The sequence below is a fragment of the Brienomyrus brachyistius genome, unplaced genomic scaffold (genome assembly GCF_023856365.1).
Source record: "Brienomyrus brachyistius isolate T26 unplaced genomic scaffold, BBRACH_0.4 scaffold56, whole genome shotgun sequence".
Classification (NCBI taxonomy): domain Eukaryota; kingdom Metazoa; phylum Chordata; class Actinopteri; order Osteoglossiformes; family Mormyridae; genus Brienomyrus; species Brienomyrus brachyistius.
In genome coordinates, this window is record NW_026042331.1 from 633,624 (window position 1) to 777,802 (window position 144,179).

General features: G+C 42.5%; 3 protein-coding genes and 1 long non-coding RNA gene across 9 annotated transcripts; 3 read left to right on the forward strand and 1 right to left on the reverse strand.

The window, feature by feature from the left end:
• The first annotated feature begins 15,155 nt into the window (after window positions 1-15,155).
• Window positions 15,156-84,089, forward strand: LOC125724453 (rho guanine nucleotide exchange factor 2-like). Of its 2 annotated transcripts, none has more exons than XM_049001145.1 (22): window positions 15,156-15,462; window positions 52,475-52,637; window positions 62,769-62,836; window positions 63,235-63,298; window positions 63,820-63,952; window positions 64,210-64,319; window positions 64,703-64,846; window positions 65,577-65,827; window positions 66,243-66,368; window positions 68,753-68,870; window positions 70,816-71,064; window positions 71,157-71,233; window positions 71,340-71,512; window positions 71,607-71,674; window positions 71,937-72,116; window positions 72,381-72,482; window positions 72,639-72,688; window positions 73,061-73,102; window positions 73,493-73,543; window positions 74,021-74,173; window positions 79,277-79,409; window positions 82,042-84,089. In XM_049001145.1, the coding sequence occupies exons 1-22, from the start codon at window positions 15,253-15,255 to the stop codon at window positions 82,122-82,124; spliced, it is 2,748 nt and encodes a 915-aa protein (XP_048857102.1). In that variant the 5' UTR covers window positions 15,156-15,252; the 3' UTR covers window positions 82,125-84,089. The 2 variants fall into 2 exon arrangements, with proteins under 2 accessions (XP_048857102.1, XP_048857103.1); XM_049001146.1 differs by having other exon boundaries at window positions 63,238-63,298.
• LOC125724466 (zinc finger BED domain-containing protein 4-like) lies at window positions 32,621-37,039 on the forward strand. Its single transcript, XM_049001177.1, has 2 exons — window positions 32,621-36,195; window positions 36,357-37,039. Exons 1-2 carry the CDS (start codon window positions 34,841-34,843, stop codon window positions 36,643-36,645), a joined length of 1,644 nt encoding a protein of 547 aa, XP_048857134.1. The 5' UTR covers window positions 32,621-34,840; the 3' UTR covers window positions 36,646-37,039.
• Window positions 84,090-107,668: 23,579 nt separating the features above from the next.
• Window positions 107,669-108,217, reverse strand: LOC125724492 (uncharacterized). Its single transcript, XR_007387198.1, has 2 exons — window positions 108,074-108,217; window positions 107,669-107,754 (listed from the first exon to the last, which is right to left on the reverse strand). It is a non-coding gene; the product is annotated as an uncharacterized LOC125724492 (long non-coding RNA).
• Window positions 108,218-108,304: 87 nt separating this feature from the next.
• Window positions 108,305-140,804, forward strand: LOC125724481 (tropomyosin alpha-3 chain-like). 5 transcript variants are annotated; one of them, XM_049001203.1, is made up of 10 exons: window positions 108,305-108,443; window positions 109,130-109,510; window positions 109,715-109,890; window positions 119,251-119,384; window positions 119,893-120,010; window positions 120,100-120,170; window positions 126,979-127,054; window positions 128,920-128,982; window positions 130,381-130,450; window positions 139,851-140,804. In XM_049001203.1, exons 3-10 carry the CDS (start codon window positions 109,759-109,761, stop codon window positions 139,931-139,933), a joined length of 747 nt encoding a protein of 248 aa, XP_048857160.1. In that variant the 5' UTR covers window positions 108,305-108,443; window positions 109,130-109,510; window positions 109,715-109,758; the 3' UTR covers window positions 139,934-140,804. The 5 variants fall into 5 exon arrangements, with proteins under 5 accessions (XP_048857160.1, XP_048857161.1, XP_048857163.1 ...); XM_049001204.1 differs by having other exon boundaries at window positions 109,130-109,506; XM_049001206.1 differs by having other exon boundaries at window positions 109,130-109,306.
• The last annotated feature ends 3,375 nt before the right edge of the window (window positions 140,805-144,179 follow it).

Below are 144,179 nucleotides of genomic sequence, written 5' to 3' on the forward strand. Positions count from 1 at the left end.
GATACAGACTGTAAGAGAATGTTTGAGCTTGTGTGTGTGTGTGTGTGTGTGTGTGTGTTTGTTGCTCTACTGTCCAAAATTTTGCTTCGTATCTTGTGTTGGTATTTTTTTTGCATGTGTGAAAAGTAAACAAACCAGGGTAACTCCCTGTGACTGTGAGGAATGGAGTCTGCCCTTCTCCCATACAGCTTCTAACACACTTCTCTTTCCTGTTGACCACTGCACTCCCCTCTGTATCACCTACCTCCCTGATGATCGATGTTCCACTCCACAGTGCTCCTTCCTGCAGCCCCTTCCCCTTCCTCCCATGTCCAAAGAGAACTGCTTTGCCCACCCATTACCCTGCAGCCCCCTCATTTATTGCACATAATGCACCTGGATCCTTGACGAAGGCACGGCGGGGAGCCCATAGCTGTGGTGTAGGGCTGTTTCCAGTATGAGCACCACAGGTAGCTTTTTGAGTCACCCATTACCCACATTGTTGTAGCCTACAGATAGCTCTCTGTTCACTCTGGGTATGGTTTGTGGTTGTAGGATTTTAATCTCATTAGTTAGACTTGTAAGCATAAATACAAATAGATTAATACACAAGTTGTTGTACATTAGGTGAACATGCTTGTAAAAATATATTTTTACATTTTTATTTTTGGATACAGTTAATTATTTAAATGGGTTACTGTGAAATATTTCATGCAGATATCATTTGTCATGCTTGTAACATTTTTGTGAGGGGTCCTTTGATTACTTGAGTACTGGTCCTTTACAATTTCCACAAGGAAATTGTATCCTGTCCAGGGTTTACCGCAACCAATACTGCTCTCTGCTGCCTGGGGTGGGCTCAGTGGTTGGAAGATGTATAGATGGATGGACAGATATTTATAAGCTTAGTTACTTAAAAATATAACTCCATGTCCATGAATCACTTACACCCAAACCCCACCCTCTGGGTTCCCTTATTGTCAGTCTGGAGTTCTGCACAGGGTGGCACAACTCTGTGCTGCTCTTAGCAATAGCTGTTTTGTGGACTGTGCCAGGGGGAACAATATAATGCTTTTACAGACACAGCAGCTGGAACTCTAGTGACATCACATGCAATACAATGAGCACTGTGACAGACGTTTGCAGAGCAGGTGCAAGCGCTGCCTTCAGTATCAGCAATGACACGTGTCACTACTGCACAGCAGAACATGATTTCTCATTGCTTCACACAATTTCCCAGATATTTTACTACATATATGCAAATGGGTTTGTACAACTGCCATCATCTGGCACAATTTTCAGTTACTTGAGTATTGCTGCTGAAAATAGATTTTTGTAGTTTCCAAATGTAATAATTTTGTAATAATTTTGTAAAAACTGTATACAGCCATGGAATAAATTAATTAATATAATATAATTAATTATATTTTTAAACAAACATGCATTTTTAAATCATGGTTCAATAGTGGTTTCGTTGGCTGAAAGCTATACTGAGCACCAGATTGCTTTCAAAATTTCTAAGACAGCAGTACCCAAGAATAAGGTGAAGCAGGAGACACTGGAAACTACCAGCAAGGTAATGGGTGGAAGTGACTTTCTAATGCCAGAGATGGCCATTTACTTATCTGACAGTTTCTCATGAATAGCAGGATGACATCAGGTGACCTTAACAAGGAATGGGAAACATTGAGTGCAGGTGTGAAGGCAATGCTAGGACAGTTCGTATCAGACTCCTAGAAATATGACCTAAGTCCCATAAGTAAGGATGAAGCCCTTCATGAATGAGAAGCAGTGAGGAACCAGGCTGCAGCGCACACACACACACACACACACACACACACACACACACACACACACACACACACACACACACACGCACACACACACACACACACACACACACGCACGCACACACGCACGCACGCACGCACGCACGCACGCACGCACGCATACACGAGTGGCATGGTGGTGCAGTGGTTAGCACTGTTGCCTCACACCTCTGGGTCCCAGGTTCGAGTCTCCGCCTGGGTCACATGTGTGTGGAGTTTGCATGTTCTCCCCATGTCGTTGTGGGGTTTCCTCCGGGTACTCCGGTTTCCCCCCACAGTCCAAAGACATACTAAGGCTAATTGGAGTTGCAAAATTGCATGTGCATGTGTGAGTGAATGGTGTGTGAGTGTGCCCTGCGATGGGCTGGCCCCCCATCCTGGGTTGTTTTTTGAATAACCATCCTGCCTCGTGCCCATTGCTTCCGGGATAGGCTCCCGACCCCCCGCGACCCAGTAGTATAAGTGGTTTGGAAAATAGATGGATGGATATATACACATACACACAGTATATTATATATATATATATATATATATATATATATATATACACACACACACAGTGTAATTTACCGATGCATGCCACAAAATGACAAATGAGTGAAACAAAAAATTATGCTGTATTTCTTCCATGGCTGCATGTATATGATCATTGTGTTAGTCACTACATGCAAAACTGTTAACTAAGCTTTCAAAATTATTAAAAAATATATTCCATAAATTGCAGTTATATGGCATTGTTGTCTTTTTGGTTCCCAACATCAGGGACACTACATAAGAACATAAGACATTTACCAACGGCCCATCAAGCTTGCTTGGGGAGAACTTAACTAATGGCTCAGTTGTTAAAATCTTATCTAGCTTTGATTTATTTGAGCTTATTTATAGCTTAGATTTTGATTTATCTAGCTTTGAAGGAACCCAGGGTTTTTGCTTGCGCTACACTAACAGGAACACTATTCGATACCCTAACTACACGCTGTGTAAAGAAGTGCTTTCTCAAATCCATTTATTCTGTTAAGTTCCACCTATGCCCACAAGTTCTAGTATTTAAACTAATATTGCAGTAGCCATTAGGCTGAACAGCATCCAGACCTGTTAGAATCTTATATACCTGGACCACGTCCCCCCCTTGCTCAAGGCTGAACAGATTCAGCTCAGCTAACCTCTCCTCATAAGACATTCCTCTAAGACCAGGAATCATTCTTGTAGCCCTATGTTGCACCCTTTCCAATGCAGCAATGTCCTTTTTAAGGTGTGGTTACCAAACCTGCACACAATATTCTAGGTGGGGTCTTACCAAGGACATAATCGTAGCATCACCTCCCTTGACTTAAACTCCACACACCTAGAGATGCAACCAAAAATCCTTTTGGCCTTTTAAATTGCTTCCCCACACTGGTGATAGTGGGACATGTAAGCATCAACATACAGACAGAGGTCTTTCTCATAATTAGCTACCATTATTTCAGTGGAACTCATAAAATATCTGTACTTTATATTTCTACTCCCTGCATGGATTATCTTACATTTATCTATGTTAAATTTCATCTGCCAGGTATCAGCCCAGTCGCTAATAAAATCAAGATCCTGTTGTAGCCTATGTGATGCTAGTTCAATATGTGCTACACTACCCACCTTGGTGTCATCTCAAAGCTAACCAGTTTACTTTGTGTATTGGTGTCAATATCATTAATGTCAATTAGGAACAAGAGTGGTCCTAAAATTCAATCCTGTGGTACCCCACTACGAATGCAGGCCCACTGTGACATTGTGCATCTAATACCTACCCGCTGTTAGCCAGTTTTCGATCCAAGCTGAAGAAGTTACATGTGCATGTAAGTGCCTTTTCTTGCCAGTGAACTTTACATAGTGAATTGTAGAGCCTTTCAGTGTTGAAACTTGTGTGTTTCATATGAATAAGTATCAATTTAATAAAGAAAAATAATCAGTCAGAAACAATGAGAAAGGGAGAAACGACTATCATTCAGAATTGTGGCGATACTGACATTCTGACAGCATATCTAAGCATTTTGACTCTCATGGTTAAAATGATGCTGTTTGTACTTTTCATTTTGGTGGCACTAAGAACATAAGAACATAAGAACTATACAAACGAGAGGAGGCCATTTGGCCCATCAAGCTCGCTTGGGGAGAACTAAACTAATAGCTCAGAGTCGTTAAAATCTTATCTAGCTCTGATTTAAAGGAACCCAAGGATTCAGCTTGCACTACATTATCAGGAAGGCTATTCCATACTCTGACTACACGCTGTGTAAAGAAGTGCTTCCTTAAATCCAGCTTGAAATGTTCTCCCGCTAATTTCCACCTATGGCCACGAGTTCGTGTATTTAAACTAATGCTGAAGTAACTATTTGGTTGAACAGCATCCAAACCTGTTAGAATCTTATATACCTGGATCATGTCCCCCCTCAGTCTCCTTTGCGTGAGACTGAACAGATTTAGCTCAAGTAACCGTTCCTCGTATGACATTCCTCTAAGACCAGGAATCATTTTTGTGGCCCTACGCTGCACCTTTTCTAAGGCCACAATGTCCTTTTTAAGATATGGTGACCAAACCTGCACACAATATTCTAGGTGAGGTCTCACCAAGGAATTGTATAATCTTAGCTCCTCCCTGGACTTAAACTCCACACACCTGGAGATATACCCCAACATCCTATTGGCCTTTTTTATTGCTTCCCCACACTGGCGAGAATGGGACATGGAAGCATCAACATACACACCAAGGTCTTTCTCATGATCAGCTACCTTTATTTCAGTGACACCCATGAAATACCTGTACTTTATATTTCTGCTCCCTAGATGGAGTACCTTACATTTATCGACGTTAAATTTCATCTGCCAGGTATCGGCCCAGTCACTAATTAAATCAAGATCCCGCTGTAGCTGCTGAGCCGCTAATTCAGTATCTGCTACACCATCCACCTTGGTGTCATCTGCAAATTTCACCAGTTTACTGTATATATTGGTATCCATATCATTTATGTAAATTAGGAACAATAGTGGTCCTAAAATCGAACCCTGCGGTACCCCACTATGAACGCAAGCCCACTGTGACATTGTGCCTCTTATAACTACTCGCTGTTTCCTATCTGTTAACCAGTTATCAATCCAGGTCGCTACAGTACCTAAAATACCAAATACCACTGACTAATTTATTCAACCCATTCAATTGAGAAAAACTGGAACAGTAACTCGATAAAAGACATCAATATATAACAATAATGGGCACTTAATGTGAAGACTAGCAGAAGACTTACAGTAGACTATAACATTTGCTGAACATTTTGGCTCTTGGGGGGGGGATTAATTATGGTGAGTTATGTATGTGTGAAATTTGGTGGTTCTACATTATAGGTTTGCGTCAAACCATTTTAAGCTTTTATTACGTTAGCCATATAGATTAATAAGGTGCATCCACTGCCATACAGTGTAATACAAAAATAGTAATACCAAGGATGTTTATATTACTGGTCTAGTACCACAAAGAATTAGCATCATGACAAAGGTTTATAGAGAAGCTACAAACTTGTCTTCGATGACAACAATGAGAGCTGTGCTAGATGGATGGATGATGTACTTTATTGAGCCTGACTGGGAAATTTCTTTGTTACAGAGTTTAAGATTAAATAAATAAAATAAAATAGAAAATTGGATGCCCAAGTGAAATAGTTCACATAAACATTCAGACAGATAAGTATTTGGAACATTCGCTCTATATTGCAGAAGTTGGGGTCTGTCTGTCAGATAGTCAGTGATTCAGGAGATATTAGATGTGTTAGCCTGTATCCATGAAGCTTCTCCTTAAGAAGAGAAGGCTGAATTGTGTTGAAAGCACATGAGAAATAAAAAGAAAACATTATTCTAACCATGCTGCCTGTTCCATCTAGATGGAAGTAAGCACTCTGCAGGTATATGATGGCATCGACCACAATCACATGGTGTCTATAGGCAAACTGCAGATTTTAGGCGAGCTAGTATCAGCCTCTCCAGCACTAAAAGCTGATGCCATACAGTATTGTGCCAGCATGATCTTCACGTCACAGTCATACCAAGGATGCTTATAATACTGGACTAGTACTACATGTCTTTTGAAAAACAATAAGCATCAGAATTATGTCGTTGCTAACTTTTGGTGGGTTTTGACCTAGCCGTGACATGATTGGACTGACTGGGTGTCATTCATTCTGTAGTTCTATATAAAAGACAGCGAGAGTAAGCTAAACACACATTTATATTTCAGATAGTATATATTGTACTGTACTAGCGTACAAAAAATATACAGTACTGTGCAAAATTCTTAAAGAAGATGTTTTAAAGCTATTAATATGGTAGTTAGTGTATAATTGCTCAAAAAACTACTTATTATTAAAACATAGGCAAATTAACAGTAACACATAAAAATTACATAATTTCCTCACTGCTCCAAAATGTCACTGATATCTTTGAAGATGGCTAGAAGAACACCATTTCAGTTCCCAAAACTCAGGGGTGGGTAGCATTCCATGTATTAGTTAAATTTCACCACCAGCTCAAATAAACTAGATTTACTGCTGTATTTCCCAGACAGCCTTGTCATTTTGGCCAGCTATCTAAGCCATAGTCACCCTGCACTCATCAACTGTATAATTTGATGAATGGATCACCTGGAAATGTGAAAGTAAAGTACAATTTCTAGAATGACTGGACAAATGATCTGGAAATGTAAAAGTGATTGTTTTTACCTGACTTCTGTGAGTTCTTGTGATATGTAGGTCTGAAAGTATACTTATTCAATTATTGCACATTCCACTATATGACAATTTGCAGAATCCTTCTCCATCAGCTAGATAGTTACTTGTATTCTTTGTATACTTGCATTTGTGCATGTTTTAATGTCCATGTTTGAAAATGTCATTTATAGTTTTATATACTTAAATATTTATGTTCAAAATATCGAAATAACTATTTCACTTTTGCACAATATGTAACATATATTTAACTGATGGTTTTCTTCAAAATGGCAGGAAGAGGTACAATTTATGGGATTTTATGGGATTTTAACCCTCTATCTCTCGGTTGTTAGTGCAATATGTTGAGCTACAGGAAAAATGTTATAATAGGCCTACTAAATCATGCTTCAGCATTTTATTTTTCAATATGGACCAATCTGCAATATATATGACGGATGGCAAAAAACTGAATAAAAAATTAACACTTATTTACAGTACAGCATATATACAATCACCAAGAACAGTGCAGTAAGAACAAATCAAAATATGTTTTAACGCTTGATTCTTTCACTTAGAGCAGGGGGTGGGCGATCTTCGCCACAAAGGGCTGATGTGTATGAGGGATTTTGCTGCAACTCCCCAATTAGATTACTAATTAGAGGACTGATTGGCTGAAGAGTCCTCACACCTGGGTTTGAACAGCTGACCTACAGGTTATCCCAAAAACCTGCATACACACTGGCCCTTTGTGGATAAGACTGCACACCCCTGACTTAGAGTATACAAATTCTTTGTCCACAAAATAACACGGAATACAAGCAACTGACTTTATCTAAACATTTGCCTTGTGGTCCCTACACAAGCATTCCACCAAAACAGTGATCACTGCAGCCATTATGTGTCATGCTACATTGTATTGCCTAAAACTACGTTGATTCTGTTGGTTTCGTCTGAAGTATACAATCAGATTAAATATGGGCAGTGATGATGTAAGCATAGCCAATGATAGTGTGATGTGTGTGGACTGATTTGAGTCTGGGTGGGTGGAGACACAAGTGAGGTGATTGAATTGCCTGCAACAGGTGTGGCTGATTTGGGAGTATTCCGAAGTGAGGGAGAGGACACAAAAGCACACGAGAGACTGGTGAAGAAGGTTCTTTTTTGTATGACAGTGGCTTGACACTCTCTGGGCAGGAGGATGTCGGTCGCAGTTATTTAGGAGTGCCGGTGATGAAGACAGGCAGATGAGGGGGATTAGTTTGTCTTCTGCATTAGGGGGGGAGGTTTGTTGCCTCCTGTAGAGAGTTAGGGCTGGGCCTTTAGGCGAATGGAGTGCCGCAACTGGGTTTTGTGTTCGACTCCTGTTACTACTTTGGAGCTTAGTTTGCTCCCCATGGGGGGTGTCGCCTGCTGGTGAGTTAAATGACTATTATATGTGTGTGTGTGTGTGTTAGTATGAGAGAGTGCGTGAATGTTTGTGTGGGTGTGTTGTGTCCTTGAGTGATTGGCGGGGAGGGTAATGGGGGATAAGGGGGTAATCGCATTCAGCGATGGTGTTTCTTGTTTGGTATGTTTGCAGCATTACATAGTGTGTGGTGATTACATGGTCTGCAGTGCCTCAGTAGAGGGTCGCGGGTGTGCTGAGGTTGGTTGTAAGCTTAACTTAATGTGTGATGTAACGAAGCCCATTGTTTGATATTGCTTGTTGCCTCTGCCCTCAAGATCCCGTTCATTCTTTTAATGTAGGAAAGGTGTTTATGAATTAATAAAGATTGTTGATCCTTCTATATACATCTGGGGTTGTGATTTGTGGGCTCTGGTATTTGTTGCAGTCTCCTGCTTCGTTAGAAAACCCACATTTATTACAATAGTATAAACATGGCCACTGTATGTGAGGGCAAGGCTGATGAACTTATCTATCTTTTTTTTTGCTGTGCAGGAATAGTCCAGTCACCTGTAGGACTGCAGTGCATCAGAGCCTGCTCTGTGCACTCAGACGGAAAAGTGTCATGCCCCTTGCCCGTGGTCTCAATGCTATGGTAAGCTACACCTAAGACACTCCTGCACCATTATGTTTCCTCTCAGCTTGCTGCAGTTCTGTCAGTCTACAATTCATATGTTTGTACTTATTTACATGGAGGTTTTAGAACAAACTGGAGTGCAGTATTAGTTACTATAAGAGTGAAGAATATAAGAGTAAACGATGTGGGTTGACCTACTGGAGTTATTACACTGGGGGATGAGGTATTAGTGTGCATGTCCATCTAAATGTGTCACTGTTTGTTACTGTATGTGGCCAGATTTTGTCTAAGTGTGAGTTTGTGTGCACTTGTTTTGATCCACACAGCTTAACTCCATGTATCGTCTGTACTAAGATTTGTGAATATTACTTATTGTGATTATTATTATTAGATGAACAGCTAATATCAGAGAATCTCTGCAGCGTGTCTTATTCAGGTGTATGTTTTTCTGCACCCATACTTCAGTTTTTTCACATGATCAAATAATTCAAAGACCCTAATTTAAATGCTCTGAAGTGGGTGCACTCTAGTGCCTCTACCAGCTGTCCTGGAATCAGCATGTGGCAAAATCAGTTGTAAGTTCCATTTAAATAAATGAATTTAATATGGTTTTAGTGGGTTTGTTGTATTTTAATTCCAAGGATGTGTGTTTTACAGAAACCTCCCCATGCAGTTCTTCGGGTGGGTCCACACAAGTCACACAGATTTATGTCTGTCACTCACATACAGACCCTTTCCAAAAAATTTGAATATCATGGAAAAGTTGATTTATTTCCACAATTCCATTTAAAACATTAAACTTTCATAGATTATAGATTCAGGGCCTATAACTTAAATGATTTCAAGTACTTAGTTGTTTATTTGTACATAATTTGGGCTTCCAGCTCATAAAACCCACGGAAACAGGAATTCAAAAAATTAGAATACTGTGAAGACATCAGCCCAAATTCTACAGGGCATGAATGTTTTAAACAGTCACACACAACTCATCTACTAAACTCAAAGCACCTGCACAGGTTTCCCCAGATGTCATTAAATCACTTCACTTTGGTTCAATTGTCTGTTAGGTTCAATATGGGGAAGACTGCAGACTTGACAACTGGCCAGAAGAGCATCATTGATACCCTCCATAGGATGGGTAAGCCACAAAAGTTCATAGCTAAGGAGGCTGGCTGTTCACAGAGTGCTGTGTCCAAGCATATTGATGGAAAGTCTATTGGAAGGGCAAAATGAAACAGAGAAGATTCAAGAATCTGGCAGAGATCCAGAAAGAGTGGAATGAGGCAGGAGTCAGTTTCAAATACCACCACATTCAGAGGCATCCGGGAGATGGGCTACAACTGTCGGGTTCCTCGGATCAAACCACTTCTGAGCCTGAGCCAACGCCGGAAGCGTCTCAACTGGGCCAAGGAGAATAAGGACTGGACCGTTGGCCAGTGGTCCAAGGTCTTCTTTTCAGATGAAAGTAAAGTGTGCCTTTCATTCAGAAATCAAGGTCCAAGGTATTGGAGGAAAACGGGTGAGGAACAGAACCCAAGTTGCCTGAGGTCCAGTGTGAAATATCCACAGTCAGTCATGATTTGGGGTGCAATGTCCGGTGCAGGTGTTGGTAAACTCTGCTTTCTTAAATTCAAGGTCACTGCAACAGTCTACCAGAATGTTTTAGAGGACTTCATGAATTCTTCTGCTGAGGATCTGTATGGAGATGCAGATTTCATCTTCCAGCAGGACCTGGCCCCTGCCCATACCTCCAGAAGCACCGAAACCTGGTTTGATGGCCATGCCATCACAGTGCTTGACTGGCCAGCCAACTCGCTGGACCTAAACCCCACTGAAAATCTATGGGGTATTTATCAAGAGGAAAATGAGGTCCAACAGACCCAAAGACAAAGAGCTGACAGCAAGTATCGAGGAATTCTGGGCTTCCATATCTTCCAAGGCAATGCCACAGCATGATTGCCTGAATGCCACGATGCATGGAGGCAGTGATTAAGGCAAAGGGATTCCCAACCAAGTATTGAAGATTGACATATCGTTTTGAAAGTACCATATTTTGATTGATTTGATGTGATCCTAATTTCTTTCTTTTTTTTTCTGCAAAAACTGAAGTAAATGGTGATGTCTTCACAGTATTCAAATTTTTTGAATTCCTGTTTTGGTGGGTTTTATGAGCTGGAAGACCAAATTATGTACAAATAAATGATTTCAAGTACTTAGCTGTTTAAGTTGTGGGTCCTGGATCTATAATCTATGAAAGTTTAACTTTTTGAATGGAATTATTGAAATAAATCAACTTTTCCATAATAATCTAATTTTTTGGAAAGGGTCTGTACATGGACCTCCTTTTCTTTTCTAATTTCTGCATCTCACAGCCATCTACACCTATTCATGAGGGCTCTGGTCATGTGATCATTTCTTTACTACTGCTGATTTTAACTGGTTATTGTTTATGGAGTCTGTGTGCAGTGAAAGTACCTTAGTGAAGCCCTAGCCAATTTGCTTTGTCCCTGCACCCTCTAGCATGGACACAAACAGTAAGCTGGGGCCCATGTTTAAGGGCATGCAGGAGTAGACCAAGGGAGAGAATAACAGAGGGGGAGGCTGGGTGGAGAAAATGGGCAGTACTTTGAGATGGTAACTCTTCTTGAAACTTCTTCAAGATGAGAACAAGGTAAGAAAGCATGGCTTATTTTGATGAGCAGTGGTGAAGGCATGGTCTTCTGCACTTTAACAGATAAATAATAAATGCTGTTTTGAAGCATCTGACGAATAGCAACACTGGCAGTGGAATGTAGACTGTGACGTCAGTAGTGTATATACTCAGGGTGTCTGCTGCTCCGGAGTAAGGATGAGCTGAGAAGGCACTTGTTTAGCCTTAGATATTGGCTGGTTTAATTTTCAATTTCCCTATCCATATTAGGTTTTAAAACTATTATCTGATGATTGAGAGCACAACCCAGGATCGTGATATCCCTCATAGAAGCCTCACAGATATGGTAGATGGTGTAGTGCAGTAGAAACCACAGACAAGATAGAACATATTTTCAAGGGTTTGTGCCAGATAAAGTACTGAAATTATTTCTACATTCTCCAAAGAACTATTTGGTTTCATTAACTGAACTCTGCAGAGACAACTCTCCAGAAAATATTGTAAGGCAATAAAAAAAATGTAAAACGTTAATTATGAAGACGACTAGTTTTGCATTTGGCTATGGTCAGTGTCACTACTGGTAGCATGATACCTGGACCCTACAATGGTGGCACTCCTCTAGGATGGCGTATCAATACCTGCCATTGCCAGAAGGTTTGCTGTGTCTTCAAGCACAGTCTCAAGGGCATGGAGGAGATTCCAGGAGACAGGCAGATACTCTAGGAGAGCTGGACAGGGTCGTAGAAGGTCCTTTACCCATCAGCAGGACTGGTATCTGTTCCTTAGTGCAAGGAGGAACAGGATGAGCACTGCCAGAGTCCTACAAAATGACCCCCAGCAGGAAACTGGTGTCAATGTCTCTAACCAAACAATCAGAAACAGACTTCATGAGGGTGGTCTGAGGACCCGTCATCCTCTAGTGGGCCCTGTGCTCACTGCCTGGCATCACGGAGCTCGGTTGTCATTTTCCATAGAATACCAGAATTGGCAGGTCTGCCACTGGCACCCTGTGCTTTTCACAGATGAGAGCAGGTTCACCCTAGCACATGTGACAGATGTGAAAAGGTTAGTAGAAGCTGTGGAGAATGCTATGCTGCCTATAACATTGTTCAGCATGACCAGTTTGGTGGTGAGTCAGTGATGGTCTGAGAGGGCATTTCCATGGAGGGACACACAAACCACTACAGGCTAGACAATGTCACCTCGACTGCCTTTAGGTATCGGAATGAAATCCTTGGACCCATTGTCAGACCCTATGCTGGTGCAGTGGGTCCTGGATTCCTCCTGGTGTATGACAATGCCTGGCCTCATGTTGCGTGAGTATGCAGGCAGTTCATGGAGGATGAAGGAATTGATACCGTTGACTGGCCCCCACACTCGCTTGAACTAAGTCCAATAGAACACCTCTGGGACATTGTTTTCGTCCATCCGAAGCGGCCAGATTGTACCTCAGACTGTCCAAGAGCTCAGTGATGCCCTGGTTCAGATCTGGCAGGAGATCCCCCCCCCCCCCGGACATCCATTGTCTCATTATGAGCATGCCCCGATGACAGGCATGTGTACAATCCCATGGGGGCCATACAAACTAAGCACAGTTTTGAGTCGCCTCAATGAAATTGCAGCAAGAAGGACTAGACTGCCCCATCCTTTTTCCACTTTGATTTTCACGGTGTCTTTATCAGACAATGTGGCGTCCTTTCATTCCTAACACCTTACCCAGTCCGTATCAGTATAGATATCAGCATGATCCCCCCCCCCTTCTTTAAATTTTAAAGAATTTATTTGCAATGTGATAATCTGGATTTCTTTTTCTCATTTTGTCTCTCATAGTTCAGGTATACCTATGGTGAAAATTACAGGCCTCTCTCATCTTTTTAAGTGGGAGAACTTGCACAATTGGTGGCTGACTACTTTTTTGCCCCACTGTGTGTGTGTGTGTGTGTGTATATATATATGTGTGTATATATGTATATATGTATTTATGTATATAATCAAAAGAAATTCATATGTACTACATTTGTGTCTGAATTTACAACTATTGTAGTATTTCCGAGCTGATACCGAGCCGACTCTACACCATGTGAACCCGCACCTGGACTCCTGGAGATAACATGAAACCAACTGGGACTTCATAACTATATGAACTCTAATGAATCTCAGTATAAATGCAGTTTCATGCTCCCCGGTCACCCAGAGGAGGATGGGGTCCCCTTCCGAGTCTAGGTTCCTCTCAAGGTTTCTTCCTGCTTGAGGGAGTTTTTCCTTGCCACAGTCACCTCAGGCTTGCTTGGTGGGTTTCTAGCCTGTTAAATGTAAAGTGCTTTGTGACAATGACTGTTGTTAAAAGCGCTATATAAATAAAATTGAATTGAATATTGTCTTTCTTCACCTCGGCTAGCAGAGTGTGTGTGTGTGCATGCCCTTCATTTGCACGAGCTGTGTTTAGCAGATGTTCAGCAGCCCACCCCCTCCTGCTCCTCCTCACTCCCTGTCAGCCAGTTCCTGTGATGGGTGGTGTGGTTGCATCAGCAGAACTTGCCCCACCCCCACTCCAAGACAGAGCTGTGAGGGCTGGATCGGGAGTGGGGCCTGTATGGCTGTCCCTTTCGAAGAGCCACATTTAAGCTGCCTCCACATCATCGTCTCTCTCCCTGTATCATGTCTTTATGACATGCGTATCTACTTTTCTTGTTACTCTTTCCTGCTGCTACCCACCTTTGTCTCCTTTTATTATTTTTTATTTAATAAACTTGCTTCTATTTTAGTAAGTCATTTCAAGAATACCATGAATTCCACTCTCTCATTGTGAGGAGTAACATGAAGCTACAGGGAGGGTCAAGAGCTACAGAAGAGGGGGGGATTGATTAGGAACATTATATGTATAGAAGTAAATGGAAGAATGAAAAGGATTTTTTTAATTGATTGTCTTTGTCTCGCAATACTGCTTCCCTTTTGCTAAACCACAGTTAATGAGATTTTGAATCTAAATTTGTCATATTTAAATGGAGTGGTTGAGATGAGATTTAGGAGACACAGTGATATGACCTGAGTTTGTAATGCAGAGGTGAGCAGAAACTAGACTGATGCCACTGGAAGAAAGCAAAAGGAGGTCAGCAGATAAAGGCTGAGCAAGCGAGAACTGCCGCACATGCTGAGATTGACGCCACAGGAAGCGCAGCATCAATACTCTCCCAGCAACAATGGTAGAATACAGACTAGACACCAGAGGGATTACGTGGTATAGACAAAGACTGCATGTTTTTCTAAGGCAGACAAAAGGTATGTTTTACAGTAGAAGTGGATGTTGAACAGGAGGAAGTCTTGAGAGGCTGCTCAGTAGCAGACCAGCAGAGTGTGCGAGAGGGGAAGGACTGGGATAGGCTGCCCCCATTTCCCTGGGTGACCCGCGCTTTCCTGTCACATGTAGGAAACTCATCTCAGCGTGAGCCTCCATTCTTTGTGTATTCTGAGATTTCACCATTCAAAGAATCCACTTTTTCAATGAGGATTAAGACTCTTTGTGTAAGCAAAGATTAAGCCAGTTTAAGATATTTAACATGAATTATCTATTTGTATATTTATCCAACCCTGTTCAGACATTTGAAGAAGTGCCTTGATTAAATTAAGGGACGACAGGTATATATTTAATTTATATTATACTGGGCATGTTTTAGCATTTCAGATTCACTACCATTGAAACAAAGGTGTTAAAACATAACAAAAGCCGGAAGTACCTGCTGCTAACTTTGCAGAGTGGACAAGAATCGGCTCCTGATGAAGACGGTTTTTAGTGTTTGATGAAAGACCTTTGCTATGAGCCAGGAATCTCTCCTGGATCGCGTTGTCTTGCTGCCGGCTGACATCACGTAATGTTTAGCCGTCAGAAATGTGAAAGGGCTGGTGCATGAGCTGCGCGTCCACGCCCAGTGGGCGCGGTCAGGGCTCGTCTGGGCTGCGTGAGGACAGCTGTAACAGTCTTCGACCTCAAGTTTACTGTACGAAGAAAACGGTGCTCCCGCACATCCGAGCCGGAGATCTGGATGCGTGAAAAGATTAATGAATTGTGGATTAATTCGATTTTACCTTGGCCACTGGAGACAAAGGAAAAATATACTCCACCTCTGAAAAAGACAGCAGTGTTAAAAAAAGATTTTAATCTGTATGAACATAGGCTGTTGTTGGCGATGTCGCGGGTAACGGATTCTTTACCGAAAAATCGCCAAGAACGAGTTAAAGACATTAATATGCGGGTGAGTAGGTTAATAGTACACGTCGTAACCCCAACAATACAGCAAGGTTGTATATCAATAGCCGCATTTACCGAGCATGTATACAGTATAGCTGCATAATAATCGATTCATTTAAATTGTTTTAAACGTGCTTTTATTGTTTCAAATGTTTCCCCAGCTAGTGTTTTAAAAGTAATTGCTACAAACCCTCGTGTATGCTCGTTAATATATATATGCAAATATGTTAATTACCGACTATTTACTTGGTTAGATATAAATTAATTTTTTTTAGCTGTCCGTCCATTTTCGGTTTGTGTCCCCGCCTCACAGCATGTGCCGCCTCCAATTCTTTTGTGGCCGAAACGGCAGAAAGCGCCCTGGGGTTGATCCTCCCCTTCCTTTCCCTTTTCTGTTAGGTTTTAATGTGCTGATACTTGAAAGATGGCCCGCTTATTCGGGAATAAAAATGTCATAAATGGTTTCTCATTCTGTTTTCGGCATGGTGCTTATATGAACATTTTCCGCGATCTCTGGCGAATCACAAGAGCAGGTGTTTAAACGGAAATCGTTTGATAGCCACGATTAACTACATAATGGCTGCAACGAGACTACCTAAATGTTCTTTGGATGATCGTGATTTGTAGGTTTCGCTGTTTTACAAGTTGCGTGCAAAAATGTTATTTGCTGTATTTTCGTAAATGACATCGGAATCAAATTTATTTGCAAATCACGACTATGGAAACCGCGTAGCGTTGTACAGCTCAGCGGAACTACCTGACTATGACGCTCGCCCACTCGGTGAATCATACTTGCACTGCTTAATTAATTGGGTAGATGTGTGTGTGTGTGTGTGTGTGTTTTTAGTGGCAGTTACTAGAAATTGTTTTGGATTAATACACCGAAGACTACGCGGTAGTGCATACGCTTGTTTGGACTATGCAGTTGATTGCATAATTATTTTATTATCATTGCATTCTAAACAGTTCCATGCTACTACAATTATACTAACATTTATACCATATCTATTGGGTAGGCTTATTTGTTTGTTTACAGACTTGTTCAGAATGAAGAGAGGAAAACAGCCCTGGTATATGTATTTGTACTTAAAACACAATATGGGTCATTATCAGGAACTCTTTCCCAGGACACATAATTTTTTTCTAATTTAAAATTAGTTTGACGACAGGCTCGCATTATTTTCTAAAATGTTGATTTTGCATCTGTTGTAGTCTGTTATAGTTGTGGCGTGCGGAGTAAAACGATCGACAATACAAAACAATTGAAGAAATGAAAGTACATCTTATTATGGGTTACTATCCCATAATTGCTATCTATTGGGCGTTAATCGCAGTAAAGTTGAAAATTTTAAAAGCATTTTATCTTGTTTTCTGTTATTCGGTCTTAAAACTGCAATAGTAGTGCCTATTCGTTGAGACATCGTTAAATCCATACGTCCTGTTTTTCCTGGAGTTATCCTCTATTTTGGGATCTAGAAATGCAAGAATTATTTGGCGGGATTTCGCATTGTTTCATGTTCACATTTGCTGTCTACTGTTAGAATAATTTCTTTGTGCATATTTGTGTTTTGAGTTAGCGCCTCTCTTTGCGGCTTGCCCCCAATATTCTCTTCTGCAAAGCAAGATAATTAAGGTCATAGTAATGTAATCAGTGCTACAAGTGACATAATTTAAAAATGCCTAATAAGGTAATATCAATTGCTGTACACTAAATCCAATCACTGTAACATTTAATTTTTGACGAAGGATTGTCGTTCATAACAATGATATTCATATTCAGAATAAAGGGGTTTCAATGGATTTCACTTACATTAGGTTCACAATGTAAATTAAAAACTAATGTTCCACGTTTAGCTTGTTGCCAATGTCATTGACCGGGTAACTGCTTTTCGTGCTAAATTGGGAGTTTTTGCACGGCGGTGGCTTCTTTTTTTGTTTTAGCCGCGGTGGGCGTGACCGCGCTGACGAGGGGGGATATGCATAACTCATAAGTTTTTTAAATTGTGCATCTGTTGGAAGAATAGAGCCCCGTGTTTTCAAAACCGACAAAACGTTCCATGTTTTTTTAATGGTCATCTGAAGTAAATACACGGGATTGCATATTCTTGGATGATCTCCATCAAGGAGGAAAAATGAACAACTCATTAAGCTGAACGGTAACAAAAGGCATTTGACATTTGTTTTATTTAAGTTAATTTAGAAGAAATATTTATAGTTGTAGTTTTTAATTTTATTTTTGTGTCTTAATTCCGTTAACCCAAATACTATAAGAACAAATTTCAGTTATCGTTAAATGAAAACTGATCTATAGGGCATAATACAAGAAAATGCTGACATTGTGGTCTGCTGCTGGGTTTAATCTCTGACCACCTCCCATATTTTTTCAGATTGTAAGTGGAAACCTTAATTGTTTGTGTTGCATATGGTAAATATTGCATACCACTGCTATTCTACATGTGTGCCTTGAAGTGGATTTTCCCTGCTTGGCAGTAGGCCCAACAATCAACAGATCAATACTATTGGTTGGGGAACAACTGAGAATGAGGTTAAATTTCATATTGAGAATGGGATTTGTTGTAACAGAGAGCTGGTTTAATAATGTTACACAGTAGCAGCCTTAAGTCAAATTGTTTTTTAATTCAAAAAATGTAGTGCAGCAAATATCCTACATGCTGCTAGCACTGCCTGTTAAGAGACTTGAAACAGGAAGTGTGCTTAGTCTACATCCTGTGCAGGACTACCAAAGAGTATACCCCCCCCCCCCCACAAAAAAAATGTTAAGAACAAACTCCCACCTAAGGAAACGTAGAAGGGCAAAAAGTAACGGGCTTATCCCCTTATTTACTGTTTTCTGTGTAGGTAGCATAAACCTACTATACCCTTATGTTTACTTGAAATAAGCAGAACTTTTTAGTGGAACAGTATAATGTGATTTTTCTAAAAAAATCTTCATAATATACTACATGGACACCTGGCCATTACACCTACAGAAACTTTTAAGACATCCCATTCTAAATCCACAGGCATTAATATGGAGTCGGTCCCCCCCTTTGCAGCTATAACAAGTGCCACTCTTCTGGGAAGGTTTTCCACAAGATTTTGCAGTATGTCTGTGGGAATTTTTGCCCATTCATCCACAGCCTCTGCTCAGCCATCAAAGCCCATTCCATGAAATGTCTGTGTTGGGGTTAATGCCAGAGGGAGTTTGGAACAGTTATTGAGTCAACAGAGTATTAATGTTTACATACTATGCGCCTCAGTACTCGGTAACCTCGCTCTGTTACTTTACGTGGGGGTATTCTGTGAAAGTAGCTAAAGAAACAAACAAACAAACAAATTTATTTTTGTATAGTGCATTATCACAACATTACATGGTCTCAAAGCGCTTTACAGCACGCTCGATGCAGGGACGTCATTAGTAGTGGTGACGTCACATGTAGCAGGGTGTGCTGGACATCTTGATAGATTGAGGTCTACAGGCAGCACCGCCCAGGAGGAGTAAGGGAAATAAAATGTGCAATTAGTCAAAGTAGGAGAGACTATAGGCAGTGCTAACAGTTAGGTTAGTGCAATATGAAGTGCATAGTGCAAGCTCCGGCAGATATGGCTATGGCAGCATAAGTAGGAGGGAGAGGCAAGTGGGAATGTAGGCATGGGGAGTCCCTGAAATGTCAGCACTCCAATCCCACAAGCGATTATGAAGCTAGAGTGACAGCACTGACAGTCCAGTTTATCCAAAACCAATGGCACCGATCCCCACCCAGCTCTACACCTCACACAATAGGTCTGACTGGGAGTAAGGAGTTGGCTAGAGCTAGAACTAATGTCCCTATAAGCTAAACTAAACAGGTGTGTTTTTAGTCTAGACTTGAATGGGCCTGAAACCCGCACATCCGGTGGAAGACTATTCCACAGCTGAGGAGCTCTATAGGAGAAAGCTCTGCAGCCTACCGTAGCTCTTTCTACCCTAGGTATTAACAGATATCCTGCGCCAGACTTTCCTGAAAAAGTCAGACTCAAACTAGCGTCATCTCTAAACTTAGCCTCATATTGTTCCCCTAGCATGGTTCAGCTTTAAATAATGAAGGCTCATTCAAGACAGACTTGCATAGTCTCACTTAGTGCACACACCCGAGATATTAAGAAGCCCAAATGAATGGATGAACAATAGATCTTTCAAATGAGTCAGAAAGCGTGTAAAACGAGAGCGGTGTTTTTTTTCTGCCATATAACAAACGCTGCTGATGGTGCTGTATGAAAAATACAAATGGTGGTACAGTGGTTTATGCTGTCACCTTACACTGTGAAAATTTCTGATTCGATTCCTATAGCCAACCGGTAACCTTCTGGGCTAAGATGATGTGTCATTCTTACTGTATAATAATGCTATTCTGTATTATTTGATCTCTGTAAAATACTTTCAATCGCATCCGTGTGAAATGTTCTGCACAAATAACCATATCTTGTCTTTGTTTTTACTACAGTAAAATCCACTTATAACGGACTTCAAGGGACCTGGCAAAACAGTCCGATATATCCGAAGTCTGTTATATCCAGAGTTGCTGTATGCCCAGGGCACAACTACAGAACACCATTTCACACCCCAGCAGGCACATTTGTGGTATAGATTATTATATTGTGCATGTAATAATCCAACTTTACCTGACCAGATGTGTGACTATTAATAATCCTGACTACGTATCTGCGGTGGATATCACTGGCATCTGCATGTCCATTATAGCTGAACAAAACTACAAAAAAAGCAGCCCTGGGGACCAAATTGTTTGTCCGTTATAAGTGAAATTCCATTGTATGCGAGTCCGCTATATCCGATGCTTTTTCTGCATGTTCTTAAAGGTCCAGAGGACCTCGTCCATCATAGACGATATTCCGTTATAAGCGAGTCCATTATAATGGGATTGTACTGTGATAAACTTTCAAAGTAGACTGTGACTAAAATTCCATTGCATTTCATGTTTGACCTTTGTAATATGGGTACGCTTTTATTTTAATTATTTTGGAATGAATTGGAATGTCGATGTGATTTTTATAGACTTTTTTATATTTTATGATTACATGACATGAGTAGTAAGATCACGGAATTTCGTCCGACGAAACTATCTTTTGGGAATCTGTTCCCACACATCGGGCATTCTCTGAGACAACACTTAACTAACGAGACAGTTAACCTGGTCGGGAGCAGACTTGTTCACTCACCTAAGTTACCAATATACTTCAGCGGGGATTCATTTAAGACGTGTTGATGGAATGAAACTCCCACTTAAATGAGCTAGACTTGTTGAAATATGTCAGAATTTCCCTTAATCCTGCTTCATGGAATACCCTCGTGGTCTGCCACTTAACGGCTGTGTTTCTGTTGCTCCTGAAAGCTTCCACTTTGCAATAATTCCACTTATGGTTAACCGTGGAATGTCTAGCAGGGAAGAAATTTCATGAACAGAGGCATCATTGAATTGAATTCACTGAGGTCTTCAAAACGAGTCATTCTTTCATGTTTGTAAACCTGACTGTATGGCATCTATATTACATATATATATTATGGTTTAAATAAATTGTGTAGGTGCACTGTTTGATTAAAGGTAATAGAGCTGGGCGGTATGACCAAAAATTTATATCACAGTATTTTTCAAAGTTATAGCAGTTTCATGGTATATGACGGTATTTTTTTTTTTTAAGTATGACTAGGCATTTACCACATTTTACAGGATATTACAGGACACATTTTTATTTTACGTTTTTGCATTGTTAAAACATTAACTATTATTTTATTAGCCGTTGCGTCTATCCGCTACCTTAATGATAACATAGAGCTAACGTGTTTGTTGGCCAACTGCTTATAGATAAACAGCTAATGTTAAGGTGTGCGCCAGCCAAGTTATCAAAAATGTTTTGAAGTGTTTAATAGTTCAGTGTTGCTGGAAGGCGAGCTTTACTGATCGTGCGAAATTTCTCAAAAACCAGGATGTTGGTCTTTAAGATGCTTCGCGAAATTTGACATGCTACTTGACTTCGTCACCACAACTTTATAGCACTGTTTGCTTATCAACATCCTTAGCCTTTCCATGCTCGTCTGCAAAATACTTCCAAACGGCACTTTTGCATTTTTTTTTTTACTAAAACAGCTTGCAAAGTGCCTTCAACTGCAGCATGCGCCATGTTCGGCCAACTCAGTATGTGTGTGTTAACCAGCCCGAATGTGTTCGGCAGCTATTGAGATGGAGGGAGGGGCTGCGCGAGTGTGTGTGTGTGTGCGTACACGTGCCTGTACTGTAGCACTGTACAAATGTCATGCGTGTGACTAATCTTCAGCCAATAAGGGCAAAATTCTGTCATCACGGAGGTAGTTCCAGTTTATGTAGCTGGCTGAAAGAGAAGGGTCCAGCTGCAGACACCTGTAGAGTGGAGCTCCACTGGAAAAATGTCACCTCCACAGGAAACATGTGACCTCAACTCTGTGTTACAGCGAATAAACCCTAACCTTAATGAGAAGGGTCTAGCTGCAGACGCCTGTAGAGTGGAGCTCCACCGGAAATATGTCACCTCTATAGGAAACATGTGATCTTTAAGGACGTAAAGTGGAGCTCCGGTTAGGGTTAAGTTTATTCGCTGTAACACAGAGTTGCGATTACGTGTTTCCTGTGGAGTTGACGTATTTCCGGTGGAGCTCCACTCTACAGGTGTCTGTACCTGGACCCTTCTCCTAACCGGAGCTCTACTTCACGTCCTTAAAGATCGCTTGTTTCCTGTGGAGGTAATATATATCGGATGGAGCTCAACTCTACAGTCATCCTAGCTTAATATGAGGCGGTGGGAGAATGATTTTGTTCTTGTCCACCAGTGGTTTGTTGATGATATTTGCAGCGCCAACAATCATTTCTTCCCTTGTAGGCCATGACACTTTTGTCCAATGATCTTGCTTTGCCCTGCTATCCCAGAGGCACATGAAGCATGGGTATTTTGTGTATCCAGATTGCTGTCCAAGCAAGGAGTTCACCATCTTCTGATCAACAGAAATCTACCACTGATGTTCCTGATTTTCATATTCTTCTTTAAGTTTTGTTGAGTGAGCAATGGGAAGAGACGCATAACGGTTACCATTGTGCAAGAGAACACATTTAAGGCTTCTGATGGAGCTGTCTATAAAAAGTGCCAATCTTCTGGTCGATATTCTGTTAGTCCCATTTGATGTACAATTCCTGGGATATCATTGCAGTATACAAGTTCTTCCTCTTGGTTGAAATATGGGAGAAGACTCTCTTCTCTTGTCCAATAGGCTGTAATTTTAACTTTTTAAATTTTAACTAACTGCCTTTATAAGATTTTATTCATTAAGTCTGGACGCTAAAAGTTCAGATGTTTGCTTGGTCAGATTTAAGTCTCGAATCAGGTCATTGAGTACTTTTTGGCTTAATGGTTGAGGCGTTGAAGCTTCCTTCAAATTCACTTCCACTACTACTACCTGCCATACACTCCAATCCCTGCCTCTCTTCAGAGTCTGACAGTAGCATTTTTCATAGTCTGGTAAACACTGTTATGGGAACGTCATTGCCATGTGGAATAAGTCGTCTTACTGATTCCAAATCAGGATAATCCCACCGAGCTTTCTTGTAATGATTAAAGCCTTTAACCTTTACGGTACAACACAAAAATAACAATCATCATGGTGGTTTTTCGGTTCTCTCTATACCCTTGGCACACCAACTTTTTCTTTAACCATTTGTCCACTATCATAGGTGCTCCACACATGTTTTGCAAATCAAGACTTATCCTGGTCTCCAAGCTGTACTCCAAAATAAGACGGGTATACTTGATGCACAGTCTGTGATATTTCTTCCTTTTATTCAACCATGTACTCTCCACAGATGTAGCAGAATACATGAGGATTGTTGATGCAGGCTCTTCTTGATGAAGTCATAATTTTTACATATATTTATATACTTATTAAGAAAAAACTTTTTGGGTATAAACCAAGACTGGGTTTACAAACTTATATTGTAGCCGACTTCTTTCCTCTGCAAATTCACAGTTGAATTCTGGGTTCAAAAAGTCACCTTTATAGCATTGTAGGCCTACAAATTGAAATACAAAATAATTATATAGGATATTTCATTACCTAAGACACCGTTAAAACTGTCAAAAGACAGACCAAAAGCTATTGCATTTGTTATCACACACAAGTGGGGAATGCGTTATTTTCATGGATGTCCATTATCTCAAAAACTAGAACCAATTCAGCAAAAGTAATGGGATTTTTGAATTCAGCACCCTCAAAATACCCTAAATCCATTCAAAAAACCTTGCCACCTGGAAATGTTTTTTGTATACCTGAGTAATAGGTGCAGGATAATATTAATACCAACATTGCATGTTATGCACATACAAATCCTTAATAAGATTAAGATCAGGCTTTTTCATACCTTCATACTGTATGGACGTTATAGCTCAGGGAACTTCCACGCTAATGACAAGTTAGCACATGGCGGTGAGTCCTCGCACGGTTGTGAGGCTATTGCCTGCGCTGCTATGCTTATGACGTGTGGTGCATGTGTAAATCCTACCAGCATGGCATTGGAAATGCATGAGACTGATTGGCTGGAGTCGGGTCTGGGCTGAGTACGCTGAAAATTGGCTGATTTGGGTCCCTGGCTGGTTTGGTGCATCTGTAGTATTTTTTTTTTCGTTCTTAGGAACAAAAGTAGCTAGTCTTATATTTCTGTAATGAAGTCTTACATATATGAAAAACCACAAGATGGCACTGCCTGAGCATGCCTTTTGAAATGAACTGGAATGCCACTAGCAGGCAAGCAAGTTAATTCACAGGTTCTAGGGCACAGCACTGCAGTTCCCTAATTGCTCTATTTTCCTGTCCTATAATGACATTCAGTGAGCAATAACTGACAGTTTACTACACACTTTACGTTAAGGCAGTCTGCACTGATTACAAAATCAGCGTCTTTCCACCTATGGCCACGAGTGCTAGTATTTAACCTAATATCGAAATAGCCATTTGGCTGAACAGCATCCCGACCTTTTAGAATCGTATACACCTGGATCATGTTCCCCCTTATTCTCCTTTGCTCGAAGCTAAAAAGATTCAGCTCAGCTAACCTCTCCTCATAAGACATTCCTCGAAGACCAGAAATCATTCTCGTCGCTCTACGTTGCACCCTTTCCAAGGCAGCAATGTCCTTTTTAAGGTATGGTGACCAAACCTGCACACATTATTCTAGGTGGGGTTTTACCAAGGAATTATATAATCGTAGCATCACCTCCCTTGACTTAAACTCCACACACCTACAGATATAACCCAACATCTTATTGGCCTTTTTTATTGCTTCCCCAAACTGGCGAGAGTGGGACATGGAAGCATCATCATAAATACAGAGGTCTTTCTCATAATCAGCTACCTTTACTTCAGTGGAACCCATAAAATATCTGTACTTTATATTTCTGCTCCCTGCATGGATTACCTTACATTTATCTACGTTAAATTTCATCTGCCAGGTATGAGCCCCAGTCGCTAATTAAATCAAGATCCCGTTGTAGCCTCTCTGCTGCTAGATCAGTATCTCCTACACCACCCACCTTGGTGTCGTCTGCAAATTTAACCAGTTTACTGTATATATTAGTGTCAATATCATTGATGTAAATTAGGAACAATAGTGGTCCTAAAATTGAACCCTGCAATACCCCACTATGAACGCAGGCCCACTGTGACATTATGCCTCTAATAACTACTCGCTGCTTCCTGTGTGTGAACCAGGTTTTGATCCAAGCTGCTACAGTTCCTAAAATCCCTGCAACCTTGAGTGCAAGAGCCATTTGTAGGGGACAACATCAATACCTTCTGGAAATCCATGTTGGCTATCCCTCAGAATGTTATGGATATTATGCATAACTTATTAGGATTAAACACTTGAAACACTTGCAAAAGGTGGTAGCTGGAACTGGCCATTGGATGGAAGAGGGCGAAATTGATAAATTGTGAACCATTCCCTTTATCTCTGCACCACGTAAAAAATTTGAGAAATTTACGGCTGAACAGTTAATTGACACATTAATATATTTTAACTTAATAGTGACAACATCACCGCAAGGATAAGTTTTAACTATATACATCGGCCCCTTCTTACAGTTCGCACTGATACCCCAATGATTTGTGCATTGGGTGGTATACCGGTTCATACCGAAAACCGTTTTATTATTGTTATGATATGATTTTTTTTTATACCGCAATGCCAGTTTAAATAGCCTACACAATGTTCGGAAAGTGGTGCAGCTGGAAACTGTTTGTTTAAGGGGTGACCTGTTTGCCCTGTGACACTGTTAAAAATGAACTGCGAAACATCAGAAACGGAAAATATAGCTGACACTGTAGTTCAAAATGAGACACTGGGGTTGTCAAAAATTGATTCTCACATACTAATCCATATTAAAAATTAGTATCTGATTAGATACTCATTTTCACCATTATTGATACCAACAGTGCACCTCCATCGCCACACCTCACACAGCACCATGACAGTGCAGGCACACGTGCATGCATGCACATGCACACACACTAGCGCAGCCCCTCCCCTCCTCTCAATAATCACTAAACACATTTGCACTGGTTAACACTCACATACCAAGTTAGTCAAACATGGCATATGTTGCAGTTGAAGGCACATTGCAAGCTGCTTTAGTAAAAAAAAAGTGCTATTTGGAAGCATTTTGCAGAATTGTATGGAAAGGCTAAGGATGTCGATAAGCTACAAAGTTGTGACGATGAAGTCAAGTAGCACGTCTAACCTTGCGAAGCATCTTAGACCAACATTCCGGTCTTTATGAGAAATTTTGCAAGGTCAGTAAAGCTCGCGTTCCAGCAACACTGAACTATTAAACATTTATCAAAAATGTTAACTTGCTGCGGCGCACACCTTAACATTAGCCGTTTATCTATAAGCACTTAGCCAACAAACATGTTAGCCGTATGTTATCATTAAGGTAGCGGATAGGCGCAATGGCTAATAATAAATTATAGTTAATGTGGGAACAATGCAAAAATGTAAAACTAAAAAGTGTCCTGTATAATGTGGTAAATGCCCAGTCATTCTTAAAAAAAAAATACCGTTGTATACTGTGAAACTGATATAACTTTTCGATCAACAGTGATATACAATTTTGGTCATACCGCCCAGCTCTAGTTCAACCCCATTTGGAGGTATGGAATGATGCCGCCAATAGGGATGTGGATCTTTGAGTGACTTCCTTGCCCGGGAACGCATGTTTGAAACTTCCCCAGAATAGACATGAGAGCTGCTGTGGTGCCTTGGAAACCTTGGCCAGTTACAGCCACCACCTGTTGCAAGTGTTCCAGGAGCCATTCTTCTTTATAAATGACAAAATCCTTGCTCACAACGTCACTTTCTATTTGCTGGAGCAGGGAAGATATTATTTGCGTAAATATTTATGCAAAAGATATCCTGAAGTGAGGCTGGTACAGCTGCGGTGTAGTGGTTTTGGTCGTGGCCTGTCATATAGTGCCTGTCATCTCATCGATTAGATCTTAAGTGTTTATTTAATCACATGTAATATAAGCCCTTCTAATTGTTTTTCTGGATGGTAGTTAAATAAGATGCAAAGCAATGGAATTATTTTACTTTTCATTGTGTCGTGTGTTCTTCACAACACTCACTGAAAAGCATAGATGGAGACTCGAGCAACTCTTGCACACCCCTTGCTTTTAATTAATATTAGAATGTTTGATGTACATTTCACTTTCAATTGCTGTCGCTTGCTTATAGGCACTGGTGGTGAATGGACACAGTGCAATTAATAATCAAGATGTATAGAAATACATAATCAAAAAATTAAATGGTGTGCATTGTCCCCCATCATCTCTTGCTTAAACCACACTCTGCTGAGCATGTCTGTCTCATTTAGTTTATAGTTTAGCCCATTAACTCTACCCTTTGTACTTTGGTGTAATTATAAATGAACATATGTCATTCTAAAATATGTCAACACTTTTGTCATTTTCTCGGCCACATTCCCACACTGTGCGTATGTGTGATAGTGATTGGTAAAGGAAGGCTTTTAAAGGGTGTATGCTAATCTCACTTTATAGTATACTCCTAAGTTTTGATAATGTTTGATAGAGTTAATGTGACTAACTCTGAGACTTTTGGAAGTCCATCAGTTGGTGCTAAAACTAGCATTGGCCGAAACAGCTATTAGAACACACATTAGGTAGGAATCTTGTCTAAGGCATTATATTTGAAGCAACAAACCACGGGAAAGTGTAAATTCAAATAATAAGAACTAAGGACTAACCATGGGCAAATGTGGGCCATAACAAAATCACCCAATCAATAAAGGCACAAGGCAACAAGCAATAGGTGGAATAAATTACAAGAAGAGAAACTAGGGAACACTGACAAACACTGAGGGCTAACACTAGGAAAGAATAGGAATAAGCATGGATTGGAATTAACCCAGGTATGAGCAGGGTAAAGCTTAAACAGGGACACAAAGATAAACAATAACAGACACTAAGGAACCATAAAACCAATAACTATTAAATGACAGGTGAGGCTGGCCTTTAGCCAGCCATGAACTCATGAGTAGAGGTGTTTAGCCTCTGAGCCGCACGCTCAACCAAAGGAAATACATGGCGGCCCAGGGAGCAAAGAAACATACTAGGGATTGAAGGGCTGCAAGATGCCCAGTGACACCTGCTGGCCAAATGGGGCAAGACACATAAGACAGGGTCAGATAGGCACCAATCCTGACACCTAGCTCTTGCTAAGTGTTGTCAATTTGAGAGTTAAAATAACAGAAGAAAATATTTTGCAGTATATTGCTCACTATATTGATGCTGAAGATTTGTGTCTGGTGACTGAAGTAGTCTGTTCACCTTCGAGAAGAGGAACCTCATGTTACCCTCTCCAGAGCTGATAGTAGATGAATAATAGGAGATTTTCACCCTAATAATAGTGTTCTTATAGTGGTTTAGATCAGGTATTTGAAACTTAAGGCCCGCGGGCTTCATCTGGCCTGTGGTACAATTGTATTCAGCCTGTGTGTTCATATCTTAGGTTTATCCAAACTGGTCCGCCAAAATATAGCATGCATATCATTGGCTCTACAAATCCATTGGTCATAACTATTAATTAAGATAAACATTAACAGCTAATGCTAAAATAATATTTAGTATATCAATGACAGCTAATGTATTAAATGATTTTTTTAAATGTAATTTTTTTAACACACTGCTTAAAGTGCTTGGTAAGCAATGGAAATTAAATGATTCTGTGCCATGAATGTCAGTGTTTGGAACTATTCACCGTCCCCATGACCCGGAAGTTTGCCGGAAATTCCTCCTCCTTTTTTACAATCGGTCCCTATGGGAGTGTCGCGTCTGTTTTTCTACCACTCTGCTACACTGTGCGACAGTAATAAGTAATAAGGTTACAGATCTACCCAGTTTGTTTCAGGTGAGCAGTTACTGTAGGGGTAAAGGCAGAATGATAGCTAATGTACTTAAAGGTTCTCTTCCTTTATGACCATATGAATCTGTTCAGAAAATGTGATCATCACAAGCTGTATGGATTTGGGCACATCGAAAGAGGTGAACAAAAATGATCATGGAAAATTTAATATTATGAATTAAAATGCTGTTTGAGTAAAGCATAACCAGTGAGGTAGACCTCAGACTATACTATCCCCTGGCAATGAAGTGCGTCTCTGCTTTGTCATTTTATCTACAGTATTTGAAGTCACTGCGCTGGTTTCCATACCAATGAAATCATTTACCTTTGTTTCATTTGAGCATACTATAAGCTATATGTAACTGCATCATATGGCCAACAGTATGTGGACACACCCATTAATTAGAAGAATTGGCACAACCAATACTGATGCAGGCGTATAATTAAGCTCTCAGCCATATGCAATCTCCTGCAACAAACACTGGCAGCAGAATGGGTGGTTTTACAGAGGAGATTAGTGGCTTTCAAATTAGCACCAACATAGGGTGCCGTCTGTTTAATAAGCCAGTTTGCCAAATTTCTGTCCTGGAAGAAATAGGTAGGTGAAGTGATGGTGAAGTGGTGGGATATTATCTCTCGAAGAGTCAAAAGTCAAAGCCGTTTTTAAATCCTGCCATATGTACAGGATACACAGAGGATTGAAATTGCATTCCTTTTAGACCCACATTGAATGCATGAACAAACTACAAGCAAAAAAAAAAGTTTCAAAAATTTAAATTTCAATTGCATTAAATACTATGTATAAAAGAGAAATTACAGTGCAAATCTTGTGGATCCATGGTGCAAAGGTGGATAGCAGCAGTTTTTAGTTGTTATAGTCTTTGAAGTATATTTACTATGTAGTATGTAATATGTATGTACTGTAAGTGTATAACATATATACAGTAATATGCATGTATGTATGGTGGATCCACAGTACATCGTAGTTCAGGGATGTCAAACTCAAATCCTGGAGGGCTGGAGCCCTGTGTAGCTTAGTTCTTTAACTGTTCCACCACAAATGATTTAGAGTTATGTACAGTTGTGGCCAAAAGTTTTGAGAATGACAAAAGTATTGGTTTTAACAAAGTTTGCTACTTCAGTGTTTGTAGATCTTTTTGTTTGTAAATGTTTCTATAGTATATTGAAGTATAATTACAAGCTTTTAATAGGGATGTAACAATACACTCAACTTACGATTTGATACGATTCATGATTTTGAGTTCACGATATGATTTTCTCAATTTTTTTAGCAGAATGAGCTGCAGAAAAATTTTTATTCAAAAATATTCCTTTATCTTTCTAAACTGTGCAAAACGTGTTCTCTTCTTAACAGTGCAACTGAAATTGAAAATACATAAAAAAAATGGGGCAGCATGGTGGTGCAGTGGTTAGCACTGTTGCCTCACACCTCTGGAACATGGGTTCGAGTCTCCACCTGGGTTACATGTGTGTGGAGTTTGCATGTTCTCCCCATGTCATTGTGGGGTTTCCTTTGGGTACTCTGGTTTCCCCCACAGTCCGAAGGATAAGCAGTTTGGAAAATGGATGGATGAACATTAAAAAAAAAATCCCCAGTCAAAATAGATAAATAAAAAAAATCTCCATAAACTAAGGCTTGCATGTGCAGCTTTTTAGCATGGTTTTCCCTTTTAATAATCTTCGCTCAGCTCACTGTAGTGCCAGTGGACATGCTGAAACATGTTCATTGTGCTATTTGTGTATGTTATCAGTCTTTTACAATGTTTGCATGCAGTTTTTGTCTTGTCTGTGCTTTCTCGCTGCTTTCGTTTTTGTGATTTACAGAAAGAGAAAATGCTGCCACACCGCCAATTTAAGATTGGGCGGTGCATCCATCCATCCATTTTCTGAAACCGCTTAATCCCAACTAAGGTCATGGTGGGGACCGGAGCCTATCCCGGGAACAAGGGGCACAGACAGGAACCAACCCCGGGCAGTCACCTACACACCACAGGGTGCATACACTCACACAACTACAGGGCCAATTTAGACTCACCAATCAACCTATCCTGCACGCTTTTGGACCGTGGGAGGTAACTAGAGCCGCCAGGGAAAACGGGGAGAGCGTGCCAACTCCACACAAAAAGGACCCGGGACCGAAGCCAGGACCCTCTTACTGTGAGGTAGCAGCATTAACCACTGCACCACCACACCGTCCTCAATTTCAAATTCGCTCGCCATCTCACGTTCGGTCAAAACCAAAAACTGATGTACGACGTCGACATGAATATGCAGTGACATCTGACGTCGAACTCACATTGTGAAACCAAGTATGACATTACACCAGTTTTTCTGTTAAAGTACTGTGAAGTACTCCTAAAGTAGCGATTTTCCATATCATATGATTTTCCATATCAGCCGGTTTAAATCGTGATACATTTACATGGATTTTTAACCTATTTCTGATTCATCCTTATATGCCTAGCATTTAATAAGTATCAAAGGATTTTACTGACAATTACATTAAGTTTATGCAAAGACTCCAGGGTTGGTGACAGGACTGGAACTCCAGCTACCGGAAAAAAAAACCCACACTGGTCCATTTGGACTAGTTTGTTTGTGAGGTATCGCCCACTGCATGGTTGCACTCAGGTTCTCATCCCTGAGGTGTTTTGTCGTGTGGTGGCCCCCTGCTATGTCACAATGTCACATGTGGGTTAAATGCAGAGGACACATTTCATTGTTGTGCACTGTGTGCTGTGATCTGACAACAATTATTACTGATAACCAATTTTTTTAATTCTTCTGAAAAGGATTAAGGTCTGGGGAGTTTCCTGGCCATGGCCCCAAAATATCAATGTTTTGTTCCCTGAGCCACTTATCACTTGCCTTTGGTGTCAAACAATGCATGATGGAGCACTGTTCCAAACTGTTCTTGGATGTTTGGGAGAAGTTGCTCTCAGAGGATGTTTTGGTACCATTCTTTATTCATGGCTGTGTTCTTAGGCAAAACTGTGAGTGAGCCCACTCCCTTGGCTGAGAAGCAACTCCATACATGAATGGTCTTAGGATGCTTTATGTTGGCATGCCACATTACTGATGGTAGCGCTTACCCTTTCTTCTCCAGACAATTTTATTACCGGATGCCCAAAACAATCGGAAAGGGGATTAATCAAAGAAAATGATTTTACCCTAGTCCTCAGCATTCCAATCCCTGTACCTTTTGCAGAATATCAGTCTGTCCCTGATGCTTTTCTTGGAGTGACTTCTTTACTGCCCATCTTGACACCAGACCATCCTCCAAAAGTCTTCGCCTTACTGTGCGTGCAAATGCATTCACACCTGCCTGCTGCCATTCCTGCAGAAGCTCTGCACTGACGGCTCCCCTATCCTGTAGCTGAATCAACTTTAGGAGACGGTCCTGGCACTTGGTGGACTTTCTTGGGTGCCCTAAAGCCTTTTTCACAACAATTGAACCTCTGGCCTCAAAGTTCTTGATAAATGGTTGGTTTAGGTGCAATCTTACTAGCAGGATGTTATAAAGTGTGATCAGATGCATTGTAAAATCCCTCTTTGCCATGAAAATGATCTTAATCCATCCATCCATCCATCCATTTTCCAAACCGCTTATCCTACTAGGTCGTGGGGGAGTCTGGAGCCTATCCCGGAAGCAATGGGCACAAGGCAGGGAACAACCCAGGATGGGGGGCCAGCCCATCGCAGGGCCACTCACACACCATTCACTCACACACGCACGCCTATGGGCAATTTAGTAACTCCAATTAGCCTCAGCATGTTTTTGGATCGTGGGGGGAAACCACACAACAACATGGGGAGAACATGCAAACTCCACATACATGTAACCCAGGCTGAGACTCGAACCCGGGTCCCAGAGGTATGAGGCAACAGTGTGTGAGGCAACAGTGCTAACCACTGCACCACCATGCCCCACTTTATATAATTTCAGAGTATGCAAGTATTGCATTCATATGCAAATTGCCATCAGACTGACACAAATATTAATTTTCACATTCTCAAAACTTTTGGCCACGGCTATAGTATTCTTAGCCAGGTTCTGTTGAGCCGGTATCAGAATGCATTCCTTGATGAGACTTCTAAGCACTTATGCAAGTCCCTCTAGCTAAGGGCATCTGCTAAATGTGGTAAATGGGAGAGCTGTGTGGTAATTAGGGCAAGGAGTTTAATCAGGTGTGTTAAGTGAAGGGAACCTAACAATGACCAGGACTGGAGCATAACACCCCTGCTGTAGTCAATAACAATGATGAGACCCACCACAGTTATCCTCCGAAAACTTGAAGCAAAAGTTGTGCTGTAATTTGTTGTTCAGTCATGGGTTAGCAAATTGAAGAGCAGGGGACTGAGCAGACATTTTTGGAGAGGTCCTGTGCTCAGTATGATGGTGCCAGATGTCTTGCCGACTTGCATGGCTTGTGGTGTTTCAAATCAAGTTGGGTCAAGTAATTTTATTTTCATTTCAGCCATATACACAGTACACAGTGAAATGAAAAATTGTTCCTTCAGGACCATGGTGTAACACAAAGAGCAAAAACAACACAAGACTACGCATGTGCAATTTACAGGACAAGACAACATATAGTGCAGTCAACAAAAGCAGTAACAGTACTAGTTTGTACTAGTTTGTAACACTGCTACTACTTCTCAGTGAAAAAGTCTAGCAGCAAATTACAGAGACTGCCCAGCTGGTGCAGTTTCTGTATCAGATATTGAGGAGTGATGGAATTGAATGCTGAACTAAAGTCTATGAACAACCGTCTCATTTGAGAGTCATTAGTGTCCAGGTGGATGAGGGCTGAATGGAACAATTGACGTTTTGAAAAGAAGACAGATTACGGATTTAGCATTTTATGGTTCAGTTCCGGAGGTTGGTTTGTTGGTTGTAAGTGGCTGTCTGCTTGAACATGTCCCAGTCTGTAGTGTCAAAGCAGTGCTCAAGTGCCAAGGTGACCTTCTGGCCATATCCGTACCTACTTCAGAACTTGCTTCCACCTTTGGTCTGTATGCTGGTATAAGCATAACAATGGTGTGGTCAGAAAAGCCTGATTGGGGGAGGGGTGAACTTCTGTATGCTCCTTTGTGTATTGTGTAAACCAGGTCAAGGGTATTGTTTCCTCTTGATCACAACAACAACAATACTGGAAGTCGTCGACTTATGATCTATGTAACTGATCAATTTTATGACTGTTCCGAGACCACACATCTGTGGCCACGACTGTGCCACATCCCTGCGATGGGCTGGCCCCTCAACCTGGGTTGTTCCCTGCCTCGTGCCCATTGCTTCTGGGATAGGCTCCAGACCCCCCACGACCCAGTAGGATAAGCGGTTTGGAAAATGGATGGATGGATGGATTAAAGTAGCCATTTGGCTGAACAGCATCTAGACCTGTTAGAATCTTTTATGCCTGGATCATGTCCCCCCTTAATCTCCTCTGCATGAGGCTGAACAGATTCAACTCAGCTAACGTCTCATCATAAGACATTCCTCTAAGACCAGCAATTATTTTTGTAGCCCGACGTTGAACCTTTGTCCTTTTTAAGGTATGGTGACCAAACCTGCACGCAACATTCTAGGTGGGGTCTTAAGAAGGAATTGTAAAATCTTAGCATCACCTCCCTTGACTTAAACTCCTCACACCTAGAGATGTAACCCAACATCCTATTGGCCTTTTTTATTGCTTTCCCACACTGGCGAGAGTGGGACATGGAAGGATCAACGTACACACTGAGGTCTTTCTCATAATCAGCTACCTTTGTCATGTAATAAATATAATAAATCCTATAAGTGACTTCTTAGCATTTTAGTTTCAAAATAATTTAAGTATAAGCGTACCTATATTATAGAGGTCAGACATGAAATGCAGTGATGAATCTGTGGCTGACATTTTTGAAAAGGCAAGGAAGTTTCCCAGTGATAGTGTCAAGGCAAAGGGCATTACACAAAAGATTGTGGAATTCATTGCCTTAGATGATCAACCATTCTCTGTCGTAGAAGATGTAGGATTTCGTAGGCTGATCGAGCACATTGAGCCCCGTTATGTCATGCTGAGCAGACGACATTTCTCAGACGTGTGTTTACCTGAGCTGTTTAATGTTGTTGCAACTCACGTCCATGAGCATATAGCTGCAGAAATTTCAGCAATCAGTTTCACGACAGACATATGGAGCTCAGACGTCAGCCTTACCAGTATGCTCAGTCTAACCGCACAATGGATCGACGCTGATTTCCAGCTGCAAAAGATTCTGCTCCATTCACAAGAGTTTCGAGGGTCACATACAGCAGCAGCCATTTCTGATGCATTCGCCAATATGTTCGACACCTGGCATATCGACCGATCTAAAGTGCATGTTATTGTGAGTGACAATGCAAGAAATATGGCAAACGCGATAGAAGACAGTCAGCTGAAGGGAATAAGGTGCATGGCCCATACACTACATCTGGTTGTGAGTGATGGAGTGTTGTCTCAACGCAGCGTAAAAGACGTACTGGCTATAGGCAGAAGAATTGTTGGCCACTTTAAACATTCACAGTTGGCCTATTCCCGCTTACAGTCTATGCATGGTCAGTTTGGAACACAAATAAAACGGTTCCAGCAAGACGTGAGTACGCGGTTGAACAGCACGTATTACATGTTGCAAAGCCTCTTTGCGCAAAAGCGAGTCTTGGCTGCATATAGCGCAGATCACGAGCTCCCGGTGACATTCACTTCACACCAGTGGGTCCTAATAGAGAACATTCTCTCTCTTCTTGCCCCCTTTGAGCAGCTAACTAAAGAGATCAGCTCCTCTGATGCATCTGTAGCGGATGTTATTCCTTTAATCGCAGCACTAAAGCGTCTCTTAACCAAAGTGTTTGAGATGGACCACGGAGTGAAAACAATGAAAAGTACACTCTTAGAGTCTGTCAGCACACGTTTCACTGAGATCTATTCGGATCCTCTGCACTTCAACGCGACTGTACTTGATCCGCGTTATAAAGATCATTACTTGGATGCAGAAATAAAGCAGCGTGCACGAGAAATGATCCAGACCGCGATGGATGCCGAGAACCTGCGGGGAGATGGAGAGGGAGCAGCGCACAGCACAGGAGAAGGAGATCAGAGCGCAGGAAAAAAGACTCGTCTCTTTGCACCAGATGAGGGTCATGCACCCTCGTTGTCTGATATGTTGAGTGAAATCCTGCAAGAAAGTGCCTCAAATAATAATAGGTAGGCTATTCTGTTATGTTCTATTCTGACTTAGGCTACTATATATGTGACTATCAGATTGTAGCCATATTTCTGTTTTTTTTTTTTATGTAGCCATAAAATTTGACAAAAATTTTAATTTATGCACTGGCCCTATTTAAATACACTTTCTCAAATGTCAGGCAGATGACAAGCTCAACCACTCAACAGCTAGATGGTTATCTGTCTGAAGTCCCCATCCCCAGAAGTGATAACCCTCTTGTCTACTGGAAAAATAATCACGGCCGCTTTCCTGACCTGGGAAAGATGGCACGCAAGTACTTGTCTGCTCCGTGCACAAGCACTGACAGCGAGAGACTGTTCAGTGCTGCAGCCCATGTTCTCGATGAGAAGAGGAACAGACTTCACTGTAATAAAGCAGAGAAGCTACTCTTCATCAAGAAAAACCTGCCACTTTACCTCAAGAAGTAGAATGGGCTTGTCTAGTGTTTAAATATTTATTATCCACTTTGCACATCTGCAATTCTTGGTGCATTTGTTGTTGTTAACGTTCTACAGTTAACATATGGGCTATGGCAATCTTTGTTTTGATACACTATTATGTTGTAGGCCTACAGAGAAAATATTGTATCTTTAAGCAGTTGGACTTGTTCTGAATGCACTTTCTTGTAGTAGTCCTACAGAGCAAATTTAAAATACACTAGACTTAAATGCACTTTGTTTTTATGAGAGAACATATTTAATTTTACAACCTTTCAGCAGGCCAGAAGGCCTGTACATTGTTATTTAATGTACACATGAGTGCGGTTAAGTTAAACATTTAAGTTTGAATTTTATTTTATTTTATTTTATACTGTGCATTGTTGCAATGTGCTAAATAAATATTTTCATAATTTGTAACTGATTTATTCTTTGAAACTTTAATATTAATTTATGCAATCGCAATGCCTTGATTTTAGTAAGGTTAGTACACAGTCATAGCCATAAATGCAATGATACTAATTATTGGCATAATTTCTTTCGGTGTTTCGGTTTTCGGCCTTCGTTTCCTCTTTTTTGGTTTTCGGTTTCGGCCAAGAATTTTCATTTCGGTGCATCCCTAGCAAGAATGACACGTGAACTCAACCCAGAATGTTCCTTATTGGCTATGGAGATCGAACCAGGAACTTTCGCAGTGTAAGGCGACAGCATAAACCACTGTACCACCATGCCACGGTATTAGGCACTTGTAACATTTAAATAACTTACGCATTGTCTGTCTGCAATTCTTTGCCAAACTCCCTGGGTTTATTTATGGCTTCAGTATTGCCTTTTTTTTAGCGATTATATCTTTCTATCATACAGCTCCATCGGCAGCAGAAAAAAATACCGCTCTCGTTTTACATGCTTTCCGACTCATTTGATCAACCTATCATTCATCCATTCATTTGGGCTTCTTAAATATCTCAGGTGTACACATTAAGTGAGACTACACAAGTCTATCTTGTATGAGCCTTGATTAGGTAAAGCTGAACTGCATTAGTGAAACAATGTTAAGCTAAGTTTAGAGATGGTGCTAATTTGAATCTGACTTTTTGGGGAAAGTCCTTGTATGTGCCACGCCCCTCTGATCGACCACGTGTGATTCCCCGATTTGTGGTCACCCGTTTCCTGTTATTTCGGCTTATCTTGTGTATTTAGTCTGCGTCCAAGTTAGTATCCCCAGGTCTGACATTTATGCTCGTCACTGTCTGCCCTGTGTCGTCCCTAATATAAACCCTCATATCCCACGTTCCCACAGAACCAGTTCCTTCGTCTGGTCCACCATCCGGCGGCTCAGGGCGGGAAAGCGGTGCAGCATCAACACTATTTATGGTGGGGATGGTGCGCTGCTGACCTCAACTCGGGACGTTTTGGGTCGGTGGAAGGAATACTTCGAAGACCTCCTCAATCCCACCGACACGCCTTCCGATATGGAAGCGGAGTGTGGGGACTTCGGGGTGGACTCGCCTATCTCGGGGATGGAGGTCGCTGAGGTGGTCAAAAAGCTCCTCGGTGGCCAGGCCCCGGGGATGGATGAGATTCGCCCGGAGTTCCTTAAGGCTCTGGATGCTGCGGGGCTGTCCTGGTTGACACGCATCTGCGGCATCCCGTGGACATTGGGGGCAGTGCCTCTGCACTGGCAGACCGGGGTGGTGGTCCCCCTATTTAAGAAGGGGAACCGGAGGGTGTGCTCCAACTACAGGGGGATCACACTCCTCGGCCTCCCTGGCAAGGAGGTCCTGGAGAGGAGGGTCCGCCGGATTGTCGAACCTCGGATTCAGGAGGAGCAGTGTGGTTTTTGCCCTGGCCGTGGAACAGTGGACCAGCTCTATACTCTCAGCAGGGTTTTGGAGGGTTCATAGGAGTTTGCCCGACCAGTCTACATGTGTTTTGTGGACTTGGAGAAGGCATTCCACCGTGTCCCTCGGGGAGTCCTGTGGGGAGTGCTCCGGGAGTATGGGGTACCGGGCTTCCTTTTAAGGGCGGTTCGGTCCCTGTATGACCCGTGCCAGAGTTTGGTCCGCATGGGCGGCAATAAGTCGGACTCGTTTCTGGTGAGGGTTGGACTCCGTGAGGGCTGCCCTTTGTCACCGATTCTGTTCATAGCTTTTATGGACAGAATTTCTAGGCGCAGCCAGGGCGTTGAGTGTGTCCAGTTCGGTGACCTTAGGATTAGGTCTCTGTTTTTGCAGATGATATGGTTCTGTTGGCCTCATCGGACCGTGACCTTCAGCTCTCACTGGAGCAGTTCGCAGCCGAGTGTGAAGCGGCTGGGATGAGAATCAGCACCTCCAAATCTGAAACCATGGTTCTCAGCCGGAAAAGGGTAGAATGCTCTCTCCGGGTTGGGGATGGGGTCCTCCCCCAAGTGGAGGAGTTTAAGTATCTCGGGATCTTGTTCACGAGTAGGGGAACGATGGAATGGGAGATCGACAGGCGGATCGGTGCGGCGTCAGCAGTCATGAGGGCGCTGCATCGGTCTGTCATGGTGAAGAGAGAGCTGAGCCAAAAGGCGAAGCTCTCGATTTACCAGTCGGTCTACGTTCCTACCCTCACCTATGGTCATGAGCTATGGGTAGTGACCGAAAGAACGAGATCGCGGGTGCAAGTGGCCGAAATGAGTTTCCTCCGCAGGGTGGCTGGGCTCTCCCTTAGAGATAGGGTGAGGAGCTCAGTCATTCTGGGAGGGACCCACTGGGAGGAGACCCCGGGGAAGACCCAGGACATGCTGGAGAGACTATGTCTCTCGGCTGGCCTGGGAACGCCTCGGGATCCCCCCAGAGGAGCTGGATGAAGTGGCCGGGGAGAGGGAAGTCTGGGTCTCCCTGCTGAGACTGCTGCCCTCGCGAGCCGACCCCGGATTAAGCGGAAGATGATGGATGGATGGATGGATCCCACATTCTCGCCTGCCTGCCTCATCCTTCCCCACTTTCCACCTGCTCGCTTGACCCTGGACGTTACAATACCCCCCCTGGCCAGCAGATCCATCTTTTGTTCTTTTCAGAATAAATAAACTATGTAACTAGAGCTGGGCGGTATGACCAAAAATTAATATCACGGTATTTTTCAAAGTTATATTGGTTTCACTCTATACAACGTATAGAGTTTTATTTTTTTTTAAAGTATGTCTGGGCATTTACCACATTTTACAGGATTTTACAGGACACATTTTTGTTTTACATTTTTGCATTGTTCCCACATTAATATTATTTTATTATTAGCCATTGTGCCTATCCGCTACCTTAATTTTAACATATGGCTAACATGTTTGTTGGCTAACTGCTTATAGATAAATGGCTAATGTTAAAGTTTGCCAGCCAAGGTAACATTTTTGAGAGTTTAATAGTTCAGTGTTGCTGGGACACAAGCTTTACTGACCTCACAAAATTTCTCATAAAAAACGCATCTTTAAGATCTTTAAGGTCTTTAAGATGCTTCGCCAGGTCTGACATGCTACTTGACTTCGTCGCCACATCTTTGTAGCACTGTTTGCATCGAGGCTTATTGACATCCTTAGCCTTCCCAAGCCTGTCTGCAAAATACTTCCAAAGGGCTTTTTTGTGTTTTTTTTTTTTTTTTTACTAGCAGTTTGCGAAGTGCCTTCAACTGCAGTATATGCCATGTTTGGCCAACTTGGCATGTATGTGTTAAGTAGTGTGAATGCGTTCAGCGGCTATTGAGAGGAGGGGAAGGGCTGTGACTGTGCTGTAGTGGTGCTGTGTGAAGTGTGGCGAAGTGAGGCGAAAACCACACTGTTGGTTCCGATAATGGTGAAAATGAGTATCTAATGAGATACCAGTTTTTAATCTCGATTAGTATCTCAGAATCGATTTTTGACAGTATATCATAATTTTCAACTCTAGTGTCCGCTATATCTTCCATAACCCTAACCCTAACCCTAACCCTTTTTTAGGGGTGCAACAGTGAAAAAGGTCACCCCTTAAACAGTTTCCAGCTGCACCACTTCCCAAATGTTGTGTAGGCTATTTAAACTAGTATTGCAGTATAAGAAAAATTCATATAACAATAATAAAAAATAGTTTTCGGTATGAACTGGTATACCGCCCAGCACTATATGTAACCTTATTCTGCTAATATGCGGCCAAGTTGTTTCACTGTTGTTAGAAACTATATTGGTTATGGATTAAATTTTCTGGGTATATGGAACGTTTGAACACTGTACCACATCCAACTCTTGTTGATGTTATGGTGCCACATTCTGAGACCAGCTTTTCTGTGGTGCTGTGCTGAGGCCGTTTTTTCTGGCCCAAGGCCATTTTTTTTCAATGGAAACACGTGGAACCAGTGCCGAATTGTGAAAAAGTTCGGCACTAGCACCAGCGCTGCATTGATGGAAACTAAGCTTCATTGAAAGCCTTCCCAGAAGATTAAAAGCTAAGAAGTTAAACACCTCAAGATAAATTTAGTTAAATTCAATTGTATTTGTATAGTGTCACGATCGGCCGGTGAACGGGTGAGCATGCAGGAACAGGCAAGCGGCGATCGGGCAAGGAGCAGGCAAGCAGGCAGAATACGGGATAAAAGGGCATTTAATCAAGGGATCGGGGAAACGCAGAGCAGGACACATCTACTGACGCTCACAAACATCAATGACGGACAGGGAACCAAGGCAAGACAGACTGAAATACACAAGACTGGGCTAACATAATCAGACACAGCTGGGTACGATCAGGGAAGCACACGTGGATAATCAGGAGGCGTGGCACACACGAGGATCGTACGAGCTGGGCGTGACATATAGCACATTTTCACAACATTACATTGCCTCAATGTAGTGTATATTTTCCCTTCCCAAAGTCCCCAGTGAGTAAGGCAGAGGTGACAGTGACAAGGAAAAACTCCCTAGAAGGAAGAAGAGGAGCAAGACTCAAATGAGGAGCCTATCCTCCAGGGCCTGGCAGAGGAAGTCAAATGTGCAAGGATTGTAAAATTCTAATTAACACAGTGAAAATTTTTAAGATCTGAGTTTCAATGCAGGGGGCAGGCAGGTGATGGCAGGCAGGTGATGGCAGGCAGGTGCTGGCAGGCAGGTGCTGGTGCTACTTCTGATATCTGGATGAAGAGTGATAGCAGTAGGGAAGGAAGGAGAAATTTCACAGGCAGAAGGGCGGGCAGGCTGGAAGGACGTCACAGGTAGTAGAGGCATCATAGCAAGCAGGGTAGGCAGAATTTTTTTTGGGGGGGGGGGGGGTCTCCTAGCACCACCTCCCGGGGGATGCGTGGGGTAAAAAGTGCATTTGCCAAAGTAGGGGAGACTAGCGGTAGTGCAAACAGGTAGATGAGGGCTACCATGATTAATTGATGTAATTCATGAGACTGTGAATTTGTCAATATCAATATTTTAAATCAATGCATTGTTTTTTTAAATAACTTGAATAAAGTTACCTTTTTCATTTCTGAAAAGCTTTAGTTCATTTTAACAAATGTTTTCTTTCAATATAATTACATAATTATCTGGGTAATTCAAATTATCACAAAACAAAAATATGTTTTGCATGCTCCAAAGTTTTGATGACATATCACAACAGTACTAGTGTTATGCACAAGCATGTGAAGAGAGAACACAGGTTCTGGAATCGACTATCCCACATGTGGTATAAAACAGAAATTTCACCAAACCGTTTAACAAACTCCGCAAGTTTTTTGATAGATTCGATAATGTTGTGGTTGTTACTGGGTCAAGAAGACACAAGAGCACGCATATGGGCTTTGTTTACATTGACTGGGCTACATATTCAATGAAAGGAGACCAGAAATAGTGACATGAGGTTTTTCTTATTTATTTATCAAACTGAATGTTGCAATACACCATTTTTGTCATATTCATGTAGCCAAGACTTTGGGGATCAGACATCGGGGATCAAAACAAACTGCCAACATTGCTTACTATGTACTTTTATAATGTTTCTGCAAGTGATCCAAACTGCATTTTGCACTGTCTATATTTTGATGTCAAATTACAAACTTCACATAAATCTGACATATTTACAAAGTACACTAAGATTAAGATGAGTTTAATGCCAAAACAAATATGTAAAAATAATTTGCCATGAATTAAGTTTATGATATTGAAAGAAGTGTGTGACCATACCTCAGTCAGTGAAAGTGTGTTCCCTACCTTTAGACCCCAGGGGTTAACAAGGGATCCAAAAGGAGGGATTTCATGCTAAACACTTTGCCATCGGCCAGGGGGATCGACGGAGGTGGATCTCGAACGTTGGAGGGGGAGTGAGCAAGGCTGTAGCGAAGTGGCTTCAGGAGAGATACATGGAAGACTGGGTGGATACGGAACAGCCTGGGGAGTTGCAGGGAGTAGGAAATGGGACCTACTCGGGCTGTCACTTTAAATGGACTGATGTACTTTGGGCCGAGCTTATGACCTTGGGGTAGTCTGAGATGTTGCGTCGATAACTATACCCAGTGCCCAGGGTTATACACTGGTGCAGGATGCCGTTGTCTGTCTGCTTGTGCTTTGATCCACGCAGCTCCCTTGGATAGCTGTCAATGGACAAGGCTCCATACTTGCTCGCACCACCGATACCACTGCTCCACTGCAGCGACCTCTGTAGGGGAGGAATCCCATGGGAAAAGAGGGGGTTGCAGACCCAACTTGCATTGAAAAGGTGTTAAACCTGTGGTTGGGTTAACTAGGGAATTCCGGGTGTGCGCCGCTCATGGCAGGTAATGGGACCATTCCTGTGGCTTTGAGGAGCAGAGGGTTCATAAGACCGATTTCCTGATTCAGTCGCTCTGCCTGCCCGTTTGCCTGGGGATGATAAGCCGTAGTCAGACTTATCCCGAGCTTGGCAAGGGAACGGGAGAAGCTTGTGCCTGAAGGAGTTGCCTGACCAACTCTGTCATAGATCAGAACTGTTCCTGCATTTTGCGCATCTGCTCCTGCATTTCCATAGATTTGGCGAGGTATTCTGTTATAGTAGAATACTCGGGTATGGTCAAAAAGCCTTTATTGGGGAAAACTAAAACCAAATTCAAACAACTACTGTAGCGGGGTCCAAGCCAAAAATCTGTCCGAGCCGTGCGTCCAAAGCCAAAGGGTAAACCGAAAGAGTAGTCGTCAAGCCAGGTGCAGGTGAGTCGAGGAGCAAGGAGGTCAGTCTGATGATGAAGACAAGAAACACTGGGAGCGGTCACGGGGGAAGATCAGGACTGGAATGGACGGGAGCAGGATGGTTCAGGAGGCGCGGGAAGAGGTGGTAGGGAGAGTCAGGCGGAACGGGGCTGTAACAAAGACACAGGAGTAAAGCACCCGGAGATTGCATTTCAAACAATACCTCACACTGAATGATCTTCATGCGAGGTTTACAGTAAGTAGCAGAGAGGGGCCGTGTGTCTGATTGCTCACAGCTGTGTCGCCTGTAGGTAGCTAGTCAGAAGCAGACAGGTTACTGCAAGGCAAAGTAGGACTATCAAAGTAAAGCATAAAAAAATACCAGTTTTAATTTTTTTTTAAACACTAAGCAGACTACTTGATTACAGTAAGCAAATGATTTAAATAGTATTTGACAGGAATGATTCTGTCCCAAGCTTTCTTATCCATTATAAGCGGTTGATTACTATAACCATGATCACTATATGTGGTTGGTGGTGACTAGGTTGTTGTTTTAGCGTTTTTCACTACCTTTATGGAACTTTTTTTAGCACGTATAAGTCTACAAAGCAACCATTTTATTTAACTTGCGTTTCTCAAAAAAATTTGTAAAATAGCTTAAATTAGTATTGATTGTGTTTCCTGCAAACAAGATTTTACTTAAAATATTAATTTCTGCAGTTAAAACTGTTAGGGAAACCTTGACAGGAAGACACAGATCCAGGTATGCAAATCCACGCCTTGTTTATTGGCGCAATCGGGGCAAAGGCACAGGTTTGGACAGGCAAAAATCATGGTCGTTGGACAGGCAGAGAGGTCGAGATCCGGGAAGTCAGTCCTACGAAGAGGCACGAGACGAGACCACACAGGGGGGCGGGAACGGGATGTGCCGGACTCGGCTGGGAAATCGGGTCAGGAGCGGGAGCGGGTCTGGAGAAGGAAAGGGAGGCAAGTAAGGAGAAAACACTAGGTAAACAGAGCAGGCGAGGGAGATGAGGGAGATAGACAAAATAGCGCTTGGTATGACTCGGAATCATCGGCTCAATACTTCGCGTTGTTCTGGGGTAATTTGGCCGTATTTGTACTCCCTCTCATTACCCACAACGCCGCACACCTGGTGGTTCCTGCCTGTGTGGGCGTGACAGTACCCCCCCCCCCAACGGTCGCCTTCTGGAGGCCGAGGACGTCCCCACGGTCAGGGAGCGGGTTGGGTTGGGTGGGCGAGGTGGAAGGCTGCCTTGAGGTCCGGGTTGGTTATAGTGCACCCAGCTGCGTTCTTCAGTGTCACCTCCCTCCCAGTCGACCAGATATTGGAGTTGTCCCCTGCGCCGGCGGGAGTCTAGGAGGGAGCGGACCCAGTTGGAGGGGTTCTCTTCTGGTACCTCAACAGGGGGGTCCTCAAATGGGGCGATGTCAGGTCGCAGGGGACTGCGTTTCATGGGTTTAAGGAGAGACACATGGAAAGTGGGGCAGATGCGACACCCAGGAATGCACAGGTTCCGGGTTGACAACCAACCAGCTGTCTGGCTCGATATGTGGGTCCCGGACGTTGTTGACGGTCAACCTGGATCTTCCTTTTCTCGGCCTGGACACTCAGTGCTTGTTGGATCTGCTGCCAGGCTCGATGGCGCGGTCGCGGTACCAACTCACCCACCCACCCTCGGCACCGGGCCCTCCGGGGAGTCCTATGGGAAGAGGTGAGGCTGGTAACCTAGGACGCACTGGAAGGGAGATAGGTGAGTGACGGGACACACCCGGGCGTTGAGGGCATACTCCGCCCACACCAGGTGAGCAGCCCATCCGGAGGGGTCGGTTCGACACAGTATATGGAGAGCCTTGGCCACCTCTTGATTGGTCCGCTCGGCCATGCCGTTTGACTGCGGATGGTAAGCAGATGAAAGGCTGAGGGTGATATTGAGTTTGCGACACATCTCCTGAGTTGACCCGGGAGTTGAATTGAGGTCCTCGATCGGAGAAGATGTCCTCTGGTAGTCCGTAGTACCTAAAGAGGTGTTTAATGATGATCTCTGCTAACTCTGATGCAGAGGGAAGCTTTGGGAGCGCTACCAGGTGATGCATCTTAGAGAACCAGTCCACCATGGAGGATGGTGGTCTTACCATCAAGCAATATTACAGCATTTATAAAACCAAAAATTTTACATGAAATTACCCAAAAAAAACTATTGCCAAATATAATTTATCAGAAAATAGTGTCTAGTAAGTTAGTGTTGTCAAGAGTTGTCAATAGACAAACAAACACAATACGATTATTACACTCACGAACATCACGATGATGATGCTGAAACTATTTATCCTTCACTACTTAAGTACACAGGGTATTAAATAAAAAATGTGGGGACAGTAAGAACATAAGAACTATACAAATGAGAGGAGGCCATTCGGCCCATCAAGCTCGCTTGGGGAGAACTAAACTAATAGCTCAGAGTCGTTAAAATCTTATCTAGCTCTGATTTAAAGGAACCCAAGGATTCAGCTTGCACTACATTATCAGAAAGGCTATTCCATACTCTGACTACACGCTGTGTAAAGAAGTGCTTCCTTAAATCCATCTTGAAATGTTCTCCCTCTAATTTCCACCTATGGCCACAAGTTTGTGTATTTAAACTAATGCTGAAGTAACTATTTGGTTGAACAGCATCCAAACCTGTTAGAATCTTATATACCTGGATCATGTCCCCCCTCAGTCTCCTTTGCTTGAGACTGAACAGATTTAGCTCAAGTAACCGTTCCTCGTATGACATTCCTCTAAGACCAGGAATCATTTTTGTGGCCCTACGCTGCACCTTTTCTAAGGCCACAATGTCCTTTTTAAGATATGGTGACCAAACCTGCACACAATATTCTAGGTGAGGTCTCACCAAGGAATTGTATAATCTTAGCATTACCTCCCTGGACTTAAACTCCACACACCTGGAGATATACCCCAACATCCTATTGGCCTTTTTTATTGCTTCCCCACACTGGCGAGAATGGGACATGGAAGCATCAACATACACACCAAGGTCTTTCTCATGATCAGCTACCTTTATTTCAGTGACACCCATGAAATACCTGTACTTTATATTTCTGCTCCCTAGATGGAGTACCTTACATTTATCGACATTAAATTTCATCTGCCAGGTATCGGCCCAGTCACTAATTAAATCAAGATCCTGCTGTAGCTGCTGATCCGCTAATTCAGTATCTGCTACACCACCCACCTTGGTGTCATCTGCAAATTTCATCAGTTTACTGTATATATTGGTATCCATATTATTTATGTAAATTAGGAACAATAATGGTCCTAAAATCGAACCCTGCGGTACCCCACTATGAACGCAAGCCCAGTAAATAAAACATGAGCAAATGACATAAAATTAATGACACAATTAATCACTTCTTAATCACTGAGAGCTTTCATTGTGATATGAAAAAGATTTTAAAAAAACATCAGTGCTTGGATACAAACTCATGGCTGTGTAGGTGAGAAAAATTGTATACCATGGTGAGTGTTATGTAGACCTGTCAATCCCACTTAAACACTAAGGCTATATGAGTAATGACGGATCAGGAAATTATAAGTGTTTATAGTGTAATTAAAATAAAAAAATACAGACAGCCGATTTCATTAATGCAGACCATTCACCTCTGAAACCATTGTAATTCAAACAACAGTGGTTTGAACTAACATGGTTCAAACTACTGTAGTACTAATAAAGCATGATGGTTTAGGGAAACAGTCATAATTCAGATAATGACCACCTAGCTTAGTGGGCATTAAGGCGTTTAGCGGACTGTAAGTATTCAACATTGTTATGGTCTGTTAAGGCCAGAAATAGTTCCCTTGTTCCTTCCAACCAGTGCCTCCACTCCTTCAAGACCAGCTTCACAGGCAGCAGCTCGCGATTCCCTAAATCATAATTCCTTTCAGTTGGCATCAGGGAGAAGAAAGCACAGGGGTGAATCTTGCAGTTAGTGGGGCAACGACCATAATGTACTCCTGGATAAAACATCAATAGAAGTTAGTGATCCCCAGAAACCGCTGCAGATACGTCCACAGTGTGAGGTTGTGGCCACTGGCTGACTGGCTGACTGCCTTCACTTTGGCAGGATCCATTTGGACTGTGCCTTCCGTGAGAGACAGCCTCTAAAAAGGATATGGTGCATAGGTGGTTCTCGGTCTCCTCAGCTTTGACATAAATGCATTTCCCACAGGACCTCATTGACAAGGTTTTGAAAAACGGCTGGGGCATTGGTAAGACCTAACGGCATTACAATATACTCACAATGGCCAGTGGACATGTTGAATGTGGTCTTCCAATCGTCACCTTGCCGGATCATTAGGTGATAGGTGTTCCTTAGGCTATGCTCACACTGCAGGACAAATGTGGCCCAAATCTGATTTTTTGCTCATATGTGACTTGGATCATATTTTTTCATGACAATGTGAACAGCCACATGGAATCCGTTTTTTCAATTCCGATTTGGGCCACTTCAGTATGTGGTCATAAATCAGATACAGGTCTGATTTTTTTGCAATGCGACCTCAGTCTGAACAACGAAATCAGAATTTATGTGACTTTTTCGTCACTCTCAGTCGACGTTCGTCATAATTCTGTGCAGGTGGAAGTCACCATATGTCTCCGTCAGAATGCCAAACATGGAGGAGAGCACAGAAATCGGCCAGTGGAGGGACAATGAGGTGCTGGATTTAATAAGTATTTGGGGAGATAAATCTGTTCAGGCAAAACTGGAAGGTTCATATTGTAACCGGGCAGCTTTTGAATTAATGAAGTGACGTCTTTGTTTTTGCACATGCACATTATTGTGTCTTTGTTGTTTTGTGCGCATGTGGGCCAGTTCAGTATAGTGAACTGTTCACATTGAAATCTTATATTGCCCACATTAAAAATACAGTAGTGTGAACAGAAAATCAGATTATGAAGATCCGCACACCCTGTAATTTGTCCATGACAGACGATAGCAATGCCAGAGGGTAATGGTTCTTTACGGTGATTTCATTTAAGCCTCTGTAGTCTATTGCCGTGTTACTCCTGGCGAGGAAGTAAAGGCGTCCCCTAGCTGGACTTGTGCCTGGGAGCAGGTCAACAGCACAATCGTATGGACGGTGATGTGGAAGGGACAATGCCCAGGACTTACTGAATACCCCCTGTAGGTCCAGATATTCAGCAGGTACTTTGGAGAGATCAGGAGCCTCTTCAAGGAAGGAGGGGACCACTGGTGACAGAGCGGAGTGCAGGCAGCGAGAATGGCATGACAGGGCCCAATCAATATGAGGGTTATGCCTGAGGAGCCATGGGTACCCCAATACCAGCAGGGCCTGGGGGGAATCAATTATTAATAGGGTAATATTCTCTATGTGATTACCCAATAAACGGAGACTCACTGGTATGGTAGATTTGGTCACCATTGCCATTCTTCTTCCCGTGAGAGATTGAGCCACCAGCAGGACCCTAACTGGTGTGGTTAGTATCTCCCACTGCTTGACCAGGGTGGCTTCTATGAAGCAGTCCTCATCTCCAGAATCAATGAGGGCTGCTAGAGACTGCTGATGTAGCCTCCCAGGCACTAAGGCAGGCAGGAAGGTTCTTTGTGGCGAAGAGGGGAGAGCTGAAACCACGCCCACCAGTACCCTCGTCCTTACTGGTGGGTTGTACCCTTTTATTGGGAGGACATTCGCCGTTGCTGCTCAGCAGGCAATAACAGAGTCCTATTGATCTGCGCCAGCTCTGGCATGAGTTCTCTGAGGTTAACTACTGGATCGACAGATCGAGGAACCTGGTCCCTTTCCTGACGCTTTTGCTCATGCTGAGAAAGCCAATTGTTGATGCGGAGAGCCAAATCAATTAAATCTTCTTGTGTGTTGGGGAGATCGCGTGTAGCCAGTTCGTCTTAAATAACTTCTGATAGCCCCTAATAAAAAGCATCAGACTTCTTGGTTCACCCCAGCTACAAGACATTGCCCGTGTTCTAAACTGGATAGCATAGACCTTAGTGGAGTTGCAATAGTTCACATGCCGCTTCTGTGCCTAATTTGGAGCAGTCAAAAGCATGCTTCATCTCCTCCATGAAGCTGGAAAAGTGAGCACAAAACAGGGCTCCGGGATCCCAGGCTGCTGTCCCCCACTCTCTTGCTGGTCCAGTAAGCAGGGTGATAACATAAGCGGCCCAGGAGCACTTGGTAGGAAAAATGGAGGGCTGCAGCTCGAAAATAATGGAACACTGAGATAAAGGCATGAACCAGTTCCGACAAGCTGGCGTGAAAGGAAGCTAAGGATTCCTCAATCGCTGTCAACTCCAACTGGTGATGCCCCAGGAGGATCCCGTGCTTACCCAGGGCTTCCAAAACTCGCTGGAGACCGTCTTGATCTACTGAGTCCATCTCATTGGTGAGATCCTCTGTTGGGAATGTCCGAAGATAGACACTGACAACGATCAGCTTTGGGTTAAGGTAACTGGGAGGCAAAGCCAAAGACCAGGCGAGGGTCAGGGTGACCAGTGTCAGTTCCAGTTGGATTGAGGCGAAAGTCAAAGTCAGTGTTCCAGGCAAGTGTCGGGCGATCAGCGTCGGTACTGAAAGGGATGGGCAGAAACACGGAATCTAAAATTAATCGTTTAGGTTAATCAACCGATCGGTTGATAGATTAATCTATTGAAAAAGAGTTATTACTGGTAGTCCTGGAGTGCAATATGTAAGCTCCAAAAGATTTGGTTTCACCATAAGTAGCAAGTAGAGACAAGTGGGAACGCAGGCATGGGGAGTCCCTGAATGTCAGCACTCCAGTTCCAAAGGGAGTGTGAAGCTAGAGTGACAGTTCAGTTCATCTAAAGCCAATAGCATCGATCCCCACCCAGCTCTGTACCTCACATTGTAAGCCTAACTGGGAGAGAGTAGTTAGCTAGAGCTAGAACTATGAGGTCCCTATAAACTAGACTATACAAGTGTGTTTTTTGTCTAGAACATTGAGAGTACGCCAGAATCTCACACATCCGCTAGGAGAGTATTCCACAGTTACGGACTGAATGTGGTGCAGTCTGCTGTAGTTATGTCTACTCTAGGTACTGATAGATACCCTACTCTTTGAGAATGAAGCAGGTGAGGAGGGTTGTAAGACATCAATTGATCTTGAGAAGATAGAGCATAGAATATGGCTAGTACAATATTTTTTTTTTAGTTTTTGTAAGAACTGTGGCTGCTGCATTTTCTATTAGCTGAAGTTTATGTAAGGATCTGGATGGGCAACCAGAAAGGAGGGTATTGCCGTAGTCCAGCTTGGCTGTGTTCCTAGATAGTAGAATGCAGTTCTAGTAATACTTCTTGTATGACCATCAAAACAGATCTGAATCAACAAGAACACCAAGATCTCTGACCACTATGTTAAGCTGAATAGGAAGACCATCAAGGTTGAGGTCAGACTTACTTCAAGCACGGATGCCTTTGGACACACATGAACTTTAATTCAATAAAAAAAAAAAATGTGTATAGCTTGTTTTCACAACATTACATTGTCTCAAAGTGGTTTACAGCATCCACGCCCAAAGCCCCCAGTGAGCAAGCCAGAGGTGACAGTGACAAGGAAAAACTCAAAGACTCAAAGAGGGAGCCCATCCTTCAGGCCAGCAGAGGAAGTCAATCGAGCAAGATGGCAAAGTCCCAATTTACATTGTCCCGATCTTAACATTTGAGTTACAATGTGGGGGGCAGGGAGATGATGACTGGCAAGCGCTGGTACTTCTTCAGTTGGCGGGGCGAACAGTATTATGGCAGCAGTGCATACAGGGAAGGCATCACAGGCAGAAGGATGAACAGGCCGGAAACATGTCATGGGTAGTGGAGACGTTGCAGACAGCAGGGTAGGCAGGATATCTTAAAAATTTGGAGTCTATCAGATTGCCAGACAGAGAAGTGTGATTTGTTACTCCAGAGAACACATCTCCACTGCTCTAGAGTCCAGTATACTAATATCACCATTTAAGCTGCTAAGACACATACGGATACTTTTGTATTGTACTGTGAGCACTGCGAACATTAGCCTGAGCACCAGATGAATGGGAGTCTTGCAGGGTTGCTCGCTCTGCCAGCAGTTGGGACGGTAACTGTCATATACTTACGCTGGGCATCAGTCATGAATTGTATTTGTCTTAAGTTGACAACGACCTGTAGTATTTAGCCATGTTACATTCTGAAAAAAAAAGTAGTTGGTTACTGGAAAAGCTACAGCGTTTTTAAAAGTAGCTGCACTACTGATAAGCCACTAAAGTTAAAAGTGTCGCTAATTGTACTGGACTACTACACAACACTGAGTATAGCTGTTATGTGATCTTGTTCATTTTCCTTCCTAGTCTATAGCCTAGCTGTGGCATTCTGAACTAGTTGTAGGCAAATAAGTGATGACTGATTTCCTTATGAGACATCCAGGCCGTAATGTCTGTCAGGCAAGCAAGTAAATTCAAAGTGAACGGTAACGGGCCCAGCACTGATCCCTTTAGGACACCATATTTAATTTTACTGGGCTCTGAGATTCATTATCCACATAGACAAGTTGATAATGATCTGTTAAATATGAACTCTTATCTGTGTGGATTTGCATGATAATCCTGCATTTCTTCCATTTCTTGGGGCTACAGAACAAAGAGAAGGAACGGATGAAGGAACGGGAAAAGGAGGCCAGAGAGAGAGAGGCGAGGTACAGCAATGGCCATCTGTTCACCTCGCTCACTGTGTCAGGCACCACCCTCTGCTCTGCCTGTGGAAAAAGCATCACCGCCAAGGAGGCCCTCGGTTGCCCCAGTGAGTAAACACTCCAACTACATCCTCAACACATTCTTGAACGGCTCTACCTGTACCTTACCTGTACCACATCCTTCAAGGGCTCTATCTAATAGTGTTACAGTACCACCAGACAGTAACATTGCTGTCTAAAGCCGTTACGGTACCTACATACAAAAAGCCACTAATACTGTTACAGTACCAACAACTTCTAATTCTGCTATTTAATACTGTTACAGTACCACATCCTCCAATGGTTCTGTTAGTGTTGTCACAATGTCGACACCATACCTCCATAAATATTTCAACACCAATACTTAAATGATACCACAGCAAAAACTTAAAAAATCAAGGAAATTAATGAATAAATAGATGACAGAACCCTGATTTTTTTTATTATTAATTAAATAACATATTTTGTCAATATCGGTCAAATGTAGCCTTTGTCAGAGGTGCAGAGCAATACTGAACATGTTTTTAACAAAGCTACATTTTTTCAGTTTCAGCTGTTAAGCTATATAGCTATTTAATATGTTTTAATACATTTATAACACTGATAATTACATTATTGTGAATAATTTGATCAATGTCTTACATGTGTGTTTGTGTGATTTGCTCTTACAGTTTTTTTTTATTTGCAAGATATCACTTAATAACCAGCAATATATCTCCTTGGCATAGGTCTGCACTCTCCTGAGCACAGTTTGTAGTAATAGAAGATATTTACACAAATGTACTGCATACCATGATTACTTTAGCTGAAAAGATTACCTAAAAAGGCAAAATAAAATTAAACAGTTAGGCTGTCTCGCAAACTGAAGTGGTAAAATGACAAGTTGTGGATAGTTGGCAAAAGCACTTGTACTTGCAGCCACGGCTCTCTTGTAGTGGTGTGATGTTCGCAAATGAATTGTTTGTGGAGAAGGAGTCCCTTGCAGAAACAGTACTCTCATGTTCTCTTCCCTACAAAGATCTGTTCTTTTTGTTCTTCCGATTGTCCTCAGAAATATGAATGCTGCTTCCATCCTTGACTATTGCCTGCGAGAGCCAGTGTGGTATGTACAGTAGGGTTGTGCTGAAGGGGGGGATATGATTGGCTGGAAACTAAACCCGGGACTGAATGTGCAGGAGTTTATGAGTTGGTGCAGGAGTGAATGAGTTGGTGAGCAAGGCTGCTGAACGAGAGAGCCATACCTCGGTCGTGACTAACGTACACCATCTACTGGTGTAGCATATAGCCTACATGTGCAGTGATTTTCTTTATGTTGCAATTGGATTTTAGAGATGCGACATTTTCACAATTTAAAACGATTTAAATCAGCGTTTGCCCTCGTTAGCTGGCTGTTTGATGAGCAGTTAGGTTTGCGTTTTTAACAAACATGACTACGTAGCTAAGGTAACAATGTTGAGAGACAGACTTTAATCAAGGAGGAACATACCTGGTAAGCAAGTATACATTCGCCGTATAAGGCGATATACATAGCAATTTCTTGTCACAGCAGCACAAATGCATTTTAATTTTATGTGCATTTGTGCTGCTATGACAAGAAATTGCCGTGCATATTGCTTCATATGGTGAATGCATACCTGTGTATCTGTTATATGCACCCTTGACTATAATTCATTAGCAAATATTATTTTTTTCACATGACTTTATTGGTGATATTTACCTTACTCCATAGCACTATTTAGCCTAAATAATGGGATTTTTTGATATATTGAAACATAAGTATTTCAAATATGTTTTATGCAAACAGGAAGTGCCACTGAACAGGTCGGTGAATAAAACGGAACAAATCTTTTAGGTGAACTGAATAAAACAACCTGTGTCCCAAAAAGGTTGAGTAGTTTCACTCATCACTACTCCCTTCTCTGTGAAAGTTGCAGGGTGAGAGAAAAAAAACGGTTGGCACGTCCACTGTGCCTGTTGGGAGAGGAAGAGAAAGTCGAGCTAATGACCCACTGCTGCACAATGAGCAATAGGGAATACTCATATGGAATACTCATACAGAATACTCATACGGAATACTCTTAAATATCCATAGTTATAAAATAGAAAATAATATAACTCTTTACAATGGGGTATATACACTCGCCGGCCACTATATTAGGTACACCTTGCTAGTACCAGGTTGGACTCCCTTTTGCCTTCAGTACTGCCTTAATCCTTCGTGGCATAGATTCAACAAGGTATTGGAAACATTCCTCAGAGATATTGGTCCATATTGAAATGATAGCAGTTGCTGTAGATTTGTCGGCTGCACATCCATGATGCGAATCTCCCGTTCCGCAACATCCCAAAGGTGCTCTATTGGATTGAGATCTGGTGACTATGGAGGCCATTTGAGTACAGTGAACTTATTGTCATCTTCAAGAAATCAGTCTGAGATGATTCGAGCTTTATGACATGATGCATTATCCTGCTGGAAGTAGCCATCAGAAGATGGGTGCACTGTGGTCATAAAGGGATGGACATGGTCAGCAACAATACTCAGGTAGGCTGTGGCGTTGCAACGATGATCAATTAGTACTAAGGGGCCCAAAGTGTGCCAAGAAAATGTCCCCCACACCATTACACCATCACCACCAGCCTGAACCGTTGATACAAGGCAGGATGGATCCATGCTTTCATGTTGTTGACACCAATTTCTGACCCTACCATCCGAATGTCACAGCAGAAATCGAAACTCTTCAGACCAGGCAACATTTTTCCAATCTTCTATTGTTCAATTTTGGTGAGCCTGTATGAATTGTAGCCTCTTTTCCTGTTCTTTGCTGACAGGAGTGGCACCTGGTCTTCTGCTGCTGTAGCCCATCTGCCTCAAGTTTCGACTTGTGCGTTCGGAGATGCTCTTCTGCATACCTTGGTTGTAACGAGTGGTTATTTGAGTTACTGTTGCCTTTCTATCAGCTCGAACCACTCTGGACATTCTCCTCTGACCTCTGGCATCAACAAGGCATTTTCGCCCACAGAACTGCCGCTCACTGGATGTTTTCCCTTTTTCGGACCATTCTCTGTAAACCCTAGAGATGGCTGTGCATGACAATCCCAGAAGATCAGCAGTTTCTGCAATACTCAGACCAGCCCGTCTGTCACCAACAACCATGCCACATTCAAAGTCACTTACTGTAAATTACCTTTCTTCCCCATTCTGAAGCTCGGTTTGAACTGCAGCGGTTCGTCTTGACCATCTCAACATGCCTAAATGCATTGAGTTGCCACCATGTAATTGGCTGATCAGTAATTTGTGTCAACGACCAGTTGGACAGGTGTCCCTAATAAAGTTGCCGGTGAGTGTATATGTACAGAGTGGAAATATATAAATATATGTACAACACTGTGGAATTGCACTCAAAGAAATATTGCACGTAAAAAACACTATGGTGTACTGAATGTGTGTGTTTTGTTAGTCTATGTTTGTGTGGTCAGCTGCAAGGACTTTGTTATAGAGTCTGACAGCAGATGGAAGGAAAGACCTTCTGAATCTCTCCTTCCCATATCATGGATGCAGAAGTCTGCCACTGAAAGAGCTGCTCAATGCTGTCAGAGTCTCCTGCATGGGGTGGGAGATGTTATCCAACAGGGATGAAAGCTTAGCCACCATTCTCCTGTCACTCACAACCTCCACCAGGTCCAGAGGGCATCCTAGAACAGAGTTGGCCCTCCAGATCAGCCTGTTCAGTCTCTTCCTGTCCATAGCAGAGATGCTGCTGCCCCAGCAGACCACACCGTAAAAGATGGCTGATGCCACTAGAGAGTGGTGCTGCAATTGGATTTTAGAGATGCTCTGATCTTTTTTGTAAAGTGCATTTGTGTTATGAATCCAGTCCAGTTTATTGTTCAGGTGAACAGCAGGGTACCTGTAGCTCTCCACAGCCTCAATGTCCATACCCTGGATGTTCAGTGGTTGCAATGCTTGTTTGTGCCTGCGGAAGTCTACCACCAGCTCCATGGTTTTTCCAGTGTTAATGTGGAGGTAGTTATGCTGGCACCAGTCCACAAAGTCCCGGGTCAGTGCTCTGTACTCCTTGTTGTCCCCGTCAGTGATGTGGCAGACTATTGCAGACTCATCAGAGAACTTTTGCAAGAAGCAGTTGGTGGGGTTGTAGGAGAGGTCTGCAGTGTAGATAGTGAAGAGGAACGGTGCCACAGCCATTTCTTGTGGTGCCCCCGTACTACAGACGACCCTGTCCGACACACAGCCCTGAGTACTCACATACTGTGGTCGGTTAGTGAGGTAGCCCTGGATCCATGTGGAGAGGTGATGGTCCACTCCTGTGTACTCCAGCTTGTCAAACAGGATTGTGGGTAGGATGGTGCTGAAGACACTGGAGAAATCAAAGAACATGAGGGAACGATGTAGGATTTGGATGACAGCATCATCTACCCCAATGCCAGGCTGATAGGCAAAAAGTAAGTGAATGGGGTCTAGTGATGAGCTCATCAGAGGCCAAAGCTGTGCAAGGACCAGCCGCTCCAGGGCCTTCGTTAAGTGTGATGTCAGGGCCACCAAACTGTAGCTGTTGAAATGCTTTGGATGTGGAGTCTTCGGCACTGGTACCATAGAAGAGGTTTTCCAGAGCTGTGGTACTCTCCCCAACTTCAGGCTCAGGTTAAAGATGTGCACAATTACCCCACACAGGTGATCCACGCAGAGCTTGACAACCCTTGAGCTGATGCCATCTGGACCCGCTGCCTTCCTGGCTTTCATCCTCCTCAGTCCCTTCCTAACCTGGGTGGCTGAAATAGACAGGCTGGAGCCATGTGCTGGATGCCATGGTTGGGGGGGAGGAGCAGGGACTGTGGAAACGATCTGAAGTATAGTGTAGGTGTGAAGTGTCTGAGGTGGAACAAAGGTGGAGGTGGGAGTGTCTGTAGCAGATGTTGGAGACTGCATCCGGGAGGGCAGTATCGGTGGAAAGGCAGGAGCAGATGAATCAAACCTGTTGAAGTGATTTAGTTCATATGCTTTAGTTCATATCTCCCCACCGGCAGAGAGTTCTGTTTTTTGTAGCCTGAGATGGTTCTAAGGCCTATCCAGACTCCACTGACATTGTTCTGCTGAAGCTGGTTTCCCATCCTTTGCCTGTAGCTATCTTTCCTGTCCCTGATCAGTCTTCTCATCTCCTCTTTGCCTCCTGATTTGAAGTCCCTCCTCTTCTGCTTGAGGATGGCCTTGATTTCTGGGGTAGTCCAGGGTTTCTTGTTTGGGAAGCACCACACAGTCCTGGTAGGTACGGTGTTATCCACACAGAAATTAATGTAGTCCGTAATGCAAGTCACAAGGCTGTCAATGTCCTCCCCATGGTCATCACAAAGCACTTCCCACACAGTTGACTCAAAACAATCCTTTAGAGCCTCCTCGCTCTCCTTCGACCATCTCTGCACTTAGCGGGTGACTGCTGGCACATACACAGGGACAAGGTGCACCAGGTTGTGATCTGATTTTCCCAGGGGAGGGAGAGGTGATGTATTGTAGCCTCTCTCTTGTTGGCATACAGTAAGTCCAGTTTTCTATTGTCTCTGGTGGGGCATGTGATATACTGGTTGAAGGTGGGCAGTGTGGAATCCAATGATGTATGATTAAAGTCACCTGTTATTAAAAACAGGGCTTGTGAAAACCGTGTCTGCAGTCTGCTGATTACAGAGTGGAGAGAGTCACAGGCTGCCTCCGCATTAGCTGGGGGGGGGGCATACAGCGTTATTCCCTGGGGAGATAGTATGGTTGCATGCTAACGGCCAACAGCTCAGTGTCTCTGCTGCATAGTTGTTCTTTCCCAGTGATGTGCCCAGAGTTACACCATCTGTCGTTCACAAACACTGCCAGTCCCCCTCCTTTCCTCTTACCGCTCTCTTTTGTCCTGTCCACCCGCGGTAGCTGGAACCCGGGCAGCACCATGTTCGTGTCTAGAGTTAGCGGTGTTAGCTCCTCTCGAATGTAAACAAAGGAGCCACGCACTGAGTCATCAAACACGGGTGAAAAAAGTAAAAAATACCAAACAATGGCCAAAATTATCATGAAACGGTAGTGCATGGCGTCCGATTTAAGTTATAAAGACTAAATTAAGAAGTAAGAGAATAAAAAATAGAAAAATAAGAAAGAAGCTCAGAAATGAGCAGAGCTGTCGTAAGAGGCTGCCACTCTCCTGGAAGTAAATATCCAGAATTCTCACTAACACCAGGAAAGCAGAGCATATCACACTGGCTCTTAAACACACTGGTTTCCTGTACATTATAGGATTGATTTAAAAATATTATTACTTGTGTACAAAGCACTAAATGGTCTGATTTGCCTAAACATTATAAGGCATCCAGACCCTTGAAGACTCAAGGTTTACTTGGTGTTCCCAGAATAAAGACAAGGCAGGTGACCATGAATAGGACAAGTGGTTACAGATGGAATGGAATGTACCTAGTGATCACATAACCCTAATACTGACTGAACTTCAATGGCTCCCCATCCCCTAAAGGACTGAGTTCAAGATCCTTTTACTTACTTTTAAAGCTCTTCATAAACTTGCTCCCAGTTAAATGTGTGACCTCCTCCTTTCCTACTCTCCTTCCCAGTCTCTTCACTTTTCTTTACGTTTCTATTTAGTGTTACTCCTGTCTGCCTCAGCACGATGGGTTGTAGAGCCTTCAGCTGTGCAGATCCTAAATTATGGAACTCCCTCCCTCTCCGTAGTCGTCAGCTGTACTCTATTGCAACATTCAAATCACATCTCAGAATTATTTTAGTACGTTTTTTTCACTCCCTTGACCATTCCCATTCTCCTCCCATTTCACTCGTGTTCACCATATGTCTAGTCCTGCGCTTTTGTACTGCTGTTTTATGTTTTACCCCCAGGTCGACAAAATGATGGTTGTGAGTTTCTGGAATGATTATTTTGAGGGGTTGTGAGCTGAAAAGTTTGGTAAACCATCGTTTAGTGGATTATCCATATATGGATATATCCATATATATGGATGGCATGTGCTTGTTTGTGTATTGGGGGGAGAGTAATTCTGATATTGTCATATGTCCCAACATTTTCTAATTAAAATGTTGCATATAATTTTTTAGACATCACCCAGCCCTAATTGGTATCAGTGAGTACTAGATAGTGAGCATTGATACTCATACTTGGTCTGAAAAAAAGGTATCATTACAGCCCTACTCTGCAGATGTTTGCTTCAAGAATCGTTAGAGGATAGAGGAAGACTACTTCTATAACTCCACGTTTATGGGAAAAATACTGAAGGCTAAATATTGGTCCTTAAAAAGATCTACTATATATTAGTCTTCAAAACTTTGTACCCCATTGTCCCACAAAAGTCAACATTGCTTGCACTATGGTTTATTGGAAAACATGCACATTTAGGACACATCATTTTAAATGAAGTGTTGAAATAGTGACAGACTGTCTGCTTGCACCAAGCATCCATCCATCACCGTAACTTCTTAAACCCAACTGGGGTCACCAGAGCCTATCTCAGGAACAATGGGCACAAACAGGAACCAACCCTGGGCACTCACCAACACACCACAGGGCCAATTCAGACTCATGAATCATCCTGCTTACACTTTTGGACCATGGGATGAAACTGGAACCCCTAGAGGAAACCCACATGAATACAGAGAGAACATGTGAACTCCACACAGAAAGGACCCGGGACCAAACTCAGGCCCTTCTTGCTGGGAAGCAGTAGCACTAACCGCTGCACCACTGCACAGCCCTGTACCAGCCATAGTTAGTTAAATTTATGGTTAATGAATGGTTAATTCATTCGACACACTGTTTCAGAAGCATTTTGAGTAATTAAGAGTAATTTTCCCTTGTAAGTAGCCTCCAGGCTAGGTTCCGAATCCCCTGTGATCCTGAATAAGACAAGCAGTTACAGAAAAGGGACGGATGGATGGATAGATGGATGGATGGATGGATGGATGGATTGATGGAGAAGGATTTTTGTTTGTATTTCCAGGTTTCTGTAATGGCTTATTTTGATTTTCATTCACGTGTGATGACAACATTTTTAGGCTAAATATTTAGTTTGCAGCTTATTTTAAACTTAGATGAACTCCTTGGTGCCATTAGCTATAACTTATAATTCATCTCCAAAAGGCCCTTAACGTTGCCTGCTTTGCCTGTGGTCTGTACCGTTGAAACATAGTGCAGCACCTTTACGACCTTCCTGTTGTAATGTACCCCTCTGGATTTAGAACCATGGTGACATCAAATGTGGAGGCATTGCCAAGTTCATGGTCGCAAGGAACCCCGTAAGATGAGGGTTGGGGAAAAAAAAAACATAAAACACTTAAAATGTGATGATACCAAAATTTTTAGCTGTTGATTGCTGATTTACGTTTCGATTGAACTTCATGTGTGTAGTGAACTATGTGAGGTTGCATTCCAAAACGCTCAGGTAAACCTTAACACGCTCAGTCTACACCCTGCTGTGGAGGACGAATAAAACTAATATTTACAAAGTGAGAACAATGGTGGAACAGTAGCAAGGCCTTCCTTGTTTATTCTCTATTGTTTGTACTAATTTTGAAATCAATCAGCTATTGAGACCCATCACCACCCACAGTCTAGCCCTTGCTCCTCCAGACAAAGGTCATAGTGTATGTCTGCTGGGCTGCTGCAGCTGGGGGGGGAGATGATGAGGAAGGAATGGGGAGCATAGCAGAGGAGTGAAAGCAGGAAAAGGACAGCAGGAAGGAAAATATTCTTATTAAGAGGAAAATGAAATGTCGAAAGCCAGCTCTGATGAATATGCATTGGTTCAGGACTTTGAAAAAGAAGAGTGAAAGAAAGGCTGAATGAAAAGAACTGGGTGAGGTGAAAATTAATTTTTAAAATAAAGAAAATACAGTGGTACTTCAGAACTTAATCCGTTCAGAACTTAGATTCAAATCCTAAAAATAAGAACATATACTAAACACATCTAAGCACATTTATCAAAACAGTAATTTGTAAAGTAAGAAAATAAATGTATCCAAACAATGTGTAAAGTTTAAAAAAAAAAAAAACAATTACGTCATGCATTTTTTTCTTAATGGCTTCCAAAAGGATAAAGAATGTACCCCAACACTACCAAAGCCATGCCCCAACACTGTGCCAACACTAGACTATGCCATGTGATCCATTGTTTATTTTTCTTATTCTATATTCGTTAATTTGTTCATAAAGTTTTAGGTCGTAACATTTGTACAATTATTATGTAACTTTTTGGTGAGCAATGGCTACCAAAATGATAAAAAGTACAGTGCATTACCTGATACAGTATTTTCAATAAATAAAAAAGCACTATCACCAACAAACTATGCCATCACAGCGAATGTGAGGCTGAGACTGAAGCGTTACCCTTTGTTGCCGCTGAGAGATGCGCCGCGTAAAACATTTCCCCGCGCGTACAAGTTATCTTAGGTCGGTGTTCACGGTTTGAGTTCTAGGTAATTTTTTTTTTCAAACCGGTTGGTTTGACTTTAAAGAAACTGAAGCAGTATGTTCTGTTAACTAGCTAACTAGCAAATATCTTCTGACTTTATTTGTTAGTTATTTAGTATTGACACTTAGTAATGCTTATTAATGTATGATTTGTTAGCTCATTAAGCATTTCAGTATTTACCAATGTTCTAATCATTAGTGAATGCAGTAACTCATCATGACTCAGGCATTAGTTGAACTATTAATGTATGCTTATTTGTGTACCAGTATTTTAATGTGTTGCCATTTTATTTGCATAGAGGATTTTCACAAGTAATGTTTACTGCAAAGTCAACATTTGTAAATGTTAATTACATATAATAAAGATCTCAAGCGATTAACTGCAAAGTTTGGATCTTACTATTATTAAATAATTAAATAAGCACTTGATTATGAAGTGACTGCATAGTGGTCTCTGGCTGCTTCGGCTCAGCTTCTGTCTACCTAGGAGCCTGTCACAACACTATGACCAAATCCATAATTTAATTATGCAAGTAAATAAATCTTGTAAATAAATGTAAGTAAATCTTATTCTAAAACACTAGAACATAAAATAAATACAGGCTGTATAAGCAGGTGTAGAAGTAGATGTTCCAGTTTGCTGTTTGTTTGCTGATGTTGTTTTGCTGTAGTTGTAAAGAATGAAGATGTTAACGATTTGTTTTCTGCATTGTGGTACAGCTTGCAGTGTTACCATCCACAATCGCTGTCGGGATACTCTACCTAACTGTGCGAAGATGAAGCAGAGGGTAAGAAGAATGAGGGCTTGGGTGGTGGGTTAGTATAAGATCAAGGTTGGGCTTTGGTGGTGGGTTAGTATAAGATCAAGGTTGGACTTTGGTGGTGGGTTAGTATAAGATCAAGGTTGGGCTTTGGTGGTGGGTTAGTATAAGATCAAGGTTGGGCATTGGGTGGTGGGTTAGTATAAGATCAAGGTTGGGCATTGGGTGGTGGGTTAGTATAAGATCAAGGTTGGGGAAACACTAGATCAAATATTTATGGATTTTAAAATAATATTAACATGGTGGGAGAATGGTAGCAGTAGCTGACGATGGAATTTACTTGTTACTCCAAGTAGTTTATATTATATTTATATTGAATAACACTACTGTCAGACTCATGGTCTCTCCTGCATATATGTTGGCAGCAGCAGAAACTGAGCCTTGGGAGGAACAGCTCAGCCCTGCAGAACGTCACCATGAGGACCAAGAGTGAGTTCCTCATCCTCTGTCCTGTTCTCACTTCTTTAAGTATGACTTCTGTCATCTACAATCCTTTCACTTTTAATCTTTTGTACAAGAGTACAGCTGTTTTATCCATCACATACTTAAAATGTACAACTAGATGTTCCTGTATAAATGGGGTGGCATATAGCTCAGTAAATTGTGGATCTGTGTCATGGGTTCAAAGCCCATAGCCAGCAGAATAGTCATATCATTGGGCCCTTGAGCAAAGCCCTTAACTGCAACTATTCCAGTGACGCTCTCTGATCCGCACTTAAATGTCATTTTTGACCAAAGTGTCTAATAAAAAATAAACATCTATATAGAAACTGTTAAGTTAAACTTGAAACTTTTGTTTTTAAAAGCAGTAAAAGTAATATGATAACTGTTTTGAGAATGAGTAGCACAAAATCACCTCTCTGGTCCCTCTTTCTTCATTTCTTTTTGGAAGAGGTGTGAAAGTTACACGTGTTTAAAACCTTGTTTTGTGTCCCCACCTTCACATGCAGCCCCAGGGTTAAAGGAGAGGCCCAGCTCAGCCATCTACCCAGCAGACAGCTTGCGCCAGTCCCTGCTGGGCTCCCGTCGTGGCCGCCCTGCCCTCTGTCTCTCCAAGAGCGTCTCCACCAATAATATCACAGGGTGAGCCAGCTTAGCAGGTGGAGCTGCGTGAGGCTGGTGGGATGGAAAACAAAGTTACTGCCCTGATCAGAGCCTGGAGCACACAAGTGCCTTACATGATGTGGTGCTTTTATGGAGTGTCTTTTATTTATGTTGTTACATATCCTTTTCTGTATTGACCTACATATTAACTGCAGTACAACTCCAAGTTGCTATTGTGTTGTCATCATGCATATAAAATGCTTTAGTTGTTACATAGCATATTTGTATGTGTATAGGAACCTCAATGAGGACTCCAGCCTGGGGTTACGCAAGATTATCTCCCAGTCTACAGAGTCACTTAACTTTCGCAGTAGAGCCATGTCCATGGAGTCTCTCAACGATGAAGGTGAGCAGGGAGGATGTTGCATTGGGGGCAGAGATTAACTCCAGGCACTCTAAACTATGTGAAAGACATAGCTGAGAAGTTTGAAAGTGAGAAGTAATTACCAGAAATTACCCCCAGAAATGACCTTACCACATCTCAGTGGTTGGTATTGCTAAATAGCATCTTTTTTTATTGGTTTTGTTTGGTATTCTGGCTTTTTCTTTCATAATAAACCATTTAGTTTTACTCTGGATCAGTAAGGCGCCAGTTTAAGCACTAGATGAAAATTGGGGCTGAACAGGTTTAGAATATTTGATCTTCCACAACAAAACAGGAACTGAATGAAAGAAGAGCTCAGAGTACTGCTGACTCGCTGCATCCGTCTTTCCTCTCCTCTCCTTAAGGGGAAATGTACTACACCTCCATGCTGGAGGAGCTGCAGCTGGAGGGCCGGGACTTCGAGGCAGACTCATGGAGCAGGGCAGTGGACTCCTCGTATCTGCAGACACAACGGAAAGATGTCATCAAGAGGCAGGACGTCATCTATGGTGAGCTGTACCCTGAACCCAGAGGCACATTAACATAGTCAGAGGCCCCTGGGCATCAGCCTGGGTGAGCCCATGCATTAAAGTGCCTCTCCCTGGGCCGCATGCAGTATGCCATTCTGCATTACTCTTTGGATCTTAGCACTTGTTAACTAGTAGCTTTTCAGAATGTTCAGCAAGCCTGTAGCTAGTCCACATACTGAAGCTTTTGTGTGCTCTGTGGGTTAGGACTCTGAGCCCATGATTGGAAGGTCCATCCCATGGCTACTGGATTTTCCCTTTGAGCCTTTGAATAAGACCCTTAACCCTACTCTATCAAATGTATATCCATCCATCCATTTTCCAAACCGCTTATCCTACTGGGTCGCGGGGGTCCGGAGTCTATCCCGGAAGCAATGGGCATGAGGCAGGGAACAACCCAGGATGGGGGGCCAGCCCATCGCAGGGCACACTCACACACCAGTCACTCACACGCACACCTATGGGCAATTTAGTAACTCCAGTTAGCCTCAGCATGTCTTTGGACTGTGGGGGGAAACCAGAGTACCCGGAAGGAAACCCCACGATGACCCAGGCGGAGACTCGAACCCGGGTCCCAGAGGTGTGAGGCAACAGTGCTAACCACTGCACCACCATGCCGCCCCCTCAAATGTATATCACTTTGGGTAAAAGCATATTCTAAATGAATAAATGTAATGTAAATGTAATGTCCCACACACTCTTTCTCCCTCAGAGCTGATCCAGACAGAGCTGCACCACGTGCGCACACTGCGTATCATGGAGGGTGTGTTCCGGCGTGGCATGTTGGAGGAGATGCAGCTGGAGCCGGGGGTAGTGCATGCCATCTTCCCCTGCCTGGACCGGCTGCTGGGCCTGCACACACGCTTTCTCGGTCAGCTGCTGCAACGCCGCAGCCAGAGCCTGGCGCCTGGCAGCACTAGCAACTTCATCATCCAACAGCTAGGGGACCTGCTTGTGGAGCAGGTAACATTGGCCTGTGGGAAGGAGGGAAATGCATGCTGGGAAAGAAATGTAGCTGTAAAATGAAGGCATCCTTTAAAGCAGGGGTCTCCAGCTCCGGTCCTGGAGAGTTATCGTCCAGTAGGTTTCTACCTGGCTTCTGATGAGCCACACCTGTTCTCAGATAAATACTAGGAACAGGTGTGGCTCATCAGAAGCCAAGTGGGACAGAAAACCTATTGGATAGTACCTCTCCAGGACCGGAGTTGTTGCCCCCTGCTTTAAAGAAACAACTAATAATTGTTTATAATTCTGGGCGGCAACACAAGTTTGTCAGAGAGGGAAAGACATGGTCCGCCGAGGAGCCTGGAAAGTGTGTGAGAGTTCCTGCTCAATACCGTGTTGGACTCACTTAAACCCACATGTTCTGTTGGCCCAGTTTTCGGGCCCATTTGCAGATGAGATGAGGAAGGCCTATGCTGAATTCTGCAGCCGGCACCTGAAGGCTGCCAAGCTGTACAAGGAGCTGCTGGCGAGGGACAAGAAGTTTCAGCACTTCATACGGGTGAGGGAGTGTGTGGGGGGTTATGTGAGTGCAAAAAAAGTATTATATATTCATGTACACTACTGTGTAAAAGTCTTAACAAATAAAATGTTTAAAGCTATTTATCTGGATAGTAAGTGTATGTTTGCTCAAAAAAACTAACATTTTATTATTATTATTATTATTATGTCTTTTAAATGTGATTTTAATACCTTTTATTTAAATGCGTTCTGCCTTTGTGAAGCACTTTGAATTGCATTGAATTGTGCTATATAAATAAACTAGCCTTGCCTTGCCTTGGAACATATGGAAATTAAGAGTAACAAAAAAAAAACTACCAAGAACTACTTCTGTTCTCCGAAAAGTAACCGATATCTTGGTAGATGGCTAGTAGAAGATCGCTTCAGTTCCCAACCCCAGCCATTCCATGTATTTATTCAATTTTACCACTAACTCAATTAATGAATTAACTTAATTAGTTAAACAACTGAAAGTGGTATTGATTAGTCAAACAAGGTGGGATAGTCAGGCATGAGAAATTTCCGACTTTTGACGGAAATCCGATTTTTTTATTGCCAAAAAGTTGGGTCCTGAGATTCATGCAAATCTGCAATAAAAATAATAGGGGGTAGGATGGGGGTGGGGCCAATCTCCCTAGCCCCGTTTTTGATTGCCAGATCAAGCTATGAAGTCCAACAGACGCCTTGTAATAGGCGACCCAACGGCGATTACATGCCGAAGTCGCATCACGAACACTCATAATTTATGCGTGATTACGTCGAATACATTCCCGCCGAAATGGAGTTCTCAATCAGCACGATAGTAGCATGACCTTATTAGGCACTGAAGAGAACCACGTAACATATCGTCTGCACGCATGGCACCGTGGGACTGCATTCCATAATATTAGTTTTTCTTACGTCAACTATGATTGGATGAGCACTTCGGCACTAACCAATCGACATGATCGGTCCAAACGGGTCACGTAGTGAATCCGTGTGTTAACTTGCATTGTCATGCATGCAGTCGCGATCATCTGTTATTGTGATTTAACTTCTAGTTAAATATGTGGTGGTTTCTACCTGTTCATACACCCGTCAATGAATTGGAGAAGTCTGTGAAGAATAAATTCAGATGGATGTTTTTGTGTTTTTGAATTCCAGTAACTTTCAAGAGACCCTGGATATGATAGGGACTGTTCTTGATGATGACCTTTCATTTTTGCTCTTATACATATTTACAACATTGATGGTACTACCAAGCCAGTTCCCCTTGCATATACATTCAAGTGCATCTAGTGAGTCTGTAAAATGAGAAAGTTATTGATCTGGAGGAGTTCTTTGATCTGTATGGTTGATCTTCTCGTATTGTGACTGTTCTTTGTTCTCCATCAGTGATAGATTATGAACTGAAGCTGAGGAATGTGTAATCTGTGCCAATTTCATCATTGAAATATACTTAAAATCACTTCAAATAGACAGGGAATTTTAAAAAATTTTCGAACTCGAGGGGGGACACCCCCTTCAAGCAACCCCCACTCGGGCTTCGCTCTCGACTCGTCTGCTTTCGGCAGACTTTCCTATTTTTGTTCTAGGATTTGTTCTCATGCCTGGATAGTGGTGGAGTCACAAAATGCATTGATTTATTGGTTGGTTACTGCAAATACTGGGGTGACTGTAGGAGAAATGCTAAGCTGACACACTTTTATAGACAAATCATGCCTGTAGTTTTACACCAACATGATGATCATTTATACATTATTTTCTTTGACTACCCAAGATGTTTGCAGTGTACTGTATATTATTATTACTATTATAATTAGTTTTGTGAAAAACACTCACTGTCCACTTATTAAGTACCCCTAGGGTTATTCCATGAAGCTGGATTAAGGGAAAGTCTGGCTCATTTAAGTGGGAGTTCCGTTCCATCAACGTGTTTTAAATGAATCCCAGCTGAGCTACCATGGTAACTTAGGCGAGTGAACAGGTCTGCTCCGGACCAGGTTAACTGTCTCATTTAGTTAAGGGTTGTCTCAAAGAATGTCCGACGTGTGGGAACAGATTCCCAAAAGATCGTTCTGTCAGACCAAATTCTGCACTCTCATTACTCATGTCATGTAATAAATATATAAAGCCTATAAAAATCACATCTCAGCATTCCAATTAATTCCAAAATAATTAAAATAAAAGTGTACCCATATTGCCAAGGTCAAACATGAAATGCAATGAAATGAAAAAAAAAATCTGTTAAAATAATATGAATAATATGGCCTCTCAATCAGTCTACATCCACACCAGCCCTCCACACAACAGGCTCCCCACCACTGGTGTATACTCTGACATGCTTTGCTATATGCTATTGCTGTTCGTTCTGACTTTAAGCATGATTTCCATCCACTTCGGCAGAGGGTGAGTCGGGGCCAGCTGCTACGTCGCCATGGTGTGCAGGAGTGCATTCTGCTGGTCACCCAACGCATTACCAAGTATCCTGTCCTGGTCCAGCGCATCTTAGATAACAGCAGTGGTGAGGCTCCTTGTAACCATGGCACTATGCAGTCCATATCTAGGCTTGTGATTACGGTGTTAGATATTCAACCCAATTAAGATTCTGATCCAACCTGAAAGATGATTTTAAAATATGGACAATGCTGATTTGAAAAATGCTGTTAATATTTTATTTGTTCTCAGTTTTTCCACTTGGGGGCGCACTACAGTGCTAATGGGAATAAAATACACTGCTCAAAAAAAGAAAGGAACACTATTTAATCAGAGTGTAGCATCAAGTCAGTTAAACTTCTGAGATATTGATCAGGTCAGTTAAGTAGCAGAGGGGGTTGTTAATCAGTTTAAGCTGCTTTGGTGTTAATGAAATTATCAACAGGTGAATTAGAGGGGCAACAATGAGACGACCCCCAAAACAGGAATAGTTTAACAGGTGGAGGCTACTTCTCTCCTCATCTTTTCTGACTATTTTTTGTTTTGCATTTGGATACGGTCAGTGTATCTACTGGTAGTATGAGGTGATACCTGGACTCAACAGTGGTTGCTCAGGTAGTCCAACTCCTCCAGGAGAGCTGGACTGGGCCGTAGAAGGTCCTTAACCCATCAGCAGGACCAGCATCTGCTCCTTAATGCAAGGAAGAACAGGATGAGCACAGCTAGAGCCCTACAAAATAACCTCCAGCAAGCCACTGATGTGAATGTCTCTGACCAAACAATCAGAAACAGACTTCATGAGGGTGGCCTGAGGGCTCGACATCCTCTAGTGGGCCCTGTGCTCACTGCCTGGCACCATGGAGCTCGATTGGCATTTGCCATAGAATTCCAGAATTTGCAGGTCTGCCACTGGCACCCTGTGCTTTTCACAGATGAGTGCAGGTTCACCCTAAGGAAATGTGACAGACGTGAACATTGTCAGGCTTCATACAAGCACTTGGGGGGCATACAACCTACTGGGTATGATTTTGAGTTGCTGCAATGAAATTTCGCCAAAATGGACTAGGCTGTCGCATCATTTTCTTCATTTTGATTTTCTTGGTGTCTTTGAATTCAGCCCTCTGTAGGTTGATAATTTTCCTTTTCATCAAATGATGTGTGGCATCCTTTTGATCCTAACACATTACCTAGTTCATATCAGTATAGATATCCAGCATTATTTTCTTTCCCATTGAGATCTGATGTGTTTCCAAAGTGTTCCTTTAATTTTTTGAGCAGTGTGGTGACAATTGTTCCTCACCATGGTGAAGAATCCAACGGTTTGCAAGGACAACTGAGAACACTCAAAATGAATGAATTGCTGATGAAACTAAAGAGACAGCAGTTAATTTCTGTTTGGAGCTATACTGTAAGAGCAATGATGCAACGATGAAAACCATCTGCCTAATTTCCAAAGCAATTACTGTACTTTGTACTGTACTTTGGGATGACCTGCCTGCTCAAAACTTTATGGCGAAAACTGCCCCATGTCTGAGGAGAAATGCAGCTTCAGACATGAATTTAGACCCTGCCTGTATTTTGTGTTTTTCCTATATTCATCATCACTTGGTAAATAACTGCTTAAGCTGCACTGGATGTCAGATAAGAACATAAGAACTATACAAACGAGAGGAGGCCATTCGGCCCATCAAGCTCGCTTGGGGAGAACTAAACTAATAGCTCAGAGTCGTTAAAATCTTATCTAGCTCTGATTTAAAGGAACCTTTAAACATTTAAAGATGTAGGTGCCTGGCATCTTCTTGGGCTACTCAGAATGTACCATGCTATCTCATTTCTTGCATGAATGTGACATTAGCCTCCTACACATGGATTTTTTGGGTTCAGCCTTCAGGATTGGACTGGGTGCAACATGGCCCATTACCTAGATAGAGTGTGACACCCCAAGTTTATTTGAACAGCAGATTGCACTCTACTTGTGCAGAAGTCGGATGATGGAAAGTAACCTGGTCTACTCCCCCATCCCATGCCCATAGGTAGCCAGCAGGAGGCCTCTGCTCTCAACCAAGCGCTAACGCTGATCCGGGAGTTGCTGACTTCTGTGGACCAGCAGGTGCTGGAGCTGGAGCACAGCCAGCGGCTGCAGGAGATCCAGGCCCGGATGGACCCGCGGGCGGAGGCCCAGGTGCGGGGTGGAGGGTTGTTCCGCGTGGCCGAGCTGATGAGGCGGCAGCTCATACACGAGGGAACGCTGCTGTGGAAAACCGGAGGATCCCGTCTGAAAGGTGGGGAGGGGGCAGAGTGTAAGCTGGGCATGAGGGGTGTACGTGTGCAGTGTGTGCATCATTGACGCTGCCCTACCTATCTCTGCTCGCAGATGTCCAGGTCTTACTGATGACAGATATCCTGGTATTCCTGCAGGAAAAAGACCAGAAGTTCATTTTCCCCTCCCTGGTCAGTATGACCTGATGAGCACAACCTCTCCTGCTGGCTGGCCATATCCTACAGTTCCAGCTGAATAAGCCCTCTTGGTTTCTGCCCCCCCCCCCCCCCCCCCCAGGACAAGCCACCCATCCTGGCCCTGAGGAACCTTATTGTGAGGGACATCGCCAACCAGGAACGTGGCATGTTCCTCATCAGTGATGCCGCCCCGCCAGAGATGTATGAGCTGCATGCATCTTCCCGGGACGACCGGAACACTTGGATGAGGCTCATTCAGCAGGCTGTTAGCAGGTGGCTGATGTGATTCCTTCACACCTGTTCACACGGCCCTGTCACTCACAGTGTGAGCTGTGCATTTGACTCTGTCTCTCTCTTTGCACTGCAGCTGCCCATCCAGGGAGGTTTTCCCACTGATTGAGACAGAGAACAAGGCCCGACTACGAAGACTCCGAGGTCTCAGACTCCATGTCTGCTGTTCAGGGCCGGCTCAGTCCGTTCCTGGGCCTTAAACAAAATTTGATTAACCAAATTGTTATTCGTCATCTTCCTTTCCATTCTGACAAGCTGCTCAGATGCCCTGGTGGCCACTGAGCCCCAAGCAACCACTTAGTTTGCTTCTGCCTTGTGCAGGCCCTAATACTATTCCATATGAATCTCTCTGTAGTTTCTCCTCACTTTCTCTGTAGGTTAACCACAATCTCTCTCTGTCCCACAGCTGATATCCAGCAGAAAGACCGGGAGCTGCTAGAGCTTCTGCAGGAGAGGGTGACCCTGTTCTCAGAGCTGGCAGAGGTGACAGGGGTCACCCTGCCTTCCAGTTCCCAAAATCTCTTCAGAGCAGACAGTCCCCAGGCCCCATGTGGGGAGAAGCTTTTGATGGAGGCCATTGCAGAGGGTGCGTGAGTCAGAGGGCTTGGACAACCTGGGGACAGATGGAGTACTACTTACTCTAAATAAATCTGGACACAAACAGAAGATTATCTCATAAATCAGTAGTCAGTGATTGCAATGTATTAACCCATTTCTGCTTTTTATATTGAGCACACAGAAATGATCCCTATAGAGAAGATTTAATCCAAAATGCTGTAAAAACCTATGGATAGTAATGTTGAAGCTCTCTCTCTCTCACTGTCCCTCTCTCTTTCTCTCGGGCACTCAGTGGACAACTTGAGTGAACTACTGATGGGCTCCATTGCTGATGGTGTCCAGCCACCTTGTTGTCCCAACAGTGACCTGAACCACAAGGGGCAACTAGTGATCAGTGAGTGTCAGTTGCTTTGTTTAACAGCTGCATTAATGTAAGGCCCCACCCCACTACCCCATTTTTTTTACTTTTTTTTTCTACAACTAATTCATTATCCATAGCTGTTATTAATATGCTTCATAATTACCAGTTCCCCCCTTTTCTCATTGACAGATGGACAGATGTTGTCCATTAATGGAACACTTGACAGCCCATCGCATAAGGTGAGGCTGAGCTGTATCATTAGTGATTCTGATTTCCAGCTTATGTTCTACAGGCCACTTTGTTTATGTGTATGCGTGCGTGTCTGCATGTGGGTGTATGTGTATGTGTGTGTGTGTGTGTGTGGGTTATGTATATATTCCAATGTGGGGACCAGAAAATGTGACTAAAACCTTTTTAGCGTTTTGGGGACCTCTTCTTTGGTCCCCCCAAGTGGAAACTGTATTTTATAAAATTCAGTGACTGTAATCAAAAAACTTAAAAAGTCTGTGTTGTTACTTTTGGTGAAGGTTAGGGCTGGGTAGGGTTTTTTCCACAGAAATGAATGGGGAGTCTTTACATGTCGTAATATTGTTTTGTATTTATCTCCACAGGACAGAAATGGGAATCAGCTAGAGGACAGGGCCTTGAAAGAGGTTTGTTTAGCCTGAATGGCATTGATCACAGTTACTGTAGATACACCTTGTTTTCATTGGTAGGTAAAACTTACAGTAGGAGTTGCCATAGTTGTGCTGCCATAAAAAGTTGATAGGTACAGTACACACTAGTGGCCAAAATTGTGGAAACACTTTCAATATATAGAGATTGCAGAACTTTGTTCCAATTACTCTAGTTACTTATTTAATCATCCAGTGTATGATATTTGTTAACATTCTTTGCTTATAAACATTAAGGCCAATATTCATGTTGTAATTTTTAAAGCGTAATGCCAAAAATGCTAGGTATTTTCATAATTTTGGCCACTAGTGTAGACTTTAAGACTGTGCTCTTACTGTGTTATGCTGTGTGATGCTGTTTTCCTTTAGGAGGTGTGTCGTAGACTGGTGAACCTCAGTGCCCAGCTGCATGCTCTACAGGTCAGTTACTGCTCTACTCAAATGAGTTGAATTTACATGACAGTAAATAAATTTCCTAAATATGAGTAATGGTCGTCACAAGGGTTGGTCATCACAAGTGAAAATAACCTCCCAGGAAATCTCCCAAAGATTTAAAAAAATATATAAATAGCGTATTTCCAAGCTGAGTCACTTTCCTTGTGCTGCTTTAAGTGGTTTCTGCAGTAGTAATGGGGAATAATGGAGTTTCAAGAGCTGATCTCTCTTCTAACAGATCCTATGACCTGTCGTCCTGCCTTTTTACTTACAAAATGTAGATGCATCCACTCACCTGATCATAGTGGGTCAGCAGCACCAGGCACGTTGCATGGATATGAATCCATTGTTTGGCACACATTCACATGTCATGGATATTTTAGAGGTGCAAATTCACCTGAGAAATTCTGCCCTTGTAGGCACTAACCATGTGGCCTACCCAATTCTTTGCTTCTGTTTCAGGGAGCAGTGATACGCCAGGACTCCGTGGTGGAACTTTGCCTTCAGGAGGGCACAGTCTCTCCACTTGTCCTGGCTCCAAGCACAAGCACAGACAAGGGACTGACCCAACTGCAGCCAGTGCAGCAGCAGCACGGCGTCTCACAAGCAGTTCAGGTGAGAACCAGCACTATGAGACTGAACTGAAGAGGACCAAGGAGGTACTAAGATGCTAAACTGAAGCAGGACATGTTTGGGCCAAAGGCACAGTTTCAGCTCAGGGGGGGTATTTTCTGTACGTCGCTTAAATCATCCGAGATCAGATGCCTCATCTTGGATGAGTTAATGCCGGTGAAACTCATCTGGGATAAGTCAGTTTTTCAAATGCAGCTGTGTAGTAGATTAGTCTAGCTGGATCCATTCATCTGAGATGATTGCGCGTGCCCATTCTGCTTGAAAAGCCCATATATATAGAGTCTAGAAAACCTGATCCTGGCTTCCACAAAATGTCAAAGAATAGTTAGGGTTAGGGTTATTGTATTTATCACTTGAATGTAGTATTACGTTTCCAATGTTTCATTATTATTTTTTTGGTCATAATTACCAATGAAATACAAGCATTACAAGTTAAATTGAAGTACAAACACAACATTTCATTCAATTTATATATATGTGTGTGTGTGTGTGTGTGTGTGTGTGTGTGTGTGTGTGTGTTTGTTAACTTTATGTATATGAAATGTAGGAAATCTGTAATATTTATAAACCATTCCTTTTGAAGCTAATAAGAAGAAGGCAGACAAATCCTTTGAGAGTTCTGGGTAATGAGAATATTAGTGTGATTTTTAAATTCTTTATAGAACTGGAATTTTATTGAGTATGCATTACCTGCAACGGCGTAAAACGCCTCTTTAATTGCCTGCACTCGCAGGAGTCTGGGAAAAACAGTTGTGAATTGCCTGGCAAACTATACTCTTTGATACATTTTCTGCATCGCCTACAGTATACAAAAAAGTGCCACTTGTAAAATATTTTAAGGCAATGCACAGTGTCCGTGTGGCTGTGAGAGCCCGACTTCACCTAGTTGAACTTCTACTATATGGAGCTAATAAATTTAGGATATAATATTCTCCCCAACCCCCCCCCCCCCCCCCCCAATGGATGGATGGATGGATTGATGGATATAATATTCCATCTCGGCTGAAGTGTTATCTTTCAGAATATCATCAGGCAACAATACAGGATCTTGCTGTCTCAATGTGAAATGCCCATCTTATTATTTGTGTACTGATTACAATTGGTCACTCATACATGAATGGCTTATACATCCTGACCAAACAGGTTTTGTCAAGGGTAGACGCTCAGCCAATAATACGCGTAGACTATTGAATGTTATAGACTACTGCTCCATTAACAAATTATTTATATTATATCTCTAGATGCAGAGAAAGCATTTGACAAAGTAAATTGGAAATTTCTATTTGCAGTTCTACATAAATTTGGATTTGGTTCATCCTTCATAAGCTGGATTAAAACACTATACAGCTCTCCAAATGCACGTGTTAGGACAAATTAACTAATTTCTCAAAGCTTCCGTTTGCAGAGGGGCACCAGGCAGGGCTGCCCGCTCTCTCCCTCGCTTTTTGTTATCTTCATTGAGCCACTAGCAGCGGCGATTAGACAAAATGTAGATATTAAAGGAATTCAAACAGGAAAAATAAACCATAAGATAAGCCTTTATGCAAATGACAAATTACTCCTTCTTATGAACTCACCAACCTCTCTTCTTAGGACAATATCACTTATAGATAAGTTCTCATCTATATCAGACTGTTCCGTCAACTGGAACAAATCAACAGTTTTGCCTTTGAACTGTAATTTCCAAAACACAACTGCTACTCCGTTGCAGTCGGGTAACCTTAGATATTTAGGCATAAATTTTTCCACCAGGCTCTCAGACTAGGTACAGATGAATCACATTCCAGTATTAAAAAAAGTAGAAGATGATCTCATGCGATGGAAATCTCTACCTATATCACTCATGGGTAGAATTGCCACCATTAAAATGATGGTCCTGCCTAAAATCAATTACTTGTTCTCACTGATCCCTAATAAACCCTCTATTGCTTGGTTTAAATCACTAGACTCAAGCATCTCATAATTTTTATGGAAGAACAAACCATCGCGAATAAGCTTAAAAACCCTACAAAAAGCTAAGGTAATGGTGGTCTAGAACTACAAAATTTCTATCACTACTTCTTAGGCAACAGATTGCAGTATTTATCAAATTGGATTAAATCAAGCTCAGTAGACAGTCCATGGCTAGACTTAGAACAAGCAATCAGGGCAGAAGTACAAATCTCTGATCTACCCTTTATAAGCCCTAGCATTAAGCGTTATAACTGTTTTAAAAGCCTTAGTATTAACACGTCATTGACAGCCTGGTGGGAAAGTTTAAAAATAACTAGGTCTGCACTTATCCCCTATAAACTATTTAATCCATTATTCAGGCGAGGTTCAATCCGAATTAGCTTAATTTAGAAATACCTCCATGGGTACTTTTGAAATCTCTCTTGCCCCAAATTATAATCAAAATTGTATAAGTTATTGTCAAAAGTAGATGACTCAATTTCCCTCCCAACCTCAAAATGGGAGCAAGATCTATCCATTGATCCAGAGCAAAACTTTTGGAATCAAATATGTTTAAACACTTTCAAAATGAGTAAAAATCCCAACTTACAACTTGTACAATACAAAACTCTCCATAGAATACACTACACAGGACAAAGGATGTTCCAAATGGGCCTTATATACTCAAACCAATGACTCAAGTAACTTTGTGGAGAACTACATGCATGCAATATGGTCCTGCACACTGGTGCAGAAGTTCTGGCAGAGGATATGTGAAGATCTATCAATATGGTTTAATTGTCATATCCCAACCTCACCCACATTGTGCATTTTAGGTGATGCTAGTGAATTAGATATGGCGGGTAGCGGGGTTGGGGTTGGGCCCTCGAGCTATGGACGTCTAGTGGCTTCTTGGGGCTGGGAGGCTGGGGGGCTGTGGCTGCTGTCTTGTAATGTCTGGGTGTCTGCCCTGGCTGGTGCTGGTAGGGGGGGAGCTTGGGCGGGTGCTGCCTGGTGGTCATGGGGCGTTGGGTTTGGAGTGCTGGTGGTCGGCAGGAGCCGGCCCTGGACTGGGTGGTTGGCCTCTTCAGTGCGGGAGTCTGGCCATTTCCTTGGTGGGTGCCTCCCTGCGCCAGGGTGGCCTGTGCTCCCCCCGGGGTGCTGCTGGGGGGTCGGGCCATGTCTGGGCATCCCTGCGTAGTGTTGGGGGTGGTGTGTCTCAGGCCTAGGCTAGTCTGCCACAAATTTGTTGTCGAGTGAGTGACTGTTTGAGTGCGGGCTGCCATTCGGGGATGGGGGGGGGTGAGTTTTGGCGCTGGCAGTGCCCTGGGGTGTTGTCTCTCTTTTGCCAGGGGGTGAGTAATCTGCCCCTCTCCCCCCTCCAGCCCCTCGCCCCCCACATTCAACAACATGCCACGCACACATGTAGGACCTCGGGTTGGCATATGCAGTGCATGCTACAGTGGGGAGGGCCATTTATATGGCCTTATTCACTGTGCTGCACGGCCTTCTGCCTCCCCCTGTTTTAATTGCACTTTAGTCATCACATACCAGTATACACACAGGGCCTTGGGGGGGTGGGGGCACTACTCAGAGGCTGGTGATATCACTTGCCTCTGTGCTGCTGCCGCCCCCCAATTTTATACATTGATATACATTGAGGGTCTTGATGGGGGGGTGATGTGGAGGAGAGCTGTTCACAAGCAGCGCTCCTCTACACTTCCCCCGTCAATTTTAAACTCATCTTAGTTTCTCAACAGTAATACTCACCCCTTCACTACATACAGTCACATACATCTCCACACGCATCCAACACTCTACCTCTCACATGTGCAGGGGTGCGTTTGCGGTGTGTCTGTGTGGATGGTGGGGGCCTGGGTCCGGGGCTTGCTGCTCCGTCCTGGGTGCAGTTGGTCTCCTGGGCATGGTTGCTGGCCCCTTACCTTGGGGTGGTGGCCTGGGGGGCTTGGGCCTCTCCGGCGTGGGTGGGACTCTCTACTGGGGGATGTTCGGCCCGCGGTCATCTGGGGTCCTAGGGGCCCTGGCCTTGGCTCGTGCGAGAGTGGCCACATCCTCGTGGGGTTTGCTGCTGGTTGCCTCTGGTTCTCTCACAACGCACGCACAAAACACACGCACACAACGCACGCACACAACGCACGCACAAAACACACTCACAAAACGCATGCACACAACACACCCGCGTACACAATCCTGCATGTCGCCTACACAATTGAGCACGCATGTACATATTACTTGCACGTACCCCTCCAAGCACACAAAAAGATTTTATATGCTTGTATAGTTGTGTTACTTTCTTCACTCTTTATTTTTGTTTGTGTTCCTGAATTTATCAATTTCTGCGCTTCTTTCAGATGCTGTTGATCTTTTGCCTTTCTTTCTCCTTCCCTTTCCTTTACAGATGCAGCAATTGGAAATTGTGTTTTCTACACTACTCATATCACTCCTGACTTATGTTTCTCACTTACTCTTTTTTTGTTCTTTTCTTTTATTTCTTTTTCCCCCTCCTAATCTGTCCCTCCTCTTTGGCCAGCTCAGCCACTGCAATATTTTACATGTGCTAAAAATGAAATAAATAAAATAAAAATAAATCGATCAACATGAGGGGCCTATACAGAGCTTATAGAGCCCCTCATGGTAAAGCAAGCATGTTTGGCACAGCAGTGCATTCAGACCATGATTTTGCTTGCTGCCGGACAGGACAAAAGGAAAAAAAATGAATGGCGAGGCCATGACTCCATGACACTGATTACATGTGCAAGCTAATCCTTGTTTACACAGAACAAACCTGCTCCAAGCAGGTTTGAGGATTTGGATGTGCCGCTATGACAACACATCCAACAAGAGTTTCGAAAAACCAATAGATCTAGGATCATGCCAAATCGTCAACAATTACATCCGGCTAAATGAGTAATCCATGTACGAAAAATACCCTCCAGGTTGGTTTCGGGATCAGTCCAGGTTAGTGTCTAGATCAACTTTGACATGCTTTAGGATATGTCCAGTCATATATAAAGATTAACTAAGGTGTCACTCAGGATCAGCCAAATCATGTGTAAAGATCAACTCAGGTTTTTCAGGATCAGCCATGTTAGCAGAGATTCAGAGTTTTTTTCCCTGTCGCTTCTTATACAGGTCCCTCCGCATGGCCAAGGAAGCAACATTAAGCTCCTACCTGTTTGTCCATCACAAGAAGGCCCCGGTGTGGCAGCAGAGCCATTGGAAAAAGGAGATGGCAATGCCCCCACCCAGCCTGGCAGCCCAAGGGGTTAGTGCAGCAAAAACATTTCACCCTATAGATACATTTAACTCTATATTCAGAACAATGTTGTTTGTCCCACCCAATATTTTCCAAGATTTTGCTTTCAAAAATATGAATGAACTTTTAGCAAACGATTTCATTAGAAATGCATTATGATATAGTATGAGATCATTTAGGATAATGTGAGAGGACGGATTTCACTTAGTCACGTAATGGATATGTCCCTGTGCCCCCAGTACTGAGAAGACGGGGGAGGTTATGCTGTTGGATCAACCGTTCCATTACCCTAGTATAAACTATATTATTTACCCTAGGTAAAAAATATTATTTTCACATTACATTACTTTCTCAAAATTAAACATTCACGTCAAAAGAATCAATATCTCTGTATCAATCTGCACACCCCACAATACATATTCAGGCTCTTAGTCTATTGCCAAAAGCGGATTCGGCATTAAACCTTATAACTCCGATACCACGGTAAAGTTAGCTTTACATATAGTTTTCTGGCTGTTGTATGAACAGAATCAAGCAACAGATTTCCACATTTCGTTATGGGCGAATTTTAATTACTATGTCAGTGTTTACAGTTGCACTTCACACTCAGTAGGCCTTGCTGTCTTAGAGGCCTACAATCGCTGATGATGATTAGTCACAGTGCAGTTTCTAAATTATATATAAATGTATAAAAATGGGGCGGCACGGTGGTGCAGTGGTTAGCGCTGTTGCTTCACACCTCTGTGTCGTCGTGGGGTTTCCTCCGGGCCCGGCTCCAGATCCCCCACAACCGTGTATAACAACCTGTTTCAGAAAATGGAGGGGGCGGCATGGTGGTGCAGTGGTTATCACTGTTGCCTCACACCTCTCGTCCCAGGTTCGAGTCTCCGCCTGGGTCACGTGTGTGGAGTTTGCATGTTCTCCCCATGTCGTCATGGGGTTTCCTCCGGGTACTCTGGTTTCCCCCCATAGTCCAAAAACATGCTGAGGCTAATTGGACTTGCTAAATTGCCCGTAGGTGTGCATGTGAGAGAGAATGGTGTGTGAGTGTGCCCTGCGATGGGCTGGACCCCCATCCTGGGTTGTTCCCTGCCTCATGCCCATTGCTTCCGGGATAGGCTCCGGACCCCCCGCGACCCAGTAGGATAAGCAGTTTGGAAAATGGATGGATGTATAAAAATGCATAATCTGATAAGTAATGTACATTGTACTGCATCCATTCAAAGTACGAAGAGTAGAATTAATTAATGGACTAATGACTTTAAAACTGAATAGCTGTCACTCACTTACAGTCATTGGTAGTGAATGGACACATTGCAATTCTTAATAAAAATATTAGGTTTAGTTCCACTGGGTTCCAGAAGTGATTACTAAAGTGTCCTGGCCACGCGAAATTATCAGGTGCGTACAAGAAATTATTAAGCGTGCAGACAAAAGTATGAGCATTTTAAGTTTTTGCACAGATCCCTTCAGTGGCTCTGTAATGCATTGTCACTTAAATTACATTACAGTTAGTAATGTCACGATCAGTCGCGGGGAGAGCGGTGATCGTGCGGGCAGGTGTGCAAAAAGCAGGCGAGACATGCGAAATCGGGGCAAACTACGGGGTTTATTGGGGAAAAGGGACCAGGAGACATTTACCACAACAAACTACAATGACGGACAAGGGGAACAGGTCAGACCAGGACTTAAATACACAAAGACTAATCAAAGGAAGCGGACACAGCAGGAGACGATCAGGGAAGCACACGTGGGTAATCAGGGGGCGTGGCACACACGAGGAGCGGACGAGCCGGGCATGACAAGTAACCACTCCAATTTACTGTCAGTGTCTGCAGAGTACATTTTTTACCATGTGTAATGGAAAACCTGTGATACTCCTTGGTCCAGACTTTCTTTGTTGCTCAGTGTAAATAAATTATTGCCACTCAAAATATAAACATGCTCACTCTTAAGAGTGACATAAATATAACTCCATATTCTACAGCAGGGGTGCCCAACTCCAGTCCTGGGGGGCCAGAGTCCTGCACATTTTTGGGTTTCCCCTCATTTAACACACCTGATTAAACTCCTTGTGCTAATTACCACCCAGCTTTTGAGCTGAATCATTTATTGTGGAACAGGGAAAGAGCTGAGTTACACAGGGCTCCAACCCTCTAGGACTGGAGTTGGGCACCCCTGCTGTACAGCATTATCTTTGAAGCAGCAACCCATAGGAAAGTGTAAATCCCAATATATATGATTCTGTTAAATCTGTCACTTTGTATGCTAATAAGGTTAGACATTGGGATACTTAAATGTCTTAATCTAAGTCTCTGTTTTTCTCCTGTTTTGACTGAAGTTTCTTGGTAGGAGGATTTCTCATAATTGAGTCACCCATACTTGCTTTACTTTGTAAAGTTTGATTTATTAATTACATATCAGTTGTTTGACCTTTTTTTAATACAAACTTCAATGAAAGTGGATGTAGTCACTGTAGTAAATGCATGGGTATTGAATCTGGTAAAGCATATTTCCCCTTACAGTTTGGTCTTAAATTCTGCTTGAAGTGGTATTAAAAAGGGCTTACAAAGTCTTAAATTTCAGATAAAAATTTCTGCAGACACCATGAAGTAGCTGTGCTCTGTATTGAACTCTTCAGATCTACAGGATATCCCAGAGGAAGGCGAGAGTGGCCCAGAAGTACGGGAACCCCAGGCCGACACAGGCCCCTCCTGTAGATAACCACATCTCTGCCGGGATCCAGAACCTGCAACTGGAGCTGAACCCGGAACTCAGTACCAAACCCACTGGACCTGAATGCCTTCACCCAAATTTCAGTCTGTACCTCAAATGTTGCATGTGCAGTAATCACCAGCCTCCATTTATGCGCTTTTGACATACGGTACAAGTCATAATTGATCATGCTATATGATGTGACATTTGCCTTTGTCTGCATTTCGTCACTTTCTGTCTGTTTCTCATTCTTTAAAAAGATGCATATTATCTAACAATGTTTCAGCATTTAATGCATTTAAAATGTATTAGTCCTCGTCTTCTTAATTTCATTTTCCTGTCCATTCTTGAAAAAGGCTACTATTTACTGTTTTACTTTTTGAAGGGAGATAATGGAGAAAGATAAAAGAACTGATTTACGATTCTACAAGATCCTTGGTGTCGATAAAAAATAAAAGCCATGAGTCTTTTTAGAAATAAAATATGAAGGAAGCATCTGTGTCCCTCTATGGCCTTACATGGCTAACAAAGAATTAATTAGCTGCACTAACGACAGTAAAATGCACAACATGCATTCTGCTAATAGTATTAGTCAAAATCAAAAAAGCAAAAGGTTAATGAAATCACTTTTGTTATTATAAGGAAAAAAAACACAAGCAGAGTGAACTACTAATTCAAAGAGCTGCTGCCACAGTTTGACATACTTTTTTAACGGTAAACTAAAATAAAAAGCACCCAATATAGACTGGGGATCTAAACCAGGTAGCAGTGCAGAGTATGAGGTTAAGCAAAGATTAACTTTAAAGGGCTCTGATCACTTCTTCAGAGTCAATAAGAACATTTGTATTGTATAAGTGGATTTATGTTATTTGTTATATATTATACGTAAACTGTGTATCTGTGTATAAATATATTAGCATTATTTTGAAAATTGAGTAAATTCTTGTACTTAGAATTTTACACTACTTAGATCAGTTTTCTGTGTTTGGCCGTCATGCATGTTTGTATACAAATTTAAATGTAAAAGCTGGTAGACTTGATTGATGGCACCTGGGCATTTTATGCATGACCTCACAGCACCAGTACAGTGCAGCATTACATTTAAAATGCTTTTTTAATTGTACTTTATACTATTTACAGTACAATGTGCAGTACCAGCACTGATAGCACCAGCACTACACAGATCAAACTATTTTAATAATCTGGCTCATTCAGAGTATTTCATACCTCATGACACTTTAATATTGTGGGATTTACTGACTTTGACTTAAATGTCTGAATTATTAAACAGCCTGTCTAGGTAGACATTGAAACTAATGTAGAGTTAATGCTAGTGTTTCTGTTAGAATTCACAGTGAAATGATTGCAAGGTCATTGTGTATGTAACAGAAACACTGGTTGTGAAAAAGTCTATGTAGCACAGGAGGAACCTGCTATCTGCTGTCGTAATGAGCAGCCAATTCAGGATATCTTTGACTGTTTCTTTCAGCTGGTTGTTTTTAAGCGATGATTTGTATCTATGTTTGTAAATATATCCGCTGTACTTGCTTTAATGCAAAGAGCAGAAGAACATTCAATTGCTAAGCAATCAGCCAGTATTGAGTATGAACTGCTCTGATCACCAGGACTCTAGAATCACTACTGGTCAGTGTGAGAAGGGTTCAACTTTTGTAAGTTTCTGTTTTTGAATATTTGTCAGTTTTATACCTGCAGTGCGCACTGTGTATTTCAATTTAACAAAACCAGTCTTGCTGACCTAAGAAAACTGTAACTGTTCTGTTTTCTGGCTAAAAAAAATTGTTTTTGTGCCCTAATGCTGTACTTTGAGAGTGTCCCTCTGTGTATGAATTGAAGCATTTTAGTTCAGCTTTCTAGTTTGCTAGTGTTGGTTTGTTTTAGCAAGCTGGACTTGTCATGCATTTCTCAGGCCCTCAGGAGCCTGTGTAGCTGGTAATAAAACTGTTCTTAGAATGATGTCATGCTGTCCTTCTATGTCTTTACAGGCTAGTTTTATTGTGGATATGTACATTACAGCAAAACATTTTTCCAGCCACTAATCTTAATTTTACATGAATTTATAAATATTTTTTCTTCAGCTGGGGAATTTTAACATTTGTGATGGTTAAACAGTGAAGAAAAGGATTATATGATATATATTGTTTTCAAGGGGAAATTTACAGTATTTGCATACTAGCAAGGAACCTAAAGTACACACATACAGACAAAAAGACAGATTGTCAGGACAGTACACACAGTGCACATAAAGTACAAGACACACAGTACAGATAAAGTGCACACAAACAAACAAAAAGCTGCATAACTCAGACAGTACAAACTGCAGACAGTACTGTGTACAAAATAGTTCTTGGTTAGCTGTAACCCCCATGGCAGATTTTTCCTAGAATCAGAACATGATTTAATGAATTTTATATACAGTATAGCACTAGTAGTAATTTTAATGTAAAATTATCTTTTGCATATGCACCAGAAACATACAAACGAATATAGGATCCAAATACAGATTTGTAATGGAACCAAGGGTTTCTGAGTCATTTCTTGTCATTTAATACAATTAATGTTACATTTGACTGACATATGGGGTTCTAGTTTTACAATCTAACGTAAGGTGTAAAGCGCATAACACAACTAACATTTATGGGTGTATCCAAATCCATTTCACTCTTTTGATGCCAGAAAAACCAGACTTTGTGCTAGTGCAAGGAGCAAAAGGGTTGTCCTAACTCTCTTACTTATTCAGAGATGTGTTTTGGGCATTACATGCAATGAACCAATAGGAAAGGCACATCACCTCACCATTAAAAGGCAGAAGTGCATGATCTACAGCGGACTATTACAATAGCACGTTTGCCCGGCAAACAAAATCACTTTTCATCCGAGGATAGGAATGTGCTTGTGAGCTAGGTGAAAATGTGCAAGCACATCATCGAATGGGAGTACCACTGTTGCTCCTATGCCTTTCGAGGTGAAGGAGGCATGGGATGAGGTAACAGTGATTGTGTCCTTGTTTTCTGGAATCACCAGATCATCCACGTAGTGCTGAAAACAGTAAAATGATGTCAGAAGATGGGGAAACAACTGGGAATGGGGACCTAATTTTCAATTTAATTTTATTTGTGTAGTTCATTTTCACAACATTACATTTTCCCCTCCCAAAGTCCTCAGTGAGTAAGCCATAGGCGACAATGGCAAGGAAAAACTCCCTAAAAGGAAGAAACCTTGGGAGAAACCAGACTCAAGGAGGGAGCCCATCCTTCCGGCCAGCAGAGGAAGTCAATCGAGCAAGATGGCAAAGTCCCAGTTCACACTGTTACAATCTTAACATTTGAGTCACAAAGTGGGGGGCAGGGAGGTGATGACTGGCAAGTCCTGGTACTGCTTCAGATGGTGGGTTATGGCAGCAGGGCATACAGGGAAGACGTCACAGGTAGTGAAGATGTCGCAAGCAGCTGGATAGGCAGATTTTGATAATTTGGGGACTCCAACCAGCACATTCCAGGAGTAGTAGGGGAAATAAAATGCAATTAGCCAAAGTAGGGAAGACTAGAGGCCGTGCTAACAGTTAGAGGAGTGCAATATGTAAGCTCCAGCAGATATGGCTATGGCAGCATACGTAGGAGGGAGAAACAAGTGGGAACACAGGCATACTAACTACTAACATACAACTAGAGTGACAGCACTGACAGTTCAGTTCATCCAAAGCCAATGACACCGATCCCCAGCAAGCTCTACATTCCACACTATAGGAGGTAGTAGGAAGTAAGCTAGACTAAACAAGTGTGTTTTAGTCTGTTCAGTTCAATTCAATTAATTTTTATATAGTGCCTTTCACAACAGAGTCATCCCAAAGCACTTTGCATGGATGAGTTGTGATCCATAAAACATCATTAGACATAAATACCAAATGGGACAAGGAAGAAAATAAATTTAATTTAAAAAGCCAGAAGACAATGGAGGAGAGGAACCAAAAACTCCCAAGTAAGGAGAAAAAAAACCTATGGGGGTCCAAGGTCAACTGGCTGCCCAACCCCCCTGGGCATAATAATATCACTGAATACAGAAAAGAGTGGAGTGGCATGCTAAAAGCTAGGTATAAGCTGTGACAAAGTCCATCAATGAGTCCATTATCCACACTGGCCAGTGAAGGATGACCAGAGTCCATGAATAAGTCTTTTTCTCCACGCTGGCCTATGTCAGGTCTCCATGAAGGCTGCACCCATGATGATGCAGTTCATACAGTAGGTCCCATTTGTGATGTCACCCCTCCATGGGATTGAACCAGGACTCCAGCTCCGACAGACATATGGGAAGGAAGAGAGCATGGATGGACAGAACATGTGTTGACACATGAATGGACATAGTAGAAAACAGCAGCAGCAGCAACAGCCGTAGTTATGGTGTGTAGGTTGCGGGTAAGCTAAACTGAAATAATGGGACAGAGACTGAATCGGGATCCTAAATAAGTTGGTAAACCATTCCACAATATAGGGGGCTCTGTAGCACGACCCACTCACTTTATTTATACATGTATGTGGAACGACAAAGACACCTGCACTCTGTAATCTGAGTGGACGATGCGGCTTGTAAACTTGAAGTAATTTTGTCAGGTAGGCAGGAGCTAGACTTTTATGTGCCTTATGTATAAGTAGGAGAACTTTGAAGTCAGCTCTAAACCTAACAGGAAGCCAATGCAGGGAACTAAGAACAGGGGTTATGTGTTCAAACTTCCAGCTCCTGGTTCGAGTTGCTGCATTTTGAATACAGTGCAAGGTATTTAGTGTGCAGTGTGTGCTCCCAGATAACAAGGCATTACAGTAGTCTAAGCTATTGTATATAAAGGCATGTATTAATTTCTCTGTGTCTTGAACAGTAAGAAATAATCGAAGTTTGGCTATTTGGCGTAACTGTAAAAAGCACGCATTCGATACTGCACTTACATGTGCTCGCCAGTTGGGGCTGGAAGGACATTGTCCACTTTTTTCCCACTCTGGCAGTAGCCTGCTTTGAGAGGGTTTCTTGGCCTCCCAAGAGCAACTTCATTTTATTTTATTTATTTATGGTTCATTAGGAAGTTAGTCTCGGGTAAGTAATTGTTAATTTGGTTATCTTAAAAGTTTAATTTCAAACGTTTTTATCTCTGAACCTATCAGATAATTGAAAAAGTTCTGTTTTAACGTAAGTGTCAACTTAGTGCAGGGGTATCCAATCTTATCCGCAACGGGCCAGTGTGTATGCGGGTTTTCACTGCAACTGCCTAATTCTGCCTAGGTTCCTAAAAACCTGCATAAACACCGGATGAGATTGGACACCCCTGACGTAGTGTTTTATTGTACTATATTATAGTAGTATTACACACTATATTGTATTAACTATATGTTAATTAAATCAACTTAAAGTTAAATACGCTATATATACTGGGCTGGGAGTAAAGGACGGGGTCATAGTGAGCAAGTCAATTTTGGGGCCAGATCAGTGTTGTGTTTCCAAGAGGTTTGCCCTTCTGTATGTTTGCGTCTAGTCATACTTCATGTGCGAGCAATGTAAGATAGTGAACTCACTCGTGGTCAAGGTTCGTGACCTCGAGGAACAACTGACTGTCATCCAACACAACACAGTTAGAGGAGAGAGTTAATATGCCTTTTATACATCCTGTACACTATACGATATACGACACACGATCAAGCAGAAATTTGACCCGACTCCAGGAATTATCGCACGAGTGAAAAATCAGCTCAAAAATGGGCCGAAAATCGCACATGGATGCCCAGCTTTAGGAAGACATTATGTACAGCACAAGTGGGGAGGGGGGAGAATGAAGAACAGTTGAGAGAACTGGGTAAACATAGCTCATAGACGTAAGAATGGGCGTTCACTGTTTAGAGGAGGCATCACCTGAAGCGACTATGTCTATCCGCTTTCAGGTGCTTCCAGCTTTAAAATTGGAAGAGACTGGGGAGGCAGGTGGTCATGGTGCATGTTGGCACCAACGACATAGGCAAGGGGAGGAAGGCTGTTCTGCAGAATAAATTTATAGAAGTCGCGGATAAGCTTAGGAGCAGAACATCCACGGTGGTCCATCCATCCATCCATCATCTCCCGCTTAATCCGGGGTCGGGTTGCGGGGGCAGCAGCCTCAGCAGGGAGACCCAGACTTCCCTCTCCCTGGCCACTTCATCCAGCTCCTCTGGGGGGATCCCGAGGCGTTCCCAGGCCAGCCGAGAGACATAGTCTCTCCAGCGTGTCCTGGGTCTTCCCCGGGGTCTCCTCCCAGTGGGACATGCCCGGAATACCTCCCCAGGGAGGCGTCCCGGAGGCATCCTGATCAGATGCCCGAGCCACCTCATCTGGCTCCTCTCGATGCGGAGGAGCAGCGGCTCTACTCTGAGCTCCTCACCCTATCTCTAAGGGAGAGCCCAGCCACCCTGCGGAGGAAACTCATTTCGGCCGCTTGTACCCGCGATCTCGTTCTTTCGGTCACTACCCATAGCTCATGACCATAGGTGAGGGTAGGAACGTAGATCGACTGGTAAATCGAGAGCTTCGCCTTTTGGCTCAGCTCTCTCTTCACCATGACAGACCGATGCAGCGCCCGCATGACTGCTGATGCCGCACCGATCCGCCTGTCGATCTCCCGCTACATCATTCCCGAGATACTTAAATTCCTCCACTTGGGGGAGGACCCCATCCCCAACCCGGAGAGAGCATTCTACCCTTTTCTGGCTGAGAACCATGGTCTCGGATTTGGAGGTGCTGATTCTCATCCTAGCCGCTTCACACTCGGCTGCGAACTGCTCCAGTGAGAGCTGAAGGTCACGGTTCGATGAGGCCAACAGAACCACATCATCCGCAAAAAGCAGAGACCTAATCCTGAGGTCACCGAACCGGACGCCCTCAACGCCCTGGCTGCGCCTAGAAATTCTGTCTATAAAAACTATGAACAGAATCGGTGACAAAGGGCAGCCCTGACGGAGTCCAACCCTCATCGGAAACGAGTCCGACTTATTGCCGCCCATGCGGACCAAACTCTGGCACCGGTCATACAGGGACCGAACCGCCCTTAAAAGGGAGCCCGGTACCCCATACTCCCGGAGCACTCCCCACAGGACCCCCCGAGGGACACGGTCGAATGCCTTCTCCAAGTTCACAAAACACATGTAGACTGGTCGGGCAAACTCCCATGAACCCTCCAGAACCCTGCTGAGAGTATAGAGCTGGTCCACTGTTCCACGGCCAGGGCGAAAACCACACTGCTCCTCCTGAATCCGAGGTTCGACAATCCGGCGGACCCTCCTTTCCAGGACCCCCGAATAGACCTTGCCAGGGAGGCTGAGGAGTGTGATGCCCATGTAGTTGGAGCACACCCTCCGGTCCCCCTTCTTAAAGAGGGGGACCACCACCCCGGTCTGCCAATCCAGAGGCACTGCCCCCGATGTGCACGCGATGCTGCAGATGCGTGTCAACCAGGACAGCCCCGCAGCATCCAGAGCCTTGAGGAACTCTGGGCGAATCTCGTCCACCCCTGGGGCCCGGCCACCGAGGAGCTTTTTGACCGCCTCAGCGACCTCCACCCCCGAGATAGGCGAGTCCACCCCCAAGTCCCCACATTCTGCTTCCATATCGGAAGGCGTGTCGGTGGGATTGAGGAGGTCTTCTAAGTACTCCCTCCACCGACCCAAAACGTCCCGAGCTGAGGTCAGCAGCGCACCATCCCCACCATAAATAGTGTTGATGCTGCACTGCTTTCCCGCCCGGAGCCGCCGGATGGTGGACCAGAATCTCCTCGAAACCGTCCGGAAGTCGTTCTCCATGGCCTCACCAAACTCCTCCCACACCCGAGTTTTTGCCTCAGCGACCACCAAAGCCGCATCCCGCTTGGCCTGCCGGTAGCCATCAGCTGCGTCTGGAGTCCCACAGGCCAGAAAGGCCCGATAAGACTCCTTATTCAGCTTGACGGCATCCCTTACCACCGGTGTCCACCAGCGGGTTCGGGGATTGCCGCCGCGACAGGCACCGACCACCTTATGGCCGCAGCTCCAGTCAGCCGCCTCCACAATGGAGGCACGGAACATGGCCCATTCGGACTCAATGTCCCCCGCCTCCCCCGGGATATGGGAGAAGTTCTGCTGTAGGTAGGAGTTGAAACTCTCCCTGACAGGGGATTCCGCCAGACGTTCCCAGCAGACCCTCACTATATGCTTGGGCCTGCCAGGCCTGGCCGGCTTCCTCCCCCACCAGCGGAGCCAACCCACCACCAGGTAGTGATCGGTTGACAGCTCCGCCCCTCTCTTCACCCGAGTGTCCAAAACATGCGGCCGCAAGTCCGACGACACGACTACAAAGTCGATCATCGAACTGCGGCCTAGGGTGTCCTGGTGCCAAGTGCACATATGGACACCCTTATGCTTGAACATGGTGTTCATTATGGACAGTCCGTGACGAGCACAGAAGTCCAATAACAAAACACCGCTCGGGTTCAGATCGGGGGGGGCGTTCCTCCCAATCACGCCCCTCCAGGTCTCACTGTCGTTGCCCACGTGAGCATTGAAGTCCCCCAGCAGAACAAGGGAGTCCCCAGGAGGAGTGCTCTCCAACACCCCTTCCAAGGACTCCAAATAGGGTGGATATTCTGAACTGCTGTTTGGCGCATAAGCGCAAACAACAGTCAGAACCCGTCCCCCCACCTGAAGGCGGAGGGAGGCTACCCTCTCGTCCACTGCGGTAAACCCCAATGTACAGGCACCCAGCCTGGGGGCAATAAGTATGCCCACGCCCGCTCGGCGCCTCTCCCCGCGGGCAACTCCAGAGTGGAAAAGGGTCCAACCCCCCTCAAGGAGACTGGTTCCAGAGCCCAAGCCGTGCGTCGAGGTGAGTCCGACTATATCTAGTCGGAACTTCACAACTTCGCGCACCAGCTCAGGCTCTTTCCCCATCAGAGAGGTGACATTCCATGTCCCTAGAGCTAGCTTCTGCAGCCGAGGATCGGACCGCCAAGGTCCCCGCCTTTGGCCGCCGCCTAGATCACCTCGCACCCGACCCCTATGGCCCCTCCCATGGGTGGTGAGCCCATTGGAGGGGGGACCCACATACCTTGTTCGGGCTGCGCCCGACCAGGCCCCATGGGTGTAGGCCTGGCCACCAGGCGCTCGCCATCGAGCCCCACCCCCAGGCCTGGCTCCAGGGGGGGGCCCCGGTGACCCGCGTCCGGGCAAGGGAAATCGTGTGTCCAAAATTTTCTTCATCATGAGGGGTCTTTTTGATCCACGGTGGTATTCTCTGAAATACTTTCTGTGCCACGGGCAAGCCAGGCTAAGTTAGCTGAGATAAGGAGATTAAATACGTGACTAAAAGGGTGGTGTAGGGAAGAGGGGTTTAGGTTTATGGGGCACTGGATGACCTTCTGGAACAGGTGGGACCTGTTCAAGCCGGACGGGTTGCATCTGAACCAGAGGGGAACCAGTGTATTGGGGACGAGTATGTGTTGAATAGTTGAGGAATGTTTAAACTAGGGACTGGGGGGTAGGGAGGTTATTTAAGAATATAGGTGGGGGGCATAGGCAGTTTTAGACAGGGGCCAACAGGAACCAGTGTTGTTGTGGCCCCTGTGCCGAAGAGATAATTTATTAATCAAGCCCTTTTTATCGAAAAGAAAACTTGAAACTGTGATACATGCATTTGTGACTCTTCACATCTTGATTTTTGTAACTCACTTCTTGTGGGAATTAGTCAGACCCCAATTGCAGGTTTACAGCTCGTGCAGAATGCCGCTGCACGTTTTTTTTTTTAACTGGCACTAGTATGCACGAGCATATTATACCAATTTTAGCCTCTCTTCACTGGCTTCCTGTCCAGTTTCGAATCCGGTTTAAAAGTCTTTTATTTGTATTTAAGTGCCTTAATGGCTGTGCCCCTCCTTATTTAGCAGAACTGCTTCACCCATATGCTCCATCTTGATCACTTACATCAGCAGACCAGCTGCTTCTATTCGTACCAAAAGCGAATCGTACACTAAGGGGCGATAGAGCTTTTGCAGTAGCTGCACCAAAACTCTGGAATGATTTGCCATTGCATGTCAGGCAAACTCCATCTCTTGTTGTTTTTAAATCTCGCTTAAAAACCAATTTTTACTCTTTGGCTTTCAATCCAGTGTGTTGTGGTGACTGAGACTCTTCTTTTTCATTTTATTATTTTGCTTTAATTTGTTTTGTGTTTATATTTGTTTTTCTTATATGATGTACACGTGTGTGTGTGTCACGATCGGCGGTGAGACGGGTGAAAGCGGGATCGCTCAGGCAAGCGGGCAAGGAGCAGGCAAGGCAGGCAAGGTACGGGGTAAACGGGGATTTATTGAAAGGAACAAGATGGGACGGACTACTGACATTGACAACATCAATGACAGACGATAAACTAAGGAAAAACAGGGACTGAAATAGACCAGACAACATGGTACAATCAGGGAAGCACACGTGGATAATCAGGCGGGTGTGGCACACACGAGGATCGTATGAGCTGGGCGTGACAGTGTGGAGTTTGCATGTTCTCCAGATTTCGTAGTGGGGTTTCCCCCCACAGTCCAAAGACATGCTGAGGCTAATTGGACTTGTTAAATTGCCCATGGGTGTGCGTGTGAGAGTGAATGGTGTGTGAGTGTGCCCTGCAATGGGCTGGCCCCCCATCCTGGGTTGTTCCCAGCTTCGTGCCCATTGCTTCCGGGATAGGCTCCGGACCCCCCGCGAACCAGTAACATAAGCGGTTTGGAAAATGGATGGATGGATGGATGTACAGCACTTTGGTCAGCCAAGTGGTTGTTTTTATAAGTGCTTTATAAATAAATTGGTATGGTATGGTATTAATTTCTTGCTGTGATATGCGCTGGCATGGACGCCAGAACACAACATGGCGTTCCTCACGGACTCCTTGTAGCACTACATGCTCACTGTTTTGCCTGAAGCTGTTTGAGCAGCAGCACGGGAAGAAAGGAAGAAGAAAGGAGAAAGAAGACCAAAAGCGCGAATTGTGAAAGTTGACTAAAGTTTAAAAAAAAAAAAGCGAAGTAAAGAGAGGTAAGCAATACGATTCAATTTCGTAAAGTCAATGTTTGTGCATGTTACTGTTGTTCACTACAACAATGAAATCCAGTTTCACTGATTTAACATGGATCTCGCGGGCTTCAGAGAATTTTTTTTTATCATTCTTAATTTCACTTAAACAATGAATTAAAAATGAAGGTGTAGTGGCAATTTTTCAGAGCTTTACATTTTTTTCAGGGTTTGAAATAAATTCAACCACTTCCTCATATGAGCAGACCAGACGACTTTTTGACTCGTATCCACATCCACTTCGTTAACAACCCCACTTACTCACTCGAAATCCTTGTAACCGTCGAACTCTTTTATTTTCAAAAAGGTTGTCATCAACGGGATCACATCCAGTCGTGAATAAGCTTCAGTGTTTCCAATTAACAATCAACAATGAACAAAATAATAATGGATTAGGATTCACGGTCCAAAAACTATATACTGCCAAGCTGCGCATATGTCCCCTTTTTTTCCTTTTCCTTTTATTTTTTTTTACCGTTGTCACATGCACAGCCTTGGATTCACCCTCTGACCAACAGAAACGCAGCGTCAATAACGCTACATACATTTCCGTACTTTTAACCATAACAAGTTACCTTTTGGTACGTATGCCTAAAATAACGTTCAAATTTGAAATATCAACAAAAAATATTAAAAGGATATTTTTTTGTACTTTGGCTCTAACAGAAGGTGTTGCACTTTTAGCTTCAGCCATATTAAGATAAGATCACAGTTTTCACCTGCTAGAATTTATTGCTTTCTGACAGCACTAGGAACAACATCAGTTACCATAGCTATGTAGTTGCCACGAAAAGACATTACATCCTTTTTTGCCCCTGTTAACAAAGGACAGCGTAGAGAGTGAGAGAGGATAAAGATCATGAGAGAGCTGAGGAGCTGGATGAGAGAGAGACAGAGGAATTGGTTGGATAGGAGGCTGAAAGTCAGAGATAAGATACAGAAACCGTCAATCCTGAGAATGACTGTAAGGGAAAAGTGAGGGACAGAATGAGGGATAACCAGTGCATTATCCATCATGTGCACCAAGTACAGTACCATCAGGTTTGTGATGCTGAATAAAACTCTGTGTGTGTGAGTAGTGTGATTGCAGTTCATACCCTGTAAAGTGCATGTAAAGTGTGTAGGCTATCGGCTTCAATTTGAATAAATAATAATGAATAAATAAAGTCATGAGTTAATAATGATAAATTAATATTGTTCTCAGTTGCACCTTCATGTTTACTGCACATTCATCTCTTTTCACATATCAGCAAGTGCATGGGTGACCCACCAGTGCAGCCAAATTTAAGAACATTTCCAACCACATTAATGGGGGACAGGAGACGCAGCTTCCAGCCATGCTGGTATGACAGTCATCCTTGGATTGAATACTCTATAATGATAATACAGAGATTTCAGCCCGCCAAATATCTCAAGCACTGTATTTCACTCACCATCTGACTTCAGGAACTGGAAAAAGTGACTGAGAGGGGAAGGGCGTTTTCAGTACATGCAAAGTCTGACAGACACAAGGGATTACCAGAGGGCTGTGAAAACCAAAACAACATTGGCAAATGTCCTCAACAAGGAGCACAGTAAACAAGTTAAAGAAAATCATGAATATATTAAAACAACTGGTGAAGTGATATCGCTTACAGCCAAACAAAATATAGCGCAGAGGACATAATATGTCTGAGGAATCAAATAACAAAGAAAACTTAAGAGAAATTCTCGAAACAGTTGCTAACCACGACGCAGCTTTTAAACATAGATCGACGACCATTCACAACACAAAGTACACAAGCAATATAATTCAGAATGAGGTTCTCGATTGTTTAGCAGAAATGGTCCATTTTGAAATCGTTGAAGAAGTAAAAAATAGTGAATATTTCAGCATCATGGCAGATGAGACAAAAGATGTTTTAAAACGAGCAGATTTCATTCGTACTCAAGTACTATTATAATGGAACCATCAAGGAGAGTTTTCTCCATTTGAATCTGCTGAGAGGCTAGATGCAGCTGGGCTTACTGAAAAAATAGTCCACTTATTGGAACGCCATGGCCTACACTGCAAAAACAACCTTATGGCCCAAGCATATGATGGCGCTGCTGTAATGAGTGGTAAGCATTCAAGGGTCCAGGCTTGAGCAAGCTAAATATGTCTTTTACGTCCACTGCAGTGCCCTATGTCTCAATTTAGTCTTAGTTGATGGAGTCAAAGCCAACCCAAAAGCAGAGGAATTCTTTGTTCTGTTACAGAGTCTTTCTGTTTTCACTTCTGGCTCATATGTGCATCTGTCATCAACTGCTGACCTCTCAAGAGCTGATGATTTAATGGAAGCTTTGGTTCAGACTTCGACAGATTTCAGAATCGTTTTTTGATAGGTTTTGGGATGAAGTTTTGAACATTTGTGTGCAATGCGATGCTGCCACACCGACGGTGGCAAAATGGCAAAGTAAGCCAAGCTCCAGGCTCGTGAATACCACATACTAAGCTCTGTTGGTCAGAGGGAGCTAGATTGTGATAAAGAAACATTTCAGTCAATGACTGAGGAAGTCTGATCAATTCACTAAGCATGCAAAGACCAATTCAAAAACATCAACCCAGAACACCTGGCAGCAGACCTTCAGCATCTTTCCACAAATTTTTCATCAGCTGATGAGGGAATGCAGTGGACTACTATAACAGCCATCTGAGTAGCCTTCTGGACCACCATGCCCCTGTTAAAACCAGAGCTGTGACCTTCTCACGCTCAGCGCCCTGGTTCACAGATGGGCTTCGGAAAATGAAGACAGCAGGTCGGGTCCTTGAGCGGCGCTATAAAGCATCTGGCCTTACCGTTCACAAGCAAGCCTACCGGGAGCACCAACAAAAATATTCGAAATCTCTCATAGAGGCAAGGTCGAAATTTTTTTCTGATGCCATCAGAAATAGTGCGGGAAATTCCAAACAGCTTTTCTCCACTGTTAACCATCTCCTCGAACTGCAACCCCTCCTCCCACTTACTGGCACCACAGCAGAGCAGTGCAACCATTTCATGGATTATTTCACATCCAAAATTGCACATATTCGCTCTGCCCTTTCCGGTCCTCAGATCCAAACCATTTCCTCAACATGTGCTATTTCTCAGCGCCTAAACTGCTTTTCTCTGGCTTCATCAGAAGAGGTGCAAAACATCATCAGGAAGATGAAACCCTCCACCTGTGCCTTAGACCCTTTCCCAACTTCCCTGGTGCAGACCCATATCACTATCTTAAGTCCCCTTATCACCTCTGTTATAAATAACTCTCTTCAAACTGGTCAAATCCCCTCTGTCTTAAAAAAAGCCATTATAAGACCACTTCTCAAAAAACACAACCTGGACCCAGAAGTCCTTTCCAATTATAGGCCCATCTCCAATCTCCCATTCATATCCAAAGTGATTGAGAAAGTAGTTGCCATCCAGCTGCATAACCACCTGAAACTCAACAACCTCTATGAAAAATTCCAATCTGGTTTCCGGTCAAACCACAGTACAGAAACTGTACTCGTAAGAGTCACAAATGATCTCCTGATGTCATCCGATGCTGGCTCTTCCTCCTTGCTTATTCTCCTGGACATATCTGCTGCATTTGATACAGTTGACCATGACATCTTATTAAATCGACTCCATTCCACCTTTGGACTCACTGACATTGCCCTCAGCTGGATTCAATCATACCTCGCAAACGGGATAGAGTACCTTGCTATGGGTGACTCCACCTCAAAGCCACACACAGTCTCCTGTGGCATTCCCCAGGGGTCAGTTCTTGGCCCCATGCTCTTCATTCTTTACCTTTCCCCGCTCGGTCAGGTCATCAGCCGCCATGGATTTTCCTTTCACTGCTACGCTGACGATACACAGCTTTATGTAAATGCCACAGCTGCAACGCCACTCTCATCATCCCCATCATCACCATCTCAACTCACCGTCTGTCTGGAGGAGATAAAGGTTTGGATGGATCACAATTTCCTTCAACTCAACAGCTCCAAAACCGAGGCCATTCTGGTTGGCACCCCTCACCAGATAAAATCATCACCCATAACCAGTATCATCTTCTCTGGCTCTAATATCTCTCTCTCATCAACAGTCACAAATCTTGGCGTAAAAATGGATCCCCAACTCACCTTTGAATCCCATATCAACCATCTCTGTAAGACCTCCTACCATCTCCGGAACATTTCCAAACTCCGCCCCATTCTCTCCCTATCTGATGCCGAAAAGCTGGTCCATGCCTTTATCTCCTCTAGACTGGACTACTGCAATTCACTTCTCTTTGGGATACCTAGCAAGAGCCTTCAGAGGCTCCAATACATTCAAAACTCTGCAGCAAGGATCCTGATGAGAGTGCGAAAACATGAGCACATCACTCCCATTCTCCACTCACTTCATTGGCTTCCCGTCTCCGCCAGGATTGAGTATAAGGTTTTGCTTCTCACACACCAATGCGTCCATGGACATGCCTCCCCCCCCTACCTCAAAGAACTTATCAACCCACAACGCGCAACACGTTCTCTCCGTTCTACGCAGGCTAACCTCCTCCACAAACCAAGAACCAATCTGAAGACTATGGGAGATAGGGCTTTCTGTGCTGCTGCTCCAAGCCTATGGAATGCCCTCCCTGACTTCCTGAGGGCACCACAACCCACTGACTGTTTTAAAAAGCATCTAAAGACTTTTCTTTTTAACAAAACCTTTGGTTCCTCCACTTAGAAGTTTTAAATTTGTTTACTTTTAAACTATTTATTTTGTCTCTCTTTATATTAACTTGTAGCCCTTTGAGATCCTGGGATGTAAAGGGCATTATAAATAAAATGTATTATTATTATTATTATTATTATTATTATTATTAATTGTGAGCTGATGTGCAGTATCCGATCTCTCAACCCCAAGAGTGATGCATTTTTGAAAGACACTTTGTTTGAATTTGGTCGTCTGTATGATGCCAACATTGATGACCTGGGGTATGAACTGCATCAATACAAGATATTTTTTGAGAAAAAAATACAGAGTGGAGTGATTCAAAAGTCATCCGATGCAGTGGAGATGATCCGTTTCACTGAGTCATACAAAGATGTATTTTACAAGCTCTTTAGACTGTGCATATTAGCTGTGGCACTCCCAGTGAGTTCCTCCACTTCTGAGCGGAGTTTCTCCACATTAAATCTAGTAAAAACCTACTTCCAGTCCACCATTACTGATGAGCATCTTGGCAATCTAAGGGTGCTCAGCATTGAATCCAGAAGGGCCCAGGCTTTGAACCTTGAAACATTTGTGGACCATTTTGCTAGGAATCATCAACGCAGAATACTCTTATTGTAGTGTTACAGGGTACTATTGCAAATAATAGAGGATGAGAGACCATTGTGTTTGATTTATCTTTTTCTTTCTTCCTTCTGAGAAACAGAACAGAAACGGAATAGAAAATGTGACTGTATATTTAAGTTTCATGCGGTAAAAAAGTCACTGTATAAAAAAAATACATACCTACATAAATAAATAATAAGAAAAACAATGTCATTGTAATATCATTGTACAAAAAGTTATTGTATACCAAAAGAGAAACGTTACTGTACAAAAAAGAAACTCTGTTTCAAGGTTTATTGTGCACATATACAGCATGTGAAATCTTCTGTTTGAAACTCATTTGTAAGTCTTATTGCTTAATGTTCAATTTATTCTGTTCCAAATAAATTCACTCCATATATTAAACAATTCAATATCGCCTCATATTTGCCCCCCTGGTAAATTTGGTCTAGAACCGCCACTGGCGGGGAGAGACGGAAAGCCCCAATTAATATTAAAAGTGGGCACTGTAAAAGGCCTACCCTTTCCTGTCTGTACTTAAATGCTAGGAGTATTAGAAACAAAATTCATGATTTAGAGGCTTTTATTTCATCAGACTCTTATGACATTATAGGAATAACAGAATCATGGATGAGTAACAATGATGGAGAAGAATATAATATGGATGGTTACATGTTGTTCCATAGAGACTGGATAGGCAAGAAGGGAGGTGGTGTTGCAGTATACGTAAAGGAAACCTTGCAGGCAAGGGAGTGTCATGCCCCAATTGTCCACTCGTTCCGTGTGCCACGCCTCCTTGTTAATCTCGTGTGGATTCCCTGTGTTTACCAGCTGTATTCTGTTGCTGTCAATAGTCCAACGTATTTAAGTCCTTGTTTAAGTGTGTTTGCCCAGTCCGGGCATAGAAGTCTTACGTCCGATTCTGTGCATAACCTCATTGTTTTCCCAATAAATCCCTCATTCCCCAATCCTCAGTTTCCCTGCTCCTGCTTTCCCGGTATTAATGCATGACAGGGACCTCACTGATAAAAATAAAAGTACAGAAGCTCTATGAAAAAATGTGGTGGTTATGGGTGATTTTAATTTACCTGGGATACAGTGGGACATAGTCTCTGGCTCTTCTGTAAATGAACTTGTGATGGTGGAATTAGTACAGGATTGTTTTTTACTCAGTTTGTTAATACCTCTACCAGGTGAGAAGCCCTTCTTCATCTTGTTTTCTCTAACAACTAGGATAGGATTGGAAAATCAGAGGTTTTAGAACCACTAGACGGTAGTGATCATAACATTATTAGATTTGAGGTCAATTTTAATGTCCGAAGAGCAAAGTTCAAAACAAAAACATGCAATGTTAGGAAGGCTAACTTTAAATGGTATTAGACTGAAACTAGACACTACGTTGCACTTCCTGCTACTGATAACCCTTGAGAAGTATGTTTTCAATGTTTAGATTTTTTTTTTCTTGTAAGGAAATTTTATATATCTGGGTGACAAGCGGATTATGCCGTCCCATACAGCTGGCATGGCGCAACTTGGTGTTGACTGAGAAATACCCGATTGGTCTGCAAGTTCTTGCTGAAAAGCACCTGTGGCTAAGAACCCGAGAATAGACAGAACTTGTAAAGGAACAGGTATAGCGCAATTCCTCATCGTCCGCCTTTGTAATGCTGGCCCCAGTTCAGCACACAGCTCCGAAAGGATTGCTCTTGGAAATCTGAATCGACTTAGAAGCCAGTCATCATCATGAGCCAGGAAATCACTAAGATCCGTGAATACGTGTTCTCTTCTAATTCTTCCATAAGCTATGCCTTCCAATAATGCAAGAGCTGCCATGGTAGTTACAATAATTCAGTCATTTTCTGCACCGTTTTATTGTTACAAATTAATTTAAATCAGGGGTCGTACATTTGTAAAAAACACACAATCAATGTCGGTGTATTGGATAAAGTCAGTGTCATATGATTGTGAGTTTAAAAAGGGAAACCACTGTAGCAATGATTTGCCACTGGGTGTCGTCCATTTACAAAACCGAGCAGAAATCTGCGTACGCCATGTCTGGAGCTGCTCTAAGAATGTGCATAGTGGTACGCCAAGTTTTTATACATCTCGACGTGAGCGTGGAAACAGATGTACGCAACATTTTCGTGCGTACATGTTGTACACGCTGAGTAATGAGATGTTTCTCCAGAGAAAGTTCCAACTCATTTATTGTTGGTTACACTGAAATATAAAACACAGTTGTCTGACCAATAAGCAGGCAGCTACTTTTTTACCGTTGTCTCTGCTAATTTCCTGTAACGCAGAGACTTAACCAGACCAAGTTCGGATAACACAAACCACCGTTTAACCATCCATGTATATAACATGGGAATCAACAGATATAACAAACACTGACAACAAATACATCAACCACAAAATTACTTATCCTTCCCATTAGAATGTGAAGCACACAAATATTATTCAGCCAACCCGCTAATATTACCACATGCGTTCGCGCACGGTTTGTTAATTAACTTACAAATAACCGTGGAGGTATTAGTAATGGGGCTCGGCAATTTAATGAACTCACTGTGCAATATATTACTGTTTATGAATGGGATAGGACAGTTATCTTGCTTGTACACATATTCTCACCTGCAACATAAAACACAGCTGTCTGACACATGTGCAGGAAGCTACTTTTTACCGTTGTCTCTGCTAATTTCCTGTAACGCAGAGATCGTCGTGCCAATTATGTAAGTGAGTAGCAGCTGCTACCCTCTCGCGGTAGGGGTGGGTTTCCTTTTATTTGTGACAGGGAAAAGCAGGTGAGCTTCCTGTCTCACTCAGGCCGTCAAGCGTGCATGCCAACAGATAACAACAACAAATAAACATCAACACAAGATTCATCTGGGACAACAGCACGTCTATGCGTGCTTCATAGCTACCTAATGCACCCAGGGTACTACACCCACACCGTTTATACATTGATATGGCGTGAGGTGTTTGGGAGCAGGGCCTTAGCGAGGGTTTAAAAAACAATGAGGTCTGAGACCGGGGGGTTGGGTGGGTCTCATCAATCACACATTACATGCAGGAGGCTTGTTTTCGGGGACATACAGTAGGCAGTGTTAAATGAGAATTCATATCAATTAATTGATAGTTTAGGTTATATGGAATATTATTTAGCACTATATAACGTAGAATACAAGTATTATGATATTATTAAAAAGTATGTCAAATATCCATGATGTAATCATTACAATGTAAACATAATGTAATCAACACAATGTAATCAACTGAGTATGTATCTGCACCTTTTGTTAGTCTGAGATTCTGTTAGCTACTTTATGTTAGTCCTGAATCTATGAATATTCACTTTTTTTAACGTATATTTTATCACTATGTTAAAGGACAAATATATTATCAACCTTTTAGTTAGACAATGTGTAAAAGGCTGAAACTGCCTAGGTTTACTACTGAAGGAAGGGATTCGCCTGAGTTCACCAGAAGTTCACGGCTGAGCATTTTTAAAAAACCAAGTGGAGCTGCTCGCGCCACCATTATGTTCAGCCGAGAGACCAAACGGTAAAAGAAATGATGGACAAACTTATCACCTAGGGGTGTGGATTAAGGGAAAAAACAATTATTGTGAATGGCTGAAGGAATGATGATGCTTAAGTGATGAGATATTGTTAAATGATAAGAAATTATATAAAAATTGGTGTAAAACAGTACTGGACACACTTTTACGTGTCCAGCCTTGGTTGTAACTTCATTGTTGCAATAAAGACTGAATTCTGGATAATGCACAAGCTGACCTCTGACTTCTGATTTGGCGGGGAAGGAGAAAAAACCACGACAGTTACAGAAATTTATGTGGAGCTGTTAAAATGAATGCGCCTTACCATAAGAACATAAGAACATAAGAACTATACAAACGAGAGGAGGCCATTCGGCCCATCAAGCTCGCTTGGGGAGAACTAAACTAATAGCTCAGAGTCGTTAAAATCTTATCTAGCTCTGATTTAAAGGAACCCAAGGATTCAGCTTGCACTACATTATCAGGAAGGCTATTCCATACTCTGACTACACGCTGCGTAAAGAAGTGCTTCCTTAAATCCAGCTTGAAATGTTCTCCCGCTAATTTCCACCTATGGCCACGAGTTCGTGTATTTAAACTAATGCTGAAGTAACTATTTGCTTGAACAGCATCCAAACCTGTTAGAATCTTATATACCTGGATCATGTCCCCCCTCAATCTCCTTTGCTTGAGACTGAACAGATTTAGCTCAAGTAACCGTTCCTCGTATGACATTCCTCTAAGACCAGGAATCATTTTTGTGGCCCTACGCTGCACCTTTTCTAAGGCCACAATGTCCTTTTTAAGATATGGTGACCAAACCTGCACACAATATTCTAGGTGAGGTCTCACCAAGGAATTGTATAATCTTAGCATTACCTCCCTTGACTTAAACTCCACACACCTGGCGATATACCTCAACATCCTATTGGCCTTTTTTATTGCTTCCCCACACTGGCGAGAATGGGACATGGAAGCATCAACATACACACCAAGGTCTTTCTCATGATCAGCTACCTTTATTTCAGTGACACCCATGAAATACCTGTACTTTATATTTCTGCTCCCTAGATGGAGTACCTTACATTTATCGACGTTAAATTTCATCTGCCAGGTATCGGCCCAGTCACTAATTAAATCAAGATCCCGCTGTAGCTGCTGAGCCACTAATTCAGTATCTGCTACACCACCCACCTTGGTGTCATCTGCAAATTTCACCAGTTTACTGTATATATTGGTATCCATATCATTTATGTAAATTAGGAACAATAGTGGTCCTAAAATCGAACCCTGCGGTACCCCACTATGAACGCAAGCCCACTGTGACATTGTGCCTCTTATAACTACTCGCTGTTTCCTATCTGTTAACCAGTTATCAATCCAGGTCGCTACGGTACCTAAAATACCAGTCGCTTTGAGTTTAAGTAGGAGCCTCTTGTGGGGGACAACATCAAAAGCCTTTTGGAAATCTAAGTAGATGACATCACAGGCCTTCTTATCATCAACTTCCTGAGTAGCTTCCTCAAAAAACTCCAACAGATTTGTTAAACAGGATCTACCTCTTCTAAATCCATGCTGGCTATCCCGCAAAATGTTATTGGAGTCCAGGTAATCTATCATTTTCTCTTTGGTTATAGCCTCCATAACTCCATAACATTACCAAATGTATTTAGACTTATAAGAACATTATAGAGCATAAAAATATTATAGGTATGAAGATTGTAATTTAAGGTTATTTGTAACCATATATAAAAATAGATAAAAACGAAAAAGAAATGCTTGATATTAACACACCATTACAAGCCAAAGTCAAATACATTTGTTTTGCTATTCAAATTTGGCTTTCAAATGTTTCTATGGACAATTTTATTGATACTGTCCTCTTCATAAGTCCTTTATTATTATTTTTTATTAATACCGTTATGTGAAATGTTAGTTAGACTAATCTAGCCCATTAGGCATTATGAAAGAAACCCGACCTTTAACATGGCCAGAGTAGCCTAGCCTACGTTTACATTTTGATGTTTCATACAATTATCTATTAATTAGCAGGTCACAGTTTTGAAACGTTTTTTCAGATAATGATCATTGTCTTGTCTTACCGAATAATATGCGCACCCTCCCTCAAATGCTGCATAATTACACACACACACATCGTGAATTTAAACTGGTTTCAGTGAAGAGAGTCATGCATCCTCATGCTGATACTGAATGCTCTAACTCACAAAACACAAAGCAGACTAGTAATAACACATTTAATCTGAATTAAGAATGCACTTGGCCTGCAGACATTTCATATGTTATTTTTAGCTCTTAACAAAAATACTATAACAAACCTCTGTGGGCATTAGAGGTATATCCTTTAGCTATCCTAGCCCCATTACCCACAGGTTACCCGCCCAGCAAGCCCAATGGATACACGCCACCAATTAAGGGATCAAATACATCATCTCTGTTTAGCTAACCCTCAGCATAATACAACCAGCGAGGGAACAGATATAAACGGGCCGTACTCCCGCCACCGGAGTGTGCAACACAGCAACTCAGTAAATAATCACCAGCACCCAACTATCACAAAAGCACAGCAAGCCAGGAATAATTCTAATTCACATTCTGTTGTCTGTCTGTTTTTTTTTCGTGAAAAGTTAGTAAATGACTAAGCTAGTGTGTTTTGAGGCTTGGATGCACATCGCGGTTCTATAATTTCACAGACCTAAAGTTAAACTCTAAAGCCACTGACCACTAGTGTATGTGTGTGTGTTTGTGCACATGAGCATGAACAAACATTTATTGAAAAAACAAATTTATTAAAATAACTAAGGCTTTATTCTGTCAATTTTGTTTTAAAATAAAGCCAGCAGATAAACGGGACGTTATAGTCCATCTGTAGTCTCGCTGCATAGTGGATGACCGCTGGCATTGTTGAATCTGGACTATGTTTCATTAACTATCAAGCAGGCTGCAGCTCAGTTACCATTATCAACTTAACATTATACTCCAGCAAGCATCTCAAATCAAGCTTGAAGATGAAGCTGGGGCCATGGGGCACCTTGTATGATGTCTTTATTAAAATAACTAAGGCATTATTCTTTAAAGTTTTTAATGTGTATTTAATGCATGATGCTACATGCAGCTTACTAGTTTCTATTGAATGTAATTAAATAATTATGTCCATCTTCTTTAAAATAACAAAAATGTATTGTAAATTCTTACATCCCTGCCTGATTCCACAGTACCTACCCCACACTTATGTGACACCCCTCCCATCCTTCCATGGCTTGTGAGATAAGAAAAGCACACTTCTGACTGCCTGGTCTATCATTTCTCTCTGAGGTTCTTCCTCAAATCCCTATGCCTAAATGCCTAAATGACTTATATCACACTCATACTAATTTAAAATTTCGCTATAACAAAACGATCCTTATACATTTTAAGAAAAAACTTAAACTACATATGTCAGGTGCTTTTTTTTTTGATTAAGCAAACTCTAAAGGCCCTCCTGTGGGTGCATTCTTGTGCGCATGTCCGATACAACTGAAGTTTGAAACATTACCAAAAACCGCTAATTTCGTTTCTTTAAAATTTAGAAGTCTATTTCTGTCTGTTTTTTCGTGATAAGTTAGTGAATGACTAAGTTAGGGTGCTTTGGGGTTTGGACACACACCGTGATCACCAACCTAAAGTCAAACTCTAAAGCCCCCGACCTCCGAGGTGTGTGTGTGTTTGTGCGCATGAGCGTGAACAAACATTTACTGAACAAAACCTTGTTTATTAAAATAACTAAGTCTTTATTCTGTTAAAGTTTTAAATATGTGTTTTTGATGCTATTTACTAAATGCTGGCTACTAGTTCCTATCCGGGGCTACGGTGCCATCTCTGGATCGAGCCTTGTTTTATGAAATCTGCAAAACTTTGCCGGTTACCTTCCATATTGGAATCTTGAAGATGTTTTTGATGTATATTGCTAAATACCATTCACTATTTCCTACAGCTATTAAATGTAACTAAATAACCGGAAGCATCTGTAACGACTGGGTGCCGGACGAGCAAGCGGGGTGCGGGAAAGCAGGATCAGAGAGATCCGAATCCAGGACAATGGGTTTATTCGGGAGTATAGGTAGACAATGGAGCAGTCGGTACACACGTCAATGACCAGACTGGGGAAACAGACTTGAGGCTAAACAGATTCAGCTCAGCTAACATCTCCTCATAAGACATTCTTCTAAGACCAGGAATCATTCTCGTAGCCCTACATTGCACCCTTTCCAAGGCAGCAATGTCCTTTTTAAGGTATGGTGACCAAACCTGCACACAATATTCTACGTGTGGTCTGACCAAGGAATTATATAATTGTAGCATCACCTCCCTTGACTTAAACTCCATACTCCTAGAGATGTAACCCAACATCCTATTATTTATTGCTTCCCCACACTGGCGAGAGTGGGACATGGAAGCATCAACATACACACCGATGTCTTTCTCATAAATCAGCTACCTTTATTTCAGTGGAACCCATAAAGTATCTGTACTTTATATTTCTGCTCCCTGCATGAATTACCTTACATTTATCTATGTTAAATTTCATCTGCCAGGAATCAGCCCAGTCCCTAATAAAATCAAGATCCTGCTGTAGCCTCTGTGCTGCTAGTTCAGTATCTGCTACACCACCTACCTTGGTGTCATCTGCAAATTTAACCAGTTCACTGTATGTACTGGTGTCAGTATCATTAATGTAAATTAGGAACTATAGTGGTCCTAAAATTGAACCCTGCATGGATGCAATGACTCTCCTGGAAAATGTTGCCTCAAGTGGTGTTGGTGGACACAGTAGCAGACAACAGCAAATGTGACCATTTTGCCCCTAGTTTTCCCAGTGTTCCTTGAGATGCAAAGAATCCCCCGATGCATTGTCTGGATGGACAGTGTGATGGCTAGACCCTCCTGAGAGACATTGCAGACAGTTTGTGAACTGTGGCAGCGGACCAGTTTGGGTCTGACAGCAGAGCAGCAACCCAAAAGAACAAGTGCAAACCCACTGCAATCATCGAACACCAGATAAATACCGGAGATGCCCCATCCATCTGTTTTTGACCTCGCTTGCTAGTGCTTACGTAGTGATAGGCAACAGAACAGAAAATCCTCAGGTAAGAGTGATGTGGCACCACGACTCCTATTAGACAGAACGAATTATTCCGTTTACCACCATGACTTGCACCATGAATATGTGTGTGATTGTGTATTAATGTTGTAAATACTAAGTGTTTACTGTAGAATGTGTGAGTTTCCATTACTGTCTACCTTGAGTGTGAGTGTGATGGTGTCAGTTTCCATGTCTGCACTGCTGCTGGTTGTCAATGGCAGGGGGCTCTTAAGTCTGACTTTCCATTTTAAAGGAGCTGTCATCTCTCTTATTTAAATTTAAATGACCCCACACATGTTTCAGTATAATGTATATTTGCAAGGGTTATAATATTCTAACCCAAAGTCATCTACTACTAATACTCCATTGTCTGTGTTTGTTAAGTTCCACTCTAGTTCCACTCCAAAAGGACACTCCGGGACAACTCTTGATTCACCTTTCGTTGAGTTTTATTTACCAACTTAGACTTGTTGGTTTCAAGTTAATCAACCAATGTTTGAACCGTCAGGTTGATAACCTACAAAGCACAGATACAGAGGTTCACCATGTCATTCTGTAAGATGTTAAAACAATACATGAGCTTTTTAGATTATATTAATTAAATTAAGGTAAACAAATGAACCATTCTAAGTATTTCAAATGAATTAATAAAATTAATCTAGTGAATTAAGTTAAATCAAATAATAGATTCCATTAAATGCTCGCTTCAAACAACAGAACAGTTAAACATCAAATGTAATAAAGACAATCAAACGTCAAACAGACAATCAAATCAAAATGAAAGCTTTTGCATTTTAGTTCTTTCTAACTAATATAACCTAATAACATTTACCAACCATTGGTGTCTTTGGAGTAAACTCTTGAGTAGAGCTTGCTGTGCTGTTCCTTGGCTTGTTTGAAGACTGAGCTACCATTCCTGTTCAGGTGTTTTCATTTGTGATCAGCAGCCATTTTGTTGGTGCATTATGGGAAATGTAGTTTTCGACGGTGGTGGCAACCTTAGACCTACTACTGTTCACTTATAACCCAACAGTGTTGGAATGGCAAAACTTGCACATTGTGCACATTGTCCTTATTTAGTCATTCTGAAAGTATGCTTCATTGCTGTGGAAACACTACAAGACAGAACAGCCAAGAAGCAAAAAATTCGTGATGTCACTGGTGTATCATTGCCAAACTGCTAATGCCTTGTTGCTTTGAGCTAAGGTAGGACTGGAAAGCTGTAGATCTGTTTACTAACAAAATCTTCGTTAATATTATAGCTTTTCAAATATTTTATATTGCATAACAAGCAACTGTTCAGGTTCCATAGTTCGAATCGATATTTTTAAAAATCTTCATTTCACTGATAAGAGTAGCATGGGCATATTGTTAGGCTGTTTGTGCACGTCGGCGCGTGTGTGTCCTTACCTGTTTGCAGATACTTCAGTATTGCACAAGATTCTTGACACAAGATTGAGCCACAATAAATCACGCAGCTAGTCTGAGCACGTTTCTTCAGATGGGTCACAAGAAAATAGCAGAAAAGGTGCAGGACTAGTCAGCCTATACCTGTACTGCTTTGCGGAAAGGCTCCCGAAAGTTTGCCTGAAAAAATATGTGTAGTACATGTACATGTGTAACAGAATTGAAGCACTCTAAACATTTATGCACATGTTTAAGATATAAGATAATCGGAAATGTTTTACGTTAAGTCTTTCCAAAACATCCATTAAAAAAACCCCACTCTACATTTAAGGATAAATACTTTGAGAGACCGGAGATTGATATAGATCTGTTCCCTGATTAAATCAGGCACTGTACTGTAAAGGTGATAAAAGTGTTCTGGATTGAAGTATATTTTGCGATACCACTTAACAGTGAAATAAATATCCTCCTGTGTCACGACGCAGATTTATGTAGGGGAAGTTGTGGGAATGGCACATTCTGATCCCAGATCGGCGCTTGGAGCCGCTCCCTCTCGGGACGGCGGAGGACAAGGCGGAGTCGACGGATGTTGCTAAAAGGAGGAAGAGGAGGGAGGTGCGCGTGAGCGACCAAGCATGAACCTTTACCTGGACGACGTTTCGGTCGGTCGCTTTAACTAGTTCCCCAGTAAACCTCGAGTTAGGCCACCTGTCGGTTAAGTGCTCCTTTTTCCAGTCGACTCACCAGTATAACTTTCCAGCAATTGACTACCTACTAAAGTAACTGTTGCACTGGTTTTCTTTTTTTATGAAGCTGTGTCGTAAGAAAGAGAAAAACTGTCAGCTGCTCGACCAACAGTTTTGTAGGTAAAACATGTGCCAGTTGGGATATCGTGATTAAGCAGCAGTTATAGAGGGTGGTTTTAGTCGACTGGGCGTTATTTGCTTGGTAACTGGAAGAGCGCTGCCCGTTGTGTCACGCCTAACCAGCTATTTGAGTTAAGAGCTAACTTAATAAAGTTTTATTTATAGTTTCACTTGATTAATTGCGTTTTTGGCTACTTTGTCAAGCGCCGTGGGGAACTCGCTAAAGTTAATAAACAGCGAAGAAGACTATGGCCGGAGCCGGTAGCGTGGAGGCGGTGAAGCGCAAGATTAAGGTGTTGCAGCAGCAGGCGGACAAGGCTGAGGAGAGAGCCGAGGCGCTGCAGAGGCAGGTGGAGGAGGAAAAGAGGACGCGAGAGCAGGTACCCACCGCCGGCACCAGGGACACAGGGCACCCCGGGCCCGGATCCTACCAGCAGCTTTCGCTTTCTTTGACTTCCAGCAGGGATTCTGTTTTACTTTGCGCCAACACATGCTTACAATAAGCTAGCAGTTTTGCGGAATTGCCGTATTAAGTCTGTGTACGCCTTAGTTGGCCCTTTAACCTCATTTCCTCGAGGGACTAGCTGACCCTGCTTTCTCTCCAAAAAACTGCTTCTGATGGATGGATTAAGTAATTGTAATAAAATGCAAACCGAGTTTGTGGAGAGTGTAATCATTGTATATTGAAATGAATTCAGAAGAAGGGTGACATTCAAGTCAAATATGTGGATCCAAACGTGTATGTTTATACACACAAAAATTAACTCTTAAATACAAACTTCGATTTGGGGTTTAGTTGGGTTTGGTGGTATATCAGGGAAAACTGAATTTGTTTTGAAATTAAAATGGAAAACAATTAGGAACAGATGTTAGAATAGCAAAACCTAAGATGCTTATTTGCACATATGTAAAATAAAAAAAAAAAATCAAATATAAATACAATAGGGTTCCAGTACTGTGTGATTGGCCCCCTACCAATCAAAATGAACCAAGTCTTTCTAAATCCCATGTTACCTACTACTTTTTTTTAAGCCCGATCTGGATTTTCTAGCCAATGCGACTTGGATGCCACAGAAAGACTAATTACTGAGGCTGTTTCAGCCTTGCTTCATACACACACATACATACACACATACATACATACATACATACATAGATAGACAGACTCTCTCTCACTATTATGATGATGTCTCAAGTGAGTTGGCACACTGGATATATTTCCAACCGATGGTCTTATCAACTGCACTCTCTCCAATGCTGGGGTAATTTATTGGGAAACAAGGTGTATTTATATTCTGTTGCTTTGTTTGGATGGGGTGATAGGAATGTCCTCCCCACTGGAGTACAGCCTGGGGGCTGTTTTTTTATTATTCTCCTCCTCTCTCCTCATGTTATTCTGTTTCTTTTCTTCTCTCTTCCCCTGTCTCCCGACCAAATCAAATGTATGTATGAAGCGATGTAGCCACATACCATAGTTATGTTTACTGTATTCTGTTTTCTCAATCTGAACTGAAATGAAGCCAGAAGGCCAAACTTAATCAAAAGACTAAACTGTGTGTTCTGATTGTATGGAAAAAAAACCTATCAACATGTACTGAAATGTTTAACAGGAGATTGTCTAAATTGACTTGAATGAACTCTTTTCTAAATTATAGTCTTCTGGTTCTAGAGTTTATTTTTTTAAATGCATTACAATGAAATTTGTTATTGTACCGAGTAGAACGAAATCAAGTAGCAATTCTTTTGGTGCGTTGACACACAGATATCCGTTAACAGTGGAGAGTGTTGAGCTGCTGAATCTGTGTGCATGCGCCGCTGTCGTAATATTGTCACTGTACAGAGTAGTGATCCCTGGGGAAGTTGTCAGGTCACTAGAAAGGGGTGTGTGGCACTCCTGGTATCTCTCTAAGAGGAGGTCCATGTCTTTAGAACTCTGGTGCCCCCTGTTTTGCTGTATGGCTGTTGGACATGTATGCAATCCAATTACCTGAGATGAAGACTGAACTCCTTTGTCTCTTTCGTGAATCCTTGGATAAAACTAGTTTGACTTTGTGTCGAATGAGCGGTTGTTCAGGGACTGCTGAATGAGGTACATTACTTGCATTGTGAGGGAGTGTCAGTTACGGCACTACAGCCATGTAGTGTGGTTCCCTGAGTGTCATCCAGCTTGCAGGATCCTCATTATTAGGGAACCAAGCAGCTAGACCAGGCCAAGGGACATCCACATAGCACCTGGCTGCGGCAGACGGGCATTTCCTGGGGGTGGAACTGGACTGTGTGTCAGCCTGGGGATTCAACAACCAGAATCCCAAGGTGTTTCGTTATCTGTTGGGTATGGCAATGTGCTGTACCAATGCTTGCTTTCTAACCTGATCTGTCCTGAGCTGACCTGAGCTCATAAAGACTAGACTGCACGATTCTGGAAAAAAAATGTGAATTGCAATTCTTTTGCACAGAATTGAGATCGCTGCTTTTTTTTTTTATACAAGAATTTTTTTTCTTAAACATTTATTGCACTCATTAAACTGCAAAAGGATACACAACAAAATGTGACTGTGCCAAACATATAATTGTTCCAGGATTGGCATATGAACTTCTGACAGCAGGAAGGAAATGCTCAAATGGTGATTCTATTATGGTAACTAAAAGTGCCAGTGAGGTACTTTTTTGGGGTGGGACTTGAAATGCTTTCTTTGTGGATTTGGTTATGCAAAACAGCCTGCTACTGAAACACAATACAACTGCCATCTTGAAAACAGTTGCAAACTCAGAAAATGATAAATAAGGTAGTAGTAGTAACAGTAGTAAATGAAGTAACCCAAGCTTTAACTGCAATGTGGTTAGAAGAACCAGAAATCGTGATAGCACAAAAAGAAAGTGTTTTCTGTAATATACAGATGCTCCTTTACTTACGAATGAGTTGCGTTCCGAACGGCCGTTCATAACTTGAAATGCAAGTCATTATTCATCATCATTTTAAGGGTATACGCAAGTACCAAGAACTAGGATGCTGGGAGAGTGCACGCTATGCTGCTGCACGGTGAGAGTATCAGCCAGAAGTGATAGTAGTAAGCCTGCCACGATAACAGATTTTATTGCAATAAACAATAATATTGCCTTTGTGAGACCATTTTCAACTGATGTAATAATAACATTAATGCAAGTACACCCTTTCAACGATCAGTAAACTTTTAATTTCTAGAGAATATTTAACACTGAGACTGGAAGACATTTTTAATATCCAAAATAAACAAACAAAACAACCAAAAGCAATAAATAAAATGGATTATGAAGACTCTGTAAACAAAATTGCCCTTAAAATATTAAACATTAGACTCAGAGAGGGAAAACAGGCAAAACTGCCAGTTAGCACTTTTGGTTTACAAAGATCCTAACTAACAACAAAACACTCCATATAAATAAAAGCAGGTGCCTCAACAGGCCATATGCAAATCTGTAGCTACTTTAGTCTAGCAAATTCCAAGCAAGAAATATAATTTATTGCCACATTTTACTTTACCGCTTATAGTGAACACGTCTGCCTGTGCGAAATTGATAATTATAATCGGATGATCATCATATCCGATTTTTTTTTTTTCTTCATGTCTTAGTCTAACGCCAGCCACAACTTGAACGAATAAGACTTCCCTTCGTATCCGTGGATGTAAGATAAGGCAATCATCTTAAAGCCTTTCTCTAATTTACTCGTTGGTACTTTGGAGAAAGATTTACAAAAGCGATGTACGTTGTTGATCATAAGTTTGGACAAGTCCTGTAAACGGCATGTCATTTTTCACAGACCGGAAATGAGTGAGCCGCATTTCCATGAACGCGGAAGCTGATGGGCAAAGAGCCCACTGGCACAAGAGTTCATGCCTCATTATTAGTGATGTGTCGTTGGCGAACAAGACAGTTCTTTGAGCTGACTCTTTTTAGTGAACGATGGGAGCCAGCTCCTGTTGAAGAGCCGTTTTATTAATGTTTATAGAATTGTCCGGGTTTTTGAGCTGCCTAAACTATGGGGCGCCGTTTGTAAAGATAGCAAACATTTTTGTACTTGCCACTTTTTCAACATTTAGTGCAATTTTCTGACATTTAGCTAGAAGTCAATGGTGTTGTGGATCATCAGGTTTTTTTGCTGTGTAAATTATGTTCAAAATTGTTCAACATATGTAAATATAAATGGCTTGTCTATATATAAATATTAAATGTAAATGTTAAATATAAATGTTAAATGTAAATATAAATATAAATGTTAAATATAAAACTTAAATGTAAATGTAAATATAAATGTTAAATATAAAACTTAAATGTAAATGTAAATATAAATGTTAAATATAAATGTTAAATGTAAATATAAATATAAATGTTAAATATAAAACTTAAATATAAATCTAAATGTTAAATGTTAAATCTAAATGTTAAATGTTAAATCTAAATGTTAAATGTAGACTCTAAATGTTGAGAACGTATGCAAATTAGCCACGTCCATTTGCGTAAAATGGGCGGTACCGACGAGAGCGCAGGTTAGGGCTGATGCAGGACAATATGGCGAATTCCGCTCACTTAGAGGCCATAGAATGTGCAGTTTTGGCAGTTGTTCGCGCTGCGTTACATGGTATTGCTACACAGCCGGGAGCAACATCATGTACACCTTCCACTGTGACATCTGAAAGCTATGAATGTATTTTGGGGCGGGAGGGGGATCGTGGTTATCGGTCACATTTCAATAACGGCAGTGCACTCATGCACATCCAGTATTAATGCCCCTACATCACCGATATCAGTAAGTTCTGACTTTAGTGACAGCTAACAGATAGGTAGCAACATCAGTCTGCAGAGTATTTTTGTAAAATGTAACGAATACATATAGGTATACATATATTTTTTATTTATGTGTATGGTAGCTTCCTGTTGGCTAGACAATATGATTTTTCATTTGCACATGAAGACTGTTGCATTAATGTTTCCCCTTCATTCCATTATTATTACTGCATACTTTTTCTGTTTGTCAGATGAAAATCACTAAACACATCACATGAAAGATAGCACGTTCGCGTGTCAGTATTGACCAATATGCATCAGCCCTAACCTGCGCTCTCGTCGGTACCGCCCATTTTACGCAAATGGGCGTGGCTAATTTGCATACGTTCTCAACATTTAGAGTCTACATTTAACATTTAGATTTAACATTTAGATTTATATTTAAGTTTTATATTTAACATTTATATTTATATTTACATTTAACATTTATATTTAACATTTATATTTACATTTACATTTAAGTTTTATATTTAACATTTATATTTACATTTACATTTAAGTTTTATATTTAACATTTATATTTATATTTACATTTAACATTTATATTTAACATTTACATTTAATATTTATATATAGACAAGCCATTTATATTTACATATGTTGAACAATTTTGAACATAATTTACACAGCAAAAAAACCTGATGATCCACAACACCATTGACTTCTAGCTAAATGTCAGAAAATTGCACTAAATGTTGAAAAAGTGGCAAGTACAAAAATGTTTGCTATCTTTACAAACGGCGCCCCATACTAAACATTAAGGACGACAGTGGCCGGAACACATTGTCTTTCAAAAAAGCCCGCTTACTAGACAGCGTCTTATTTTTAACAATCTCAAATCGGGTCACACTAATCAGTATCAGGTTAAACGAAGAGAGCGGGGGGGTTTTTAAAAAGAGCCGTTTAGGAGCCCGAAAGAGCCGGCTCTTCTTGGTGAGCTGAGCCAAATGAGCCGGTTTGCTAAAAAGAGCCGATATTCCCAATTGCTAGGGAGAGACATGAGGAAGGCAATTTTCATTTATCGACCTCATTTTAATTATCATGCAGTTAATTGATTTATCGTTTATTGCAACAGGCCAAGATGCTAGGCAGAATTGGTGCGCAGGAAAAAAAATTGATATGAACTGGCAACGGGAGCCCAATTAACACGGTTTGGACTTAGTCCTCTTCGTTCGTATGTCTGAAAGTTCTTAAGTAGGGGAGTGTCTGTACAAAGACAGCATGGTATTGGAAAATTTCTAAGTATTGCAATGTAGTTTTGTTGTAATAAATATGTGGGTATTTATAAAAAAAAAGAGTTCAACAGTTTCTCAATAACCCGTTTAGGAGTGATTTAAACAGCAAGGATGAAAATTATGATTCTCTGAGTACTAATGCAACGCTCATGTAAAAGCAGCCGAGGTGAACTTTTAAAACTGATTTATAAACATATGCTAGATAATCTTGAAAAGGAATAATTATCAAGTTTTGCTAGTTTTAATTATTTTTTAAAGAAAAGCCTCATCTTAATCTAGCTTACTGGCTAATTAAGAATTGCACATGCACAACGTGCAATACTTGTATTAATATTGCACATCAATCAGGCCTATAATATACAGCCATTTTTCGAATTCAGTACAAAATACCCTGCCTCGCGCTGTGATGTCATTCAGCGCTGGTTCCGGTTTTTACACTGGTAGAAAACCAACACCTTGAAGTATTGTACTTTTGGCACTTTTCTTGAAGTACCGAAAGTAAGGTACCTGGTGCGGTGAGAGAGTGCCCTTTAAGACAGTGTAGAATTATGGCATTCTTGAGACTCTCCGGGGAAAAGTAGGAGTGCTTGTTTTCATCCAACTTGTATAATATGATGCAGAAGAAGCATTATAATTTAGAAATGAGATTGCATAAAGGTGTGAATCGAGATCATGTGTGTTTTTGTGATTAATTGTGCAGCCCTAATAGTGGTCTTTATGTGATACACACAACTCTGTCTTTAATAACGAAACTGTGCTATTAGTTACTTAAACATGTAATGGTAAAATTTTCTGTTGACCCCTGTTAGTTTGATCAGACTTTTCATATACAATTTTCTTGCTCTGTTTTGTGGTCCTTCTCATTAGTATGAGCATCCCCAAATGCTGATCCCTCCGCATTGTCTTTGGTTGTCCCAGGTTTTCTGGTTCATTTCTGTTCTGATTGGTGTTGCTGTTTTAATTTTGCTGTAACAGCAAAATTGAATTTTTCTATGCGTGTGTAGTGTGGTTTTTCCCTTTAAAATCAAAGGTGAGAAATGAAAAGGACTTATTTGGGCAGATGAATGTAAAAAAATAATCAACTCAGATGAAATGATAGATATCCATTTCTTCAATTCAGTTTGCATTTATTCCAAAGTTTAACTCAAATAAATTAGGTTTAATTATATTGGGTATAGCATTTGAGGTATGCGGAGCACACCTGAGCTACTGGAGTGTAGATTGCTCTGAGCCAGAGGTCCCAAAGCTGACCTATGGCCCAAAAATTTTACTGCCCCTATACGACGTGAAAAATTTTGACTTTTATCAAAAACAGCACACGTCATGGTCTGGAATGTAATATATTGGAAAGCCAACATTTAACACAGTGCATTGACCTCCTGCTGCATATAGCTGAGGATCTGACTTGTTGGTCCAGCTCATCCCACAGATGCTTCACTGGCTGTCCACATGATGCATCAGAAAATGCGATTCATTGGATCAGGCAACATTCTTCCATCATCCTATGGTACAGTTCCAATGCTTTTGTACCCTCTATAGGTGCTTTTGATGGTAGGCTGGGATTAACATGGGCACTCTGACTGCAATGGCTATGCAGCCTCATACACAACAGAGCTTGATGACCTATGTAATGGTCTCGTGAGCATAATTAAATTATTCCTCTGCTTTTGCATAGTCGTCTTCTGTTGGTTCAAACCCGACAGGATAGCCTTTATTCACATTCCACATTATTGAGTCTAGGCTACCTAGCACCCTGTCAGTGGATCATGGCTTTGCTCCAAGAAGGGAATTCTCAGAAGGTACTTGCCGTAGCTGATTGTGAGTGAGCACCCCACAAGCCTTGTCATTTCGGAGATGTTCTAATGATATGGTTATAACAATTTGCTCCTTATCAGCCACTAAGGTCTTTACTCTTGCCTATTTACATTTACATTTAATTTACATAAATTATATAGATACCAATATATACAGTAAACTGGTGAAATTTGCAGATGACACCAAGGTGGGTGGTGTAGCAGATACTGAATTAGCGGATCAGCAGCTACAGCGGGATCTTCATTTAATTAGTGACTGGGCCGATACCTGGCAGATGAAATTTAACGTCGATAAATGTAAGGTACTCCATCTAGGGAGCAGAAATATAAAGTACAGGTATTTTATGGGTCCCACTGAAATAAAAGTAGCTGATCTTGAGAAAGACTTTGGTGTGTATGTTGATGCTTCCATGTCCCATTCTCGCCAGTGTGGGGAAGCAATAAAAAAGGCCAATAGGATGTTGGGGTATATCTCCAGGTGTGTGGAGTACAAGTCAAGGGAGGTAATGCTAAGATTATACAATTCCTTGGTGAGACCTCACCTAGAATATTGTGTGCAGGTTTGGTCACCATATCTTAAAAAGGACATTGTGGCCTTAGAAAAGGTGCAGCCTTTTCAAAAGGTGTAGGGCCACAAAAATGATTCCTGGTCTTAGAGGAATGTCATACGAGGAACGGTTACTTGAGCTAAATCTGTTCAGTCTCAAGCAAAGGAGACTGAGGGGGGACATGATCCAGGTATATAAGATTCTAACAGGTTTGGATGCTATTCAACCAAATAGTTACTTCAGCATTAGTTTAAATACACGAACTCGTGGCCATAGGTGGAAATTAGCGGCAGAACATTTCAAACTGGATTTAAGGAAACACTTCTTTACACAGCGCGTAGTCAGAGTATGGAATAGTCTTCCTGATAACGTAGTGCAAGCTGAATCCTTGGGTTCCTTTAAATCAGAGCTAGATAAGATTTTAACGACTCTGAGCTATTAGTTTAGTTCTCCCCAAGCGAGCTTGATGGGCCGAATGGCCTCCTCTCGTTTGTATAGTTATGTTCTTATTTCCTTGGCATTCAACATGTTGACTATGAGAACTGAATGTTATGTTACAGTGTAACATATCCCAGGCCTTGTTTTTAAGAGTCAACATTATTCGCTTCCTGTCATAATGTTTTGGCTCATCAGTGACTGTTCATATAATGTCCCAGAAAGATGGGGCTGTCTACTGAAGCAGCTTATCTTAAATTTGTAATACCTCGTAATTTAACATGAATAGCAATTGCATTTCAAAATGACCCCTATGGAGGGTTGTTAAATCAGGGTTATTTACAGTCATGAACACATTTTTTTGTGATTACACCATTAAGGATGGTATTCTTTGGGTCATCAGGTACTGCAGGTTGGTTATTAATTATAGTAGTTTAGCTCTTATTGTGGATTGGAACGTAATTCAGAAGCAGAGTTCTGTTTACAACTATTGGTTTTCCAGTAAATAATTGTTTCCTCAGAATTCAAGTGAAAGGGGTGTTTTGTCTTTATTTTTCCTGGCTGTTCATTTCTTTTCACATTGGTTTGCCTTTTCTACCATTGAAGCTTTCCTTCACAAGTTAAAAACTTAGGCATACTGGTACAAATTCCAGCTCAGACAGGCTGTCATATCTATAAAGCACTGAGAAAGGGTGCCTCATTTGAGTGTATACTAATTTCGAGCACATGAGTACTGTCAAAGAGCTAGAGAAGTTGGTGGTCATTTCAGCATAAAATGCTGATTGAATCTTCTGCCCTTTTGTCATACCAGCAAGGTAAAGTAAACTGGTTCTTCTGAGTGTGCAAGTATGTTTCATCATGCCTGCTCTGATTTTTCTGGGCAGGCTGAAGCTGAGGTAGCATCTCTAAGCAGGAGGATCCAGCTAGTGGAGGAGGAGTTGGACCGTGCCCAGGAGCGGCTGACCACCGCCCTGCAAAAGTTGGAGGAGGCTGAGAAGGTTGCTGATGAGACTGAAAGGTCTGTGCTCCCTATAGCGGAGGGATGGGTGGGGAGTGCTGATTAACTGGAACCATTATCTACAGCTGTGACCAAAGGGCCTTGAAGGACATCCAGGTCTTGTAGTCCTTAGTTGAACACACCGAAATTCTTTGGCTGGTTTCAGTGGTACTCAGCAGGATTAGAGGTTCTCTCTAGCCTATTTTAATGGACAGACGACTTTAATGGACAGTCCCCCAACACCCCCCCAAGATTTTATATAAGCTAGTGCAGGGATGCCTGACATTTTTTTAGTGTGCGATACTTTTATTCCGAAAATCTACAGAATCACAACGGTATTGTCGTCTTCCGTCGATTTGCCACTCTTGAGATAAAGCATTATCCATTAATCATCTCGCTATCACCCTGGAGACCCCTGAGGTAGTAGTATTATTTAATGAATTTATTTTGTTATAAAAGAATGCTCAGACTGGTGAGGTAAATCCAGCTGCTAAATAAGGGACTGCTACTTTCTTGGTCTGTATTTCAGGGGTATGAAGGTGATTGAGAACCAAGCCCTGAAAGATGAGGAGAAAATGGAGATGCAGGAGGTTCAGTTGAAGGACGCCAAGCAGATTGCTGAGGAGGCTGACCGCAAGTATGAAGAGGTGAGCTCTGATGCCTGCAGGCCTTGGGTAGGTCCCCCCATGGCTGAGCAGAGTGGTACTTATGTATGTGCGTGTGTGTGCGATCTCAGGTGGCTCGCAAGCTGGTCGTCGTTGAGGGAGACCTGGAACGTGCTGAGGAGAGGGCGGATTTGGCAGAAGCGTGAGTCACACAGATGTGCATATACTGTCAATACCCACAGTACAGGTGGAGATAGCAGCAGTGCAGGAGTTGCTGTTACTCCAATGCAACACTGTGCTGCACCTTCTTCATTTCCAACACAGCTACTGAAGAGTAATGCATAATGGCAGCTTCGCACAATTTTTTCCCCCAAACTATTAATAAGAATTTTATTCTGTCCCAGTTTAGCAATTTAAAAAAAACCATGTCCATGTAGTACTCTTCAATTGTTAGCAGCTTAAGTGAAGGGAAAATGTGGTTTTGTGAAAAGGAATGCTGTTAGCTGCTAACTATGCATGTTATTGAATTTGTAATGCTGTTAGTGTGGGACTTACTTGCAGGCTTTCCAGCAATTTTGAACCTGCAGTGTTCTGTGAAAATATATAGGGTATTGTCCACCCTCCCCAGTTCCTGCTATAGTGCTATACATTCGTTTCAGGAGTTTCCCCATGTTTCGCCAATAAATACTGTATTTATTTTTTTCTTGTAGCCATAGTAAGCTGACCCCTCCTCAGACAAAATTGGATGCAGTGAGAACTTTTTCGGGCCCTTTTCCACTGCACCAGGTACTGTGCTTTTGGTACTTCAGTAAAACACCAAAAGTACAGTACTTCAAAGTGTTGGTTTTCCACTGGCATAAAAACTGGTACCGGAGCTGAATGGCATCACAAATCGAGGCAGGGTATTTTGTATTGAATTTCAAAAATGTCTGTAATGTATTACAGGGCTGGATGATGCATGATATTAATACCAACTTCACCTGCTATGCACAGGCAATTCTTGCATTGCTAGTGAGCTAGATTAAGATCAGACTTTCCCTTACCTTCAATTCTGTACGGACATTATAGCGCAAGGTGTTTTTGCTAAAACATTTTTACTCTGTCATAGGGATAAAAACCTAGCAGTGTGACGCCCGCTCCGTCTGCTCCTCGTGTGTGCCACGCCCCCTAATTACCCACGTGTGATTTCCTGATTGTGCCCAGTCGTGTCTTGTTTCCTGCTGCCTTGTTTCATGTTGCCTTGTTTCATGTATTTAAGTTCCTGATTTGTACTAACCCGTGTCTGTCATTGATGTCAGTCTGCGTCCAATGTTCCCGGCTCCCCGAAGCCCGATTAAACCCTCGTTTACCCCGATTCCTGCCTGCTTGTCTATTTTGGATCGCTCGCGCTCCCTGAGCGATCTTCAGTCCAGCCCGTCCTGCATTTCGCGTGACAGAATGACAGACCAAAAAGGGAAAACAGCTTCCGTAACTGAGGAAGATTACATCAGTTACGTTGAACAGCTGTTGTTTTGGATAGCCCAGCCCGGCATCCGGGAGGATTCCCCGGCGTGGGATCTCATTAGCCGGAGTTGGGATCTCCTGGACCGGATCTCCCTGGAAGAGGACGCGCACCTAGCGGAGGAGGTGTGCGCGAACTTCCAACGAGTGGCTGAGCTCCGGACCGAGCAGTACGTCGCGCCAAGCGAACCAGGGACTATCCTCCCGGCGTCCGCCTTTACGGACATAGCGCCGCCTCCCTCCACCACCGTGCGCCGGAGGAAGAGGAAGAAGAGACCGGCGATCGCCTCGACGATCGCCCTGGGGGCGTGCACCCTCGTCCCCACTTCTCTTCTTGGAGGTGATCGGGAGTACTTCCCAATCACTACAGAGGTCCCTAGCGCTACTAAGCTGCCTTCCCCAGCAGCTTCCCCCGTCCGGAGAACACGCTGGGTCGCTGCGCAGCTAGAGCAGCCGTCTCTGCTGCTCGCTGCAGCCATCGGACCTGAGGAGCTCCCTCCGCTCCTGCCACCTGCGGCTCCCGTGCGGCCGCCGCTGCCGGCGGATCCCGCTCCCGTGCAGCCGCCATTGCCGGCGGACCCCGCTCCCGTGCAGCCGCCATTGCCGGCGGACCCCGCTCCCGTGCAGCCGCCATTGCCGGCGGACCCAGCTCCCGTGCAGCCGCCATTGCCGGCGGACCCAGCTCCCGTGCAGCCGCCATTGCCGGCGGACCCAGCTCCCGTGCAGCCGCCATTGCCGGCGGACCCAGCTCCCGTGCAGCCGCCCCTGCCGGCGGACCCAGCTCCCGTGCAGCCGCCCCTGCCGGCGGACCCAGCTCCCGTGCAGCCGCCCCTGCCGGCGGACCCAGCTCCCGTGCAGCCGCCCCTGCCGGCGGACCCAGCTCCCGTGCAGCCGCCCCTGCCGGCGGACCCAGCTCCCGTGCAGCCGCCCCTGCCGGCGGACCCAGCTCCCGTGCAGCCGCCCCTGCCGGCGCAGCCCCCACTGCAGCTCCCGTGCAGCCGCCCCTGCCGGCGCAGCCCCCACTGCAGCCGCCTGCAGCTCCCGGGCCGGCGCCCCCACTGCAGCCGCCTGCAGCTCCCGGGCCGGCGCCCCCACTGCAGCCGCCTGCAGCTCCCGGGCCGGCGCCCCCACTGCAGCCGCCTGCAGCTCCCGGGCAGGCGCCCCCACTGCAGCCAGCTCCTGTTCCTGACCGCGCTCCTGTTCCTGTCCCGGCGCCCCCTCCGCCTGCAGCAGCTCCCGAGGCGCCCCCTCCGCCTGCAGCAGCTCCCGAGGCGCCCCCTCCGCCTGCAGCAGCTCCCGAGGCGCCCCCTCCGCCTGCAGCAGCTCCCGAGGCGCCCCCTCCGCCTGCAGCAGCTCCCGAGGCGCCCCGAATGACTTTACTTCCTGGCCCCGCAGGGGAAGGGGACACAGACGCAGGGCTGGGGTCCCGCCCGCCCTGCCCCCTGGCTCGCCCTGCCTCGCCTGCGCTGGGGCTCGGTTGGCGCCTGCGGTTCCTGGCCCTCCGGGCCTCGCCTGCGCTGGGGCCCGGTGTGGCGCGCCTTTGGGGGGGGGTTCTGTGACGCCCGCTCCGTCCGCTCCTCGTGTGTGCCACGCCCCCTAATTACCCACGTGTGATTTCCTGATTGTGCCCAGTCGTGTCTTGTTTCCTGCTGCCTTGTTTCATGTATTTAAGTTCCTGATTTGTACTAACCCGTGTCTGTCATTGATGTCAGTCTGCGTCCAATGTTCCCGGGTCCCCGAAGCCCGATTAAACCCTCGTTTACCCCGATTCCTGCCTGCTTGTCTATTTTGGATCGCTCGCGCTCCCTGAGCGATCTTCAGTCCAGCCCGTCCTGCGTTTCGCGTGACAAGCAGGTTTTACTATTTAAAAAAATCAGTTTAAAGTTTACCTCCACCGCTTTAGCATGAGCACTGCGTTCTCAGAGGGAATCATAACAATTTGCATCCTTACTGTTTAAATCATTCCTACATGGGTTTATGAGAAACTTGTAGATTTCCGTTTTATAAATACTCTAGTATCTATTACAAGATAATACTGTGCTGTCCTAGTCCTGTGGTGCCTGCGGTTCATGAACGTTGTGGCCTACGAACTATTTGGTTTGCTACCAAAAATTTAGTAGGGGGAAAAATGCATTGGTTCACGTACAAAATTTTGTCGATCAGATTCACCCAACGAGCACCGAAACCAAATACACATATGGGAGAAACAAGGATGTCAGACGCGGAACTGCAAGATGCACACCCGGTGGAAGATTTACGTATGTTAAATACACGCGAGGATCAGACCACGTATACAAAAGAAACTGGCAAACACACACAACAATAGGGAAATGCAACTATTAACAACAACAATACAAGGGCTTTAAGGATTGTTGGTAAAAAAGCGTGATTTCCTCGGCAAGCAAGTCTCCACGTCTCTCTCTGCTCCCGATGCCTCGGTCCACCCGTCACCACATTATATTGTGTTTTTCTTTAAAGTTTTTACTATAAAAACCAGAATTTATAAATTATTATTTGGTAGGCTTATTAACCAATTAGTTAAATGTCAGTGCTTTTTTATGGGAAAAATTGACTTGATTCGTGTAGAAATTGATTCCCGACCACTTTCCAGGAATGGATTGTGTTCGTGAACCGCAAGCACCACTGTATCTTATAAAAATGTGATGCCATCCTAATTTTGTACCTGTTCTTCCAACCGGAATGCAATTTAACCTTGGGTCTTTCATTTGCCACCTGTGCATTATTTTATTTTATTTTTTTTCTTCATTTATTTTCTGACTTTTCAAAGTGGTGTTTGTATTGTGTTTCAGAAGCAAGCTATTTGCATAACCAATCAACAAAAAAGCATTTCAAGTGCCACCCCAAAGTACCAGAATAGTACCCCAGTTCATTTGGCACTTTAGGTACTGGAACTTATGGTACTGGTACTTGACTAGAAGTGAATGGAAAATGGATCGTAGCAAAAGTACTAAACCAATAGTACAGTACCTGGTGAGGTGAAAAAACACCCTTACTTGTTTGGGTAGTGGATAAAACGCCTAACAGACATTCGTTTTTGCTCATTCATTCCAAAATGATCAGTTCTTGAAAGGCAGTATGCCCTATTTTTCCATGTAGGGGCTGCCTCTTTTGGCATTAATGATGCAGTGGTATGATTCTGTTTCTGGAGAGTTAGCCTCATTATTCCCAGGTATAGCTGAAAGCCGGGACTCAACTCCAGCCCACACATGCCCCAAGGTGCATGTACAAGGTGCTCCTCACTTTACTTTCAACTTCAATTTTGTTTGACTTTGAGTATTTCAACCTTGCAATAGTGATGCATATTCATATGGAACTAAATCAGGGCCAATAGATTTAATTTGAAAAAAGAATTGAAACTAAAAGTTCAAGTTTTGATGTTGGACTTTTGTTTTTCAGCTTTAAAATAATTAATTCAGATCAACAAATTTTTCATTTTCCACTCATTGATTTGTTTTTTTTTTTTGTTTTTTTTTCCCCCCCAAATATTTGTTACTTTTTTCAGAATTATCACATTTGAATCTTTCCATTGTCTGATCATATTTTTTCAGTTTCAGACTTTTGGTACTTCCTCAGACTGTTGGCGTAGAGGTATACATAATGAGTGACAGCATAAAGTAGGGTGAGGACCTCCCTTGTTGCCTTCAGTATCAGCTTGCTTGAGTTACAATGGTCCATGTTACTATATCTTGACCTCACGTTGGGTATGGTTATTCAATAAATTACGTAAGATTTTCAACAATTTATAATAAAGTAGGCTTGTTTTTAATGGTTTTGCCCAACTGTAGGCTAATGTATGTGTTCAAAGCATGTTTAGGGTAGGCCAGGTTATGATGTTTGCTAGGTTAGGTGTACCGAATTGAAATTTTGCCTTAGGTTTATCGGAATGTACCCTATCGTAACCGTGGGAGCATCTGGTGGCCACATTTTACTAATTTGTTTTATGTAAATAGTGTTCACATTTTATTAATCTGTTCCCCTATTTTATGTTAAAATGTGGGCATGTTTTACGACATAGCTGTATGCATGACTTTCATTTAGATCACTAGCCAACTGCTGGTATGGATGGAGATAGTTCAATCGAGTTTTCAGTATGATAAAACATAAAATAAAGTAAGAGGGTTAAAAGCATGGTAAATAGTTTGAGTGGCCATGATTTATGTAAATTGTTGAAGTACAGCATGGGCACAATTGAATTAAAATGAATAAGTAAAGCATTCGTTTTTTAGTGTCGTTCCCGCAATATATCCTTTAACCGTTCTGATGTATATCGTGGCTACATTTTAATATATAACAGGATTACCAACTCTCGCGCATCTAGCATGATGCTCTCGCTTTCAGACTCTCTCGCTCATATTGCATTAGAAATCCTAAAATTAACTACATTATAAGCTTTGGGGCAGTTGGCAAAACCTACAGGCTTTTTACAAGGTAATAAAACTTGCATACATGTGTGTGCATGTGTGTGCTGATTGTCTTAAATCTCACACCGGCCAGCTGATCGAAGCCGGCAACCCTGATATATAATATTTATCGTATTTATCGTTGTATCATGAGTGGAGCTTCATGCTTTCTCTATGTCCCTACAGTATGTCACAAAAAATGACCCATGACTGTAAAATTTAGGATAACTTAGCAGAGTATTTGTTAAAGTAGCTAACATTCCTTCAGCGCCCTGGCGCCAGCAGGGGCTCCATGTGAATTGAGCGTCATCTTAAACGGCTTCTCTGTAGAAAAACTGGAATAAAAACAAACAAATGAACAAAACTTTTGGCTGGTTTAGATGCATGCATTTAGTAGTTGTCAAACTTTTTGAATTTTGATCTGTTACTGGGCTAGCAATATGCTGTATAATATTTTCATCAGTGACAGCACAAACCCAACCACTCTTCCAGGATCTGTAGTGATATTGTGCATTAGCAACTCATGCAGTATTTAACGTATTGTTAATTTTACATACAGTATACTTACAGTAATTTTGTTTTTCAGTTACCAGTAGTTATTTTTATATTATTCTTATGACATTTGCAACTTATGAGTAACTTTGTTGTAAATTGAAGCAAATTAATGCAGTTGAACTAGAAGGGCTGGTGAATCCCAGGATGCAAGGTTGTTGGACCTTTAGTGTTGCGTCATCTTTTTTGTAAGAAAATCAGTAGGGAAATGACCATGATTATCTGTAGTGGTTTTCCAAAAAATTACCACTTTCTCTTATAAACTAGACCCATTTTAATAACCTGGATTACCAAGTTAGTTTGTGTATAATTTATTATAAATATTTGTAATAGATTATGCCTTTTATGATTTCCATAATGATTTCAAGGCTGTCTGGTGTAATCATATGATGCAAAAACAAGCTTGAGCTGTGCCACATTCGGTTTGCAGTAGCTGACCTCTGACATTACAGATGGATATCTCTATGTGCTGGAGGTCTCATGATCCTTCTGCTTGTTTGACCGAAACCCTAACCCTCAACCCCTCCCCACTAACAGTAAAGCCCGGGAACTGGAGGAGCAGCTGAGGGGCTTTGACCAAATGCTCAAGACTCTGCAGGCCTCTGAGGACACGGTAATGCTCCCCCCCTTGCTTAAATCTTCTGTGTGTCTGGGCCAGCTTATAGTCACATGATCAAGGGCAGGTAGCCAGAAAGGCTCTCTAGACTGTTCAATTCTCACCTTCATTCCCCAGCAGCCTCCTATTCCCCATCATCTGTTCACCTTTTGCCTATTTTAACCTATTTATTCTTGTTTATTGTGTTTTCAGTTGAATTCAATTTATTTTTATATAGTGCCTTTCGTAAGAGTTGTCCCAAAGCGCTTTACATGGATATGTTGTGATACATAAAACGTCATGAGAGATACAGAATGGGGAAAAAGGGAGGAAAGAAATTAAATGAACGCCTGAAGACAATGGAGGAGAGGAACCAAAAACTCCCAAGTAAGAAGAGGGAAAAACACCCTGTGCATACTAACAGCACTGAAAGCAGAAAAGAATGGACATGTCTGCAAAAGGTAGGTGTAAGCTGTGATTAAGAATGAAGACAGTCCATCAACGAGTCCATTATCCATGTTGGCCAAAGTCCATCAATAAGTTCTTTCTCCATGCTGGGCTGTGTTGGGTGACCATGAAGGCTGCACCCATGATGATGCAGTTCGTAGGTTCCATTTGTGATATCAACCCTCCAAGGGACTGAACCAGGACTCCAGCTCCGACAGTACCCACCTTGGGCACTATCCAGACATATGGGAAGGCAGAGAGCATGAATGGTCTGAACATGCGTTGACACATAAATGGACAAGCATAGCAGATAAAAAGACATGTACAGCAGCAACAACAGCCAGCTTGTAAACTTAAAGTAATTCTATCAGGTAGGCAGACACTATTTGCTTACTTGCTCTATTGTATTTTGCTTTTCTTGTTGTTCTTCACTGAGTACCAGGACTGCACTGCCTTTTCAGGCAGAGATCAGGTCTTGGTATGAGTGTAGGCCTTGTTCCCTGTCAACACCTATCAACCTAACCCTCACCCATACATATTCAGTCAGCCCAGCATCTTGTACTTGATATATCTGGCTCCAGTTCTTTATCCTTATTATTTGGGGCTTTCTTCCAACCATTCTGTCCTAATTAATGAATGCATTTCTGTGTTTTTGTTCCTGAATCTCTTCATATGACCAGTTTCCCAACTTTTGCCTGTCCACTTATCTTTTCTCCAGACATCCATTTTCCTATGGTTTCTTCAATTTTATCATTCCACAAGCACTAAAACAAACCAAATGGAAACTTGTAGCAAATGTGCTGTGTTGGAAGACAAGCTGAAAAACATCGCCAAGAACTTAAGAATATAAGAAATTTACAAATGAGAGGAGGCCCATCAAGCTCGTTTGGGGGGAACTTGACTAATAGCTGAGTTGTTAATATCTCATCTAGCTCTGATTTAAAGGAACCCAGGTTTTTAACTTGTGCCACACTAGCAGGAAGAATATTCCATACTTTACATCAGGTGTCTCCAACTCCGGTCCTGGAGAGCTACTATTCAGTAGGTTTTCTGTCCCACTTGGCTTTTGTTGAGCCACACCTGTTCCTGGTATTTACCTCTTCCCTATCCATTGTGGCTGTTTTGTAAATCCTGTCAGACATTTACGATAAAATGGCTCTTTGCTTTAAAATGTTCTCCCGCTAATTTCCACTTATGGCCATGCGTGCTAGTATTTAAACTAATATTGAAATAGCCATAATCATAACGGTGTATAGCATAAGAGACATTGGTATGTAGCTGCCTTTTGTTGGTATGTAGCTGCCTTTGAATGGGGCTCTGAATGTAATATCTAGGCACTGTACTCCTTACTGACATGGGCTTTATCCACTGAACCTCATTATCTTGTTCATGTTTGTTCTTCATGTAACTTTTTCTCTGCCCTCCCTACTCTGCAGTACTCTCAGAAGGAGGACAGGTATGAAGAGGAGATTAGGATCTTGTATGAAAAACTAAAGGAGGTGAGTTTTCTCTGGCCCATGTTATTGTGACGTATACTGTAGCTGAAAGTAATCTAATGTTTGCATGTGAGGAGGTGCAGCCTGAAACATGTTCTGGCAGGAGAAGCACAGCTATTAGTGTGAACATCCACATCAGCCTAGATCAGGGGTCAGCAACCTGTGGCTTGCCACATGCAGCTCGTTGAGCACGTGGTTTATGATTAAATTATGAAAATACTTTTCGAAAAAAATATTTATGGGTTAATATTTTTCATTTAGATATTTCTTTAGCTGTATATGAATGAGGCAGTCCTTCACGCACTTCTGTGATGTCTTAACTGCATAATTTGCATCTTCCTCAGTCATTCTCTACAGCAGTGAATTTCAAAGTTGGTCCTCGGGCCCCACTGCCCTGCTTGTTTTCCTGCTATCCTTGCCCCACACACAAGTCCCAGCTGTCTTTCAGCTTCTAGTTACCTAGATCAGGTGTGTTCAGTCAATCAACAGTGTGTAGGGCAGGGATAGCTGGAAAACAAGCAACGAGAGTACTTCTCCAGTAAAGTTAGGGTATGCTTTCCAGAGTCGTCTTCGGTGTCTGAGATTCGATGTAGGCTTTATTGGGATTCATAACTCTCATATACTTTTTATAGTAAATTGTCACCCCATGTCTTCCCAGGTCTTTGTAAAAAAATATTTTCTGATTTACATATTATAGCCAGCTGAGTTTGAAGTGGTGTACATTTTACACTGCTCAGTCAGCTCAGCTGCAAGTAGTGAAGTGGAGAGTGAAGGCCAAAGGACTGCAGGGCCAAATGAACTTTACTCAGTCTTCACCCTCACCCTTCTTTCTGTCACTACAGAACTGAACGATATTGTGATATTAGTCACCTTTTGCGTTGTTACGCGTCAGTTATTTTAAATTGAGAGCCCCCCCTCCCTACCCCAAAATTTTTCTTTCTTTTTTAGTACTTGAAGTTTTCTTTTTGTATTAAATACATATATACCAATATCGAATTAAAAATCATATTGCTAACCCTCTTCCCTATCCATTGTGGCTGTTTTGTAAATCCTGTCAGACATTTACGATAAAATGGCTCTTTGCTTTAAAATGGTCTCCGACCTCTGGCCTAGATGATGGTCTCATCATCTCCAAGCAATTTGTTTTAGCATTGCTCCATAACTGTGTAAGAGTAATATAGAAGAAGGGCTACTTTCCCTTTTGTTGTGTCCTGAAAGTACTAGATCAAAACTGTGTTTAAAATGTTTATCTTCCTTATAAGGGTATCGTTATAAATTTGTTCTGTTATCTTGATTTTGTTATGTGAAGGTGAAGCAAGTAAAGCAGCTGGGTAGGTATGCTCTGGTCTTTCTGAATCCTGAATGGTTTTGGTATTCATATGCCTGGTTGGGCTCCTGCAGGCTGAGACCCGTGCTGAGTTTGCTGAGAGGTCTGTGACAAAATTGGAGAAGACCATTGATAATCTGGAAGGTACGGACATTTGTGTGAACTTGTTCAGTTTATTCCTTGTTGCTGCTCTGTTGTTCCTGCTTCCGTCCCTATTTTGCCATTCATGTTTTCCTGCTAATATCTCACTCTGTGGCTCCCCTTACCTATACACAGTTGTATGTATGCCCAAAAACTGAAGTACAAGGCTGGTAGTAAAGAGCTGCGCTATACCCTCTGTGGTATGATCTCCAAGAAACTAAGTTTCCATTTGCAGTTGTGTTGTCGGGGTAGAGCAAACTAGTCAATATTTTTACACTATTCAAAAAATTTTTACACTTTTTAATCAGAGTATAGTATTAAGTCAAGTAAACTTCTGGGATATTGACCTGGTCAGTTAAGTAGCAGAGGGGTTTTTTATTCAGTTTCAGCTGCAGGTGCACTAGAGGGGCAACAATGAAACAACCCCCAAAACAGGATTGGTTTAACAGATGGTGTCCACTGACATTTTCTCCTCCTCATCTTTTCTGACTTTTTTCACAATTTTTTTCCTTTGGCTACGGTCAGTGTCACTACTGGTAGCATGAGCCGATACTTGGACCCTCCAGTAATTGCACAGGTAGTCCAAATCGTCCAGGATGGTGCATCAAAATGTGCCATTGCCAGTAGGTTTGCTGTGTCTCCCAGCACAGTCTCAAGGGCATGGAGGAGATTCCAGGAGACAGGCAGTTACTCTAGGAGAGCTGGACAGGGCCATAGAAGGTCCTTAACCCATCAGCAGGACCGGTATCTGCTCCTTGGTGCAAGGAGGAACAGGATGAGCACTGCTGGAGCCTTACAAAATGACCTCCAGCAGGCCACTGGTATTAATGTCTCTGATCAAACAATCAGGAACAGACTTCATGAGGGTGACCTGACGTCCTCTAGTGGGCCCTGTACTCAGTGCCCGGCACTGGAGCTCATTTGGCATATTCCGTAGAATACCAGAATTGACAGATCTGCCACTGGCACCCTGTGCTTTTCACAGATGAGAGCAGGTTCACCCTAGCACATGTGACAGATGTGAAAAGGTTAGTAGAAGCTGTGGAGAATGCTATGCTGCCTATAACATTGTTCAGCATGACCAGTTTGGTGGTGAGTCAGTGATGGTCTGGGGAGCCAGATCCATGGAGGGACGCGCAGACTGCTACAGGCTAGACAACGGCACCTTGACTGCCATTAGGTATCGGGATGAAATCCTTGGACCAATTGTCAGAACCTATGCCATTGTAGTCAGTCCTGGGTTGCTCCTGGTGCATGACAGTGCCTGGCCTCGGTGGCAAGATTATGCAGACAGTTCCTGGAGGATGAAGGAATTGATACTATTTACTGGCCCCGACACTTCTCTGACTTAAATCAAATAGAATACCTCTGGGACATTATGTTTCTGTCTATGTGATGCCATCAAGTTGCACCTCAGACTGTCCAGGAGCTCAGTGATGCCCTGGTCCAGATCTGGGAGAAGATCCCCCAGGACACCATCCGTGGTCTCATTAGGGGCATGCCCCACGTCAGGCATGCATACAAGCACATGGGGGCCATACAAACTACTGAGTACGATTTTGAGTTGTTCCAGTGAAATTTTGGCAAAATGGACTAGGCTGCTACATCATTTTTTCACTTTGAGTTTCGGGGTATCTTTGAATTCAGCCCTCGGTTGGTCATTTTGATTTTCATCAAATGATGAGATATCCTTTCATTCCTATCACATTACCCAGTCCATATCTGTATAGATATCCAGCATGATTTTTTTCCCATTGAGATCTGATGTGTTTTCAAAATGTTACTTTATTTTTTTGAGCAGTGTATATCTCTCGATTTCAGTCTTGATCAGGGATGTTGTAGTTTGTCTTAGATTTTGTTAACTATAATTAGGAGTGAAGAAAAATTAACTGAAATAAAGACTTTTATTTATTTTAAAGAAAACTAAATAAAAACTACAATGAACAATGCAACATGAACTAAAATGAAATAGAAATGCAGGTTAAATGGTTTTGGGTTGCAATTTACATCCGTAGAATCAAAGACCGTCGTCCCCCTTATTGGTGCATTTATTGTGTGGTTGAAGTAAAGTATTCTTTAGGATTCCAAAAAAATGTAAATAACCGAGATCCAGGGAGGAGAGACTGTCTACTGAGCACTTTATATAAATGAAAATGTACTCCTCTAGGCTAATCTTTTGTTGAAATATGACACTACAGTAAAATCCTGTTATAGTGGACTCGCTTGTAACAAAATCATCTATAACGGATGAGGTCTGCTGGTCCTGGCTGTGCGCCTTTACGAACATGCAGAAAAACCACCAAATTTCGCTTATGATGGACAAATAATTTGGTCTCCAGGGCCACTTTTAGCTGTAGTTTTGTTCAACTATAACAGACATGCAGTCTCCGCCTACAAGGCGCAAGGCTTGATATACAGTGCAGATACGTAGTCGGGATTATTAATCGTCACGCTTTATGAATAGGCATGGCGTAACTACAGGCAGCACTGATTGGTCTGTGTGGCTGTCCGTCACCAGGCACGCTGTGAGTCGGCAGACAACGCTGGCAGCTGGAGGGATGCAGTAAGCAATGAGGTCAAGGTTACTACTGTACCGTACATGAATAACCAATTATAGGCCATATATACTTCCAACAGTCCGGTGAAGTTGGATTACTACATGGATAATATAATAATCCATGTATTGTCACTGAATAAGCAAGTGTGCCTGCTGGGGTGTGGCATGAATAAATGGTCCTGTAGTTGTGTTCTGGGCATACAGCAACTCTGGATATAGCAGACTTTGTATATAACGGACTGTTTTGCCAGGTCCCTTGAAGTCCGTCATAACGGGATTGTACTGTATTGCTAAATGGAAACCAGTTACCAAGCTTTGTTTAATGGTTTGCCATTGGATTTATGTTTTTGGTTATACTTATTCCTATGCCTATTGGCAAGGTCAAAACAGGGCTGATGGCGTTGCATATTACTATTATAATTGTTCAAAATACCAAAATCAATAACATTTGACTGACTGAGTTTTTGAAAGTTGTGTGTTTTAAGTGTCAGATTGGTGACATACATAGATGTACAGTTGCCGTCTCCAGATTCATGAATTTGGCATTTGAGATTTTGGTTGTTTGCAAGTTGACTGTGAATAATTAAATGAGTATTTTTGGAGCCATAGTGCTTAATCAGGGCCAATAGTTTTAATTTAAAAATATTGGAACAAAGCTCAAGTTTTGACATTTAACTTTTAAAAAAACAACAATATATTTCAACTAAAAATAAGTGAACATTGTTTTTTTTTCACTTTTGATATGAGATCTTATATTTTCAGCTGCAATTTTTTGGTTTTTAGATCTAAAACTTTTTTTCAGTTTCAGATTTTCACATTCTGATTTTATGAACTTTTTCCATTTTCAGACCATTTTTTTCCATTTGAGTATTAGCACAGACTTGGCACAGGGGTATGATATCACTGAGAGGGGTGTGGAATAAGGAGTAACAAAATAAGCTGAGAGCATCCATCGTTGCTTTTATATCAGCTTGTGCTAGATCCCAAATATTCAAGCCATTACCATATATCGTATCTTTCATTTGTTAATATGGGGAAAATGTAGTCGTGGCAGCAAACATTGTTTGCAAGGGATTTTGGGATCTAAGGGTCTTCTAACTTTTCGTCTGTCAAATCCACATTTGGCACAGTAAGGGGTACTTTATTTCTTTGGTAGCCAACCAGTTGATCGCAGTCATTGCCTGCCCCCGGCAACTCGGTAGATCTATTCCTGAAAAAGGTTTGGTACACCCAATTCTGATTTTGCTGAAAGTATATTCAATGGTTGAAAAATAAGATGCCATTAGTAATTGTGCCGATTCCTTGTAAACAGCGTTTTGGACCTGTGGATTTACCTTTTGTCAATTAACATGTAGTGTGTGAGTGTGAGTGTGAGAGAGAGAGAGAGGAAAAAATGTGATCTGAAAGTGAAATAAAGAACTGTGTTTCTTCTAGAGTGTTTCCTTGTCACTGTCGCCTATGGCTTACTCACTGGGGGCCTTGGGTGGGGATGCTGTAAAGCACTTTGAGACAATGTAATGTGAAAATGTGCTATACTAGAATAAATTTGCTTTTTGGCTAGATTTTCATATGGTCAACTTCCTGTTCTAATAAATTCTTTAGGTGTAAGTGCTGGCTTTCAGATTAAAATGTCTCTCCTTTCACCAGAAACGTAGTAGAATAGATCCTTCATAAGAACATAAGAAATTTACAAACGAGAGGAGGCCATTCGGCCCATCAAGCTCATTTGGGTAGAATGTAACTAATAGCTCAGAGTTGTTAAAATTTTATCGAGTGCTAATATTTAACCCTCTGGGGTCTAGGGGTGGGGAACACACTTTCACTGACTGGGGCATAGTCACACATTACGTTCAATATCAAACGTAATTCATGGCAAATTATTTCTTATACAGTTATGTGCAAAATAATAACAGTGTGTTTAAAACAATAGAGGAAAAGTTCCATGTTCCTAATAGCATTTATTTCCATATATTCAAAGGCACATTAAATTCTAAATGAAAACATGAACAATTTTTTATTTTTTTTTTATTACTGAAAATGAAGAAAGAATATTAGGTTGTTCAAAAAATAGCAGTGTCTGCATTTTCATTTACAAACTGGAATATTTACAGTATAAACTGAAAATGAAATGACGATTTAGCTTTTCCTTTAAGCACTGAACTAATATTTCATTGTATAACCATTATTTCTGATCACTGCTTTACATCTGTGTGTCATGGAGTCAATGCATTCTGCTTATTTCTGCTGCACTGTCCACTGTGCTGCTGTATAACACAAATTTCCCACCTGTGGTACTAATAAAGGCTATCTTATCTTAACATTTGACACCTGCAAACAGAAATTGCAGCCCAAGCTGACTGGACTACATTCCACAGATCTTCTGCATTCTTGGGTTTTGCATCAAAAACAGAATTTTTGAGGTCACTCCAAAAATTCTCAATTGGATTGAGGTCCGAGGATTGGGCTGGCCACTTCATGACATCAATCTTTTTGGTCTGCAACCAGGATGTTGCCCGCTTGCTGGTGTGTTTGAGGTCGTTGCCCTGCTGAAACACCCATTTAAAGGGCATGTCTTCCTCAGCATAAGGCAACATGACCTCTTCCAGTATTTTTAGGTACTGAAACTGGTCCATGGTGCCTGTTATGGGATAAATGGGCCCCACTCTATAGTATGAGAAACATCCCCAAACCATTATGCTTGCACCTTGTATGTTTTACGGTCTTCACAGTGTACTGTGGCTGGTATTCGGTGTTTGGGGGTCGTCTCTCACACTGTGTGCAGCCTTTAGACCCAATATGAACAATCTTGCTCTCATCTGTCCATAGAATATTGCATCACTTCTCTTTAGGCCAATGTGTTCTTTGGCAAACTGTAACCTTTTCAATACATGTCTTTTTCAGCAGTGGTACTTTACGAGGGTTTCTTGCAAATAGTTTGCCTTCACATAGGCGTCTTCTGATTGTTGAAGTACTCGCAGGAAAATGGAGATCTTCTTTGAACCCTCCTCAGAGCTGATCATTGGATGCTTCTTTGCCATTTTTGTTATTCTATGATCTAGGTGGATGGTCGTATTCCTTTTTCTACGTGTTTCGGGTTTTCTTTCCCATTTCAAAGCATTTGGTATCTTTTTAGATGAGCAGCCAATTATTTGCTGTACTACTTTGCATGTCTTCCCCTCTCCAATCAACTTTTTGATCAAAGTTCTTTTTCCCTCAGTGCAATGTCTGGAACGACCCATTTTACCCAGCAGATATAACATCTGCTGCCTTTCTTCCTTAAATAAGGGCCATAATTGACACCCATTTCTTCAGAGTGAATGACCTCCCTAACTGATCTCCACACTGCTATTAACTTGAACACACCCCTTTCATTAAATGAGTCAATTACCCCCAATTGGCAGCATGCATGTCATGTCTGTAAAGTCTGTTGGTTGGCCATTACTCTGCTACACCTAGTCATGCATTTGTTCCCATGTTACATCATCATTTCTGGCAAAATCAGTACTTAAACACATTAGTAATGTTAGACTGCTGTTACTTTGTACATAACTGTGTATTTGTTTTGGCATTAAACTCGTTTTAATCTTAGTATACTTTGTAAGTGTCAGATTTATGTAAAGTTTGTAATTTGACATCAAAGTACAGACATTGCGAAATGCAGTTTGGAGCACATGCAGAAATATAAAAGTACATAGTAAGCAATGTTGGTAGTTTTTGATCCCAGATATCTGGTCACCAAAGTCTTGGCTACATGAAGATGACTAAATGGTGTAGTTGCAACATTCAGTTTGATAAATAGTGACATGAGTTAGGTTTTTCTTATTTCTAGGCTTCTTTCATTCAATATGTAGCAACTTTCATGTGTATGCATGAGCCATTCACACTTGGCCACACCCCCCCCCTCCCTTTTATGGTGCTGATGGGGATGTTTCTGGATCGTAGTTCACCATTGTGTTGTTTATCTAATTACCATACAAATGTGATTTGAAAATTTTCCCAGATATCTGGTCACCAAAGTCTTGGCTACATGAAGATGACTAAATGGTGTAGTTGCAACATTCAGTTTGATAAATAGTGACATGAGTTAGGTTTTTCTTATTTCTAGGCTTCTTTCATTCAATATGTAGCAACTTTCATGTGTATGCATGAGCCATTCACACTTGGCCACACCCCCCCCTCCCTTTTATGGTGCTGATGGGGATGTTTCTGGATCGTAGTTCACCATTGTGTTGTTTATCTAATTACCATACAAATGTGATTTGAAAATGCGGCTATTTAGAATGTGAATAGCGATCTTCAGGTGAGGGCGGCACTACACATCCCCGATGCAGGTAAAACAATTTGACATTTTTAACCTAATTCCAACAGTTGATGTTTTGAAAAGAAGACAGATTACAGATTTAGTCAGCGTTTTTTTTTCCCATGATTCTACATGAAGATTTCAGCAAGATATAAACTGAAATAGATGCGAAAAGTATGCTGCATCGCCGACAATGCACTCAACCGCAGAGGGTTAGGGTATGGTGACCAAACCTGCACACAAAATTCTAGGTGGGGTATTACCAAGGAATTATATAATCATAGCATCACCTCCCTTGACTTATTTCACTAGGTATGTGGAGTTTAAGTCAACATCCTATTGGCCTTTTTTATTGCTTCCCCACACTGGCAAGAGTGGGACATGGAAGAATCAACATACAGGCCGAGGTCTTTCTCATAATCAACTACCTTTATTTCCGTGGAACCCATAAAATATCTGTACTTTATATTTCTGCTCCCTGCATAAATTACCTTACATTTATCTATGTTAAATTTCATCTGCCAGGTATCAGCCCAGTTGCTAATTAAATCAAGATCCTGTTGTAGCCTCTTTGCTGCTAGATCAGTTTGTGCTACACCACCCACCTTGGTGGTGTCTGCAAATTTAACCAGTTTACTGCATGTATTGGTATCAATATCATTAATGTATATTAGGAACAATAGTGGTCCTAAAATTGAACCCTGCAGTACCCCACTATGAACGCAGGCCCACTGTGACATTGTGCCTCTAAAATTCATTAATCCCCATGAAGAAATTCTCTTTTTGCTTTGATCTTGCTCTCCATACAGCAAACTTGGGAGACACAGTATGGGGCAGTCACCGTGTAGTGCTCCCATTTAAGGATGGATGATATCACTGATTTTCTTTTTAATCTATTGAGAAGAAATACCAAGAGTTGTATTGTATTCCCTGCAGTATGGCCTGCAGGCCAATACTTTGAGACCTTTAGTGTGGCCATGGTGCTTTGGCCTCTTCGGGTGCTTTTCTACCAGATACTGTTTTTCGTACTCAGAATTCAGTATAGATTTTTAATTTTTTTTTTTTCCCCCTCCATGTTGACTTATCCAATATGTCTCGGCACACATCGTGATTGATTAGAGCAGGTGAGTGTTCAGTTTGTACCCGCTTATGCCAGTTTTGGCATATACTCCAAATGAAAAAATAAATATTTACTTCTGTTAACTTGTTGGTTATCTGTGCTTAGACTTTCTGTGCCTAACTACACTGCCATGTGCTACTATGTAGTTAGTAGCTATGTATAATGCCATTTAATTACAAATAGGCTGTCTTTCATTCATTTAAATGTATTTTGCAGTTGTGGCAGTTAAGGGCTGCTTCCCATTAAGAGTTTGTAGTAGGTACAGTATAATGGCTGTATTAGTTAGTCTTATTGAGCTGACCTCATGGGAGGGGTTTGGAGGTGTACAGTGCCCCCGGCCCAAGTAGCCTGAGTTGAAATTGCAATTAATTGGAAAAATCGACATTGTGCTATGTTTTATGGAGGCGCTTTGCACTTTTGCATAAGTGATTGTTGATACCCTGTAGGTACTACTAAGTTTCTAAACTGAGGCACCAGAGCTTATAAAGACTGCAATGACATAATACACACAACGCCATGTTTACCAATGATGTTCCGCTGTTAGTTGCATCAAGTTTTCATATGCACTTTTCTTGCTTCCTTTTATGGTCCATCTCATTAGCATTAGCATCCACAAACACTGCTCCTCACCACATTGCCTTCTACTTATTCTCTTCTGAAGTATTCTGGTTTATTTCTGCTCTGCTTGGTTTCCAATTGACTAAATATTACTCTTTCATTCTGACATTTTCTTTTGTTTTGCTGGAACAACTTGGTATGTAACCTAATCTATTTTAGTGGCCAAAAAGTGGGTTTTCCTCTTTTTTTTTTTTTTCTTTTTTTTTCTCCTCTATCAAATCAGAAGTCCAGTAAGCAAAGCATACTGATTTAGGCAGGTGAATGTCAATAAATCATACAATGGAATTTTATAGATATACATTTAATTACTTCAATTTGCAGTTATTTTTAATTCTAGTTATTCTAGTTTTATTGGGTGTAGCTTTTGATGTGGACAGACTACTGAGTCAGAGGTCCATGCACAAAGCTCCAGCACAAATTAATAAGGCCATAATTATATTATTGGGCATGACATTGTGAGCACATCTGAATATTGGGGGGATGTATCCCCTCAATAAATAAATTAATTTAAATTAATAATTTTGTGTGTATTATTATTATTATTATTATTATTATTATGCCCTTGGACAGACAAGTGTGTGTGTCTTCAGATTTATGTTAACACAAAAAGTAAGTAAGGTGTGTGTGTGTGTGTGTGTGTTTTGGTGCACCTCCAAGTACAATCTTTGCCTGTAGTTGGCCTCCAGACCATCACATTAGGTTTATGTGCTTGAGTGACTGACTGGGTATGATGTTCTAACAAAGACTGTGGCTTGGTTAAGGTAGAAATTCAGTCGGCCGTTCTCCATCATTCATGTGTGTCTTACAGAGAGACTGGCTGCTGCCAAGGAGGAGAACCTCAAGCTTCATGCCACCCTTGACCAAACCCTGCAGGAGCTCAATAACTTCTGAAGCCCTTGGGTCTTGGCCACTGATTCACTGCCTCTGCACACCATACATCTCCTATTTCTTGTCCACTCTTCTTGCTCTTTGTGTGTTAGGCTTGAATGTAAGCTTGCAGATTCATTTTAAGCCCATGTGTCTGATACTTTTCCTGTTCCATCTTTTGAAGACTTTCTTCCTATACACACATGGTTCAACCTCAAAGTTAAACAGGAAGCTGGCAGGTTTTATACAGCTCATTTGGATGTTTTAAACTCAGTCAAGTATGGTACTGACTGTTTGTTTACTGTTGGGATTGGTTTGGGATGCGCTAATGTAGCATAGAACTTGGATAAATTATTTTGAACGGTGAAAATGCTTTTCCTTGCTGTCCTCCCCTCTGCCAATTATTTCTTCCCTCTCTCCTGCCCTCTGTACAGCAACATCCTGCATTTTGTGGAAACCATAAACTTACGGCCGGCAGCTTGTTGGTTTGCTGCTGTACTTGGCAAGGGAATGCGTTTCATGTGGAATCATGTCTTTCACAAAAGAAGAATGTACTGTTTACCTAAATGGCCAGCATGTTAAAATAATCCATTGTTTTTAAAAGGAGATAAGATTGTAAAGACATCCAATAAAGCCTAGCTTGAGTTGCCTTTCCATTAACAAATGAACTGTTTGCTGTGTCCTGAAAGATGAGGGGACCGTCAAGCTAACTGGAGGGGTTCTGGATGAAAACTGGCAGGTGCTGCGTGTTAAATGACTACATGCAAGTGAATATTAATGGGTTTTAAACTGGATTGTCTTATGTGATATTCGCATGATGCGTTGCCACCTTTTTTTCTTTTTTCATTGTGATGCATATGACTTTTTTTAATAAACTGATTCTTATGCGCATTGAGTGGAGTGTCTTGTGAAATTGTTTTAAATTGATTCTCATGTATAGTCTTGTGAAATCTATTTTTTTTTATTGTGAGCCACATGATTAAACACATTTTTTCTAGGTAGCCTTCAGTATAGGGAGACCCCATTAAGCTCATCGCTGTTTCCAGGAAAATTTATTTGCTTTTGACTATCTAAAACTGCCTCGGGCCACAAATACTTTGGCCAAGGCTTACATGAAAGGGACATCTGTACCTTGTCTACTCATTCTTTTATCAAGTTACACGCTATCCTCATCAGAGTGCAGACTCTCTAACATGACAGGCTGTGGTTAAATCATTTTCTTCCATGTGATCTGATCTCATTTATTTTTTTAATTGTTTAATATATTTTGACATTTTCAGTACTGTTCTAGAAAAGCATTCCAAGGTACTTGTTTTATGCCCTCCCCCTCCCCCTGTGACTTTGTACTACATGCAGTGATGAACAAATGAATAAAACAATTTTCTTCAGAATAAGTTTCCTGATTCTGATAATGTGGCTTGATGCATCATTTAGGTCTGGTCTTGTACAACGGAAGATTCTCCTCCTTTCTTTAGTTACAATATACCATATATTGATGTGACTTCATGATGGAGGCTTCGGCTATGATTTGACTTGTATAGCAATGGACTTTAAGTTCTTTAAGGAGCTGTCCATCCCTCCATCCTTTTTCTGTACCCACTTGTCCTAATCAGGGTCATGGAGGTCTGGAGCCTATGCTGATGGCTACAGACACAAAGTAGGAAATAACCCAGGATGGCGCACCAACCCATCACATGGCATAGTCACATCCTTGGACAATTTGGTAACTCCACCTCAGCACATTTTTGGACTGTGGGGGTGGAGACTGGGTGACCCAGAGGAAACTCTACAATGATATGGGGAGAACATGCAAACTCCACACACAGTTACGGTGAAACCTAGATCCTGGTTGCGGTCTACAGTGCTAAACAATGCACCCCGTTTAATCCCCAGTGCACCCACAGCTCCAGTCTAGAAAAGTTCTAGAATTAACTGGTTGAATCAATTGTAAATGTGAAAGCCAATAAATGTGTTTTTATCCGAATGATCTGAGTCTTAATTGTCATGTAACACTGTCACTACACCTATTCATATTGCATATTCCACAAATTTTAAATCATTCCCCATCAATGAGATGCTTCACTGTATTTGTGTATCTTAATGCCCACGTCTTAAAAAGTAGGTCTAGATATTTATATTCTATTTATTGCTTTCTCCATTGCACTATGACCTACATTTTCCATGCTGCTTCCAAGTGGTGTTACTTCAGTTTTGGTGCTGTTTGTCTCAAAATTTGATCACTTACAAGTTGTCACCCAGACACTGTAATCTTTGAAAAAGATCCATCAAATACTTATTGTGTTAAACAGAATGTGTCTTCTGTGCCCCAAAACCATATGTATTCTCCATCTAGTGAGAATAATTACTACTTTGGTTACCTGTTTATCTAACTCTAATGTACTGTATATCAAAATGGATTTTCAGCCTAGTACTTACCAAGCTGTTTAAAGCTGCAGATACTACACTTTGAATTATTATTGACAAATATAACTACCCAAATGGCACTACATGCATCCAGTAGCACCATGTACACAAAATTTAAGAGCTTAAAATGGGTCTGTTACAGTAGAACGAAGTTGATTTGTGAGTAGAGCTGCGTCCCCGGAGACATGGCTATGAGATCCACTTTGCGTCTTTTTCCAGTGATTTATGGGTTTCCTCACTGTTTTAGTTTGATCACATTTTCCAAATTCATCATGTGAGAGTCATGTGATGGACTGGCAGTAGAGCTGCTCTTGGCCCATGTGCTGCCCTAGGCAAGCATCACTATTGGTGCCCACACCTCCTCCCCACCCCCGCTGAGTACAATAACATTACATAACATTGCTTAATATAGTTTACTTTGTGTGATAAATACAATAAATAATGACGCCTAACCTTTTTACATAATGAAATAATTTAATAATCACTAAACATAATAATCATAATTGTCATGCCCTGCTCTAATGAGCCACACCTGTTACTTATGTCTTACCTCTTATTTCAGCCCTTGTGTGACTCACTCCAGCTTCCTTTCGTCTGCTCCCTCATCAGTGGTGCATAAAGTGCCTCCCTATCTTGAGCTCCCCAGTCCAGTCATTGATGTTGCTACTCACTCATGCTGCAGAATTTGTTCTGTGCTTTTCACCTTGTCCTATCCTTGTCTCCCCATTTTTGACAACTTGTGGTCTTTTGTGTTTGCTCTGGCTCTGTTTTGGTTTTCCCGAATAAAGCCCCTTTCATTCCTCCCTAACAGTTTATCCAGAGGGTCGTTCACCCTCTCTGTCTCTACATGTTTGTTCTTTCTGTATGCCAGTCTCCTTCCCCCCACCCCCGATCCACTGGTCTGCACACACAGATGGTTCATAAAGGACCCACTGAGTGTCAGCGACCTGGAGAAGTCCGAAGAGGAGCAGGGGGAAGTTTCCGGGGAGGTTGTTTGCATGTGTATTGCCCCTCCAGTGTGGATGCCTTACTGGGTTTCCATCGGCGGCAAGGAAAACCTGCCCATACCGCTTTCCCCAGAAACACGGGGCTCCGAAAGGTGCAAAGCAGTGGCGGAGTTTCTCACTACCCTTCACTGGCTCCCATTGTGGGAAGTAGCAATGGAAGAAGCAAGTGGAACCCATGCCAGAGCTCGTCCCCGCTACCACACCTGATCTCATAGCCCCCAGCGTTAGTGATCCTGAGGAGGCCCCCAACTCTCAACCGGCCGGTCCTCTGGAGCAGGTATCAGAACCTGCTCGAAGAGGTAAGAAGCAGGACTGACCTGGCACTGGTAGATGACCTTGCCCAGTTAGAGGATTTGCTGCTGACACTTGCCCTGGGAGCTAAGACATGGGAGAGGGAGCAGGTAGAGCAATGATTGCGATCTGCTGAGGAGCTGGTGAGATCCTCACCTGGAGCTGAGACTGCGTCCTGCCCAGGGAGGGATTTTACTGTGACCCCCAAGCCTGATGCAGGAGAGGACGCTGCCACATCTACTGAATGTAACTCAGGGGAAGACACTGCTGCTGCCTCGCCCAGTCCAGAAAAGGCCTCAGTCACTGCTGCCACCCCCAGCCCAGAAGAAGCCATTGCTGCAGCCATGCCTGGACCAGGAAAGGCCTCTTTGCCACACACGATCCAGGTGAGGTCTCCCCGAGGAGGGTTGTGGCGTCCCTACTCTCACCACAGACAGCCAGAGAGGGGTGTTTAGTCCTGCTCCCCCCTGGATATCCCGGTTCTGCTCGCCTTGGCTCTGGATGTCCATCGTGTTTTGCTTGCTACCAGGTGTCCCAGCTTGGCCCAG

Coding starts and splice junctions, on each gene's coding strand:
- LOC125724466 (XM_049001177.1), top strand. CDS start 34,841: ATGAAATGCAGTGATGAATCTGTGGCTGACATTTTTGAAAAGGCAAGG. Junction 36,196..36,356: donor AGTGCCTCAAATAATAATAG/GTAGGCTATTCT, acceptor CTCAAATGTCAG/GCAGATGACAAGCTCAACCA.
- LOC125724481 (XM_049001202.1), top strand. CDS start 109,759: ATGGCCGGAGCCGGTAGCGTGGAGGCGGTGAAGCGCAAGATTAAGGTG. Junction 109,891..119,250: donor AAAAGAGGACGCGAGAGCAG/GTACCCACCGCC, acceptor TTTTCTGGGCAG/GCTGAAGCTGAGGTAGCATC. Junction 119,385..119,892: donor GTTGCTGATGAGACTGAAAG/GTCTGTGCTCCC, acceptor TCTGTATTTCAG/GGGTATGAAGGTGATTGAGA.
- LOC125724453 (XM_049001145.1), top strand. CDS start 15,253: ATGCGTGAAAAGATTAATGAATTGTGGATTAATTCGATTTTACCTTGG. Junction 72,689..73,060: donor TTGACAGCCCATCGCATAAG/GTGAGGCTGAGC, acceptor TTATCTCCACAG/GACAGAAATGGGAATCAGCT. Junction 73,103..73,492: donor AGGACAGGGCCTTGAAAGAG/GTTTGTTTAGCC, acceptor GTTTTCCTTTAG/GAGGTGTGTCGTAGACTGGT.